Source organism: Coregonus clupeaformis, chromosome 27 (genome assembly GCF_020615455.1).
Source record: "Coregonus clupeaformis isolate EN_2021a chromosome 27, ASM2061545v1, whole genome shotgun sequence".
Classification (NCBI taxonomy): domain Eukaryota; kingdom Metazoa; phylum Chordata; class Actinopteri; order Salmoniformes; family Salmonidae; genus Coregonus; species Coregonus clupeaformis.
In genome coordinates this window covers 16,004,324-16,126,219 of record NC_059218.1, presented here as the reverse complement: position 1 = coordinate 16,126,219, position 121,896 = coordinate 16,004,324, and the positions used below count along the sequence as shown (strand labels likewise).

The following is a 121,896-nucleotide window of genomic DNA, read 5'->3' as shown; positions in this document are numbered from 1 at the left end:
TGTCAATTTGCCTATCAGAAGCTAAAGCCATGACATCATTTTCTGGAATTTTCCAAGCTGTTTAAGGCAAAGTCAACTTAGTGTATGTAAACTTCTGACCCACTGGAATTGTGATACAGTGAATTATAAGTGAAATAATCTGTCTGTAAACAATTGTTGGAAAAATTACTTGTGTCATGCACAAAGTAGATGTCCTAACCGACTTGCCAAAACTATAGTTGTTAACAAGAAATTTGTGGAGTGGTTGAAAAACGAGTTATAATGACTCCAACCTAAGTGTATGTATACTTCCGACTTCAACTGTAGCTAGATAGCTAGCTACAATTTTAAGAGAACGTTTTTCAATTGGCATCTCTCCCCCTGTTTTCAGTCACAGGTGGGGACTGGATTAGGTATGAGCAGTTTAGGAGGTGGGCTCATGAGTTTTGCTCCACTTTTACTGGGGATAGCTTTATTTGTGACCTTACAAATTAGAATTGTGCAATAGCAGAGCATAAGAGAGTTGCCACATCAATGTTACACTGAATTATTGGTTAAGTTATGAGTTATTGTTATTAAATGTTATATTCCAATGTTATTAGTTATATTCCATTCCAGTATTCCAATGAATATGTTTTTAATGAATTAAAAACAACTATTGAAAACCTTTTGCTCCTGAATGTCATTTTAAAGACTGCTAGGGTTTAAAATCTGGCATAATTCAAATAATATTTAGTGCAATTGCAAATAATGGATTGTATGGAAAAGGAACAACAATGAAAGAACAAAGAAAATTATTGAGCCGGTGAGTTAAAAAGAGGGACGTTACATCAAATCTCCTCATATTGCGGATTTAATGGTGACATGTACAACACCATTTCTCTCCCATATTTCATTTAAATAATTAAAATAAGACCACTACACTTAACCTTTAAGTATTAAAACTGATTATATGGATTTTAACTTGTGTGAAACCCTATGCCAGTTACCCGGTACCCGAAACTTTGCATGGCCATTTAGCCTACAACACATTTAAACTTTCGGTCAGGTAGAAGATTCGGTCAGTGCCATTAGTGATATGATACAGGGCACTGGCTGGCTTGTGTGTGGGTGTGTGTGTGGGGTTCTGGGAGGAGGGGTTTGTTGTGCAGCACGTTGGCAGCGCTTGCTGTGACTTGTAGTGCAGTGCATCACGGCCTGTATGGAATCGGGCCAAAACGAATTGACAACCCAAATCATTGCGTGGGCCGGATAGAAATGTGTCACGGGCCGGATTCGGTCTTCTGTTTGACGTGCCATATTTACATTTACATTTACATCATTTAGCAGACGCTCTTATCCAGAGCGACTTACAAATTATATATAAAGTCTGCCAAATGTTTTCCTACCTCAGTGGTTTGAAGTTCACCTGAACTAAAGTTTGACGTCATCGATTTAGATGAACTATTCTCTTCACATCAGAAAACAGAGCAAACATTGAGTCAGACGATTTAAGTAGACTAAGGTTATTCGCTGCAGTAACGTTATTCGTGATTTTCCAGGATTAAACCTAATTTACTGTATGTAAAATACGATGTGAAATCAGACCAAACTACAGAGGGAACTCTTTGTAACAATATTCACAAGTGAGTCTGGGACGAGCAAAGAGTCTACTTTCAAATGTCATGTCACACCTCAACTCTTCAGTCCAAAGTGGTTTGTAATGAGAGGAACCCTGAAGATGACCTGTGACCTTTGTGAGAGCAGCAGACAGAATCCTGTAGCGGTCCTGGAAATCCCAAGCATGCAGAACGCAACAAAGCTGTTGTCTCGACTACATTCTTCACCTTTATTCTGCCAGTCGTTCTCAGTGATGAGTGTCGGCTGTGAAAAGCAGACACACACACTCTGGCGGTATACCCCTACACACACACACACACACACACACACACACACACTGGCAGGTAGAGAGCTACGGTTAAAAAGGCTCTTAATTAATGAAGGGAGAAGGGGATGAACGCGGGAGAGGAGGAATAAAGGAGAAGGATGAAAAAAGTGATGAGTAAACAGCACAGTTGGGAGTGAGAGAGAGATGTGTGTGTGAGAGAAGGGGGTTGTGGTTAGTGTTGTGGTTAGTGAAATCACAGGCCTGCTGCTGATGTGTCAAATTGGAGTAATGGGAAGGTTGAGGAGATGTTTAGCCACAAAAGTACTGTATGTCTCCCTTCTGACATACAGAATATTTGAGGATGTCTTTCTTCCATTTACTCTTTTACAAAGGATGTATTGATGTGGTAAAAATCCTGGCCATACAACTGTAATATTTTGTTATTTCTAAACGTCACTAATGTTGCAGTTTGTCCCTCTCCTGCGGTCAATCAGCTCACATGACAGGCCAAGTGTTAATAGTCACATCAGTGACCAGGCCGTCTGCCCTCCGCAGGCGGCGTTTCCTGTGACTACCCAGCATGCTGTTGGCCGGAGTGAGGGCGGGGTGAGGGGTCATAAAGTATCTTTAGAGGAAATGTGTTTCTTAGAGATGGAAATGGTCACTGGGGTAATACGTGTACCTCTGTTTGTTATTCTGCACTAACAAGTGTACTACATATGAATATGATATTATGCTGAGAGGGTCTCAAATGTTAACATATCACTGGCTCGTTGAACCATTCTCTTTAGACACCTAGTAGCATAGTTAGAACTTTAAGCGAACGCACACACATAGGGCCTCTCTCCGCTAGTGAGACAGACAGTGTGTGTGATTGGGGCGTGGGTGTTATGTCTCCTGCCATACCAGCAGGATCAGGGACATTCCTCATGTTTCTAACCTCTGACCCCTAAAATACTCCTAACCCATTTAGCACCTATTTATAAACTCTTAAGACAACCACAGCAGGAGTAAACTGACCCCAATCATATACTTGTTATTACATGAAGCTAAGTTATAAAACTAACGGAAGGATCTTACTGTTACCACATACAGTATTTATATCCAAACCCACTTACATTAAACACATTCACGCAATAAATCATACATTCAGGGATAAGTCAAAGTGGGAACCAAACCCACAACCCAGCTGTTGCTGATACCATGATCTCACCATCTAAGTATGGGTCTGAAGAAGCCTATGGGTTTATTCCGGTTGACGTCCCTGTTTGACACCAACACAGGAGGGGACTGGAGCTTAAGTGGTAATACCTGACGCATCAGGAGGAGGGTTCTGACAAATCAGCAACATGTGGTAGCTAGTCCTGTTTACGTAACAACTCTGACTCAACTTCCCTAATCAACTACAGGGACAGTAAACACGTCACATTCATTCAGGCACTAACGAAGTGTTACAAAATATTTACTCACCCTTTCCTCTTTTTTATTGCACATAAGGGAATAGTTATTGTATTTGAAAGGTTTCTTTGAATTAGCATATAAGAATTTCACATAGTCAGATATAACATTTGAAAAATCTTCACTTTTGACGGGTTCTGTATATTCTCTACTTGGACCACCCATGAAATACATTAAAACTAGCTTCTATTCGACAGGTAGGGGCGGCAGGTAGCCTAGCAGTTAAGAGCATTGGGCCAGAAACCAAAAGGTTGCTGGTTCGAATCCCCGAGCCAGCTATGTGAAATATTTATTGTGTGCCCTTGAGCAAGGCACTTAACCCTAATTGCTCCTGTAAGTCGCTCTGGATAAGAGCGTCTGCTAAAACAACTAAAATGGAAATGTATTTAAGTAACATCATGACCTGATTTGAGTTTTGTTGCATCATAAAACATCAAATGGTACCTTTTAAAGTGACTCAATAAAACACCAGACAGCCTCTCTCACACAGACACGCATCTACGGCTGCAGCACACATACACAGCCCCACACACCCTCCCTGAGGAAAAGTGGTCATTGAGATCTTGAATAATCTTCATGTATCTCTTCATCGCTGAAATCTGGCACTTTACACTTCTCCTTCATCGTCATCATCATCACCACCACCATCATTCCCAGGGCCCCCAGGCTCCAGTGCCAGGGTCACACCTGGGGTCGTCATCGGGGAAGTTGATTGGCTGAGACCTCTGCAGGTAGTGGCCTAATCTCCTGAGGAGATTGTCCACTACATTGGGGTGTTGGTCAGACACCTCATCCCTCTCTTCTGGGTCTGCCTCCACATCAAACAGCATCACAGGCTTCAGGGGATTACCAGAACCAGTACTGTTGGTTCCAGAACGGTCCTCCAAGCCTGGACGGGGGAACCATCGGTCACAGCCTGGAGGGGGGACAACAGTGGAGAAATATGAAATACAGTGGGGGAAAAAAGTATTTAGTCAGCCACCAATTGTGCAAGTTCTCCCACTTAAAAAGATGAGAGAGGCCTGTAATTTTCATCATAGGTACACGTCAACTATGACAGACAAATTGAGATTTTTTTTCTCCAGAAAATCACATTGTAGGATTTTTAATGAATTTATTTGCAAATTATGGTGGAAAATAAGTATTTGGTCAACTACAAACAAGCAAGATTTCTGGCTCTCACAGACCTGTAACTTCTTCTTTAAGAGGCTCCTTTAAGGCTTCTTTAAGTCCTCCACTCGTTACCTGTATTAATGGCACCTGTTTGAACTTGTTATCAGTATAAAATACACTTGTCCACGACCTCAAACAGTCACACTCCAAACTCCACTATGGCCAAGACCAAAGAGCTGTCAAAGGACACCAGAAACAAAATTGTAGACCTGCACCAGGCTGGGAAGACTGAATCTGCAATAGGTAAGCAGCTTGGTTTGAAGAAATCAACTGTGGGAGCAATTATTAGGAAATGGAAGACATACAAGACCACTGATAATCTCCCTCGATCTGGGGCTCCACACAAGATCTCACCCCGTGGGGTCAAAATGATCACAAGAACGGTGAGCAAAAATCCCAGAACAACACAGGGGGACCTAGTGAATGACCTGCAGAGAGCTGGGACCAAAGTAACAAAGCCTACCATCAGTAACACACTACGCCGCCAGGGACTCAAATCCCTGCAGTGCCAGACGTGTCCCCCTGCTTAAGCCAGTACATGTCCAGGCCCGTCTGAAGTTTTCTAGAGTGCATTTGGATGATCCAGAAGAGGATTGGGAGAATGTCATATGGTCAGATGAAACCAAAATAGAACTTTTGGTAAAAACTCAACTCGTCGTGTTTGGAGGACAAAGAACACCATACCTACTGTGAAGCATGGGGGTGGAAACATCATGCTTTGGGGCTGTTTTTCTGCAAAGGGACCAGGACGACTGATCCGTGTAAAGGAAAGAATGAATGGGGCCATGTATCGTGAGATTTTGAGTGAAAACCTCCTTCCATCAGCAAGGGCATTGAAGATGAAACGTGGCTGGGTCTTTTCAGCATGACAATGATCCCAAACACACCGCCCGGGCAACGAAGGAGTGGCTTCGTAAGAAGCATTTCAAGGTCCTGGAGTGGCCTAGCCAGTCTCAAGATCTCAACCCCATAGAAAATCTTTGGAGGGAGTTGAAAGTCCGTGTTGCCCAGCGACAGCCCCAAAACATCACTGCTCTAGAGGAGATCTGCATGGAGGAATGGGCCAAAATACCAGCAACAGTGTGTGAAAACCTTGTGAAGACTTACAGAAAACGTTTGACCTGTGTCATTGCCAACAAAGGGTATATAACAAAGTATTGAGAAACTTTTGTTATTGACCAAATACTTATTTTCCACCATAATTTGCAAATAAATTCATAACAAATCCTACAATGTGATTTTCAGGATTTCTTTTTCTCATTTAGTTGACGTGTACCTATGATGAAAATTACAGGCCTCTCTCATCTTTTTAAGTGGGAGAACTTGCACAATTGGTGGCTGACTAAATACTTTTTTCCCCCACTGTATAGCAGGGATGTGTGTGTGTGTGTGTGGCTGTGCGTGTGGCTGTGCGCATACAATCTGTAAATATACTACCCTCATGCTATAGTGCTTCATGCTATATAGATCCAAACTAATAAAAACCCAGTCAGGAGTCACACTTCACTTTCTCAGCTGACTAAACACACACAGTAGTTATGATGTGTCAGTTATGATGTGTCATAACTGACAGAGACAAGCTAGTTACCTGGGTAGCCAGTCAGCAGCTTCCACTGCATGCTGCGGATGGCAGCGTGGATAGACACGTTGAAGCCTGAGTTAGACCAGGACCAAGGGTTGGAGTTGGAGCCACCACCACTCACTGGAGCATCAGACACAGACAACCCCTGGGAAGGCCTGCCTGGACCTGGGAAGAGGGAGGGGGGAGAGGACAGAGTGGGAGGAAGGAGAGCGGGAGAGAGGGGGAAGAGGGGAGAGGAGGGAGAGAGGGAAGAGGGCAGAGGAGAGAGATGTGGGAGAGGAGGGAGAGAGAATCAACAGAAGTGAAATAGGGGATGGACGATGATGGAGGACAATCGAAATGTCCCAAACACTCTAGGATAATAATAATAAAAGAGAGAAAGTGGAAATTGCTGAAAAATTGAGCATTGGTCGACCGCTGGACACAAAACGTTCACTGTAGAGAGACTAAATATGAAGTGAAGTAGAGAGGCAGAGACACTGAGCCCTGCAGCATACCTGAGAATGGGCTAGATGAGGGCTAGGCAACCAGTATAGAGAGACGAGTGAAAATAAACAGAGCAATGAGAAATAACTATTTCTTCCCCGTAGGCCAAACAATGAAGCAGCAGGAATGGAGAAGGGTTTTGTACTTGAACGTTGGTTAAAATGTGGAATTCAAGGTGTGAGATTTCTGCCAAGGTTAGCTACCGGGTAGAGCAGAGTGGGCAGTCGGAGTACCAGCTTTGCTCACTTAAACAGAAACTGCAACTTGTTTTGATTAAAATGAGAGAAGACGTAATGTTTGCCTGTTGGAAGGATTCAGACCTGAGAGTCCTTTTATGACACAGATAACAGATTCACTGCTCCTCAAGTTAAGATCAAAAGGCTTTTACAGCCCTCTGTTTGCCTTATCAGATTCACCACATCAGCAGTAGACCTACTTCCCACTCTAGGTAAATCCACATTAGGCTGTTAGCTAGCTCTGTTGTAGTCTTGGTACCAGTTCTTTTAGCTAACATTCCACTACTTAGAAAATAATTACTGTCGGTTTAATGCTGCCAAAAACAATCCTCCCAACATTCATTGTGTATGTGTAACTACACACAAGCCCTTGTTCTCCTCTCTCTGAGATGCAACAAGCACAGACACATTTCTTGTTTTATAGTTCCCTCTCTGCTGTAGCATGACAGACACTTAAACACATCCCATCTCAGACCACATGACTAGCATTGCGACATTCAAATCTATTGATCCGCTTATGAATGATGTGTGGGTTTTCCTCATAAGCTAATTGTTATCACATGCATTCAGTTATACAACTGCTGAATCCCCCACCCAGATTCTTAAGTGTGCTGTATCGCAGATTTGATTGGATCCAGCCAAGCGGAGGTTGAGTAAATGTGAAAGTGTTTGGGGTGATTTTGAGGTAGAGTTTTACAGTTTGGTGCCAGACTGCCAGTGCTTCACAGGCAGACAGAGGCCCGTAAAGTCCCAAATCAACCCAGCCCTATCCACTATCTCCTACCGCAAAGGAAAGGATGAATTTAAGCAATAGGGTGGAAACTCCACCTAGCCTCTCACCAAGTGAAGGTGAGAAGGTCATGGGTCATAGGGGTTATGGGCTTGTATAACAGAAGACATGAATATGAAGGATTAGCCTGAATCATACAGTGGGGAAAAAAAGTATTTAGTCAGCCACCAATTGTGCAAGTTCTCCCACTTAAAAAGATGAGAGAGGCCTGTAATTTTCATCATAGGTACACGTCAACTATGACAGACAAAATGAGAAAAAACAATCCAGAAAATCACATTGTAGGATTTTAAATGAATTTATTTGCAAATTATGGTGGAAAATAAGTATTTGGTCAGTAACAAAAGTTTCTCAATACTGTGTTATATACCCTTTGTTGGCAATGACACAGGTCAAACGTTTTCTGTAAGTCTTCACAAGGTTTTCACACACTGTTGCTGGTATTTTGGCCCATTCCTCCATGCAGATCTCCTCTAGAGCAGTGATGTTTTGGGGCTGTCGCTGGGCAACACGGACTTTCTACTCCCTCCAAAGATTTTCTATGGGGTTGAGATCTGGAGACTGGCTAGGCCACTCCAGGACCTTGAAATGCTTCTTACGAAGCCACTCCTTCGTTGCCCGGGCGGTGTGTTTGGGATCATTGTCATGCTGAAAGACCCAGCCACGTTTCATCTTCAATGCCCTTGCTGATGGAAGGAGGTTTTCACTCAAAATCTCACGATACATGGCCCCATTCATTCTTTCCTTTACACGGATCAGTCGTCCTGGTCCCTTTGCAGAAAAACAGCCCCAAAGCATGATGTTTCCACCCCCATGCTTCACAGTAGGTATGGTGTTGTTTGGATGCAACTCAGCATTCTTTGTCCTCCAAACACGACGAGTTGAGTTTTTACCAAAAAGTTATATTTTGGTTTCATCTGACCATATGACATTCTCCCAATCCTCTTCTGGATCATCCAAATGCACTCTAGCAAACTTCAGACGGGCCTGGACATGTACTGGCTTAAGCAGGGGGGACACGTCTGGCACTGCAGGATTTGAGTCCCTGGCGGCGTAGTGTGTTACTGATGGTAGGCTTTGTTACTTTGGTCCCAGCTCTCTGCAGGTCATTCACTAGGTCCCCCCGTGTGGTTTTGGGATTTTTGCTCACCGTTCTTGTGATCATTTTGACCCCCACGGGGTGAGATCTTGTGTGGAGCCCCAGATCGAGGGAGATTATCAGTGGTCTTGTATGTCTTCCATTTCCTAATAATTGCTCCCACAGTTGATTTCTTCAAACCAAGCTGCTTAACTATTGCAGATTCAGTCTTCCCAGCCTGGTGCAGGTCTACAATTTTGTTTCTGGTGTCCTTTGACAGCTCTTTGGTCTTGGCCATAGTGGAGTTTGGAGTGTGACTGTTTGAGGTTGTGGACAGGTGTCTTTTATACTGATAACAAGTTCAAACAGGTGCCATTAATACAGGTAACGATTGGAGGACAGAGGAGCCTCTTAAAGAAGAAGTTACAGGTCTGTGAGAGACAGAAATCTTGCTTGTTTGTAGGTGACAAAATACTTATTTTCCACCATAATTTGCAAATAAATTCATTAAAAATCCTACAATGTGATTTTCTGGATTTTTTTTCTCATTTTGTCTGTCATAGTTGACGTGTACCTATGATGAAAATTACAGGCCTCTCATCTTTTTAAGTGGGAGAACTTGCACAATTGGTGGCTGACTAAATACTTTTTTCCCCCACTGTATATAGGGAGACCACTTAGAACACTAAGGAGAACAGAGCAGCCTGTTCTAGACTTTTCTGTTCCCTCCTTTCCCACCTCACACTCTGTTCTCCCCCCACACACTCTTTCATTCTTATTTTCCCTCCGCAGGAACGACAGAGTGCAGCTGACGGCCAGGGCCTCTACATCTGGATCCAACTGCACAGCGGGACCAGTCCCAAATTGGACGGGGGGAAAGAGGGAGGAGATGGGGAGTGGAGAAGAGGGAGGAGGAGAGGAGGAAAGGAGGAGGAGGAAGAGGTAGAGAGAGAAGGAGATCAGGCGGAGAGGGAGAGGACAGAGAAGGAGGGAAGAGAGAAGGAGGGAAGAGAAGGAGAGAGGAGGGAAGAGGGGGAGGAGAGGGGGTTAGGGAGAGAGATGGAGAGTGTAGGAGGAGATAAGAGGGGGAGAGAGAAGGAGGTAGGGGGAGAGAGAAGGAGCGAGGAGAGGGGAAAGAGGAGAGCAGGGGGAGAAAGAGGCCGTGAGGAAGGTGGAGGACAGGGGGAGAGAGGGGAGAGGAGGAGGAGATGGAATAGAGGGTAAGTCAGAGGGATTTGGGGTTTTGACGGAGTCCAGAGTCTCGCTCTCTTTCTCTGCCAAGACGTTTAGAGAACCCCCTCACTCTTTCTGCCCAACTTAAAGACGGAATCCCTTCATCAGATAGAAAGAGGGAGGGGAGAGAGGAATTGAAAGACGTGAGGAGGAGAGAGAGGGATTGAAAGAAAGATGGAGGACTGAATCTTGTCGGATATAGAAAGACTGGGAAGAGGGGATTGGACAGAGGAAAGTGGGAGAAAGAGGAAGATGTAATCTGTCTTGTCAGATAGAGAAAGAGAGGAGAAATGTGAATTAGAGGAAGTGAGGGGGAGAGGGGGAGAGAGAAAGAGGAGGTGGGAGATTGACAGAGGAATGAGAGAGTGAAAACGGGAGACAGAATCCCTCTTGTCAAATAGAGAAAGAAAGAGAAGGAAGTGTAATGAAATACAAGAAAGAAATCCCTAGAATGTGATGAAGAAAGGAGAGTGGGGTCTCCTGCTAGCGACAACACAGGGAGAATAGTGCTGGTTACAGTTAACAAGGGTTCAAACTTTCAACTAACTAATGAATGAATACATTAAGACATGATTGTACGGGGCACAGAAGTTCTTATAGTATGAGAAGTTCAATGTGTATTGGTTGGACTCCCTGAGTTGTGCATCGTTCTGGTGGGTGGCGACCGAAAATAACCCTACCACAATATAGCCGACTTCACCCAAAAACATTTCCATTTCCATTCACAAAAAAAAAAATGTATGCACGCATGACTGTAAGTCGCTTTGGATAAAAGCGTCTGCTAAATGGCATATTATTATTATTATTATTATTATAAAACATATGTATAATCTCTAGGAACTCTACTTACCAGAAGTAAAGTGAAATGTGTCCCTCGCTATCAAATAAACATTTGAATCCAACTTTTGTCCAAACCGCACCATATTCCTGCTGTGTAAACAGTGGTAGATTGTGGTAGGAAGTGTGTGGTCTAATGGCAGCCCGCTGTCAACTTCGCAGGAATATGGTGCGGTTCGGATTATACGTATGCTTTTGTTGACAGGAAACTAGCTTGCTCCACTCTCTCTAAAGCCCCAGGAGATCAATGCCAAAATGGAGACAAAAGTTCCGGCTCAAATTCCCTGATGAAAGACCAGCCTGATCTCATGTTTTTTACACCACATACGTTTTGATTGACCGTGCAACTGACGGAGCTATAGCTTGTCACTCTGTGAGCGACAGTTGACTTTAGATCTCAGGCAAGGTGACGCAACTGCACCATGATGGCTACCAGCTCTCACTAGCTAGTTTATATCTGCTACCTGTGTTGACATGACTCTTCTGAACAAGTCACAGGATCAGTCTGAAGTGTTGCGGTGTGAAGGCTTTCCTCTCTATATTATAAACTCCATCATTTCCTTTAGGATCAGTCAGGGAGGAAGCAAAAAACACCACAAAGTAAATTGGCTTATGTCAGTATAGCTGTTCTTATGTCAGTATGGCTGCTCCCTCCCAGGCACCTCATTGCTGTAATTTCTAGACTCAAGACAGGTATAAACCAATCATGTTCCAATTGCTTAAGGCCTTGCCTGGCTGGCTGGGAAACCCTGGACCAAGGAAAGTAGCGTTGGCTTTGAACCGGTCGCTTTTCAACAGATCTCTGTTCTGAAAACAATAAAAGCCTCTTAATAACAATCAGGGGTTTGAAAGTTGGCTGGTTTCCTGTAGAACCTCCAAGAAGCCTATAAATCTTCACGGAAACACCAGAAAGGGGGTCAACTCCAATGATGTCATACGTACACATCCAGTATAGTCATATTAGGATGTTTCTGGTTAACTCGCACTCTCCTGTGAAAGTGATGTCCTAAGTTGACAAAGTAGATCAAAGAGATGATGTACTGTACATATAGCAGATTGTTGTATATCCTATCAGTTTGGTGGATGAAACATTTATGCTTGAAAGACAGACAGACAAAAATAGTCTGGGGTATTTGAGGGAGTTAAGCCAAAGTAGCCCCCCTTGTTGTCTAACTCTAACTTGGTGTAGAAGAAGAGAATATGATCTCTACTCCACCGCACAGCCCTTTGTTCAACACAGCCAGGGACCCCACTACCCTCTGAGACGGAAGTGGTTAGCGCCATCTAAATGTTAAGTTGTTTAGATGAGAATGAGAGCGCTCCATTGTGGCTCGGGGGAGCCGGCAGTCACAAGACCCATTTCCTGGAATCCCCCCTACAAATTACACACACGAATGTGCACACACATACACACCTTCCCAAACATCAAGTATCTCAAGTACTAGGTCTACATTGTTTTGGTGATTTCATTGTTAATCTGTGTGTGTGTGTGTGTGTGTGTGTGTGTGTGTGTACAGTGATTGATCAAATCACATTTTATTTGTCACACGCGGCGAATACAACAGGTGTAGACTTTACCGTGAAATGCTTACTTACGAGCCCTTAACCAACAATGCAGAGTTCAAAAGTAAGAAAAAAAAGAAAAAAGGAAGTAGTAACACAATAAAATAACTATTAGGAGACTATATCCGGGGCGATAGTCATTTAGACAAGTTATCTTGGCATTCTTGGGCACAGAGACTATGGTGGTCTGCTTGAAACACGTAGGTATTACAGACTGGGTCAGGGAGAAAATGTCACTGAAGACACTTGCCAGCTGATCAGCACATACTCTGAGTACGCTTCTTGGTAATCCGTTTGGCCCTGCGGCCTTGTAAATGTTAACCTGTTTAAAGGTTTTACTCACATCGGCTACGGAGAGCGTGATCACACAGTCGTCCGGAACAGCTGATGCTCTCATGCATAGTTCAGTGTTGCTAGCCTCAAAGCGAGCATAAATGCATTTAGCTCATCTGGTAGGTTCACATCACTGGGCAGCTCCCGGCTAGGTTTCCCTTTGTAAATCGGTGATAGTTTGCAAGCCCTGCCACATCCAACGAGCATCAGAGCCGGTGTAGTAGGATTCGATCTTAGTCCTGTATTGACGCTTTGCCTGTTTGATGGTTCGTCGGAATGCGTAGCAGGGTTTCTTATAAGTGTCCGGATTAGTGACCCACTCCTTGAAATTGGCAGCTCTAGCCTTTAGCTCAGTGCGGATGTTGCCTGTAATCAATGGCTTCTGGTTCGATAAGTATGTACTGTCACTGTGGGGACGTCGTCGTCGATGAGAGCCTTGTATGCGTCTCTGTGTGTGGAGTAAAGGTGATCTAGAGTTTATTCGCCTCTAGTTGCACAGGTGACATGCTGGTACAAATGAGGTAAGACGGATTTCAGTTTTCCTGCATTAAAATCACCGGCCACTAGGAGCGCCGTCTCCGGGTGAGCATTTTCTTGTTTGCTTATGACCCTATACATGGCCCTATGCAGCTCGTTGAGTGCAGTCTTAGGGTTAACATCAGTTTGTGGTGGTAAGTAGACAGCTATTAAAAATATAGATGAAAACTCTCTCGCCTGAGTAGCCTCGTTTCACTGCCAAAAATACAATTAAACCATCTAGTGTTCAGCGAAATAACAATACAATGTCAAATACAGGTAGCCTAGTCAAATAATTATCCATTCGCATTAACTGTTACTCTCTCACGGGAATTCCACTAACAGTCCGTATGTAGCCAAACATAGCTGCTGCTCATTCCGTTTGCTCGAAAATTGATAAATGGTTTTAAAAAAGTACGGCCCGCGTCCATAGAGAGACATACAAGCTCTACTGGTAGTCCTGCTACTACCAGCAGTACTACACCTGCACCTGTCGACGACACAAGTGGTTCTGCTTCCACGAGCACATCCAATGCTAGCATCAGTAATTCTACATTTGTTGCTATGCTAGCATGGACACTGACAGTTGTGAATCTGAGCAACTGTCCCCTTACCCGGGAAAGCACCGAACAACAGACAGGGACGTTGGACCATCGAAGAGGCGCAAATATGATGAGAACTACATTGATTTGGGGTTCACTTATATTGGGAGTAGTGCCTTTCCTCAGCCACGGTGTGTTATATGTGCAAAAGTACTATCTCACAACTCGATGAAACCTTCACTCTTGCGCAGACATTTATAAACGAAACATTGCAATTTGAAATCGTTTTTTTAGCGAGAATTAAGATGACTTTCGAGTAGTAAGACCTGTATAAAAGCAACAGATACATTAATAAGAAGGGGCTAGAAGCATCTTCTATGGTGAGCTACCGAGTGGCTAGGACAGGCAAGCCCCATACTATTGTGGAGGACTTCATTCTTCCTGCTGCAGCGGATATGGCTGGGACAATGCTGGGGGAAAAGGCCAAAAAAACTATAAAGACAATGCCTTCATCAAACAACACTGTTTCACGACGCATCAGTGACATGGCAGGGGATGTTTTGAAACAATTACTGCTTCTCATACAAGCCAGTGAATTCTATGCGTTACAGCTGGATGAGTCAACAGACATGGCGGGCCTGGCACAGCTCCTGGTATATGTCCGTTACAATTATGGGTGGTCAATTAAGGAAGACATCCTCTTCTGCAAACCAGGACAACAGGAGAGGATAGCTTTGTGACATCAAATGGCCTTTGGTGGTCAAGATGTGTTGGTATCTGTACTGGCAAAAGCCATGACAGGGAGACATAGTGGAGTGGTAACGCGCATGCAAGCAGTTGCTCCCGACGCCACTTGGGTACACTGCAGCATCCACCGAGAGACTCTTTCTGCCAAGGGAATGCCTGACAGCTTGAAAGACGTTTTGGACACTACAGTGAAAATGGTTAACTTTTTAAAGCAAGGCCCCTGAACTCTCGTGTATTTTCTGCATTATGTAATGATATGGGCAGCGACCACGTAACGCTTTTACAACATACAGAAGTGCGCTGGTTATCAAGGGGCAAAAGTATTGACACGTTTTTTTGAATTGAGAGACGAGCTTAAAGTTTTCTTTACTGACCATAATTTTCACTAGTCTGACCGCTTGCATGATGACGAGTTACTCACACGACTGGCCTATCTGGGTGACGTTTCTTCTTGCCTGAATGATCTGAATCTAGGATTACAGGGACTCTCTGCAACTATATTCAATGTGCGGGACAAAACTGAGGCTAGGATTAAGAAGTTAGAGCTCTTCTCTGTCTGCATTAACAAGGACAATACACAGGTCTTTCCATCATTGTATGATTTTTTGTGTGCAAATGAACTCAAGCTTACGGACAATTTCAAATGTGATATAGTGAAACACCTGAGTGAGCTTGGTGCACAATTACATTAAATTTACATTTTAGTCATTTAGAAGACTCTCTTATCCAGAGCGACATACAGTTAGTGAGTGCATACATAATTTTAATTTTTTCATACTGGCCCCCCATGAGAATCGAACCCACAACCCTGCCGTTGCAAACGCCATGCTCTACCAACTGAGCTACATCCCTGCCGGCCATTCCCTCCCCTACCCTGGACGACGCTGGGCCAATTGTGCGCCGCCCCATGGGTCTCCCGGTCGCGGCCGGCTACGACAGACCCTGGATTCGAACCAGGATCTCTAGGGACTCGGGAGGTTACGCAGGTACTTTCCCGAAACGGACAACACAAACAACTGGATTCGTTATCCCTTTCATGCCCTGCCTGCAGTCCATTTACCGATATCTGATCAAGAGAGCCTCATCGAAATTGCAACCAGCAGTTCTGTGAAAATTGATTTTAATCAGAAGCCACTGCCAGATTTCTGGATAGGGCTGCGCTTAGAGTATCCTGCCTTGGCAAATTATGCTGTTAAGACACTGATGCCCTTTGCAACCACGTACCTATGTGAGAGTGGATTCTCGGCCCTCACTAGCATGAAAACTAAATCCAGGCACAGACTGTGTGTGGAAAATGATTTAATACTGAGACTCTCTCCAATACAACTAAACATTGTAGAGTTATGTGCACCTTTCAAGCACACCCCTCACATTTTTGATGAACAAATAAGGTTTTTTATGTAAGATGGCTAAATAAAGAGAAAAATAATTGATTATTATTATATTATTATTTGTGCCCTGGTCCTATAAGAGCTCTTTTTCACTTCCCACGAGCCGGGTTGTGACAAAAACTCATTCTTATGTTTAATAAATGTATCGTATAGTGTGTGTATGTGGCAGGCTTACAATGATGGCAAAAACAACATTTGAGAGTGCGCTGACCCTGGTGCTAGAGGGAGTACGCAGCTGGAGGTTGAATGTTTGAAGGGGTACAGGACTATATACATTTTGGAACCACTGGTCTACAGAATGTCATGATGCATAGAAAACAAACTCAAAGACAGAAGCAGAAACTGGAACAACTAGGAATAGGACTAGTTGTAATCTTCATGCATCCAAAACAAAGTAAACAATAGAATACTGTACATCAGCTGAGTGTTAAAAGGGTACCGATGTCATGGTGGTGCTAAAGCCTGGTACTAGGGTGACTGGGTACTAGGTGGTACAGATGGTGACTGGGTACTAGGTAGTACAGGTGGTGACTGGGTACTACGTGGTACAGGTGGTGACTGGGTACTACGTGGTACAGATGGTGACTGGGTACTAGGTAGTACAGGTGGTGACTGGGTACTAGGTGGTACAGGTGGTGACTGGGTACTAGGTGGTACAGATAGTGACTGGGTACTAGGTGGTACAGGTGGTGACTGGGTACTAGGTGGTACAGATGGTGACTGGGTACTAGGTGGTACTGGTGGTGACTGGGTACTAGGTGGTACTGGTGGTGACTGGGTACTAGGTGGTAATGGTGGTGAGTGAGTGGAAAACACATAAAAGGGCAACAATGATAAACACACACTAACGTGATGCTGACCAGACCTGGACACAACAGAAGTCTAAATCCCCTCACACAGACAGAGAACACACACTGACCAATCTCCAACACATTCTCAAACACACTAACGAGAGTCAGGTGGACGGAGAGAGAGAGACACACAGAAAGAGAGAGAGAGAGAGAAAGATCGACAATGAGAGACAGCAGCAGAGAGAGAGAAAGGGAGCTGTGCCACTAGAGATCCTGGTTCAAGTCCAGGCTCTGTCGCAGCCGGCCGCGACCGGGAAACCCATGGGCGGCGCACAATTGGTCCAGCGTCGTCCAAGGTAGGGGAGGGTTTGGCCGGCAGGAATGTGGGTTCGTTTCCCACGGGGGGCCGCCAATGGGCCAGTATAAAATAATAATAAAAAAACATGTATGCATTCACTAACTGTAAGTCGCTCTGGATAAGAGCGTCTGCTAAATGACTAAAATGTAAATGTAAAATGAGAAGAAAGAGAGATACAGAGAGAGGGGGCCAGTCAGAGAGCTAGAGGGCAGTTAAGTTCACAGGTGATACATCAGTCTGTTCCTGTCAGAGTCTGTCTGTCTGTCTGATGACTTATGGCTCCAGGTAGAAGTTGCCCTCAGGCACAGATTTAGGACCAGCTGTCCCTCCCACACCCTAACTTTACCATTAGGAGTAAACACAAAACTGACCCTAGATCAGAGTCTATTCAACTTCCTAGTCCTGCGTATGGGACCCAGTGTCTGTCTCCTTCAGAAGAGAGTGAGACTCTAAAGGCTGTCATTCCTCCCATGTCCAGTCACTTATTCACTCACTCAGTCAGCCACCTCATAACTCACTGATATTCAACACATCATCTACAGATCTAAGCAGCAGAGTTGGGATGTGGCTATTCTAGTGATCAATCTCCACCCTGATGATAAGTTAATTTGATTAGAGTGTTGGGAAATAGGAACATGACTGTCACTAGTGATGTGGATGGATACATCATGTATTAGTCAGGGTGGAAGCACACTAGAGATTACGTTAGACTGAATCATGCACATAACAAACATGAAATCACACACACGTTTCCAAGATGGCGTAGCAGTGTGGTCGTGTACTTTGTAGTGTGTCCGTGTAAATAGCCAGTTTTTTTGTTTCTTGTCTTTCGTATATATTTCTCAATCACACTTTTCATCCTTCAACTAAATATACTTTCCTGCAACCCGCCTCACCCAATGTGGAACGGATTCTATTATTTATTTTACCTTTTTATCCAGAACCTCCAGTTGAAACTAGCCAGCTAGCTACTTGCTATTAGCCACCGTTGTCCGTGGCCTGTAATACCTACCAGCCAGCTCTAGCCTGGACTATTATCGGCCAGTCTGCACTGTCTGCACAGCGCGCTATCGATCACTGAATCACTGGACCTTAAGACCGGATCATCACAACTAGCTAGCTGCAACTGAATGGATGTTGTTGGCTAAATCACCACTGCCCCCGAAGCAAGCACCGGTTAGCCTTGAGCTAGCCTCGAGCCAGGCCCATCTCCCGGATATCTACCTCTCTGTGAACCGGACGGGACCTCCTAGTGTCGACACGGAGCCCTGCCGATCCATCACGACTGGTCTGCCGATGTAATCGTCTGATGTGGTTTCAAGAGGCTTCCCGTTGCGACGACCATGAAGATCCAACTGCTAGCCCCGGCCCGCTAGCACACGCAATCAACAGCCATGCTTCCTGCTCGCCTGTGCTGTAGCAGCCATTCAAACTACTCCTGGTCTCACCTATTGCTGTTCACTGGAGCTTATGATCACTCAGCTGCACAGCTGATGCCTGCTGGACTGTTCCTTTACACAGTACCCCATCCTGTTTATCTGTTTAGCCTCAGCCCAAACTTTCGTCGCCATTACCAGTTGTTGTCTTAGCTCTCTCGAATAACACCTGTGATTGCTTTATGCCTCTCTCCCATGTCAATATGCCTTGCCTATTGCTGTTCCGGTTAGTTCTTATTATACAATTTCACTGTAGAGCCCCCAGTCCCGCTCAACCTGCCTCAGATAGTTCCTTTGTCCCACCCCCCATACACGCGGAGACCGGCTCAATCGGTACCTCCAGTGATGTTCTCTCTTTCATTGTTACCCAACGCTTAGGTTTACCTCCACTGTACTCATATCCTTCCATATCCTTGTCTGTACATAATGCCCTGAATCTATTCTACAACGCCCGGAAATCTGCCCCTTTTATTCTCTGTACCCAGCGCACTAGAAGACCAGTTCTTAAAGCCTTTAGCCGTATCCTTATTCTAGTCCTCCTCTGTTCCTCTGGTGATGTAGAGGTTAACCCCTGTAGCCCCCAGTATCACTCCTACTCCCCAGGCGCTATCATTTGTTGACTTCTGTAACCGTAAAAGCCTTGGTTTCTTGCATGTTAACATCAGAAGCCTCCTTCCTAAGTTTGAGTTATTCACTGCATTAGCACACTCCGCCAACCCTGATGTTCTAGCAGTGTCTGAATCCTGGCTTAGGAAGACCACCAAAAATTCTGAAATGTCAATCCCCAACTACAACATTTTCCGTCTAGATAGAACTGCCAAAGGGGGCGGAGTTGCAATCTACTGTAGAGATAGCCTGCAGAGCTCTATAATACTATCCAGGTCTGTGCCCAAACAGTTTGAGTTTCTACTTCTAAAAATCCACCTCTCCAGAAATAAGTCTATCACTGTTGCTGCTTGCTACAGACCCCCTCAGACCCCAGCTGTGCCCTGGACACCATATGTGAATTGATTTACCCCCATCTATCCTCAGAGTTCGTACTGCTTGGTGACCTACTGGGATATGCTTAACACCCCGGCCGTCCTACAATCTAAACTAGATGCCCTCAATCTCACACAAATTATCAAGGAACCTACCAGGTACAACCCTAAATCTGTAAACATGGGCACCCTCATAGATATCATCCTGACTAACTTACCCTCTAAATACACTTCCGCTGTCTTCAACCAGGATCTCAGTGATCACTGCCTCATTGCCTGCGTCCGTAATGGGTCCGCGGTCAAACGATCACCCCTCATCACTGTCAAACGCTCCCTAAAACACTTCAGCGAGCAGGCCTTTCTAATTGACCTGGCCCGGGTATCCTGGATGGATATTGACCTCATTCCGTCAGTAGAGGATGCCTGGTTGTTCTTTAAAAGTACTTTCCTGTCACGCCCTGGCTCTGGGGACACTGTTATGTTGAGCCAGGGTGTGTAATTCTATGTTTGTATTTCTATGTTGGCCTGAGTGACTCCCAATCAGAGGCAACGAGTGTCAACTGGTTGTCTCTGATTGGGAGCCATATTTAACTGTCTGTCTTTCACTTTGTGTTTGTGGTTTCTTGTTCCGTGTTGGTTGGTTTTATGTAACCAGGGACGTCACGTTTCGTTTTGTTGTTTTGATCGTGTGATCATCTTGATATAATAAAATGTTCGCATTCAACGCTGCGCCTTGGTCCTCCTCTCTGGTAGACGATCGTGACAGAAGAAACCACCAAGATGTGACCAAGCAGCGTGTCCAGGAGCCATCGCCAGGAGATCCCTAACAGATCTCCTTCGCCTCTCGACTGGGTCAAGCCGAGTGAGGAAGAGAAGGGCTTGACATTATGGCAGAAGGGCGAAAGGCTGGCGAGGGACATGGAGACCTGGTCCACGGGTAGGGGAGACGGCCAGAAATTTTTTAGGGGGGGCTAACGCCCGTGGACGACGGGCCAGCAGGAGACCGCGGCAGAGCGGCCCAGCGGATTGGCAGAGGAGGCCGCCAGGTTACGGGGGCCACTGGTCGAAGAGGGGTGGAAGATGTAGAGGCACGGCGAGAGGTACTGGCGTGTGTTGCCAGTCCGGTCCGGCCTGTTCCTGATCCCCACGTAGGGCCAGTGGTGTGTGTTCCCAGTACGGTCCGGCCTGTTCCTGCCACTGCACCAAGTCTACGGTGCGCATCGCCAGCTCGGTCGCCCATTTCTGCTCCCCGCACCAAGTCTGTGGTGCGTTTCGTCAGCCCTGTCCGGCCCGTTCTGCTCTCCGCACCAAGTCTGTGGTGCGCGTCGCCAGCCCAGTCCGGCCCATTCCTGCTCCCCGCACCAAGTCTGTGGTGCGTTTCGTCAGCCCTGTCCGGCCCGTTCTGCTCCCCGCACCAAGTCAGTGGTGCGGCGTCGTCAGCCCGGCACGGCCCGTTCCTGCTCCCCGCACCAAGTCAGTGGTGAGCTTCGTCAGCCCGGTCCGGCCCGCTCCTGCTCCCCACACCAAGTCAGTGGTGCGTTTCGTCAGCCGGCTCGGCCCGCTCCTGCTCCCCACACCAAGCCAGTGGTGTGCGTCGTCAGTCCGGCACGGCCCGTGCCTGTTCCACCGGTGGCGGGTCGGCCGGTCGGTGCGTCACGCCGGAGCTAGAGCAATCCGCTCCACCAGTGTTCAGTTCAGCTCTGGTCAGCAGGGCCAGATCGGACCAGGGGTACTTTGGGGGGTTAGAGAAGGAGTGGGGATCATGCCCGAGCCGGATCCGCCGCCAGGCGGAGTGCCCACCCGGTCCCTCCCTGTGGTAGTTAGTTGGCGCGGTCGGAGTCCGCGCCTTTAGGGGGGTACTGTCACGCCCTGGCTCTGGGGACACTGTTATGTTGAGCCAGGGTGTGTAATTCTATGTTTTGTATTTCTATGTTGGCCTGAGTGACTCCCAATCAGAGGCAACGAGTGTCAGCTGGTTGTCTCTGATTGGGAGCCATATTTAACTGTCTGTCTTTCACTTTGTGTTTGTGGTTTCTTGTTCCGTGTTGGTTGGTTTATGTAACCAGGAGCGTCACGTTTCGTTTTTGTTGTTTTGATCGTGTGATCATCTTGATATAATAAAATGTTCGCATTCAACGCTGCGCCTTGGTCCTCCTCTCTGGTAGACGATCGTGACATTTCCTCTTAAATAAGCATGCCCCATTCAAAAAATGCAGAACTATGAACAGATATAGCCCCTGGTTCACCCTAGTCTTGACTGCCCTTGACCAGCACAAAAACATCCTGTGGCATACTGCATTAGCATCGAACAGCCCTCGCGATATGCAACTTTTCAGGGAAGTCAGGAACAAATATACACAATCAGTTAGGAAAGCAAAGGCTAGCTTTTTCAAACAGAAATTTGCATCCTGTAGCACTAACTCCAAAAAGTTTTGGGACACTGTAAAGTCCATGGAGAATAAGAGCACCTCCTCCCAGTTGCCCACTGCACTGAGGCTAGGAAACACTGTCGCCACCGATAAATCTACGATAATCGATAATTTCAAGAAGCATTTTGCTACGGCTGGCCATGCTTTCCACCTAGCTACCCCTACCCCGGCCACCAGCTCTGCACCCTCCGCTGCAACTTGCCCATGCTCCCCCCGCTTCTCCTTCACCCAAATTCAGATAGCTGATGTTCTGAAAGAGCTGCAAAATCTGGACCCTTACAAATCAGCTGGGCTAGACAATCTGGACCCTTTCTTTCTAAAATTAGCCGCCAAAATTGTAGCAACCCCTATTACTAGCCTGTTCAACCTCTCTTTCGTATCATCTGAGATCCCCAGAGATTGGAAAGCTGCCGCAGTCATCCCCCTCTTCAAAAGGGGGTGACACTCTAGATCCAAACTTTTACAGACCTATATCCATCCTGCCCTGCCTTTCGAAAGTATTTGAAAGCCAAGTTAACAAACAGATCACCGACCATTTCGAATCCCACCGTACCTTCTCCGCTATGCAATCTGGTTTCCGAGCTGGTCATGGGTGCACCTCAGCCACGCTCAAGGTCCTAAACGATATTATAACCGTGATCGATAAAAGACAGTACTGTGCAGCCGTCTTCATTGACCTGGCCAAGGCTTTCGACTGTCAATCACCGCATTCTTATTATCTAAATAGCCTTGGTTTCTCAAATGACTGCCTCGCCTGGTTCACCAACTACTTCTCAGATAGAGTTCAATGTGTCAAATTGGAGGGCCTGTTGTCTGGACCTCTGGCAGTCTCTATGGGGGTGCCACAGGGTTCAATTATCGGGCCGACTCTATTCTCTGTGTATATCAATGAGGTCGCTCTTGCTGCTGGTGACTCTCAGATCCACCTCTACGCAGACGACACCATTTTGTATACATCTGGCCCTTCATTGGACGCTGTTAACAAACCTCCAAACGAGCTTCAATGCCATACAACACTCCTTCCGTAGCCTCCAACTGCTCTTAAAACGCTAGTAAAACTAAATGCATGCTCTTCAATCAAACGCTGCTTGCCCGACTAGAATCACTACTCTCGGCGGGTCTGACTTAGAATATGTGGACAACTACAAATACCTAGGTGTCTGATTGGACCGTAAACTCTCCTTCCAGACTCACATTAAGCATCTCCAATACAAAGTTAAATCTAGAATCGGCTTCCTATTTCGCTTTTTTCTCATATTAAGCATCTCCAATCCAAAGTTAAATCTAGAATCGGCTTCCTATTTCGCAACAAAGCCTCCTTCACTCATGCTGCCAAACATGCCCTCGTAAAACAGACTATTCTACCGATCCTTGACTTCAGCGATGTCATTTACAAAATAGCCTCCAACACTACTCAGCAAATTGGATGTAGTCTATCACAGTGCCATCCGTTTTGTCACCAAAGCCCCATATACTACCCACCATTGTGACCTGTACTCTCTCGTTGGCTGGCCCTCACTACATATTCGTTGCCAAACCCACTGGCTCCAGGTCATCTATAAATCACTGCTAGGCAAATCCCCGGCTTACCTTATATATATATATATTTTTTTATCTTAGCTCATTGGTCACCATAGCAACACCCACACGTAGTATGCGCTCCAGCAGGTATATCTCACTGGTCATCCCCAAAGCCAACACCTCCTTTGGCCGTCATTCCTTCCAGTTCTCTGCTGCTAATGACTGGAACGAACTGCAAAAATCTCTGAAGCTGGAGACACATCTCCCTCACTAACTTTAAGCATCAGTTGTCAGAGCAGCTTACCGATCACTGCACCTGTACACAGCCCATCTGTAATTAGCCCACCCAACTACCTCATCCAGATATTGTTATTTATTTTGCTAAATTGCACCCCAGTATCTCTATTTGCACATCTATCACTCCAGTGTTAATACTAAATTGTAATTATTTTACACTATGGCCCATTTATTGCCTTACCTCCTTACTACATTTGCACACACTGTATATAGATTTTCTATTGTGTTATTGACTGTATGTTTTGTTTTATCCCATGTGTAACTCTGTGTTGTTGTTGTTTTTAATCGCACTGCTTTGCTTTATCTTGGCCAGGTCACAGTTGTAAATGAGAACTTGTTCTCAACTGGCTTACCTGGTTAAATAAAGTTGAAACAAAATAAATATATTTAAAAAAAAATCTGGCTCGGAGGGCATGTATTCTGTCACTTCTCTGTTTCCCCCAACTGGAGCGGAGCCTTTTCATCACTGCATTAATCACATTTTTATAGACATCACACACACTGAAAGGGATTTGGGCTTTGTTTTAGGGAATCAGGCAGCCATACAGGAGAATTACATCATCTCTCTATGAACCAAGCCAACCTTAATGATTGAAAGAGTCTAGCTCTGCAGCTGGACAGTGTGTGTGTGCGAACATGCGTGCGCAGTGCTACTCACGCACTGGGACTCACACTTCTGAGCGAGAGAGCTGTGTTTTGTGGTGAATATGAATCATAATGTAACGGACCAATATGAATCATTTGAAACTAAACAAAGGACTTCAGTAGTGCTGATGACTTCATAACTAGCAACGGACACTGAAACAGTATTCAAAGAGGAATTCAGTGTTCTGTGCCTGTAGTTGCGTTGTCCAGTCAATATGAATCACTGTGTACTGGTTGAAGGTGAACATAATGACTGAAGTGAAACATATGGTATGTGGTGGTGATGAGTGGGTGACTCACATGGCGCGATGTCAACGTAGAGAGGGTCAATGTTGTGTAGCAGCTCCAGTCTGGGCGACGCGTAACCTTTACTGGAAGACAAAGAAACAACAGTCACTACACACACACTTTCACTCCTCTCGACTACCCCAAAAGGGTCTGTAAATCTAAAGCAGACGTCTACGTTCATAAAGCGGTCATAGGCTTTGACCACACTGGACCACAGAGTGACCGCAGCGTCTGATAATACACAGCAAGAATAACTTTCTCATTTCACATGTTGCTAAGCTTTTTGGGATGGTAAAATGTTTTCAGTGTAAACTTAAATGATTTAAAAAATGGATATAAAGTATGCAGAAAAGATAATGGAGCTACAGTGCATTCAGAAAGTATTCAGACCCCTTTACTTTTTCCAAATGTTGTTATTTACAGCCTTATTCTAAAATGGATTATTTTTTAAATAAGATAATCTTTGAAAACTAAAAATCACCAAAATAAAAGCCAGTCTGGGAGAATAAAAAATTCCAAAAACAAGCAGTATATATTTTGTTACCATGTTTGAGCAAAATAACACATGATTAGCCATTGCAAAATTCATAGAATTGCAGGAAATTAGCTTTAAAACTGCTAAATGTTCTCTCAGCTCCATTGCAGAATATGTAGAATCGCATGAAATTTGCAACAATCTCACAGCTCCATGGAGAAATTTGACCACGCCCCCTGCTACGCCCACCACCTAAGCCCCTTTTTGGTCCAGAAAAAACCCTGTACACACAAACACACAGCAATTAAAGCAGACTGGGACCATAAAAGACAAACAAACAAACAGGAATGTGTTCCAGTAGCCAGTATGGGACACACGGCGACACGTACACTGTCAAAACACACCAGACAAAGGTAATGACACAGTCAGGTGGCCAGCCACAGCCAATAGGAAAGAGGGCTTGGCTGAGAGCAGTGGTTTGTGGGTAACCCCAGGCTGTGGGTTTCTGCTGCAGGACTCAATTTAACCCACTTCATTGTGTCTGCTTTTAGTTTACTAATCTAATGTGTCACTCATGCAGAATGAAGGCAATGATAGCCTTAGTGATTTTGAAAGCTCCTGGCTAGCTTATGTAAGTCTTGTTATGTCGCCTCCTGTCCTGGACACCACCCACTTTAAGTGGTCAATTACTTTATCTCTAAAGAGTCCCTCTAAAATACTTAATATATCAGCAATCAGTTAATTCAAGGGAGAAAAATAGAAAAGTCACAGTTGATTTCAAGACGGTCGCCAAAACTTGTACGATAAGTCAGGAGTGACAGAGCAAGAGAGGGACAGGCGCTATAGAGGGAGGGAGGTGGGGGGAGGAGAGAGAGAGAGAGAGAGAGAGAGAAAAAAAAAGAAGGGACTCCAAATGTAAAATGAGTGATGGAATTTCCTTCTCTTTGAAGTGCCATCGTCCCGGTAACAAAGAGCTTATTGAAAGACCAGAGAGAGAGAGACAGATCAGTCAGGGGGGAGGAGAAAAAAGAGAGGAGGAGGAAAGGGGAGAGAAGAGAGGAGGGGGAGGCTGTGAAACACAAGGAAATATTTTACCTGATCTGAGAAGTAAGAAACTCCTGGAGTGTCTGTCCAGACAGACTCACATAAACAACTCAGGAATGACGACAAGGTGCGCACACACACACACCACACTCCAGGCTTACCTGATAGCGTTCCACACATTAAACCCGTCCAGCGGCTTCGTCCCATTGGTCGATCCCCCGGCCAGGCCCATCAGTGTCGGCAGCCAATCAGAGATGTGTATGAGTTGGCGGCTGACGGTCCCAGGTTGTTTCAGCAGCGGGCTGGTCACAAAGCCAACGCCCCTAACCCCACCCTCCCACAGTGACCACTTCCTGCCTCTCAGAGGCCAGTTAGAACCCCCTGTCAGAGTCTGACCACCGTTATCTAGAGAGAGAGAGAAAGAGAAAGGCAGAGAGAGAGGGACGTAATTTTACTGAAAAGTGTATTTTGGTGTATACGTAAATGCATTTTATATAAAAGTTTGATTTGATTCTGATACTGATTCCATATTACTGATAGAGGGTAAAAAATTATCCCTCTCCACTGAGTAGAGCCAGGCAGCCATTTCATTACTGATGACACGTGAGGGGAACAGATTATGGGTATGTCATTGTCAAGTAATTGGAGAGCCAAACCAAAGACACCTTCCAACTCCTCCTCATAAAAACACTGTTTGTTCTTTCCCTTTCCACTGACTGATGCACAAATGATACATCAATTCAAATGATACATTAAATTCAACATGAGTACAGCATACTTGGTAAGCAATACTTACCACCATGATCTATGAGTTCTGAGGGGATTCATATATAGAGGCTTAACAGTGATACCAAGTGGATTCATCCCATTAACAACACAGTGGTTAGACCTCTGAAGCACAACGCTCATAGAGGAACTCCCTCAGAGGCAGAGAGACAGGAGGGAGGTGGAGATGAAACATGGCCACCGTTTCTTAGATGGAAGAACTTCCTGGAAGTGGGTTGTTCGACCAATGGCCATGGCTCTTGGGGTTAGGGTTAATGGAATTGGTCCATTCACAAAAGGTTGGTTGATGACTAAGTTCTAGCTTTACAGATACAGAAAAAGTTCTTATTTTTATTTTGTCTCCCGCTTCCTATGTCTTTTCATTTGTTTATGCTTCTCAGACAGACAGACAGTCATCCTCCCTATAGGCTAGTCCAGTATAAACACAACAGACCAGTCAGAGAGGAGAGGAGGGGGAGGAAAGGAGAGCAGTGCCGTGTGAGTTCAGGAAGTAGTCTCTGCAGCTTCCAGGCTGTTCTGGAAAGAGAGCTCCTCTCCTCACTAATTCATTTTCAAACTGTTTCTGCTCCTTCTCTATGCCAGCTCTCTCCCTCTTTCATTCTCGCTCCCCAGCTCTTACTCACCCTCTCCCACTCTTTCTCTCTCTCTCTCTCTCTCTCTCTTTCCCGTTCTCTCTCACACACACTCTCGCTCCTATCCTTTCTCTCTCCCCAGGCTCTCTCTCTCTTACAGTAAGACCCCAGGGCGCCAGTCAGCTAACAGAGAGCTTCATCGCTAAGGAATCTCTGAGTGCTCCTCCAAACGTTTCTAAACTGTGTGCTTATGTTTGAACAGGGCTGGGCTGAGACATTCTGTATGGGCCGTGAGTTAGCTCACACACATGACTCAGTAAGCAGTAAGCCTTGATGGGGCATGAAATCATAATGATTCATTCACAGTATATTCTAGACTAGAGAGCAACACCATGAATATAAGGTTTTATCACCTTGACTCACTCACAAACTTCATTCTTTATATGTAAAAGCTTTTGGGGGAAAGACAGAAGACAGTCACAATCCGTGCCCAACAAGCAGAGTTTAATGGTAAGGGTTAAGATGCGAACCAGTGAAGCAGGCCACATACCTGAGCCCACCACAGGCACAAACCACTCCACTCTACTCTCACAGCATTGTTCCTAACTTCTAATTAGCCTGTAAAACCATGCTACTCCTAAAAATAACTTTATTCCCCTGCACCTTCAAAGCTGCATCTACCTAGAAGCTTCAGATGCAAACCATTAACAGGCACAGATGTCGAGGTTTAGAGGAAACCAACCAGCATCTCCCGAGTGGCGCAGCGGTCTAAGGTACTGCATCTCAGTGCTAGAGGCGTCACTACAGACCCTGGTTCGATCCCGGGCTGTATCACAACCGACCGTGATCGGGAGTCCCATAGGGCGGTGCACAATTGGCAGAGCGTGGTCCGGATTAGGGGAGGCCGGGGTAGGCCGTCATTGTAAATAAGAATTTGTTCTTTTTTTAACCAGGTAAGTCAGTTAAGAACAAATTCTTATTTACAATGACAGCCTACCTCGGACAAACCTGGATGACGCTGGCCCAATTGTGCGCTGCCCTATGGGACTCCAAATCACGGCCAGATTGTGATACAGCCTGGAATTGAACCAGGATCTGTAGTGATGCCTCTAGCACTGAGATGCAGTGCCTTAGACTGCTGCGCCACTCGGGAGCCATTCTTAACGGACTTGCCTAGTTAAATAAAGGTTAAATTAAAAATTTTAAAATCTCTGCTGTATCACACACTCAAATGGCAACATAGAATCAATGGGTGACACAAGTATTTATTGATTGTTATATTGATCCATCTTCCTATCAACCAAAACCCAGTGCTGGGAACAGTGGTATGTATTGACAACTGGTCCTCCTACATATGTTAAAGGGGACCTCTACAATGGTAAATTAGGTAAATGTTGGTGGATCTTTGATGACCAACATGACCTATAACAGTTGGCCTACACACAGCACGTCTTAATTACACACTGTGACTTCAACAGTAAGCAAGGCTTACACAACATTGCCTTTAAAAGTAGGCCTCCACAGCACATCTTGACTTCCCCTGCTCACACTTGTCTGAGGGTCTGTGGCAGCTGGGAACTATTCAACTCAGGACTGTTTCCGTTTCCTAATGGCTCCCAGCTGTGTGATAATGATCCTCTACAGAGAGGAGAGGGGCTGACAGAACAAACCAGGGTCAGGTACAAGGACATGCTGACCTCTAGTGGATACTGTTCAGACCATCAGCATGGTATGAGTTTAGGGTGCGAGTCACTTGAAGCGGTGAAAATAATACCTGATGATGATATTGACACCAAACCAGATGCAAGAACGCTAGAAATATTACACACCATAGAATAATGTTATAATGGTGACAAGACTGCTCTGGTAAATCAAAAAGCGCTATGTAGCTAGTTCAACTCGCTGTGAAGCACAGTGCAGAAAACAGAGTAAACATATCCACTGTAACAAAAAAACGGTCTTTTAACTTTAAACCCAAACTTCCCAGCTACTCCTCTCCCTCCATGTGAACTGGCTCTGTGGTGCTGATGGAAAACTCACATTAAGAGTGATTACTCCATCTTTAACTGCTCACCCAGTTGGGATCTGTTCACATCTGACACTTCATAAAAACCCAGTGTTTCACAACCACATGTAAACAACATAGAGATGGAGAGAGAGACACAGAGAGAGAGACACAGAGAGAGAGACACAGAGAGAGAGAGACACAGAGAGAGAGACACAGAGAGAGAGACACAGAGAGAGAGACACAGAGAGAGAGACACAGAGAGAGAGACACAGAGAGAGAGAGACAGAGAGAGAGACACAGAGAGAGAGAGACAGAGAGAGAGAGAGATACACACACACAAACGAAGCAGAAGAATCAGCCTAAAAGATAAACGGTACACACTGGGGAAAACAACAACTGGCATTCAGGTGGAATGACTAACACTCACACCTCAGCAACACGTTACAGTCGTTAGGGAAAGAGAGCGGGCCAGAATAAGTGAGACAGAGAGGAAGACGTCAGTGGACCTATAAACATTAATTGACAGGATATGAGGCAGATAATCCAAACCATTCTAACTCTGTCCTCCTGGGTCCTGGATTACTCCTGCTTTTACAGCATATGGTTTCTAAGGTAAGCACAAAGCACTGTTTGATGTTCACTAAAGTGTAGGAAGGTTCAGGGACTATGCTATATAAATGTCTGAACACATAACCGTACACACACAAACTCCTGTTATGTACCTGTAGAGAAGACCAGTACAGTGTTGTCCCAGAGGCCTGTCTCCTGCAGTGCCAGTGTGATGTTGCCCACAGCCTCGTCCATAGCTGACACCATACCAGCGTACAGCCTGCGGTTCGGGTCCTTTATAAAACTGTAGGGGGCGACGTAGCGCTCTGGAACCTGGAGAGGGGCGTGGACCGCTTGAAGAGCCACATAGAGGAAGAGGGGCTGCAAGACAGGACAGGAGGAGAACACACACAGGCCATGAAGAACATTTTTCAAAGCTACACAGAGGAAGAAGGACAGAAAGAGTGTGTGGGCATGTGTGTGTGTGTGTGTGTGTACTGTACCTTTTTGGAGTCCTGTTTAGCGATGATGCTGGTAACCCTGTCGGTAAACAGCTGAGTGGAGTAGGTCCCTGTGTATCCAGTAGCAACCTCCTCCCCCTCTCTCAGGTCCAGGGCACAGCGGGTCACATTCAGGAGAGGGACATGACTGCAGCGCTGGTGACTGAAGTAGTCCTCACTGCCTGTCAGATAGCCTGGGGGAGAGGGGGACAGTAGTGGGACAGACCGGTTTAGTCCAATATCTGGAATACTGGAAGACAATAAATACCCTATATTGAGTACATGGTTCAATCTTGATGTAACTGAACTGCTCTCAGTGCTTTCAAGTGTGTACAGTTGAAGTCATTTCTTTCATCACATTCCCAGTGGGTCAGAAGTTTACATACACTAAATTAGTATTTGGTAGCACTGCCTTTCAATTGTTTAACTTCGGTCAAATGTTTTGGGTAGCCTTCCACAAGCTTCCCACAATAAATTGGGTGAATTTTGTCCCATTCCTCCTGACAGAGCTGGTGTAACTGAGTCAGGTTTGTAGGCCTCCTTGCTCGCACACGTTTTTTCAGTTCTGCCCACACATTTTCTATAGGATTGAGGTCAGGGCTTTGTGATGGCCACTCCAATACCTTGACTTTGTTGTCCTTAAGCCATTTTGCCACAACTTTGGAAGTATGCTTGGGGTCATTGTCCATTTGGAAGACCCATTTGCGACCAAGCTTTAACTTCCTGACTGATGTCTTGAGATGTTGCTTCAATATATCCACATAATTTTCCTTCTTCATGATGCCATCTATTTTGTGAAGTGCACCAGTCCCTCCTGCAGCAATGCACCCCCACAGCATGATGCTGCCACCCCCGTGCTTCACAGTTGGGATGGTGTTCTTCGGCTTGCAAGCACCCCCTTTTTCCTCCAAACATAACGATGGTCATTATGGCCAAACAGTTCTATTTTCGTTTCATCAGACCAGAGGACATTTCTCCAAAAAGTACGATCTTTGTCCCCATGTCCAGTTGCAAACCGTAGTCTGTTTTTTTTATGGCGGTTTTGGAGCAGTGGCTTCTTCCTTGCTGAGCGGCCTTTCAGCGAAGAGGCACTAAGTTTGAAGGTAGGCCTTGAAATACATCCACAGGTACACCTCCAATTGACTCAAATGATGTAAATTAGCCTATCAGAAGCTTCTAAAGCCATGACATCATTTTCTGGAATTTTCCAAGCTGTTTAAAGGCACCGTCAACTTAGTGTATGTAAACTTCTGACCCACTGGAATTGTGATACAGTGAATTATAAGTGAAATAATCGGTCTGAAAACAATTGTTGGAAAAATTACTTGTGTCATGCACAAAGTAGATGTCCTAACCAACTTGCCTATAGTTTGTTAACAAGAAAGTGTGGTTGAAAAACGAGTTTTAATGACTCCAACCAAAGTGTATGTAAACTTCCGACTTCATCTGTATGGTGTGAATCTGATGTTGCGCATAGACGTGTAGCAAGCCCTAGCCACATCCTGATGTAAGTGAAGTGAAATGGAGAATAACTCACACTACTGTGTGCAAAAGTAAACGTGTGTGCAAGAGTAATTTTCATCACTGATGACCAGGTTGTTTTTCTTATTCACAGTAGCACACCAAAGAGAGGCAACATGGTCTGTGTGTGTGTGTGTGACGGAGTGTGAGCTGATGACCTACCGAAATAGGAGTCGAACCCTCTGCGTGTTGGCAAGCAGTCTTTGCGGTACATGCCCAGGTGCCACTTGCCCACCATGTGGGTGGCATAGCCTGCCTCTCTCATCAGCTGTGGCAGCAGCTTCTCATCCAGTGGAACACAGTAGGGCTGGCACGGCCAGATGATCTGGTGTTGCATGCCTGTGTGGATCTGTCAATCAATGCCACAGACTTAGACATTGCATCATTGTATCTGTCATATTATGGCATCTGTGAGAGCTTGGGCAGTGCCATTGAGGCCATTTCCATTTTGAAGTAGTCCATTTTGTTTTTCTACTACTTCTATGAGTTGGCAAACAAACTTAAAGGGAGCATACTGCCACCTGTAGTGTATTGTTTGCAGTGGTGCAAAGTACTTTGGTAAAAATACTTTAAAGTACTACTTCAGTAGTTTTTTGGGTTATCTTTACTTTACTTTACTATTTATATTTTTGACAACTTTTACTTCACTACATTCCTAAAGAAAATAAATGTACCTTTTACTCCATACATTTCCCTGAAACCCAAAAGTACTTGTTAAATTTTGAATGCTTAGCAGGACAGGAAATGGTCCAATTCACGCACTTATCAAGAGAACATCCCTGGTCATCCCTACTGCCTCTGATCTGGCGGACTCACTAAACACACATGCTTCGTTTGTAAATGATGTCTGAGTGTGCCCCTGGCTATACATTTGCTTAATATAAGGAATTTTAAATAATTTATACTTTTACTTTTGTACTTAAGTATATTTGAGCAATTGCATTCACTTTTGATACTTAAGTACATTTTAAACCAAATACTTTTACTCAAGTAGTATTTTACTGGTTGACTTTCAATTTTACTTGAGTCATTTTACTCAAGTATGACAATTGGGTACTGTTTCCACCACTGGTTGTTTGAAAAGGTATAAAGGTTGGCGATATACTGTCCCCTGCAGTTATGGAATGTTTGCACACGAGTAGAATTCACTGGCTGATCCCTCCTGATGACCCGGATAAAATCATGTGATCCTTCCTTAACCCATAGGAAGTCCCACCCAGTTGACTACTTTAAAATGGTGAACGTCCTCAATGGTGATGCCATGCTAAAATGGGATTTTAGGCACTAGAGGCCTCTATCCAACTCTATGATCAAAGCCAGGGAGAAGACACCGATAGTCACGCATGCTGTCCAAGAGGGACAGAATCTGCGCATGCGCGACTACAGGTCGGCTACAGTGTGTACAACCAAGAGCAAACAATCTAGATTAGAAGATATTCAGCCACTTTCCCTACACTTATTAAGTGGCAACTGAACCATGTGTAAGAGCAGCAGCTGATCCGGAAGACAGTGTGATCACTCTCTCCATAGCCGATGTGAGTAAGACCTTTAAACATGTTAACATTCACAAGGTTGCAGGCTCAGACGGATTACCTGGATGCATACTACGAGCATGCGCTGACCAGCTGGCAAGTGTCTTCATTGACATTTTTAACCTCTCCCTGACCCAGTCTGTAATACCTACATGTTTCAAACAGAACACCATAGTCCCTGTGCCCAAGAACACCTAGGTAACCCATCTAAATCACTATCGCCCCGTAGCACTCACAGAGCATGACATGCTTTGAAAGACTGGCAATGGCTTATATCCTCACCATTATCCCAGACAACCCGGACCCACTCCAATTTACATACCACCCCAACAGATCCACAGAAGACGTAATCTCGATTGCACTCCACACTACGGCTGTGGCGGTCATGAAATTTTGCTGGTCTCACTGTAATTTACCGTTAATTAACATAAACACATTTAGCATCTCCTGGCTTCCACGCATAGCCTACAAGCCACTGATGCAGACCTTTGGAACATCTACATTTAAAAAAGTATAATAAATCCATGTAATATAGCTTACACCATCACAATAAATCCATTATTTATTTTAGACAGGTCTAAAGAAACATGATATGAAGAAGAACATAATAGCATACTCTGAGTTGTCCTTATGTTAGGCCCTGATCTGGCTATGCCATATGGCTGTAGGCTACACTAGTTCATTTAGCAGACAAGATTTGCTTAGAATTCCGTGGCATTATTTTATAATATGAAGAAAACAATTGAACATGGCTGAATAACATTTTCTCCAAAAGATTTGAGGGAGTGCGCACATGCAGCTATTATGTGTTGAACAGTTAAAGAAACAGGTCCTCCTATGCTTAATTTAGAACTTTAATTGTGATAAACGTTGGGCTATATGTTTAGATTTTTAATACATTCTAAGGCTGCATGAAGCAACTCTAGTGATCATTTGAAAAAAGTCGCATGAAAGGCATTAGACAATGATCCCAAGCATACTTCCAAAGTTGTGGCAAAATAGCTTAAGGACAACAAAGTCAAGGCATTGGAGTGGCCATCACAAAGCCCTGACCTCAATCCTATAGAAAATATGTGGGCAGAACTGAAAAGCATGTGCAAGCAAGGAGGCCTACAAACCTAACTCAGTTACACCAGCTCTGTCAGGAGGAATGGGCCAAAATTCACCCAACTTATTGTGGGAAGCTTGTGGAAGGCTACCCGAAACGTTTGACCCAAGTTAAACAATTTAAAGGCAATGCTGCCAAATACTAATTGAGCGTATGTAAACTTCTGACCCACTGGGAATGTGATGAAAGAAATTAAAGCTGAAATAAATCACTCTCTACTATTATTCTGACATTTCCCATTCTTAAAATAAAGTGGTGATCCTAACTGACCTAAGGGAGGGGATTTTTACTAGGATTAAATGTCAGGAATTGTGAAAAACTGAGTTTAAATGTATTTGGCTAAGGTGTATGTAAACTTCCGACTTCAACTGTAGCTGTTCTATGAGTGGTCTGAGGCAATCATTAAATAACAAGCGTTTTCGAGAGCAACTTTAGTATCGCCTTGATCACACCGATAGTGTCATTGTGCAAAATAGTACGCAGCATCATCTGGATATGTATGCAAAAAAAGTTCAGCATTCACCTTCTGCTACCATTTCTGCCACCCATCCACGCATACAGTTTGACGCATATGTTAGATAAATCCAACATATGCACCACACAGAACGCACTGCAACTGCCTCCGCAACATTGACGTCACCAGACCCGGGCTTTCGGGGCTTTAGCCCCGAATGATTCTGTCTCAGTCCCGAGTCTTTTGCCCTGCTGGGATGGTGTAACACAAGCTAGGCTACACTGCATTACACACTGCAATGAATCCTCCAGACATGAGCCCTGGACTGCCCTGCCTTTTTAGTGCTGCCTAGAAACAGCATTTCTGTGTACGGTGGCACTTTAGGAGGCGGAGTCAAGTGGTTTTCCAAAGTCATTTTTGATTTGTCCCCCAGAAAAATATTTTGGCGCACGCGGGCGAGCACAAAAATGAGAAGGAGAACCGGAAGTAAACTTTGTTAGCTTGCTATTACTATATCACATTTTGTTAGCCCATGATGATGTTATTCAGAGTTAATGACCTCACAGTAAGCCAGATTCGAGTAACTTATATTTCAACATATTGACTCAAAAGCTGCAATGACAGTTAATGTTAAGCTAACTAACGTGAGGGACTACCCAGTCTAGCTAGCAGTGCTGCTTCATTAGCAATCTAGCAAATGTTATGACCAGGGTTTTGACAGTACAATTATTGATTAGCTATCTGGACACTGAATCCAACTGCTGGAGCTCTGTTCACCAACTGACAAAAGTATCACTAACTAACCAATTACTGTCTAATCAAGTACTGTCCAAATATGCAAACAATTACTAATAAAGATAGATAGCTAACTTAAGGCTAACATGACATTAGCTACTTTTGGGAGTAACGTAAGACCACAAGCAAGGCATATTATATATTATATTATTGGTAACATCAGCTAATTAGCTAACGTTAGCTATTTGTTGAAAAAACCAAGCTGGATAGCTGAGTTAACATTTCTTCCAAATTATAGAAGATGGACATACAGAATTGAAGATGCAGCTCAGCAAACACAGACGGCTGTTGTATTTGCAGGAGTGAGTGAATAGATTGTGTGTCTTTACAATACAATTATTTAGCATCTAGCTATAGATGGGTTGGCTGACAATCTCACGAAAACGATGTGCGCGCTTCCATGGGGCATAAGTCAGCCTGCTGTGATTTTCGATGGCCAGATTGCTAGCAAGAATGACACTGCCATGTGGGGAATCATAAATGGCTTATTTCAGCATGTTTCATCGATGAGAATGGGGGCGTGCTCAGTCCTCTTTTTTTTCCTGTAGTCCACAATCATCTCCTTTGTCTTGGTCACGTTGAGGGAGAGGTTGTTGTCCTGGCACCACACGGCCAGGTCTCTGACCTCCTCCCTATAGGCTGTCTCATCATTGTCGGTGATCAGGCCTACCACTGTTGTGTCGTCGGCAAACTTAATGATGGTGTTGGAGTCGTGCCTGGCCATGCAGTCATGGGTGAACAGAGAGTACAGGAGGGGACTGAGCACGCACCCCTGAGGGGCCCCGTGTTGAGGATCAGTGTGGCAGATGTGTTGTTACCTACCCTTACCACCTGGGGGGCGGCCCGTCAGGAAGTCCAGGATCCAGTTGCAGAGGGAGGTGTTTAGTCCCAGGATCCTTAGCTTAGTGATGAGCTTAGAGGGCACTATGGTGTTGAATGCTGAGCTGTAGTCAATGAATAGCATTCTCACGTAGGTGTTCCTCTTGTCCAGGTGGGAAAGGGCAGTGTGGAGTGCAATAGAGATTGCATCATCTGTGGATCTGTTGGGGCGGTATGCAAATTGGAGTGGGTCTAGGGTTTCTGGGATAATGCTGTTGATGTGAGCCATGACCAGCCTTTCAAAGCACTTCATGGCTACAGACGTCAGTGCTACGGGTCGGTAGTCATTTAGGCAGGTTATCTGAGAGTCCTTGGGCACGGGTGACTATGGTGGTCTGCTTGAAACATGTTGGTATTACAGACTCGGTCAGGGACATGTTGAAAATGTCAGTGAAGACACTTGCCAGTTGGTCAGCACATGCTCGGAGTACACGTCCTGGTAATCCGTCTGGCCCTGCGGCCTTGTGAATGTTGACCTGCTTAAAAGTCTTACTCACATCGGCTACGGAGAGCGTGATCACATAGTCATCCGGAACAGCTGGTGCTCTCATGCATGCTTCAGTGTTGCTTGCCTCGAAGCGAGCATAGAAGTGGTTTAGCTCGTCTGGTAGGCTTGTGTCACTGGGCAGCTCGCGGCTGTGCTTCCCTTTGTAGTCTGTAATAGTTTTCAAGCCCTGCCACATCCGACGAGCGTCAGAGCCAGTGTAGTACGATTCAATCTTAGTCCTGTATTGACTCTTTGCCTGTTTGATGGTTCGTCGGAGGGCATAGCGGGATTTCTTATAAGCGTCCGGGTTAGAGTCCCGTTCCTTGAAAGCGGCAGCTCTACCCTTTAGCTCAGTGCGGATGTTTCCTGTAATCCATGGCTTCTGGTTGGGGTATGTACGTACGGTCACTGTGGGGACGACATCATCGATGCACTTATTGATGAAGCCAGTGACTGATGTGGTGTACTCCTCAATGCTGTCTGAAGAATCCCGGAACATGTTCCAGTCTGTGCTAGCAAAACAGTCCTGTAGCTTAGCATCTGTGCCATCTGACCACTTTTTTATTAACCGAGTCACTGGTGCTTCCTGCTTTAGTTTTTGCTTATAAGCAGGAATCAGGAGGATAGAGTTATGGTCAGATTTGCCAAATGGAGGGCGAGGGAGAGCTTTGTATGCGTCTCTGTTTGTGGAGTAAAGGTGGTCTAGAGTTTTTTTCCTCTGGTTGCACATTTAACATGCTGGTAGAAATTAGGTAGAACGGATTTAAGTTTCCCTGCATTAAAGTCCCCGGCCACTAGGAGCGCTGCATCTGGATGAGCGTTTTCCTGTTGATTTATGGCCTTGTACAACTCATTCAGTGCAATCTTAATGCCAGCATTGGTTTGTGGTGGTAAATAGACAGCTATGAAAAATATAGATGAAAACTCTCTTGGTAAATAGTGTGGTCTACAGCTTATCATAAGATACTCTACCTCAGGCGAGCAAAACCTTGAGACTTCCTTAGTATTTGATTTTGTGCACCAGCTGTTGTTTACAAATATACACAGACCGCCACCCCTTGTCTTACCGTTCTATCCTGCCGATGTAGCGTATAGCCCGCTAGCTGTATGTTATCCATGCTAGCTGTATGTTATCCACGGGGCTGTAGTGGAACAGGTTGAGAGCTTCAAGTTCCTTGGTGTCCACATCACCAACGAACTATCATGGTCCAAACACACCAAGACAGTCGTGAAGAGGACACGACAAAGCCTATTCCCCCTCAGGAGACTGAAAAGATTTGGCATGGATCCTCAGATCCTCAAAAAAATTATACAGCTGCACCATCGAGAGCATCCTGACTGGTTGCATCACCGCCTGGTATGGCAACTGCTTGGCCTCCGACCGCAAGGCGCTACAGAGGGTAGTGCGTACGCCCAGTACATCACTGGGGCCAAGCTTCCTACCATCCAGGACCTCTATACCAGGCGGTGTCAGAGGAAGGCCCTCAAAATTGTCAAAGACTCCAGCCACCCTAGTCATAGACTGTTCTCTCTGCTACCGCACGGCAAGCGGTACCGGAGTGCCAAGTCTAGGTCCAAAAGACTTCTCAACAGCTTCTACCCCCAAGCCATAAGACTCCTGAACAGCTAATCATGGCTACCCGGACTATTTGCACTGCCCCCCCACCCCATCCTTTTTACGCTGCTGCTACTCTGTTAATTATTTATGCATAGTCACTTTAACTCTACCCACATGTACATATTACTTCAACTACCTCAACTAGCCGGTGCCCCCGCACATTGACTCTGCACCGGTACCCCCCTGTATATATAGCCTCCCTACTGTTATTTTATTTTACTTCTGCTCTTTTTTTCTCAACACTTTTTTTGTTGTTGTTTGGTTAAGGGCTGTAAGTAAGCATTTCACTGTAATGTCTGCACCTGTTGTATTCGGCGCATGTGACCAATAAAATTTGATTTGATTTGATTAGCTCACATTAGTTCGCCGTAATGTGACAAAATGCTTTAAAAAAAATTGCCAATCAAATATTGGACATGGTTTATGAAAACATTGCAACAAAATTATTAATAGTTTTTCCAACCATTTTTCTTCATGGAAAATTATGATATAGTTATGCACTTGTAACTTGTATTTGCTAATAGATTTTAAAAATATATTATTAACACCATATTCCATGGGTTTACTGACCACAATCCATTGAATTAATATTAAGAATTGTTGATTATTTGGCGTCAGGAGAGCACAGCGCATGGAAGAAAGCAGTGAGATTATGCAACATAGCATTATGTTTCTACAAATGTTCACTTCTAGCGTGCAGGGCGCTTCATTTCAGTCGCGCAGGGATCAAATCTCCAATAAACGTAGCCTTAAGATGCTTTTATAATATAATAATAATAATAATAATAATAATATGCCATTTAGCAGACGCTTTTATCCAAAGCGACTTACAGTCATGTGTGCATACATTTGAGACACTGGGCCCTGTTGATTACGAAGCATGTGACGAATACAATTGTATTTTATTTGAATAACTCAGTAGCCTTTCCAACATAGTGTAGCCTACAAACAGTGGTGGAAAAAGTACCCAATTGTCATACTTGAGTAAAAGTAAAGATACCTTAATAGAAAATGACTCAAGTTGTGTTTAATGTACATGCTGACCACACCGCACGTGTCGCGTGCGATCTGGGTAGCAATTTAGTGAGTCCACCAGATCAGTGACAGTAGGGATGTTCTCTTGATAAGTGCGTGAATTGGACCATTTTCCTGTCCTGCTTAACCATTCAAAATGTAACGAGTAGGCCTACTTTTGGGTGTCAGGGAAAATGTATGTAGTAAAAAGTACATTATTTTATTTAGGAATGTATTGGAGTAAAAGTTGTCAATCATTAAAATGGTCAAGTACAGATACCACCAAACAACTACCTAAGTAGTACTTTAAAATATTTTTACTTAGGTACTTTACACCACTGCCTACACACAGGGATGTCTCACCTGATATCTGCCGGTCATAAATTGGTTCCTAGAAGGTGTACATAAAGGTTGAACGTAATAATTCTCCAGCCGGACACCTTTAGCCGACAGTTTGTCCAGATTCGGCGTCTTGATCTCTGAACCGTGGTATCCAACATCATTCCAGCCGAAGTCGTCAGCAAGTATGAATACTATGTGCGGCGGCTGTTTACCCTCTAAAAACAAAGGGCATGACAGCAAGATAATTGCAGTGGCAATCACACAAATCAATTTTACAGGAAACATTGTCCCCCTTCCTCAAATCGAAGTGAAGAACTTCGAAAGAAATTATACTCTTCGTGTAAACAAGGAAGTACAGATCTACGGTATCAGTAACGCCTGAACGACAGTCGAAAGCATGATTCAGAAAGGTAATGTACTTAGCTTATTTAATTAAAAAGCAGCAAATCACAAAATGTCTTGGGGGTTGATGAGGAAATGTACGAGCAATATTATTTCGCTGTCTTCCAGGTTGAATATCGTTGGCTTCCTAGACAGTAACCAATCAGATGACTGCTGATCACATGAGTACATGTCCTTATATGGGCATATGAATCACACACCTCCATGTATTGTCTAAAGCAGGGCTATTCCAATCTGGTCCTCAAGGTTTACTAACTATAGCGCTGCAGGTTTTCATCCTTTTTTCGTCCAATTTAGGGACTGGTCAGTGGATTCTCTGGCCAATCGATGACATGCATGTTATTTCAGGGTTTAGACCAAGTTAATGTTAAGTGCTTTCTGACAAACGTTTTTGTAAAAAGCACTATACTTTGATATATGAATTGATCGGTGAGAAGGGTAGGAGAGAAACCCAGCAGTACCAAAGATGTATTTAGATTTGTATAACTAACCCACAGAAGAACATCAGCAGGGATGTAGTGGAGCAGAATAACTATTTGAAGAGGTAGGGTTTCACATGTTTTTAGAAGATGGGCAGGGACTCTGCTGTCCTAGCTTCAGGGGGAAGCTGGTTCCACTAGTGATGGGTAAACTAAGCTTCCTGAAGCATTGAGGCTTTCCAGCCAATAGTGTTGAAAATACAGTATTAGTAAACTGGGCCATCAAGTAATATGTTGGTACATTAGCACAACACATGTTACACTGCTTACAGCACAACACCACATCCTATGTATGTAAATGACACTTGTTGTAACACTGACTTATTTGGTAGTAATGTCCCTCCCCCCCCCCCCATTTAGCTGTAGTCAACAGAGCATTGATGGTGATTTACAACCATGGAAAGTATTGACGAAGATTAGGTGGTTGAATTCATTAACGGTGCTTATGTTCTCACTATCATTTACTCATATTCTATCAATATTCTATAATCATAATCAACGTTTATTTGGCATTTACACAGGATATAGTGAGGCGTATGCAGTAGGGCATTGTACTGTGTACTATTGAAGTAACAATTAGTTTAATGTTTTCCCAATGTCAATCTATACTGAGTATACCAAATGCCTTAGAACAGCCTCAATTCTTTGGCGCATGGACTCTACAAGGTGTCGAAAGCGTTCCACAGGGATGCTGGCCCATGTTGACTCCAATGCTTCCCACAGTTGTGTCAAGTTGTCGGGAGGTCCTTTGGGTGGTGGACCATTCTTGATACATACGGGAAACTGTTGAGTGTGAAAAACCCAGCAGGGTTGCAGTTCTGGACACAAACCAGTGCACCTGGCACCTACTACCATACCCCGTTCAAAGGCACTTCAATCTTTTGTCTTGCCCATTCACCCTCTGAATGGCACAAATACACAATTAATTGTCTCAAGGTCCTTCTTTAACCTGTCTCCTCCCCTTCATCTACACTGATTGAAGTTGATTTAACAAGTGACATCAATAAGGGATCATAGCGTTCACCTGGATTCACCTAGTCAGTCTGTATCATGGAAAGAGCAGGTGTTCTTAATGTTTTGTATGATCAGTGTATAATGCACAGGATAGCTTGGACCTGTTGGATGGAGGAAACAAAGTCAGCCATAGATCAGGACGAAGATCCTAACCCTTCAGCTACACTACATGCGTTGCATCGCCATCAGCATCCTGTCAATGTGACGTTCTACCTGCTACACCAGAAACCAACCAAATCAACTTTATTTCTCATTATTTCAATTCACAAGATAGAATGAACGTGTGTTCGCGTCAGCCATTGAGAATTGAACCTCTGTAGCAGGGCTGTAAGGATGCATTGCTGTCATACTGGCTCTGATGACCTCCTAGTAGGGGTGAAAGGTGGGAACCAGGAGCAGCACATAACAGTTTGTGGCATGGAGGTGTGGGACCTGGCAATGGGGTCGTCATTCCAAGCTGCTGTGTGTGGCGAATACTGGCTCCTTCCGTGATCGGCTGGGGCACCATGTAGGCTTTTTTCCCTGGGATCTGGTAGCTAGCTGTATATGTCCTGCCTTGTATGTGTGTTTTATAAAAGTTCTACAAGTGCTCAGTTGTCATTGTAATTGTCCTATAAAAAAATAGTCACTTTGTTTCTGGCGGCTGTAGCTTGCAAGTGACTTTCCCTTCGTCTCCAGCTCCAGAGTCATGCTCCAGCAGGGTCGTTTGAGTGGGAGGGATTTAGCGCAAAGACACACCTTGCCCAGAAGACCAGCCCAAAGTGTCTCAGGGTTCAACAGTTGTCACTAGTTACCACAGCCACAAAGTCATGAACCCTGCCTATTTCTACAATTTATATTTTTTTGTGATTTGAAACCTAACCCTAACCTTAACCACACTTCTAACCTTATGCCTAACCCTAACCTTAAATGAAGACCAAAAAGCTAATTTTTGTTTTCATGAATTGTTACAAAATAGCCAATTTGGACTCTGTGGCTGTGCTATCTAGTGGAAACCAGGCTCAACCCCCTTGTTTTCATTATAAGTGAAAAATCAGCTCTAAGGCAAGGGGCATTTCTATATAGCCTTTTCTCATTTTTTGGATAATTCCATGAAATTAGTCCCTTTGATATTTTAAGTAGAAATTGTGCACCAATATTTCATTTAAAAGCCTGTTATAATAAATGAATGAAGTGCCTTTTAATATGGACCACCTGTTCAATAAATCAATTAAATATATATACAGTGGGGAGAACAAGTATTTAATACACTGCCGATGTTGCAGGTTTTCCTACTTACAAAGCATGTAGAGGTCTGTAATTTTTATCATAGGTACACTTCAACTGTGAGAGACGGAATCTAAAACAAAAATCCAGAAAATCACATTGTATGATTTTTAAGTAATTAATTTGCATTTTATTGCATGACATAAGTATTTGATACATCAGAAAAGCAGAACTTAATATTTGGTACAGAAACCTTTGTTTGCAATTACAGAGATCATACGTTTCCTGTAGGTCTTGACCAGGTTTGCACACACTGCAGCAGGGATTTTGGCCCACTCCTCCATACAGACCTTCTCCAGATCCTTCAGGTTTTGGGGTTGTCGCTGGGCAATACGGACTTTCAGCTCTCTCCAAAGATTTTCTATTGGGTTCAGGTCTGGAGACTGGCTAGGCCACTCCAGGACCTTGAGATGCTTCTTACGGAGCCACTCCTTAGTTGCCCTGGCTGTGTGTTTCGGGTCGTTGTCATGCTGGAAGACCCAGCCACGACCCATCTTCAATGCTCTTATTGAGGGAAGGAGGTTGTTGGCCAAGATCTCGCGATACATGGCCCCATCCATCCTCCCCTCAATACGGTGCAGTCGTCCTGTCCCCTTTGCAGAAAAGCATCCCCAAAGAATGACGTTTCCACCTCCATGCGTCACAGTTGGGATGGTGTTCTTGGGGTTGTACTCATCCTTCTTCTTCCTCCAAACACGGCGAGTGGAGTTTAGACCAAAAAGCTCTATTTTTGTCTCATCAGACCACATGACCTTCTCCCATTCCTCCTCTGGATCATCCAGATGGTCATTGGCAAACTTCAGACGGGCCTGGACATGTGCTGGCTTGAGCAGAGGGACCTTGCGTGCGCTGCAGGATTTTAATCCATGACGGCGTAGTGTGTTACTAATGGTTTTCTTTGAGACTGTGGTCCCAGCTCTCTTCAGGTCATTGACCAGGTCCTGCCGTGTAGTTCTGGGCTGATCCCCCACCTTCCTCATGATCATTGATGCCCCACTAGGTGAGATCTTGCATGGAGCCCCAGACCGAGGGTGATTGACCGTCATCTTGAACTTCTTCCATTTTCTAATTATTGCGCCAAAGGTTGTTGCCTTCTCACCAAGCTGCTTGCCTATTGTCCTGTAGCCCATCCCAGCCTTGTGCAGGTCTACAATTTTATCCCTGATGTCCTTACACAGCTCTCTGGTCTTGGCCATTGTGGAGAGGTTGGAGTCTGTCCCACAGTCGACAAGAACACAGCGGCCTCCATCATTCTTAAATGGAAGACGTTTGGAACCACCAAGACTCTTCCTAGAGCTGACCGCCCGGCCAAACTGAGCAATTGGTGGAGAAGGGCCTTGGTCAGGGAGGTGACCAAGAACCCGATTGTCACTCTAACAGAGCTCCAGAGTTCCTCTGTGGAGATGGGAGAACCTTCCAGAAGGACAATCATCTCTGCAGCACTCCACCAATCAGGCCTTTATGGTAGAGTGGCCAGATGGAAGCCACTCCTCAGTAAATGGCATGACAGCCCTCTTAGAGTTTGCCAAAAGGCACCTAAAGGACACTCAGACCAAGATTGAACACTTTGGCCTGAATGCCAAGCGTCACGTCTGAAGGAAACCTGGCACCATCCCTACGGTGAAGCATGGTGGTGGCAGCAGCATGCTGTGGGGATGTTTTTCAGCGGTAGGGACTGGGAGACTGGTCAGGATCGAGGGAAAGATGAACATAGCAAAGTACAGAGAGATCCTTGATGAAAATCTGCTCCAGAGAGCTCAGGACCTCAGACTGGGGCGAAGGTTCACCTTCCAACAGGACAACGACCCTAAGCACACAGCCAAGACAATGCAGGAGTGGCTTCGGGACAAGTCTCTGAATGTCCTTGAGTGGCCCAGCCAGAGCCTGGACTTAAACCCGATCGAACATCTCTGGAGAGACCTGACAGAGCTTGAGAGGATCTGCAGAGAAGAATGGGAGAAACTCACCAAATACAGGTGTGCCAAGCATTTTTTATTTTATTTTACCTTTATTTAACTAGGCAAGTCAGTTAAGAACAAATTCTTATTTACAATGACGGCCTACACCGGCCAAACCCGGACGACGCGGTGCCAATTGTGCGCCGCCCTATGGGACTCCCAATCACGGCCGGTTGTGATACAGCCTGGAATCGAACCAGGGGGTCTGTAGTGACGCCTCAAGCACTGAAATCCTGCAGCCCCCGCAAGGTCCCCCTGCTCAAGAAAGCACATATACAGGGCCGTCTGAAGTTTGCCAATGAACATCTGAATGATTCAGAGGAGAACTGGGTGAAAGTGTTGTGGTCAGATGAGACCAAAATCGAGCTCTTTGGCATCAACTCAACTCGCCGTGTTTGGAGGAGGAGGAATGCTGCCTATGACCCCAAGAACACCATCCCCACCGTCAAACATGGAGGTGGAAACATTATGCTTTGGGGGTGTTTTTCTGCTAAGGGGACAGGACAACTTCACCGCATCAAAGGGACGATGGACGGGGCCATGTACCGTCAAATCTTGGGTGAGAACCTCCTTCCCTCAGCCAGGGCGTTGAAAATGGGTCGTGGATGGGTATTCCAGCATGACAGTGACCAAAAACACACGGCCAAGGCAACAAAGGAGTGGCTCAAGAATAAGCACATTAAGATCCTGGAGTGGCCTAGCCAGTCTCCAGACCTTAATCCCATAGAAAATCTGTGGAGGGAGCTGAAGGTTCGAGTTGCCAAACGTCATGCTCGAAACCTTAATGACTTGGAGAAGATCTGCAAAGAGGAGTGGGACAAAATCCCTCATGAGATGTGTGCAAACCTGGTGGCCAACTACAAGAAACGTCTGACCTCTGTGATTGCCAACAAGGGTTTTGCCACCAAGTACTAAGTCATGTTTAGGGGTCAAATACTTATTTCCCTCATTAAAATGCAAATCAATTTACAACATTTTTGACATGCGTTTTTCTGGATTTTTTTGTTGTTATTCTCTCTCTCACTGTTCAAATAAACCTACCATTAAAATGATAGACTGATCATGTCTTTGTCAGTGGGCAAATGTACAAAATCAGCAGGGGATCAAATACTTTTTTCCCTCACTGTACTTATTAAGACATTTCAGATTTTCATTTTTAATTAATTAGTAAAAAGCTTGAAAATCATAATTCCACTTTGATATTATGTGTATGCCAGTGACCAAAAATCTCAATCCATTTTAAATTCAGGCTGTAACACAACAAAATGTGTAAAAAGTCAAGGGGTGTGAATACTTTCTGAAGGCACTGTATAGGTAGGGGTAAAGTGACAAGGCAACATGATAGATAATAGACAGTAGCAGCAGTGTATGTGGTGAGTGTGAATATATGTGTGTGGCGTCAGTATGCATGTGTGTGTGTTATATGTGTGTGTGGGCGTATGTACTGTATGGGTTTTATATGTGTGTTGGGATGTCAGTGTAAGTACAGTATGTGTGAGTGTGTGTGGGTAGTCCAGTATGTGTGCATAGTCAGTGTAAGAGCTAGTGCAGGAAATAGTAAATGCAGGCCTTGATAGCCATTTGATTAGCGATTTAGCAGTTGTTTATCATTCTTATGGCTTGTTCAGGGTCCTGTTGGTTCCAGGCTGGGTGCACTGGTACCGATAGCCGTGCGGTAGCAGAGAGAACAGTCTGGCTTGGGTGGCTGGAGTCTTTGACAATTTATGGGGCCTTTCTCTGACACCGCCTGATATAGAGGTCCTGGATGGCAGGGAGCTCGGCCCCAGTGATGTACTGGGACGTACTCACCACCCTTTGTAGCGCCTTGCGGTCAGGTGTCTTGCAGTTGCCATACCAAGCGGTGACGCAGCCAGTCAAGATGCTCTCAATGGTGCAGCTGTATAACTTTTTGAGGATCTCAGGGCCCATGCCAAATCTTTTCAACCTCCTTAGGAGGAAGAGGCTCTGACGTGCCCTCTTCACAACTGTGTGGTTATGTGTGGACCATGTTAATTCCTTAGTGATGTGGACACCGAGGAACTTGGCAAGACTCTGACCTCCTCCCTAAAGGCTGCCTCATCGTCGTCAGTGATAAATCCTACCACCATCGTTTCATCAGCAAACTTGGTGATGGTGTTGGAGCCGTGTGCGGCCACGCAGTCATGGGTGAACAGGGGGTACAGGAGGGGACTAAGCACAGACCTCTGAGGGGCCGCCGTGTTGATGGTCAGTGTGGCGGATGTGTTGTTGCCTACCCTCACCGCCTGGGGTCGGCCCGTCAGGAAGTCCAGGATCCATGAGCTTGGAGGGCACTATGGTGTTGAATGCTGTAGTCAATGAACAGAACTCTTACATAGGTATTCCTTTTGTCCAGGTAGGTGAGGGCAGTGTGGAGTGCAATATAGATTGCGTCATCTGTGGATTTGTTGGGGTGGTATGGGAATTGGCATTGGCCCAGGGTGTCTGGGATGATGGTGTTGATATGAGCCATGACCAGCCTTTCAAAGCATTTCATGGCTATAGATGTGAGTGCTATGGTGCGATAGTCATTTAGGCAGATTACCTTGGCGTTCTGGGGCACGTGACTATGGTGGGCTGCTTGGAACAATTTGGTTATTACAGACCGGTTCAGAGATAGGTTGAAAATGTCATTGAAGATACTTTTGCCATCTGGTCAGTGCATGCTCTGACTACGCGTCCTGGAATTCCATCTGGCCCCGCGGCCTTGTGAATTTTAGCCTGCTTAAAGGTCTCACATTGGCTACGGAGAGCGAGATCACACAGTCGTATGGGACAGCTGATGCTCTCATGCATGGTTCAGTGTTGCTTGCCTCTAAGCGGGATTTCTTTATAAGGGGCTGGATTAGTGTCCTGCTCCTGGAAATCAGCAGCTCTAGCCTTTAGCTCAGTGCTGATGTTGCCTGTAATCCATGGCTTCTGGTTGGGGTATGTACGTACGGTCACCGTGGGAACAAGGTTGTCAATGCACTTATTAATGAAGCCGGTGACTGATGTGGTAAACTCCTCAATGTTATCGGATGAATCCCGGAACACATTCCACTGTGCTAGCGAAACAGTCCTGTAGCTTAGCATCCGCTTAGTCTGACCGCTTCCGTATTGAGCGCGTCACTGGTACTTCCTGTTTGAGTTTTTGCTTGTAAGCAGGGATCAGGAGGGTAGAGTTATGGTCTGATTTGCCAAAGGGAGGGTGAGGAAAGGCCTTGTATGCATTTCTGTGTGTGGAGTAAAGGTGATCTAGAGTTTTTCGTCTCTAGTTGCACAGGTGACATGCTGGTAAAAATGAAGTAAAACAGATTTAAGTTTCCTGCATTAAAATCACCAGCCACGAGAAATGCCGCCTCTCAGTGTGCATTTTCTTGTTTGCTTATGGCCCTATACCGCTCGTTGAGTGCAGTCTTAGTGCCAACATCGGTTTGTGGTGGTAAATAGACAGCTACGTAAAATATAGATAAACTCTCTCAGTAAATAGTATGGTCTGCAGCTTATCATGAGGTATTCCAACTCCGGCGAGCAAAAACTCAAGACATCCTTAACATTAGAGATAGCCTAGCGGTTAGAGCTTTGGGCCAGTAACCAAAAGGTTGCTGGTTCGGATACCCGAGCCGACAAGATGAAAATCTGTCTGTGCCCTTGAGGAAGGCACTTAACCCTAACTTGCTCTAGGGGCACCTTACTACTATGGCTGACCCTGTAAAACAGAACATTTCACTGCACCTATCCATTGTTTTTTATGTTTTTTTGTGTGTATTTTTAAAGAAAGAGAAACACCCGCCCCCTCTCGCCTTACACAAGTCTGCCATCTGATCTTAACGATGCATAGAAACACCAGCGAGTTGTATATCCATGTCCTCGTTCAGCCATGACTCCGATAAATATAGGATATTACAGTTTTTCAGTTTCCGTTGATAGGATAGTCTCGAACAGAGCTCATCTGACTGCACGTTTTCCAACAATACAGAGGGCAATGGCGGTCTACTTGCACGCCGACGTAGTCTCGTCATGACACCGCCTCGCTTGCCTCTTTCGCCGCCGCTTCCTCTTTCGAGTCCTGGGGATCAGGGCCTGGTCCGGCGTAAGCAGAATGTCCAGAGCTGCCAATTTGTTGAAGTAGAACTCTTCATCCAAATCGAGGTTAGTGATTGCTGTTCTGATGTCCAGAAGCTGTTTTCGGTCATAGGAAATGATGGCAGAAAAAGTTAAGATCAACGTAAAAAAAAAGAAATGGTCAGGAGCCCGTAAGACTGCAGCGCCATCATTTTCAAGCTCGTTCCACCAGAGGAATGGCTACCTCTTGGGCACTGTTCTAAGACATCTCCTTACAGGAGATTTGCGTTATGGCACGTTAGGCCACCCCTCATACGTTTAAAGGGTATTTCCAAGCTGGATGTCACTGCACCTTCATTGGTGCATACTTCCTCAGTGAACAGCTAATCATGACTACCCGGACTATTTGCATTGTCCCACCCCACCCCCTCTTTTACGCTGCTGCTACTCTGTTTATTATTACATTTACATTTTAGTCATTTAGCAGACGCTCTTATCCAGAGCGACTTACAGGAGAAATTAGGATTAAGTGCCTTGCTCAAGGGCACATCGACAGATTTTTCACCTAGTCGGCTCGGGGATTAGAACCAGCGACCTTTTGGTTACTGGCACAACGCTCTTAACCACTAAGCTACCTGCCGCCCAAGAGCAAGCATAGTCACTTTAACTCTACCCACATGTTCATATTACTTCGACTAACCGGTGCCCCCGCACATTGACTCTGTACCGGTACCCCCTGTATATAACCTCCCTACTGTTATTTTATTTTACTGCTGCTCTTTAATTATTTGTTATTTTTATTTATCTATTTTTTACTTAACACTTTTTTATTTAATTTTTTATTAAAACTGCATTGTTGGTTAAGGGCTTGTAAGTAAGCATTTCACTGTAAGGTCTACACCGGTTGTATTCGGCGCATGTGGCAAATAACATTTGATTTGATATTTGGCCAGTTCTTCTTGTGATAGGATAGCTGCAATAACACTTCTGCTAAGACTCTGGAATTAAAAAAGCTATTTAATTCCTTAATATAAAAACACATTATAATACTGAGATAATAAAATGCCCCCTATCAGTAATTATTGCCTCTGTTGCTCAGCAGTTATGAGTTGGATGGTTTCAAGACTCCAACCAAACATATTCTGAAATGAATACTAATGCAATTATAGTGGTTTTGTTCCAATATGGCCATGCTAGTATGGACATTGGAACCTAGAGGAGCTCTTATGCCCATTCTAGGTTACTTTAGCTGTTCTTGCTTCTTCCTAACCAGGTGACCAACTAGGAAAGAGGAAGTTATTTTTATTTTTACATCACAGTCAAAGTCTCCATCTCAAATAATTCCATATTCCCTGTATAGTGTGCACTACTTTGGACCACACAGGGAATAAGGTGTCATTTGAGTATTGTTCATCACGTCAGTCTTTTTCATCATAACAGTCACTATAATCATAACAGTAACACTGTCAGCCAGCATAGTTCACTTCACAGTGTGGTTGGTTGGTGTCAGTTCTTCTGTTTGGAGATTCTAAACAGACCTGGGTCGCAATTAGCACCAGAATGTAGCTAAATAAAGCACACCTTTCTGTAAATACTTGAAAGAAAACAGATCCTATTTGGATCCAGGTCTGGTACTCTGGTTCTAAGCTGGTTCTCCGTCCATCCCCGGTGTGTAGGGCTTGCTCTTGGCCTTCTTCTGCAGCCGGGTCCTGGTGGGTTCAGTGAGGACCAGTGGCTCCTGGACTACCATGGCAGGGTATTTTCTCCCCAACATCTCCACCTCCACCTTCTGCCCCACAGAACACAGCTCCACTGGCAGGTAGGCAAATGCCAGGCTCTGCTGGGTGGTGTAGCTGTAGGTCCCTGATGTAGTGTTGCCAACCACCTAGGAGAGAGAAGAGGGTAAAAGGCTATATGCTTTTCTATAGGATGGTTGCATGTAGGAAAATGCTGGGTGGTGTAGAGTTTAGAAAAATTATTAGTGTCATTCCACAATAATACAATTATTGACAATACATATTACACATAAACAAATCACACATTGTGGAACATTTATAATACATTGGCGTGATCTATCATCTATAATACATTACATCATCTACATTGTTGGTAATATTGTTGGAGTAAGTGTAAGCCTCTGATGTTGTGTTGCCTCTTTACCACCACACGCACGCATAAACGCACACACACAGCTCACCTTGCCGTTGAGCCAGATGGTCTCGTTGCCCTCTGGGTCGACAGCGTCCGTATCCATGGTGATGTATGACAGCTTCCTCTTCAGACCTTTAGCTTTGATCTCCTGCAGTGCTGCCTTACCAATGAAGTCTGCAGGCTGGAGATAGACAGGGAGAGAGATGTTAGTGTGTGTGTGTGTGTGTGTGTGTGTGTGTACTGTATTTAAACATTGCATTTATTAAAGAATACAGGTGTGTAGGAGACTTAGTATACTGGCTACATGGCCACAATTTCATAACATCTAAACATAAGCCACAGGTTTGAATTTGAATAGAAATGTTTGAATATTAAAACCTCTACTTGAACACACATATATACACCTGTTCTGAAAGGCCCCAGAGTCTGCAACACCACTAAGCAAGGGGCACCACCAGACTTCAACTGTACATACAGTGGCTGACTTGTGAAAGAGCAGTAGCTAGTAACAATGTCTACCTTGTTGAGTTTGATGAAGTAGTCCAGACCAGCTTCCAGAGGGTTGGTGTCACAGTTCATCTGATAAAAAAACAAAACATCAATCCACACAGCATGAGAGTACGTGTGTGTGTGTGTGTGTGTGTGTGTGTGTGTGTGTGTGTGTGTGTGTGTGTGTGTGTACCTCTGCGCCCCAGCCTCTGAAGCCCTTCTCCAGTCGTAGTGATGACATGGCGTAGGTACCAAAGTTGTCGATGCCCTCATCCTGTCCTGCTTCCATGATAGCCTGGTACACCGCTGCCATGTCCTTCTGAGGAATGTACAGCTCCCAGCCCAACTCACCTGAAACACACACACAGTCAGTTACACTGTACATGCGCCGACATGCTACACATGTACTCTTAAACATTTGTAAACGTACACACACACACACACACACACACCTGTGTAGGAGATCCTGATAGCTCTGAGGTCGATGCCAGCCAGTTGAAGGGGTTTGCAGTGGAGGAACTTGAAGCCTGCATCGCTCATGTCCTCCTGAGTGAGTTTCTGTAGAACGTCTCTAGCCTTTGGTCCAGCCACACCCAACACCCCAATGTCCTCTGTCACGTTAGAGATGTCTACATCATACGCCCCCTCCTCTACCTCTTTCTCTATCCACCTGGGGTTAGGGAGGGATCCATAGGGTTATATGGTTGTACTTACAACAAGGAATAGAAACATCTGCACAATGTTGATTCAAGTCTTCATTAAGGACTTGATTAGTTGAATCAGGTGTATTACTGCAGGGCTGGAGCAAAATCCTGCACCCACATGGCCCTTGGTGGATAAGATTGGCCACCCCTGCCTGCCCTGCCATAAAGCTGCAGTGCAGAGTGCAGATTTCCTGACTGTCATGTTCTGATACCACTAGGGGGTGTGTGAGAGAGCTGAATGAATAGAGTGAAAGGAATTGGAGATTCATTTGTTTTTAATGTGATTATTGGAAGACAGAGAGGGGCCATTCAGTAACAGCTGCTGTGAGGAGTTGGACTACGTAGTTATACTACCAGTGTGTGGGCTAGAATAATGTTATATAATGGAATATTGAATAATGTTATATGGGACAGCTTGACTCTACTACTGGCCTGGGCTGCTTAGTGTATGAGAGGTTTCCAAATCTGTCTGTCTGTCAGTGTTTGTCAGAGTCTGTGTGTGTGTTACCTGAGGTCATGGAGCTCTGATCCGGATCCTGTGATGAGGAGGAACTCTCCAGGTGCGAGCTGGGTAATGGTGACCTCAGCGTAGACTCTTGCAGTGGGGGTCAACATATGGCTGATGTTAGTCAGGCCCACCTGACAGGGGAGAGAGAGGAACATAAATATATGTCCTAAGCCCAACAACCTCAAACAGGCCAGCATGTTCAAACTCAACACTGCCGCCTGTTGGCAATAGCGAGTTACATAGGGACTGGGAGTTATACAGTGGTGCAGTTAGTTGTCTATGAGAGTGAATGAGTTTAGCCTGGTGTGATGCAGTGGCACATTCAGTTTCTCTCACCTTGGGCATAGTGTTGGTGAGATACAGTAAGATGTGATATAGAAGCACAGTGAGTACTAATACAGTGAGTTGTAAATAGTGTTATCCTTACGTTGGGCATAGTGTTATCCTTACGTTGGGCATAGTGTTATCCTTACCTTGGGCATAGTGTTATCCTTACGTTGGGCATAGTGTTATCCTTACCTTGGGCATAGTGTTATCCTTACCTTGGGCATAGTGTTAGCAAACAGTCTGTCCAGTAGTTTCTGGGAGTCCTTCCCTTTAACCATGAACTTGCCGAAGGGCGTCAGGTCAATGACCCCAACCTTCTCCATCACAAGGTTACACTCCCTCCCCACTGGACCGAACCAGTTGGTACGCCTGAAACTCGGCCTGGGAAGAACAGACAGACACTTGGGGGTTAGTTACTTGGTTTATTTAAAATGTAATGACTGAAAGTATTAACTGAGACAGTGGTTAGTTTTTTCCATATATTAAAAAATTATATTTTAATAAGTAAGTTGACTGAAAGTGAGAACACATTCACAGTAATGACTTGAGAGGAGGTGCAGGGGAGAGGAGATATGTCAACGCTGTGTTATAATAAAACAGTCATACAAAGAAATGGCTCTAGGAAGGAACCTATTCACTGCAAGTACGTACATAATGTTCAATCACTGGGCCCTTATACAGTGGGTTTCATAGTTTTACATATGGGCATAATTTCATAAAGAAATCCCACAGATGGTGCTAAATTCTCAGAGCCAATAAAAAGCTTAATCACCACTCGTAGATAACCAACTGGAAGCTAACCGTGAGTTGGGTTGGCCAACTGGATCCTAACCCTGAGGTTGAACAGGCCAATTGGACCCTAACCCTGAGTTTGAACAGGCCAATTGTATCCTATCCCTGAGTTCGATCTCTCAAACACCTCCAGCTTTTAAAACAAGAGTGGTTTCAGACCAACACATGATGATGACGTGGGACTGATATTATCAGTCTATAAAGGGTATTGAACAGTAAGTACCAAGCAATTATTTCCACAGGCATCCCAAAAAGAAAGAACACCAAGTCCTCGAACAGTCTAACACACACTCCGGAACCCACAGCTGCACTGGGACCAAACCACACTGCTGTCCACACACACACACACACACACACAGACACAGACAGACAGACACACAGACACGGCCATACCACATTTCTACCACATTGCTACAGTGTGTGTGTGTGTGTGTGTGTGTGTGTGTGTAGTGTCTTCACACTCAAAAACAGGATGCAGAGAGTTCCAGGCACAAAGGAGATAGTGATGTGCCAGACAGACAGCTTTTGAATGGAACATGTCCTAAAGCCACACTATGCTTTCTTTACGTGTACACGCCATAAAACACATGAACCTTTTGGCAAACTTCCTTCATTCCTGTCCACTGGCATGATGATCCAGCAGCAGTAGTAGCAGTGTGAATGAAACTCCAGGGTGTGTCAGATAACAACACATAGTTGGACAGCAGATTGTGAGAACTGGTGGTTTAATTCCACTCCAAGAGGGTGTGTCAGATATACCACATAGTGGTTTTGGCAGATTGTGGGAACTGGTTATGGTTTATGATTTTGGGGTGGAGTGAAAGCAGTCTGCACACTGCACAAATAAATTGGGAAAGGATGCTTAATGCTCAGTGGTAGTGTCATACTTGTATTGATTGACTGGGTATCTTACTTGTATCCTGCATCGTCTCCAGGCTTATAGAACCAGTGTGGTTGTTCCCAGCCAGCATGGAAGCCCATGGAAGCCTTCCCCTTTAGTAGCTCATACACACCACTGGTCCTGTGGGTCGGACGGCCCGCAAAACGCTCCTCTTTAGGGTAGCCCACTGAGAGTGGGAGGGAGAGGGACATTAAAACATATTAATTTTCAATATTCTTTAGGAAACATGCCTTTACTTCAGCCAGTGGAGATATTCCATTAATTGAAAACCCACTAACCCGTTGTCCAAACTCATTCCCTACTATAGGCCAGCCAGAGTAGAGAGCACTCACCCACATTGTTGAATCCATAGGACTCTCTGGCCTTGGCACACATATAGGGTACCGTGGTCCATTTGCCGTAGCGGTTGGGGTCACACTCAATGAGGTCATAGGGGGGTTCCCCTGTCACGATCCAATCACTGAGGAACTTCCCGATGCCACCGGCGTGGATTACTCCATACCTGGGACATCACACACAGTCAGACCATGCGGTAATGCCTTTGACCTTCAACCTCCCACTCCTAGTCAGCCAAACATAACAAGGCTTACCTAGTTTTTACAGCAGGGAAGATAGTAAGACCTTCAGAATGAAGAACCTTCACACTACATCATCCAGTCATATCGATTTACTTCAGCATCCACCCCTGACTCCAACCCACTGCTCAGAGCTCCCCCAAACACACACACACACACAATCCCACTCCTATGTTTACCCGAAGCCGATGGCGGTCCAGTAGTTGCGTGCGCCCTGGTGCGGTCCGACCATGGGTAGGAGGTCAGGGGTGTAGGTGATTGGTCCAGACACAATGTTGATGATGTCAGCATTCTTCAGCACAGGCACCATCTCCATGGCCATCTCTACGTGGTCCATGATACGGTCCAGGTCTGACTCAAACAGCTCCTTACCAAAACCTGTACAACACACACACACACACACACACACAGAGGAGTACAACTGAGGTTAGGCATAGAGAGAGAGGGAGAGGGAGAGTGAGATTGACCGATAGACAGACAGACAGATAGACAGACCTGGTGGTACTCCATCTGTAACCCAGGAGTCCTGCAGCACCATCTTCTCCTCTCTCTCGTAGGGTCCAAACAGCAGTCCGTCTCTCTCCTGCCTGAGGTAGTAGGAGCCCTCCAGGTCCCTGATTACTGGCAGCTCTGTCTTCAGGGCCTTCACCTAGACACAACAAAACATATCAAAATGTATTAAACATCAAATCAAACTTTATTAAACATCACAACACATGTTAATTTAATTTGAGTGTGTCTATTTTAAAGTAATACCTCAGGCACTGTTGCTGTGACAACATACTGGTGATGGACAGGGATAGTGGGGTGCTCGAGGCCAATCAGCTGGCCAACTTCCCGGGCCCAGAATCCTGTTGACCAATCAAAGAACAGTAATTAATTAATGGTCTGAAAAGGTGCACCCTCAGCGGGGTCGAATGAAACTAGAAACATCCAGGTTTTTTTCAGGGGAAAAGGAAGAGAGCCTGTAACGCGACTTCCGCTTTAGGACGTGCGCCTCACTGTTTACAATCCCCACCCCATTGAAACATATATCTGATGCCTAAAAATAGTGCCCGTCTTTCTTCGAGAAAGTTTTTGCCACAAAGTCAACAGACACCACATACCAATTTTGTTGGTGCCATTATCGCTAGATAACGCTAGCTAATATCTGGCTAGCAGCTAGCTACTGCACGTGTTTGCTTTCTCTCTGAAGTTGTTTCCATCTGGAATATAAACAAGGCGACATTCCATCTTAACGCCTTTCTTTCTCATCATGACCAGAATGTGGGGTATCCTGCTCAGGTGTTTCTTTTACACCTTTTAGGTTATCATAGATGTTTTGAGGAGACCCGGAAGCAGACACAGGAGTAGGGAGAAAGACGCCAGTCGGGTGTAAACAGCCATCCCTGAACCGTCCCAGTCTCCACAACAAGGAAAGCAAAACAAGGATAAGAACAGAGCCTCACACACCTACTCTCTCTGCCCTCTACCAACCCAGCCTTCACTTCCTGAGATCAAAATAGTGTAAAGCCAGCTGGGTCCCACAGATTGTGCAATGATAATGACATAAATGGAGCAGAAAATGGCCGTAAAATTGTAGAATCTCAGATACAGAGAATAAAAGCCGGTAGATAGGTAGAGTAAGAACATGACTGTTGCTACAGTACAGTACTATGGTGTAGTCTATGGCACTTAGACATGGTTGAGACTGAAATGACACCATATTCCCTAGATAGTGCACTACGTTTGGCAAAAACGATGGGGCTCTGACTAAGGCATGGTGTTAAGGCCCGCCACATTAACTCTAACAGAATTAGCTATCTGTCTGTGGCTCCAACACTATGGCTCCACATCTTAAGACATAGAAAGGAGACCCCTGTTCTACCAGCTGAGTCTAGTCACACTCGCCATAGAAGGTCATTCTTGTTTTAAACTTCTTCAAAGGCATCATTTTCAAAGGACTTTCAGTGTCTATGAATTATGCCTGTTTCTTAAACCTTCATTTACCAAGTGGTCAGCTGAGCTGGCTGTTGGTGATAATGTGATCTGATATGATCTTATCTGGTGTTTGGTATGTCAGATGTAAGGCCTTCTTCTTTTGGAGTTTAATGGCAGTGTGCAAACCAGCTTTTTAAGTGTGTTAACACCTTTCTTGGGAGCATTTAACCATCTCCCTGCTAATTAGCTTCCCCACTAAAACACTGGCACAAACATGACTGTTCCTACCCCGTAACATTCTAAAAGAGAAAGAAACTGACCAATCAGAGCCACTACATTCACAGGGATATGGATACACCCCTAAAACGGAACCTTCACTCACTACAGTACCTGTGTAAGTCACAGAACTATTGCTTGACCATGACAAGCGCAAACCCAGTCAACTCATAGCACTACATAAAATGTATATACATTTATTCATACAGTGTCTTCCAAAAGTTTGCATCCCCCTTGGCATTTTTCCTATTTTGTTGCATTACAACCTGTAATTTCATTGGATTTTTATTTGGATTTCATGTAATGGACATACACAAAATAGTCCAAATCGGTGAAGTGAAATTAAAAAAATTACTTGTTTAAAAACTCTATAAAATAAATAACGGATAAGTGGTGCGTGCATATGTATTCACCCCCTTTGCTATGAAGCCCCCAAATAAGATCTGGTGCAACCAATTACCTTCAGAAGTCACATAATTAGTTAAATAAAGTACACCTGAGTGCAATCTAAGTTCCTAGTCAAAGCCCAGACCTCAATCCAAATGAGAATCTGTGGTATGACTTAAAATTGCTGTAACCAGCGGAACCCATCCAACTTGAAGGAGCTCGAGCAGTTTTGCCTTGAAGAATGGGCAAAAATCCCAGTGGCTAGATGTGCCAAGCTTATAGAGACACCCCAAGAGACTTGCAGCTGTAATTGCTGCAAAAGGTGGCTCTACAAAGTATTGACTTTGGGAGGGTGAATAGTTATGCACGCTCAAGTTCTTGTTTGTTTCACAAGAAAAAATATTTTGCATCTTCAAAGTGGTAGGCATGTTGTGTAAATCAAATGATACTAACAACCAAAAATTATATTTTAATTCCAGGTTGTAAGGCAACAAAATAGGAGAAATGCCAAGGGGGGTGAATACTTTCGCAAGCCACTGTATACTGTAACACAAAGATTTAAAAAGAGATACCCATAACATTTTACAAATAAAATAAAATATTCAGTAAAATAATATATGGCATAGCGTCTGTGTACAGTACGCTGACTACTAACCAGTATAAGAAGCCTGTTGCTACAGGCTTCTTGCCAGATCAATATTATGATTTCTGGGGCGAAAGTCAACTGCCCTCCCTCTACACACAGACAAACACACACACCATGCCCCCTGCTGACACTACAGCTGTTTGTCCCTACAGAGCACAGACTGGTAACGGCCTGCAGGAACCAGTTGTTGTGACAGCTGAAAAATGTCACATAACCCCACTTGTTGATTTCTGCCGCTTTCTGCTGAGTTGCAACTGTTCCACGCCAGACCCTGTGTCAAATACATAAATACTTGACATAAATACTTGACATAAATACTTGAGCTACAAGTAGGGCAAAGAGTAACGATATAGTATGCAAGTCTGATATAATCGCTCGTTTTAGATACTGCTTTACAGTATATCTCTCAAATTGAGCAGAGTTTTGCTGAATTATAAGAACTTCAGCTTTGTTAAAAAAATTTTGCTCAGAGGGACTTACATACTCTCTCTACCTTTAAAAGGTTGCCTTTCCCTACTTCTGTAGGCTATAGCCAGTTAGGGCCAGAGCAGAGCAGAGCTGCTGGGGGACTCAGAGTAGATAGCACACGTTTACCAGCTCACTGTAGCAGGACACACAAAAGGTCATTCACAGACCCTCCTAGGAATAAACTCAGATGAATTGACTCTGTGATCAATTTCCAATGGGGCTTTACATCTGATATAGGCTTACTCATATCCACAGTACACCCTCCACACCTTTAACTAACTCACTATCCTCCCTCTCTTATTTATGAGCACCAGTGATAGCGTGATAAGCTAAATCATTTCTAAAGGCCAGATACTCAGATAAAGACTATTTCTCTCTCTGTGAGACAGTAGTGTCCATTTTCTGTTCACAGTATATATGGCTTCCACTTAGGACTGAAAGGTAAACGGAATTAACTGGTTTCACCCGTGGTTTGAGGAGGTCCTGTGTGAAGACCTTTCACTGGGCGTCTCAGTGGCCCGATCTCCTTTTGGTTCCATTAGTAGGTCACAGGGCCAACATGGTGAAACCGATCCTTCAGGGGGAGACACATTCCAAGAACCACAACCCCTGACCTTACTGTGGAGATTCTCATTGGTCAAGGTGCCAAACGGTGGTTCCAGGAAGAGGGAGTGTAATGTTTTGAAGGTGGGGGAGGAGAAGATAAAAAGACAGGAAACCGGATTTGCCTCCAGCCCTGGAACAGCTGCTCCTGGGGACATTGGTTTGTTGAATCCACTGTGTTAGAGCAGGGTTGGCGCAAAAGCAACAGCATGCACACCCAGTAGCTCTCCATGAGCAGGCTTGGCCCCTAGTGTCCAAGAAGAAAGAGCGATGAGGAAAGGGGAGAGGAGACGTCTGGGAAGACGCAAAAGAGGAAATGTTTGGGAAGACGACGCCTGGCAAGTGGGGTTGGGAGAGAAGATGGGAGTAAATGAGAGGGAAGTAAAGAAGAAAAATAGAAGGGAAAAAGGGGGCAAGGAATGGGGCGAGTGTGAGACAGTGGAAGGAAAGAGAGATGGAATGGGGTGAGTGTGGGAGTAAAGGGAGGGAGCGTTGGAGAGAATGGAGTCTGTGAGGAATGCTGCAGCAGCACTCCAGGATCTGCTTTCACATGGAGTTATTTCTACAGACCACAGCTCCAGCAAGCAGAAATCACATACCCGTCCCTACCCTGCAAGTCAAGGGGTGAACCCCCAATTCCCAACACACTTTACACAACTCATCCACCCACTACAGGAGAGATTAGAGAGAGATTTGTATTGTAATGAAAGATATGAACACCCCAATGTTATGTATAGAGAGGGAGGCATCGCTGGAAGTGAGCAGGTTTCGGAAAACAACATAAAACCTGGCAGTGAGTGCTATTACCCTCTCATCATAATTAACATACCAGGGTTATTCCCACATATCCAAACAATGCTCTCAAAATGTCAAAAACTCAACCGCAAACCAGTGGGCCCATTTCACAGTAGGAGAATGAGGTTAACAGATTTAACTCCTAGTGGAGGGATTTTATGGGGTGTAGTAGCTACTGTTTATGAGCACAACCAATGCTGTTCTGATAGAAGGAAGCCCACAAAACCAAAACTGAACACCCAGATAGACTCTCAGACGGCAGGGTGTGTATGTGTGTGTGTGTGTGTGTGTGTGTCGGCGTCTGCTAGTGCAAACAAACACAGCAATTTACTCAATCACCACACAAACCACCCACTCCTGGACCTGTATGTCCTGTACATGCTCTGTGCTATTTTACTGGACCATATGGAGACAGTAGTCATTACTGCATTGGTCAAACACTACAAATCTACAGTGTCTGGTGGGATTTCAAATACCAGCAGCTTCAGAAGCTTTGATGAAATCCTTTAGCTCCACTATGGGATGTTTCCATTGTACCCCTAACAAAGTGGGCTTCATTTGGCCCCAGCAGCTATACTGTAGCTAGCTATATGTTTCTCTCTCCATGTTGATTGTACACAAAGTACAATGTATAGGACATAGACTGTAATGCTCTCACCCGCTGTGACTTATGCAATAACACACACCAGCTCCGGACTGAGTTAAATTTGTATCTTAAAAATGAGTGAAGGCCAGAGATTAGATTGAGATTTTAGTCATTTAGCAGACGCTCTTATTCAAAGCGACTTACAGTTAGCGAGTGCATACATTTTCATACTGGCCCCCCGTGGGAAACGCACCCACAACCCTGGCGTTGCAAGCGCCATGCTCTACCAACTGAGCTACAGGGGACGACATGTATCTAAACCTCCTTAGAATCACATAGGATGACATCCTTAAATACACTGAATATTGAAAAATAAGATGGAAAGGTATTTTCAGATGCACGTCTTAACATTGAGCAGGTATTGTCCAGAAAGTTCTTGACTCTTACTTTCCTGATTCCATTTGAAAGGTACATGAAAGGGGACACAGACTGCTTAAGTAAAATAATCAGTCAACGTTTAGTTTAAATGTAATGTTTACATAGGTAATGCCTGAACGGTAACAAGCTGAAAACGTGGGTATCCATCTGTACAACCAGAATGTTTATAGGTTATCTGGGTTAAGTGTTTTGTGGTTGGCTGTGGTAGATATCTCCATAGGAAAAAAGATAGCAGTGTCAGTCCATTATTCTTCTACCTCCCTCCATGGTTTAGGCTGGACCTTGCCGACTGGAGACAGATTCCATGTGATGCCGGTTTGTGTCAGTACAAATCCCCAGACAGACACACAGAACGCAACTCCTCCGATCATCAGGCCAGTGCCATACTTGGCATGGAATTCGGGGGCGTGCGTCGAACTGAGCCTCACTTGGCGGGCACCTTGTCCTGCGGAGACGTTCAGAGCTGCTTTAACAAACCGAAACATGTTGGCTCGACTGTAGATTTGTGGATACCCTTGAAGAACAAAATGGAAGAACGTTCGTGACAAAATACCGGAAGCAGAGTGAGAAAGAGAAAGGGGAAGATAGAGAGAGATATTGAGGTGAATTCTTGGACTATGCTGGATAAACAGCAGTGGAAGGAAAAGCGGAGCCATATTTGCCAACTAAATCCTCCCAGAACTGGTATGACCCGGTTCAAACCACGTGACCCCATTTCCCCTGAACTCTGACTCTCTCCTGAGTGGCGCAGTGGTCTAAGGCATTGCATCGCAGTGCTAACTGTGCCACTAGAGATCCTGGTTCGAATCCAGGCTCTGTCGCAGCCGGCCGCGACCGGGAGACTCATGGGCGGCGCACAATTGGCCCAGCGTCGTCCAGGGTAGGGGAGGGAATGGCCGGCAGGGATGTAGCTCAGTTGATAGAGCATGGCGTTTGCAACGCCAGGGTTGTGGGTTCGATTCCCACGGGGGGCCAGTATAAAAAAAGATGTATTCACTAACTGTAAGTCGCTCTGGATAACAGCGTCTGCTAAATGACTAAAATGTAAATGTCAAAGGTACCTAATATGGCCGCCAGGCAGCCTCTGAATTCAGACTTAAGAAAGAGAGACTAAATGAGGCCGAAGAGGCTCAGTACTGGGCCAAACCAAACAAGAACTACAACTGAACTCAGCCTCAAAGGATTTGGCTAATCAATTGCTTTGTCTTCAGAACTGGGGGGTACAAAGATCTTAACTGTGCTCCTTTAGTCTGTTCTACTCGTACTACTGTCATCTTACTCGTCTATAGGCTTTGTGGGCAGTGACCAAAAACAGCTGAACTGAAAATAAGTTAATGACAAGAGACTGGTTTGATTGACTTGAGAGACATTGGGCTCTGCAGTCTACCCAATCTAAACAGGTCTGTGGGATACGTCTCCAACAACCTGGGAGAGGCTACAGGGGATAGGTGTCAACTTGTTCAGATATCAGCTTACTCCGACTCATCCAAAGAACTTGTTTGGAAAAATGTATCATCAACTGAAGTTTGATAGCCGGCTGCGACCGGGAGACCCATGGGGCGGCGCACAATTGGCCCAGCGTCGTCCAGGGTAGGGGAGGGAATGGCCGGCAGGGATGTAGCTCAGTTGGTAGAGCATGGCGTTTGCAACGCCAGGGTTGTGGGTTCGATTCCCACAGGGGGACAGTATGAAAAATTTAAAATTTAAATAATGTATGCACTCATTAACTGTAAGTCGCTCTGGATAAGAGCATCTGCTAAATGACTCAAATGTAAATGTAAAATGTCTCCAACAACCTGGGAGAGGCTACAGGGGATAGGTGTAAACTTGTTCGGATATCAGCTTACTCACGTTTACAGACACTCTGACTCATCCAAATAACTTGTTTGGAAAAATGTATCATCAACTGAAGTTTGTTTGTTCAAGCCTTTTGGCTGGTGAAAGTTTCTCAATCACGTTTTCCAGTGAGAATTCAATGTGACCCCAGACCTGTGTATAACAGGACTGTGTTTTTGAATGACCAAACTACTTGAGTACGATCCAAACATCATGACAACCTCTTCTATAGCCCTAAAAGACCGCTATAACACACTGATATATCTACAAGATACTACAGTGCCTAATGCAATGTATTGATATTCAATTGATCTACTGTATCTACAAGATACTACAGTGCTTAATGCAATGTATTGATATTTAATTGATCTATACATCAATAATCAATGCATGTTCTGTAGCTGAGTGGTATGGTCTTTACAATGTTTGTTTGAACATACTGACTTGTGCGAGGAGCAATCAATCATGGTTTGCAGCACAAACACTCTGCACAATAACCCAGACCCTGGTTGCTCAACTTCCAACTACACCAACGCTCCTCTGGCTCTCTTTCAAAACTAATTCTAGCAGGAAGCTCAGCCTTCCAGTCTGCCAAAGGCTCTTGTTTCTATTCTCCATGTTTGCAGCAAGCTTGTCTTTGTGCATGTATTTGTGTGTACTAGTGATGGCTGGTATCACTTTTAAATCAGAGGACGGACTGGAATGGAATGAATGGATCCCATTCCAGCCATTACAATGAGCCAGTCCACCGATTTCGCCCTCCACCAGCATCCATTGGTGTTTTACATAGAGACAGATATTTAGCCACTGACAGATATTGGACCTGTGGCGTTGACTATGCTGTTAGCTCTGATGGTCCCGTGTGGGGTCTGGACGTCCCACTTCCCGTCGCTGGTGGGTGTGAGACCAGAGACCGGGGCTGGGTTGTAGATCTGGGCTCCGTACATACGGGCCCCAGCAGCCAGGGCCATGGTCAGGGAGTAGGGGTCAATATGGCCGTCTCCTGGGTTATACAGACCCATTAGCACCTGGGGGAGGTGGATATAAAGTGTTACTGTTACTCTCATGTCTATGTTCTGCACTGGTTCAAACCTTGTCTATAATCACATTTCCATCCACAGTTTATATGCGAGTAAAGTCATACCGCAGAAAAAAAATCACAACAGCTGTAATGGAAACAGGAAGTTTCAGTACAATTGTATAAATGCCGACAGATCATTTGTTTATTCGACATGGTGGGATCTTTTTGTGTCTGTAAAATTCATTTTGCGAGAAATGGCGGTGGAAACGCCTTTATGCGCAAATATTGATATAATAACCATCATATCGAAGTAAACTTGGAGTCACATAATGATAGGTGTGTGGTCCTCTCACTACAACTAGGGAAATCATGCAGTTTATTCGGCTACAGATTCAATAAGTTAGGATGAACTTCACAGAGTGGTGAAAGTGCATTGTGATATTGATGCTCCTTTCCAATAAATATCAAGGGTGTTATTCTGGTGACATGATGATCGATGCTTGACTGGCGTTTGACAAACACAAATATTCTCGCTCTTATCCATAATAATCTCATTATGTAGGCTAGCCTACTCGCACATACCCGCACTGTATCTGCGAGCTGTTGAGCGAATGTGCTAAGACCAGAGTAGGCACATTTGTGTCAAAATTATCGGTAGAACTTTCGATTTTTATTCGGTACATGAAAACGTATGCAAGAAAGTGCATTTTGTGTGCAGTATGTCATCAAACTGATTTTTATCCGCAACAAGTCCGTTTGGTGGAAACACAGAACGGTTGGGAAAATGCGCATATTTTCTTTATGCAGATTGTAGAGTATTCTGGATGGAAACCTAGCTACAGATACCAGTGGAGGCTGGTGGGAGGAGCTATAGGAGGACGGGCTCATTGTAATGGTTTCCATATGTTTGTGTTTGATAGCATTCCATTCCATGCATTACAGTGAGCCCGTCCTTCTATAGCTCCTCCCACCAGCCTCCTCTGACAGACAACCTTATAGGCTTTAAAGATTATACACTATGGAAGTTTAGTTGCCCTTTTGGCAGAGCACCTCCAGAGGCCAATGTTCTTTATAGCCTCTTTAAGTCATTGCAGTATTTCCATTAGGCTCCTAAATCATGCCATAACACTGAAATCATGATGATCTTGATCATATTGGCCTGGTCCAAGATATGTTTGTGCTGTCTTGTCACGCCACTGACATTTAGGAGTTGGCCAGACAAAACAAACCTATCTGGGACCCAGGCTACATGTCTATGAAGGATGTGACTGTATTTCCCTCAGGTCCAGACCTTGTCCATGTTGAGCAGGGGGAAGAGCTCCTTGATTTTCTCAGGTGTGATGAGCCATTGGGGCGTGGGGTGCCAGTGGCTCCTGGCCATCTGGTACTTCAGCTCATCCACTCTGACTGGGGTGGAGGCAATACGGATGCTGCCTGGCTGGTGGAAACCCACCGCCTACAGACACACAGAGAAAAAGGAGGTTTGAAACATACATACATACATACATACATACATACATACATACATACATACAATGGGGAAAAAAAGTATTTAGTCAGCCACCAATTGTGCAAGTTCTCCCACTTAAAAAGATGAGAGAAGCCTGTAATTTTCATCATAGGTACACGTCAACTATGACAGACAAATTGAGAAAGAAATATCCAGAAAATCACATTGTAGAATTTTTAATGAATTTATTTGCAAATTATGGTGGAAAATAAGTATTTGGTCACCTATAAACAAGCAAGATTTCTGGCTCTCACAGACCTGTAACTTCTTCTTTAAGAGGCTCCTCTGTCCTCCACTCGTTACCTGCATTAATGTCACCTGTTTGAACTTGTTATCAGTATAAAAGACACCTGTCCAAAACCTCAAACAGTCACACTCCAAACTCCACTATGGCCAAGACCAAAGAGCTGTCAAAGGACACCAGAAACAAAATTGTAGACCTGCACCAGGCTGGGAAGACTGAATCTGCAATAGGTAAGCAGCTTGGTTTGAAGAAATCAACTGTGGGAGCAATTATTAGGAAATGGAAGACATACAAGACCACTGATAATCTCCCTCGATCTGGGGCTCCACGCAAGATCTCACCCCGTGGGGTCAAAATGATCACAAGAACGGTGAGCAAAAATCCCAGAACCACACGGGGGGACCTAGTGAATGACCTGCAGAGAGCTGGGACCAAAGTAACAAAGCCTACCATTAGTAACACACTACGCCGCCAGGGACTCAAATCCTGCAGTGCCAGACGTGTCCCCCTGCTTAAGCCAGTACATGTCCAGGCCCGTCTGAAGTTTGCTAGAGTGCATTTGGATGATCCAGAAGAGGATTGGGAGAATGTCATACGGTCAGATGAAACCAAAATATAACTTTTTGGTAAAAACTCAACTCGTCGTGTTTGGAGGACAAAGAATGCTGAGTTGCATCCAAAGAACACCATACCTACTGTGAAGCATGGGGGTGGAAACATCATGCTTTGGGGCTGTTTTTTCTGCAAAGGGACCAGGACGACTGATCCGTGTAAAGGAAAGAATGAATGGGGCCATGTATCGTGAGATTTTGAGTGAAAACCTCCTTCCATCAGCAAGGGCATTGAAGATGAAACGTGGCTGGGTCTTTCAGCATGACAATGATCCCAAACACACCGCCCGGGCAACGAAGGAGTGGCTTCGTAAGAAGCATTTCAAGGTCCTGGAGTGGCCTAGCCAGTCTCCAGATCTCAACCCCATAGAAAATCTTTGTAGGGAGTTGAAAGTCTGTGTTGCCCAGCGACAGCCCCAAAACATCACTGCTCTAGAGGAGATCTGCATGGAGGAATCGGGCCAAAATACCAGCAACAGTGTGTGAAAACCTTGTGAAGACTTACAGAAAACGTTTGACCTGTGTCATTGCCAACAAAGGGTATATAACAAAGTATTGAGAAACTTTTGTAATTGACCAAATACTTATTTTCCACCATAATTTGCAAATAAATTCATTTAAAATCCTACAATGTGATTTTCTGGATGAAAAATTTCTAATTTTGTCTGTCATAGTTGACGTGTACCTATGATGAAAATTACAGGCCTCTCTCATCTTTTTAAGTGGGAGAACTTGCACAATTGGTGGCTGACTAAATACTTTTTACCCCCACTGTACATACAGATACAGACTCGCACAGATACAGACACAGACACACATTGTATCATCCATTGTGCCGTTCTGTGGTTAATGTGTAGTGTACCTGACCCGTCTCGGCCTCCAGACTCTCATACAGCTTGATGCTGTGGTAGTGGACCTTCTTCAGGTTGATACCAGGGTGGTAGTATGTGGTCAGACCAGCCTAGAACAGACAATAAACAGGGATACTTAGAGGAGGAGGCATGGAAATGTACATGGGATCACTGACAACTCTTACTCGACTGGATGGACCCTGCAAGTTTGCAAAGCAATGTTTTGAAAATATTCACACCCCTGGACTTTTTCCACATTTTGTTGTGCTACAGCCTGAATTTAAACATAGATTATATTGGGATTTGTCACTGGCCTAGACACAATACCCCATAATGTCAAATTGGAATTATGTTTTTCAAAATTTTCACAAATGTATTGAAAAGGTGAAATGTCTTGAGTCAATAAGTATTCAACCCCTTTGTTATGGCAAGCCTAAATAAGTTCAGGAGTAAAAATTTGCTTAACAAGTCATAAGAAGTTGCATGGACTCACTCTGTGTACAAAAATAGTGTTTAATATGATTTTTGAAGGACTACCTCATCTCTGTACCCTACACATACAATTATCTGTAAGATCCCTCAGTCGAGCAGTGAATTTCAAACACAGATTAAACCACAAAGACCAGGGAGGTTTTCCAATGCCTCGCAAAGAAGGGCACCTATTGATAGATGGGTAAAAATAAAAAGGCAGACATTAAATATCCCTTTGAGCATGGTGAAGTTATTAATTACACTTTGGATGGTGCATCAATACACCCAGTAACTACAAAGACACAGGCGTCCTTCCTAACTCAGTTGCCAGAGAGGAAGGAAACCGCTCAGGGATTTAAATGATGCCAATTGTGACTTTAAAACAGTTATAGAGTTGAAGGGCTGTGATTGGAGAAAACTGAGGATGGATCAACAACATTTGAGTTACTCCACAATACTAATCTAATTGACAGAGTGAAAAGAAGGAAGCCTGTACAGAATCAAAATATTCCAAAACATGCATCCTGTTTGCAACAAGGCACTAAAGTAATACTGCAAAACATGTGGCAACACAATTCACTTTTTATCCTGAATATATATGTGTTATGTTTGGCGCAAATCCAATACAACATATTACTGAGTACCAATCTCCATATTTTCAAGAATAGTGGTGGCTGCATCATGTTATGGTCATGCTTGTAATCATTAAGGACTAGGGAGTTTTTCAGGATTAAAAAAAAAAAAGCGTCATGGAGCTAAGCACAGGCAAAATCCTAGAGGAAAACCTGGTTCAGTCTGCTTTCCACCAGACACTGAGAGACGAGTTCACATTTCAGCAGGATAATAACGTAAAACACAAGGCCAAATCTACATTCACATTTACATTTTAGTCATTTAGCAGACGCTCTTATCCAGAGCGACTTACAGGAGCAATTAGGGTTAAGTGCCTTGCTTAAGGGCACATCAACAGATTTTTCACCTAGTCGGCTCAGGGATTAGAACCAGCGACCTTTCGGTTACTGGCACAACGCTCTTACCCACTAAGCTACCTGCCGCCCCCCTAATCTACACTGGAGTTGCTTAGCAAGAAGACAGTGAATGTTCCTGAGTGGCAGTTTTGACTTCAATCTACTTGAAAATCTATGGTAAGAACTGAAAATGGTTGTCTAGCAATGATCAACAACCAACTAGACAGAGCTTGAATAATTTTGAAAAAAATAATGGGCAAATGTTGCACAATCTGGGTATGCAAAGCTCTTAGAGATTTACCCAGAAAGACTTACAGCTGTAATCGCTGCCAAAGGTGCCTCTACAAAGTATTGACTCAGGGGTGTGAATAGTTATGTAAATTAGATATCTGTATTTCATTATCAACTAATTTGGTTTAAAAAATGTAAACATGTTTTCACTTTGTCATTATGGGGTATTGTGTGTAGATGGTTGAGAAAAAAAAAAAAGTAATACATTTTGAATTCCGGCTGTAACACAACAAAATGTGGAATAAGTCAAGGGGTATAATATAATATATAATAATATGCCATTTAGCAGACGCTTTTATCCAAAGCGACTTAGTCATGTGTGCATACATTTTTACGTATGGGTGGTCCCGGGGATCGAACTCACTACCATGGTGTTACGAGCGCCATGCTCTACCAATTGAGCTACAGAGGGTATGAATACTTTCTGAAGTTAGATAAGACTACTAAGAAAGTTGCCCCCCTGACATTTGGGCAGCATATTTACTATGGCATGTAGAGTAACCTATACAGCATGGATCACCAACTAGACTCAGCCGCCAACTGATTTGTTTCTTGAGTCAGGGGGCCGGAACATAATTACAAATAATTTGTAGACTGCAAATTGACCTCAAGAAGCCCAAACAGATATAATATTTGACTAAAATATAAATATTTCAAACCTTGCTTACATTTGTATATGATCACCTACTATCACACTCTCTCTATTATGGGTGGGAATACTGTGGAACAGATTTCCAAAATTACAATCACTTGGAGCTGATTTGCTGGTGTTTTTACAGTCTTTTGTGTCCATTTAAAAATGTGTAAATAATAATAATGCTCAGAACTTGGGGGGACAAATAAAAGCACCCACGGGCCAAATTCACCAGTTGGGGAACCCTGCTATACAGGGTAGGTTTGGTTGGAAGGGGTTGGTAGAGGGTTATAGAGAGGCAGAATTAGGTCATCAGATCCTCGGCAGAACCACATAGGCCTGGTTCTTTCACACCAGCTGTCTTTGACAGCTACCATAACTTAGATCATCTTACATACCTCCATCTACTTCTTGGAAATCTCAACCGCTCCCTCTGCCGAGTGGACTATCTGATATGTCTCTGTAGTATCTTAGGTTTTTCCTGGTAGCTGTAAGTTGCTCTGGATAAGAGCGTCTGCTAAACGGCTAAAATGAAAATGTAAATATCCTGTGTGGTCTCACTGAGGTATCTCCATGTTGAATCTCTGGCCTCCTTTACCTTTCCCTCAAATAGTGTGTGTAATAACACTCATTAACTTATTCTAATGAGGAGAAACGTGAAAACTCCCATGCCATGCTAACTACTGTAGTAGCAGAAGAACGTCTCAGGTCGAAACGGGGTTGCAGTGGAATGGCTCCATATGTGTTTACCAAATGTTATGCAAAAGGTAAATATGTTGTTGGGGTTTTGCTGTGGCTGTTTAACACCAGACTCGATCCATAAAACCACCTGAAGCCATTTGTTGTTCCCAGGTAAGTTCTGTCATATGATAAGATTAGGTTTGGAGACAGGTAAGCTGATCCTAGATCTGTTGTTGTTGTTGACCTACAGCGTGCCAGGTGGATCCAGCGGTAAGTTCAGACTTTTCCAGCAGAACCACGTCCTTCTGTCCAGCCTTGGCCAGGTGATAGGCTATACTGACTCCCACACAGCCCCCTCCGATGATCACCGTCTCAGCCGTGTCCTTCCACCTCTTCCCCAGGACCATATGGCTGTCCCTGAGAGGTGGGAGATTTGAATCCATTTGAATCAATTTCAATACAGCTAAAAATGTGTGGAGTCGTTATGTGACTTCTAAGAAGCCGAAAAGGTTATTGTGAAGAGAATTAACCCTGTTCTGCACAGTTCTGACCTGACATACCTCCGGAGGGAAATGCAACACTCCATTGGGCACAAACTGGTTGAATCAACGTTATTTCAACAAAATATTTCTACATATTGTGACGTGGACTCAAAGTGGAAAAGTGAAATTTCAACCAAAGGATTATGTCACCATGGTAGCCAAATTTCAACATAGACAAACCTTGTATAACATGTGTTGAATTTGTACATTTAAAACAACGTCAGATCTTCAACGTTATATCCACTATCAGAAAAATATATATAAGCTTGGCAGCACCTCCTACTTGAGAATATATCTATCTACAGCTACCCTTTGGTCTCCCATCCAGTGTTTTAATCAAGCCCAGCCCTGCTTAGCTTTGATATTTGTCACTGGCTATTACCAATGTGCTATCATGAGAATGATTGTAGAGGGACCTCCACTTAAAAACTGTTGCTAACGAAGTCATTCCAAAGGGTAGGTTTAACAGAGTAAATGAAATGTGACCATGGTAGGCCTACTTTATCACTATCATCAATGATGCTATTTGGGCCTATATAGCATTTGCGAAATCATAAACAGCTATTGTTTAAATTCAAACAGGATTCAACTAAAATATACATATAGACATAGGGTTTCAAGCTGGTTGATTTCAAGTGTAATTATATTAAGTGATATTGAATTGTGTTTGGTTGTCAATGCAACAAATATCAACATTTGAAGGAGTTGTATCTTCTGCTTGGATAGTTCCAGCTGTGCCACTGATTTAGTCTGGCTTTAATTGCCGTTTGTCTACAAATTAATTTAAATGTACACTACCAGTCAAAAGTTTTAGAACACCTACTCATTCAAGGGTTTTTCTTTATTTATTTTTTTACAATTCTTTACATTGTAGAATAATAGTGAAGACATCAAAACTATGAAATAACACATATGGAATCATGTATTAACCCAAAAAGTGTTAAATCAAAATATATTTGAGATTCTTCAAATAGCCACCCTTTGCCTTGATGACATCTTTGCACACACTTGGCATTCTCTCAACCAGCTTCATGAGGTAGTCACCTGGAATGCATTTAAATTAACAGGTGTCCCTTGTTAAAAGTGAATTTGTGGAATTTCTTTCCTTCTTAATATGTTTTAGCCAATCAGTTGTGTTGTGACAAGGTGGGGGGGGGGGTATACAGAAGATAGCCTTATTTGGTAAAAGACAGAGCCCATATTATGGCAAGAATAGCTCAAATAAGCAAAGAGAAACAACAGTCCATCATTACTTTAAGACATGAAGGTCAGTCAATACGGAACATTTCAAGAACTTTTAAAGTTTCTTCAAGTGCAGTCGCAAAAAACATCAAGCGCTATGATGAAACTGGCTCTCATGAGGATTGCCACAGGAATGGAAGAACCAGAGTTACCTCTGCTGCAGAGGATAAGTTCATTAGAGTTACCAGCCTTAGAAATTGCAGCCCAAATAAATCAGGCCATCATGGTCGAATGGCAGCAAAGAAACCACTACTAAAGGACACCAATAAGAAGAAGAGACCTGCTTGGGCCAAGTAACATGAGCAATGGACATTAGACCGGTGGAAATTTGTCCTTTGGTCTGCAGTCCAAATTTGAGATTTTTGGTTCAAACCGCCATGTCTTTGTGAGACGCGGTGTGGGTGAACGGATGATCTCCGCATGTGTAGTTCCCACCGTAAAGCATGGAGGAGGAGGTGTTATGGTGTAGGGGTGCTTTGCTGGTGACACAGTCTGTGATTTATTTAGAATTCAAGGCACACTTAACCAGCATGGCTACCACAGCATTCTGCAGCGATGAACCATCCCATCTGGTTTGGGCTTAGTGGGACTATCATTTATTTTTCAACAGGACAATGACCCAACACACCTCCAGGCTGTGTAAGGGCTATTTGAACAAGAAGGAGAGTGAAAGAGTGCTCCATCAGATGACCTGGCCTCCACAATCCCCCGACCTCAACCCAATTGAGATGGTTTGGGAGTCAGACAGCAGAGTGAAGGAAAAGCAGCCAACAAATGCTCAGCATATGTGGGAACTCCTTCAAGACTGTTGGAAAAGTGCATTTAAAAGTATGATTTGCTTTGATTTAGTCCTATTCTTTAACATCGATTTTTGGTTGAGATGGAGACGTGAATCCAACATAGTGCTTATTAATTAGTAGACAAACTAGAAATGAAAGCCGCACTAAGTCAATGGCACAGATGGAACTATCCAAGCAGAAGGTTAATCTCCTTCAAATGTTGATATTTGGTCCCGTTGACAACTAAACACAATTCTATTTAACTTTTTGAAATACAATAACCTATTAACTTGACGACAAGTTCAAATCAAATTAAGCTTTATTTATACTGCACCTTTCAGACATGGAATGCAACACAATGTGTTTCACAGGAAAGTTGAAATATTTACTACACAACAAACATAAGAGGATCAAAAACAAAAGAATGACAAAAACGGAATGACTAAATAGCACCCTAAGGAAAAGCAAAGCTAAAAAGTTGTGTTTTAAGATCTCTTTTAAATATGTCCACAGTTTCGGCCCCCCTCAGGTTCTCTGGCAGGCTGGGGTTCATAGTAACTAAAGGCTGCCTCACCATGCCTCTTGGTCCTAGGCTTTGGGATAGTTAAAAGGCCAATGCCAGAGGACCTGAGGGACCTAATGGGTACATAACTTAAAGCATGTCTGACATGTATGGGGTGAACATTCGTGGGTTGATTTAAAAACCAATAGAAGTATCTTTAAAATAATTCTAAAACTCACAGGCAGCCAGTGCAGAGACCTTAAAACCAGTGTAATGTGTGCTCTCCGTCTGGGCTTGGTCAGTACCCGTGCTGACCAATGGCTTTCTTGGGTAGACCAGACAGGAGAGCATTACAGTAGTCAAGCATGATTGTTATAAAAGCATGGGTGAGTCTCTCTGTATCTGCCATGGTGCGGACGTTTCTCTCTCAGGCTATGTTCCTCAGGTGGTAAAAAGCTATTTTGGTCACATTCCTAATGTGTGATTCGAAATTGAGTTCATAATCTAAAGTAACACCTAGGTTTTTTACCTGGTGTTTTATCTTCATTGTCCGTAAATTAATATGTGCAGCCAGATTCTCTCTCTGTGCTTTCGTACCTCGGTCTTGTCTTGATTTAGCTGGAGGAAGTTGTGAGCCATCCAAGTATTTAAATCACTAAGACCGTCTAATAATTTATCCGTGGAGCTAAAATCCTCTGGTGACACAGAAATGTCAAGTTGTGTATCGTCTGCATAGCAGTGAAAATCCATGCTGTGCTTTCTGATAATGCTGCCAAGGGGTAACATATATAAACTAAACAGTACCAGACCCAAAATCGACCTTGTTGAACGCCACATGTGATATGCATTTACACCAAGGGTGACAAAAAAACTCTAGACTGGTTAAATAGGTCCTAAACCAATTTAGAACTGGACCGCAGAGGCCAACCCACCTCTCCAGTCGGTCTAGAAGGACATCATGATCAACAGTGTCGAATGCACAAAGAGTACATTTTTACATTTTAGTCATTTAGCAGACACTCTTATCCAGAGCGACTTACAGTTAGTGAGTGCATACATTTTCTTACTGGCCCCCCGTGGGAAACGTACCCACAACCCTGGCGTTGCAAGCACCATAGTCTACCAACTGAGCTACAGGGGGGCCAGTACAAGGACAGAGAGCAGTTTGACATCTGTGTTGGCTCTAAGATAATTTACCACTTTAACTAAGGCTGTGTCTGTGCTGTGGTGGGCCCGAAAACCAGATAGGAATTTCTCAAAAAACCTTTTGGCACTTAAAAAATAATATAGCTATTTGAAAACCAGTTTCTCCAGAATTTTGCTTAAGAGTGGAAAGTTGGAGATTGTCTGAAAATTGCTAAGAGCTGAAGAATCTAGATTACTTTTCTTCAGAAAGGGTTTCACCATAGCAGTTTTTAAGTGCAGTGGGGAAAGTGCCTGTGAACAGGGAGTGATTAACAATAGCTTGCACTTCTTCAGATATGCAATTAAAAACTCAAGAAGGTGGTGGGGATAGGATCGAGAAGGCAGGTAGAAGGCTTAGTGATATCACTTTCCTGAGCATCTGTGTCAACCAGGGAAAACAAATCCATAGTGCCTTTGCGTGATAGGCTAGGGCACATATCAAAGTTCTCATCAGGTCTTGCTTGACTGATACCCAGCCTAATGTTTGTTATCTTATCTCTGAAATATGCTGCAAACTCATCAAATCAAATTTTATTGGCCACATGCGCCAAATACAACAGGTGTAGACATTACCGTGAAATGCATACTTACAGCCCTTAACCAACAATGCATTTATTTTTTGATAAAAAAGTACAATAAAACAACAACAAAAAAGTGTTGAGAAAAAAAGAGCAGAAGTAAAATAAAATAACAGTAGGGAGGCTATATATACAGGGGGGTACCGGTGTAGAGTCAATATGCGGGGGCACGGGCTAGTTGAGGTAATATGTACATGTGGGTAGAGTTAAAGTGACTATGCATAAATAATTAACAGAGTAGCAGCAGCGTAAAAATATGGGGTGGGGGTGGGGGGGCAGTGCAAATAGTCCGGGTAGCCATGATTAGCTGTTCAGGAGTCTTATGGCTTGGGGGTAGAAGCAGTTGAGAAGTCTTTTGGACCTAGACTTGGCACTCCGGTACCGCTTGCCGTGCGGTAGCAGAGAGAACAGTCTATGACTAGGGTTGCTGGAGTCTTCGACAATTTTGAGGGCCTTCCTCTGACACCGCCTGGTATAGAGGTCCTGGATGGCAGGAAGCTTGGCCCCAGTGATGTACTGGGCCATACGCACTACCCTCTGTAGTGCCTTGCGGTCGGAGGCCGAGCAGTTGCCATACCAGGCGGTGATGCAACCAGTCAGGATGCTCTCAATGGTGCAGCTGTAGAATTTTTTGAGGATCTGAGGACCCATGCCAAATCTTTTCAGTCTCCTGAGGGGGAATACGCTTTGTCGTGCCCTCTTCACGACTGTCTTGGTGTGTTTGGACCATGATAGTTGGTTGGTGATGTGGACACCAAGGAACTTGAAGCTCTCAACCTGTTCCACTACAGCCCCGTCGATGAGAATGGGGCCGTGCTCAGTCCTCTTTTTTTTCCTGTAGTCCACAATCATCTCCTTTGTCTTGGTCATGTTGAGGGAGAGGTTGTTATCCTGGCACCACACGGCCAGGTCTCTGACCTCCTCCCTATAGGCCGTCTCATCGTTGTCGGTGATCAGGCCTACCACTGTTGTGTCGTCGGCAAACTTAATGATGGTGTTGGAGTCGTGCCTGGCCATGCAGTCATGGGTGAACAGGGAGTACAGGAGGGGACTGAGCACGCACCCCTGAGGGGCCCCCGTGTTGAGGATCAGTGTGGCAGATGTGTTGTTACCTACCCTTACCACCTGGGGGCGGCCCGTCAGGAAGTCCAGGATCCAGATGCAGAGGGAGGTGTTTAGTCCCAGGATCCTTAGCTTAGTGATGAGCTTTGAGGGCACTATGGTGTTGAATGCTGAGTTGTAGTCAATGAATAGCATTCTCACGTAGGTGTTCCTCTTGTCCAGGTGGGAAAGGGCAGTGTGGAGTGCAATAGAGATTACATCATCTGTGGATCTGTTGGGGCGGTATGCAAATTGGAGTGGGTCTAGGGTTTCTGGGATAATGGTGTTGATGTGAGCCATGACCAGCCTTTCAAAGCACTTCATGGCTACAGACGTCAGTGCTAAGGGTCAGTAGTCGTTTAGGCAGGTTATCTTAGTGTCCTTTGGGCACGGGGACTATGGTGGTCTGCTTGAAACATGTTGGTATTAAAGACTCAGTCAGGGACATGTTGTGGAGGGAAGTTTACATAGGTTTGCGGGGGTAGGATTTATTAGGCCGTCAATGGTCGAAAAGAGCACTCTCAAATAGTTCTAATTATTAGTGAAGTTAAAAAAATTAACCCGTCTGGCATTTCTAACTGCCTTGTTATATATGCCAAGTTGCTCTCTCAAAATATCATGGTGGACCTGCAACTTTGACTTTTTTCACTTCCGCTCTGCCTTTCTGCAATTTCTCTTTAATGTATTAGTTTCTTCACTCATCCAAGGGGCTCTCTGTTTGGATGTGGCGTTTTTCAACTTTACTGGAGCTATGGCATCAATGGTTGCCCTTAATTTGCTATTAGTTATCAACTAAATCATCACAAGAGGAAAGCAGAATAGGTGATGGAGTATTGTTCATACACTCAATAAAATCTGTAGCAACTTCAGAGGTAAGATAGCGTTTCATAATAATGCGTTCAGTATTACCCTGTGCTATGGGAAATAAGGTAGTAAAAAATACACAGTGGCCTCCCGAGTGGCACAGCGGTCTAAGGCACTGCATCGCAGTGTTGTGCCATCACTACAGCCTGGGGTTCGATCCTAGGCTGTGTCATTACCGGCCGGTACCGGGATTCCCATAGGGTGGCGCACAATTGGCCCAGCGTCGTCCGGGTTAGAGGAGGGTTTGGCCGGGGGGGCTTTACTTGGCTCATCGCGCTCTAGCGACTCCTTGTGGCGGTCCGGGCACCTGCAGGCTGACTACGGTCGTTAGCTGAACAGTGTTTCCTCCAACACATTGGTGCGGCTGGCTTCCGGGTTAAGCGAGCGGATGTTAAGAAGCGCAGTTTGGCGGGTCATGTTTCGGAGGATGCATGACTCGACCTTCACCTCTCCCGAGCCCGTTGGGGAGTTGCAGCGATGAGACAAGATCGTAATCACGAAATTGGGGAGAAAAAGGGGGTTAACATTTTTACAAATAAAAAAAATACACAGTGGTGATCAGATAAAGCAACATCAACAATAGAGGATATGTCAATAGAAAGCTCTTTGGTAACAACCAGGTCCAGAATATTTACATTTACATTTTAGTCATTTAGCAGACGCTCTTATCCAGAGCGACTTACAGTTAGTGCATACATTATTTTTTTTCAAACCCCCTGTGGGAATCAAACCCACAACCCTGGCGTTGCAAACGCCATGCTACATCCCTGCCGGCCATTCCCTCCCCTACCCTGGACGACGCTGGGCCAATTGCGCGCCGCCCCATGGGTCTCCCGGTCGTGGCCGGCTACGACAGAGCCTGGATTCGAACCAGGATCTCTAGTGGCACAGCTAGCACTGCGATGCAGTGCCTTAGACCACTGCGCCACTCGGGAGACTATATATGGCCGCGGTTATAAGTGGGCCCAGTAACATGTTGGATAAAGTCCATAGAGCTCAAAATTCAATGGCCTTGGAGTCAGTCTCATTGTCAACATGAATATTAAAATCGCCCAACACAATGGATTTTATCCTAGTTCTCAAGGACAATAGACAATAGTTCAGATAAATCAGTAAAGTAAGTGGGGCAGTGCTTTGGTGGCCTATACAGGGTTATGGCCAGCACTGGTGGCTGACATTTAAACAGTTTACACCACGTTTTCTAACAGTCTCCAATCTATCAGAATGGTCGGAGATGACAGTTTGTGTAAACTCACTAGAAGGCAGAGTTAAAGGAACATAAATTAGGTTACTCCCAATAACAATGGTGCCATTTCTATAGGAGTTTATATGGTTTCCAAGTCCTCAGTTGCTTATTCTGACAGGGAGAACTGGAGCACTACCAGACCCTGTCTGGCAGTCTCTAAAACAGTTTGCGATGTTGCTGGGAATAATCCTGGAATCCCTGCGATCTTTTTAAAAAAAGTATATGTTGGATACACATCTCCAACTCAATCAAAAATAAAAGTTAAAGAATGGGATTAAGCCAGAGGCTCAGATGGAACTATCCATGCAGTGGATACATCTCCTTTAAATATTTATATTTGGTTGGGTTGTCAACCAAACACAATTCAATATTACTTTTGTAATACAGTAAATAGCCTACAATTAAAGCTATATTACAAACTAATGTAACATTCAACTTTAAAATGAGTAACACATCCATGGCCACATTGAGGTTATTGTAACTATAAATGTATTCTTATGTAATCATATAAATCGTGTATGTTCAAGATAGCATGCATAGGTCATCACAGGTCTGTGGAGATCTTCACAATTGCTGTAGTAATCTGCCTATAATCTCAAACAGCATTGATCACTTGCACCATGTACTTGTAATCCAATTTGTAAATCGCTCTGGATAAGAGCGTCTGCTAAATGATGTAAATGTAATCTCAACTGCAATCCAGGTCATTTGGTTCTGCTATTACTATAGATGACGCACACAGATAACACATGAATCGGTTGTATAAATAAGAAAACATATATATCTGACAGTGTACTCCCATTTGAACTTTGCTGAGCTGTTAAATTATTGAAAGCGCAGTGATAGACATTTGGGTGAAAACTAAACCAAAAATCAGACATCGTTTTTCCATTGGAATTTGGTTGTGGTTTTAGATGGTTGAAACTGAAAGCATAGTGATAACACATTGGAAATTCAACTAACTTTTGGCTGTCTTTTTGAGTGGGTGAATATAGGTTGTAATCTCATTGATCAACATCTTAACCAAATATTACCCAAGTATCCACGTTGAAATAAAGTGCTGTGCCCGGTGGGACATGGTGCCATCCGATCAGACAGCTTGGCACATCTTCAGTTGGAGATATAGGCTATAGTGTTTGTCACATTTTAAAGACAAAGGTAAAAAATAAAAAATAAAACAGTGTCAGAAGAATCTCATGCCATGGTCTGGTCTTGCATATATGTAAACTGAATGAAACAGCTGTTGGGTTGTCGACTGATTGCCCTAGTAACATTAGTGTGCTTTCAAAGAGCCCCATATGCCTGACACCTCTGTGAGTCTCCACCAACTGTCCCAACCGTGAAATCTGTAACATTTACTGTCAGATACAGAAGAGCTGAAACGAATACGTGAGTTGTTTACTACAGGGCAAAAAGTACAAGAGGTGTCTTACCCATTCTCCACATGTTTCCGCGAAGTGCAGTTTATGGTACGCAGTGGAAGATACGCGATACTGCGATATGCGTCTACATTTCTCCGGAGGTGATTGTCAATTGCGTAAAAAATCCTAGACATTGTTAAACGAATTAAATGAGTTCAACGAAGGTTAAATAATAAAAAAATTTTTTTTAAAATAACAAATTTACTATTTAAACACCTCAAAGCATACCAAAACCACCTCTGGCTAATATCCCACGCACGTACTGCAGGCCTATTTTAACAAAGCACCATTTTGTATAAATAGACACGCCCCCGTCCGCGCAGAACCCAGTCAATTTAGGCACATTAAAACTGTATCCTGATCCTCACCTTCCAAAAATCGCTTAAAGGCAGTGCTCAGTTTTGGACTGTTTCATTACAGAAACCTCTTGTGGCATGACAATTTTTTCCCCACCGTTTGCAATGTAAAAATTATAATAAAAGTAATCAGAGTTAATTCAAGTGGCCTCCTCTGTAGTTCTCATGCCCCCTAAAAAACGTCATGTGAAAACGTGCCTGATATTCTAAGAATTTATTCGTGTTGGGCTGGCCCGGGTTTATTGTTTGCGCAACATTGTAGCCTATAGGCCCTTTTCACGTGACGTCAGATAATACAGCTTCTCTAACATTATGATAAGATAGGTTAAGATAGATAAGTTTTCTTTTTGTTGTGTTTTGCTGCGGTTGCAGATTTAATAAGAATGATTCCACAATGTTCCACTGTGGATCAGTTTGTTTCTCAGTCTGAGCTCTGATTTTGTATCATTAAACTTAATACACAACGAAATTCTTACAAACCGATGTGGGTTGTTGACGCAATAAAGACTGGGAAAGATTCTGTGATAACTCAAAATGTTCAAATTTTCGATAAGTGTTGGCACTACTTGTCAAAGGTTTCAGAACAGCCAATTTTTCTTAATTAAAAAAGAAATTGGGTTTTGAAAATTGTGTACAGTAGTTTATAATGAAACGCAGAAAAAATGTTTTGTGAAGTACAGCACTAATTGTTATGTCTCTATGAACAGGTTACACTAGACTCTGCAGAGGTTCCTGTGGTACTCAATCACATGTCATGTTCCTGCTCTGCTGGGAAAGCACTATGTAATCACATAGTAGCACTTCTTTTTCAAAGTGCTCACTATGTTACCATGGGCTTTAAGACAGTGCCATTGCCTCTGTCATGCACCAGCGCACTGCAGACCTGGCACCGGCCTAGGACACAGGTCAGACATTATTTGTTACACTGATGCAGAACTTTGCAGTTTGTATTGACTTTTGACAATGTATTGTTCATCATTATTATATCACAGGGAATTGTACCAGAGGCCACCAATGATATGGCGGTGTGTAAACCAGCGGCTAAGAAAAAAACAAGTGTCAGAGCTGGTGTGGAAGTGCACACTGTACCGAGCCTATGATGGTGAGTCTGAATGAGCCCCGCCTGTACTAGAGCACAAAGACTTTAGTGCATTTCTAAAATAATACAAACATAAAAGTGATTATTATTTGTTACTTTTTATATAGACTTTCAGTGGATATTTTTTATTTGTATTAGAAGCATGTACGAGACTGGATGAGTGTGGTTGTCTTTTTAGTGAAAAAGATAAGGTGGCATTTAATGAAATCTAAACTTGACATATCTCACTTTCATGCCAGGGCCTATTCGGATCCTCACGTCATGGCCAGTGCTGAGAAACTGAAAGACATCCGTCCACAACCAGGGATTTGCAAATTGCTGCACGGGCTTGAGGGCCTTAATTTGGTGGACTCTAAATTTGGCCCTGTGCCATTTGGGTCTGTGCTTTCTTACCAGTGCCCTCTAGAATTAAGTAGAGATATTATTAAACACCCTGGTGCCAGTGAGTTTCCTCAGTTGCCTATTGAAGGTTACAACTTTAAATTTCCCCATTGATTTTGAGCCCAACTACATACAACAATGTCATTTGGACAGCCTGATTGTGTCAGAGGAGATGTCTGCTGCTATTGAAGCAGAAACAAGAATGCAGTCAGAATGCCAGCTGTGGAGCCAGGTACGCAAACCCCGACTGACAGCCAGCAGATTCCGGTGAAATATGCCATGTTCGTGGGGGAGTTGTCTGCCAAGGCTTTGGCAACCCGCATTCTGAGAGGAACTCCTCAGACAGCTGCTATGAGAAGAGGGTTGGATCTGGAACCTGAGATACTGAGGCAATATTCTGATTTTTGTGATGTCTCTCTGAAACAATGCGGGGTCATCATCCACCCTGATTCACCTCACCTTGCAGCCAGCCCGGATGCTAAAGTCTTCTGCCCAACAGAAGCACCACCATTTGGTCTTGCTGAGGTTAAGAGTTGCGATGTTGAAAATGTTACCCAAGTTAAACACCTGATCACAGTTAAAGGCCAGGCCTGCCTTAAGAAGAGCCACAAATACTACTATCAGGTTCAAGGCCAACTCGCCTTAAAGCGGACTTCAGTGGTGTGACTTCATTACAGATACCCGCACTGACTTCACAGTTGAGAGAATCTTTAGGGATGAGGAGATTATCCACTCAATGCGACAGAAGCTTGATCATTTCTATTATAACATCTACATGGATGTCTTCTTAAGTTATAAAACATAAGGCAGAATTTTATGTGTAAATAGTGTTAAGGTAAATGTGGAAGGTGAACCTTTGACATTTTTTTCTTTAACTGCAAATTAACTTGTCATATACTGTATATCTCCTATGTACTGAAACACACATTTTGAAAAGGATTGTGATGTAAATGTCGACATGTTTTTCTTTAACTGCAAATGAACTTAATTGTGTTATATACTGTATATCTATGTATTGAAATACAAATTTTGAAAAGGATTGCGATGTTGTAAATGCTCTTACCAAAATCAAAAGGATTGGAAGCAGTTGCTTGCAAACATATATTTAATAGTTCCATCAGTGCCATGACACATAAGCACATAACATGGTTAATAGTTGGATATTTTTACAATATATCACATTAGGTTCATTAATAGCTATGAAAAAAGTTATTACCCTTAACAAAAACATACAGTATAACATTAGATCAATTAAATTACCAACAAAGTTAATTCATATTTACATTTTTTTGTACATACAATACAGTAATATAAAAGTACTTCTATTTACAGCCCATCTAGCTTACTCAGGAAATATACAACTTCCAGTTGACAAAAACATCAGACTGGTTTGTCTCCTTTAATGTCAAGAGGTCCCTGATAGTTCGACATGAGGCAGCAGATGGCCCACAGCTGATTCACTGAACCCACTGTGGAAAGAGGAACAAGCCCATCCCAGATATGGTACTCCTTCACCCTCCGTATGGCCCTCTCGACTAAAATCCTCAGCCGGGCGATGGCCTGGGGTCTTAAGAGTGTCCTCCCTGCTGAGCTGAGGAGATTTTTTTACGGGAAGATACGGGAATTTCTGTTTGTTGTTTGAACAAATGGTACACTGCAATAGCATCTTCTCGAAGATTGTGCCATGCTTCGGTGTTGGATGGGATACTGTTGCGATACAGACACCGGGGAGAAAATAAACAGCTAAATTAACATTCAGCTTTGACCAGGAATCAATATTTATCTAGCTATCATGCACAACAGTATTTGAATAGGTGAGTTACTATACATTCATGAATAAACTAACTGCCTAACAAAGGGTTAGATAGCTAGCTAAAGTAAACTTGTTACATTACAGCCAGGCAGCAATGTAACGCTACCTTTTAACGTTATCGGTATCTGGTACTAAGTTGTTGTTAGCTAACGTTAGCCCACTTTTAAGTAACTAAGGCAGTGAACAATTATGAATTAACAATAACGTTAGCAAGTTACAAACCATTGCATATACGTAAACATTATTACTCTTAACTTTACTAATTTAACTTAAACGTACCTCAGAAGAGAAGTCTCAGGTTACGGGCGAACGGAAGTGAAGTTAACCTGCTACGCGGAAAGGCGGAAGTTAGATGACGTCATCGTGAAAAGGGCCTATTGACCAACACATGGCCATTGCTGTGGTGAGAGAGAGAGAGAAGCGCACCTGTACAGTATCTCTCACAGAACTACAATGAGATTCACTTTCTATGATCTCTCTCCCTCTCTCTACTCTGATAGATATGAGCCTGCAAATCTCTCCAGCGTTGCACCATCATTTATTTCCTCATAGAATCATAGCTGCGAGAAGGGTGTTAGCACAGCCTGGTCTCAGAGCATTTAATATTATTCTGTACATAAATCAGAGAAACTCAATTTATACTGAACAAAAATATAAACGCAACATGCAACAATTTCTAAGATTCTACTGAATTATAGTTCATATAAGAAAATCAGTGAATTGAAATAAATAAATTAGGCCCTAATCTATGGATTTCACATGACTGGGCAGGGGTGCAGCCATGGGTGGCCCACCCACTTGACAGCCAGGCCCACCCAATGGGGAACCAGGTCCAGCCAATCAGAATGACTTTTTCCCCATAAAAGGGCTTTATCACAGACAGAAATAATCCTCAGCACCCCCCACACACACCCCACCTGCCCTCACACAATCCCGCAGGTGAAGAAGCCAGATGTGGAGGTCCTGGACTGGCGTGGTTACACGTGGTCTGCGGTTGTAATCCGGTTGGACGTACTGCCAAATTCTCTAAAACGACATTGGAGGCAGCTTATGTTATAGAAATAAACATTAAATGATCTGGAAACAGCTCTGGTGGACATTCATGCAGTCAGCATGCCAATTGCACGCACCCTCAAAACTTGAAACATCTGTGGCATTGTATTGTGTGACAAAGCTGCACATTTTAAAGTGGTATTTTATTGTCGCCAGCAGAAGGTGCACCTGTGTAATGATCATGCTGTTTAATCAGCTTCTTGATATGCCACACCTGTCAGGTGGATGGATTATCTTGGCAAAGGAGAAATGCTCACTAACAGGGATTTAAACAAATTTGTGCATAGAATTTGAGAGAAATAAGCTTTTTGTGCGTGTGTAAGTTTTCTGGGATCTTTTATTTCAGCTCATGAAACATGGGACCAACACTTTACATGTTGGGTTTATATTTTTGTTCAGTGTAGTATGATATGTTAGGTTTTGTATGGTATGTATTAATTTGTGGATGTCCATCACCCATTTCATATGATATGTTACGAATTCTAGCTAGGGGGCTAACGTTAGCTAGCTGGCTAATGCTAGCTAGGTTAGGGGTTAGGGTTAGGGGTTAAGGTTAGGGTTAAGTTTAGGAGGTAGGTTAAAGAAGGTTAGGGTTTAGGGTTAGGGGAATGGTTAGCTAACATGCTAAGTAGTTGCAAAGTAACTAAAAAGCTAAAATGCTAAAGTTGTCGTGATGAGACTTTGGGTTGCTAGACGTTCGCGTTAAGTAACCATCTGTCTTATGTAACCATTTACCTTTACTACAGTTGAAGTCGGAAGTTTACATACACCTTAGCCAAATACATTTAAACTCAGTTTTTCACAATTCCTGACATTTAATCCTAGTAAAAAATTCCCTGTCTTAGGTCAGTTAGGATCACCACTTTATTTTAAGAATGTGAAATGTCAGAATAATAGTAGAGAGAATGATTTATTTAAGCTTTTATTTATTTCATCACATTCCCAGTGGGTCAGAAGTTTACATACACTCAATTAGTATTTAGTAGCATTGCCTTTAAATTGTTTAACTTGGGTCAAACATTTCGGGTAGCCTTCCACAAGCTTCCCACAATAAGTTGGGTGAATTGTGGCCCATTCCTCCTGACAGAGCTGGTGTAACTGAGTAGGCCTCCTTGCTTTTTCAGTTCTGCCCACAACTTTTCTATAGGATTGAGGTCAGGGCTTTGTGATGGCCACTAATACCTTGACTTTGTTGTCCTTAAGCCATTTGGCCACAACTTTGGAAGTATGCTTGGGGTCATTGTCCATTTGGAAGACCCATTTGCGACCAAGCTTTAACTTCCTGACTGATGTCTTGAGATGTGGCTTCAATATATCCACATAATTTTCCTTTCTCGTGATGCCATCTATTTTGTGAAGTGCACCAGTCCCTCCTGCAGCAAAGCACTCACACAGCATGATGCTGCTACCCCCCATGCTTCACGGTTGCTGCTACCCCCTTTTTCCTCCAAACATAACAATGGTCATAATGGCCAAACAGTTCTATTTTTGTTTCATCAGACCAGAGGACATTTCTCCCAAAAGTACGATCTTTGTCCCCATGTGCAGTTGCAAACCGTAGTCTGTTTTTTTTATGGCAGTTTTGGAGCAGTGGCTTCTTCCTTGCTGAGCGGCCTTTCACTTTTGTACCTGTTTCCTCCAGCATCTTCACAAGGTCCTTTGCTGTTGTTCTGGGATTGATTTACACTTTTCGCACCAAAGTACGTTCATCTCTAGGAGACAGAACGCATCTCCTTCCTGAGCGGTATGACGGCTGCTTTGTCCCATGGTGTTTATACTTGCGTACTATTGTTTGTACAGATGAACGTGGTACCTTCAGGAGTTTGGAAATTGCTCCCAAGGATGAACCAGACTTGTGGAGGTCTACAAATTTTTTTCTGAGGTCTTGGCTGATTTCTTTTGATTTTCCCATGATGTCAAGCAAAGATGCACTGAGTTTGAAGGTAGGCCTTGACATGGCTTCTAAAGCCATGACATCATTTTCTGGAATTTTCCAAGCTGTTCAAAGGCACCGTCAACTTAGTGTATGTAAACTTCTGACCCACTGGAATTGTGATACAGTGAATTCTAAGTGAAATAATCTGTCTGTAAACAATTGTTGGAGAAATTACTTGTTACTTCCCAAAACTATAGTTTGTTAACAAGAAATTGTGGAGTGGTTGAAAAATTAGTTTTAATGACTCCAACCTAAGTGTATGTAAACTTCCGACTTCAACTGTATGTTATGTCCAAATAGGCCTATTGAGCGAAGAGCATTGTTTTAGAAAGTAAAACAAGAGAGAGATAGGCTTTTGTCACGAGCCCATCAGCCAACGCCGGTGAGTGACCTGCGCATCATTGGGTGAGTCAGTGAAACTGGAAAGCTTTTTTAGCACTATAATTGAATCTTCATATTGTACAATATGTGTGTCTCCACACACCTAGGCCTAGGCTATTGATGGATTCAAGACAAGCTCGTTTTTATTGATCTCAGTTTGTCTGTGTCAAAGTACCCTGTCATTTCGATCATTTGTGAGCTATTAAAAAGATTCTGCTAAAGTCTCCAGTCATCTAAAATAATGTAGAATTGCATGAAATGCATTTATAAAAGGCCAACATTTTCCCGGACCCTAGGCTTACATGTTTTCCCCCCATGTGTGCAACTTCTGCAAGTGCCTCTACTCTACTGCTCTATGCCAGCACGCAAAAGCCATGATCATGCATGCAATGCTTTGCTATAAAGGTGATTTTTTTCTTCTTCATACATTTTGGTACATCAGAGCCCCCCAGGTCACCCTCCCAGCTCACTTTTTGTTCCGGCACCTACCAATTTACAAATTAAGAACTGCTTAAAGGTTAACGCTTTAGGTACCGTGGGTCAGTCTGTGGCTCAAATATAGGTAACTGGTTTAGGGAATAGAAGGGCCCCAGCCTACAGGATAGAAGTTAATATAAAAGTGCATTTAATAAAACACAAAATGAGCAAGCATTGGTGATATTTAGTCCAATAGACCCTTGCTTTACACAATCTTGTTTTTGTGACAAAATCTGTAATCTAATGGCTGTGTAGACTAACTGTAAGTTGCTCTGGATAAGAGCGTCGGCTAAATGACTAAAAAGTAAATGTAAATGTAGACACTGCTTGCATTACTTGAGTCAACATCAACTGCCCATAGAGTATTGACCAGGCTCAATCTCACCTAGCCTACACAGAGTTTCTTCACTCATATTGTGTCAGTACACCAATTGTGTCATTACACATCACTGGACCTGGTTAGGGTCTATTGGATCTATTGTTACAAAACAGGGACTTTAACAATAACTTAACCATAGGTTTCTAAAAGTGTGTGTGTGTGTGTTTGTGTGCGCGTGTGCACGCACATGTGTGTATGTACCACAGGAGGTTGGTGGTACCTTAATTGGGGAGGACGGGCTCATAGTAATGGCTGGAATGGAATTAATGGAATGGTATCGAAATCCTCAAACACATGGTTAGAATTTGGCTCTACTCCAGCATTTTGGATTTCAGATCAAATGTTTTCTATGAGGCAACAGTATAGCATATCACCTTTTATGTGAGGGTATTTTCATACATATGTTTTACCGTTTAGAAATGAATGCACTTTATGTATGTATCAATAGTCCCCACATTTGAAGGTATCATAAGTACTTGGACAAATGTACTTATTTGGTCCCATATTCCTAGCACGCAATGACTAAATCAAGCTTGTGACTCTACTAACTTGTTACATGCATTTGCAGTTTGTTTTGGTTGTGTTTCGGAATATATTGTGCCTAAAATAAATTATGGTAAATAATGTATTGTGTAATTTTAGAGTCACTTTTATTGTAAATAAGAATATAACATGTTTCTAAACACTTATACATTAATGTGGATGCTACCATGTTTACGGATAATCATGAATGAATCGAGAATAATGATGAGTGAGAAAGTTACAGATGCACAAAGATCATGGCCCAAAAACATGCTAACCTCTTAACTCTCACCATTACGAACAAAAAGGGAGGTTAGCATTTTTTGGGGGTATGATATTTATGCCTCTAACTTTCTCACTCATCATTATCCACCATTCATTCATGATTATCCGTAGTCATGGTAGCATCCAAGAACTATTGCACGTAGTATTGATTTATCCATTTTAGAATAAGGCTGTAATATAACACAATGTGGAAAAAGTGAAGGGGTCTGAATACTTTCCGAATGCACTGTAGATGCAGAGAAACATTTGTTATTTAACAAGCAGGAGCAGGCGGATCTGTGTGACTGAGTGACATCAGTGCGCACCACACCCCTCTTTGGGCTTATAAAGGCAGACGGATCACGGTATCAAACCCTCTCCAAATCTAGAGGAAGCTTGTGTTTGAGAAGGAGTGTCTCAAGTACAACTGCAATCACCAATGATCATGGCACCTGCTGGAGCTAAGCGGGTAAGTGGAGACTTAATATGAATATGACCATCATTATGGCTGTAAATGCATGCATGCCTATTGCGTAATGCACTTAGCCTTTTGCAGAACTATTGCAGATGTGCTACTGTATGTATTGCTTTGGTGTTAAGTGTACGTTATTATAACGATCAAAATGCTTATTTTAGTTCCAACTTCATCTGAACCCCTTGGTCTTGTTTGGCGCAATATATACAGTATGTTTTTATCATTGCGCATGCTTCGTTGACTTTGGTTGAAATAGAATGGCCTGACTTCTACTACAACTCTATTCTTTAACTTTTCATTTGTTCAGCGTTTCCTAAACTCGGTCCTCGGGACCCCAAGGGGTGCATTGTTAACCAATTGGTGTCCCCAGGACCGAGTTTGGGAAACAATGCATTAGTTTACCGGTTGCGTATTTCATTCAGGGTACTTTTGCATTTATTGCGCGTGCATATTTCATACTTGTAGAATGGAGAGCTAATTACGGAATGTTTGTGCAGAACATTTTGGAGCGCCTGGATGCAGGAGAGATTGTCATCGGGGATGGAGGTTTCGTCTTCGCCCTGGAGAAGAGGGGCTATGTGAAGGCGGGTCCCTGGACTCCTGAAGCTGCCGCCGAGCATCCCGAGGCTGGTAAACGCTATCTAATCTTTTGGCTCCCTGGACCCTGCGCGTCAGTCATAGGCTAGCCTACATAACAGTTAGTGAAGCCTCTCGCCTCTCCAACTTGTCCACCAGACGCACATGTTTTAACCAGATGAAGTTGAGAGAGCGTTAAGTCGCGAAGTTGTAAATACTTAGCAAAAAGCCATATGAGTGACAATTACTATTCTCGTTTCCAGTGCGACAGCTGCACCGCGAATTCCTGCGGGCGGGGTCAAATGTCATGCAGACTTTCACCTTCTACGCCAGCGACGATAAACTGGAGAACAGGGGTAACGCTCAGCGCTTCACAGTGAGTATCCTCTGCAGCCGTTGGGAAAACTCACCAAGAGGAATGAATGAGAATGCCAGACCCATACCAATATTCTACTGTTACAGTTTGGCCATGCATTTCTACGCAAGATTGTTCAATGACTGAATGGGATAAGAGGTTATATAAATAATTGTTCAATTTACCTGTAAATCAGGTTTCCTATACATCTCTCGAATCCTGTTCTTCTGTTCAGCACTGATTTATTTCCCAACTTGGTGTTTAGCCTACTTGGCAGGTTTCACAATGATGATATAGAAGACATTGGGTGCTTTCCTTTGCCCAGGCGTTGCTGATGCCTGCCAGATCTCACAACGCCTGGTTAGGTATTTTATGTATCAGCTAATCACATCGTACGTTATAGCAATCTATCAGTCGATGACAGTCGATCACGTGACACGGAAACATTGATTGATGCATGCAACGTCTGAGCAACCATTGTAGGCTACCTCAAACTACATCAATAGGGTTGTACACTAATCAATGGCTGCTTTGATTTACACCAGGGCGCACAAATCAACGAGGCCGCCTGTGACCTGGCCAGGGAGGTGGCCAATGAGGGTGATGCGATGGTTGCGGGCGGGGTCTCCCAGACCCCCTCTTACTTGAGCTGCAAGAGCGAGGACGAGGTCAAGGGCATCTTCAAGAGGCAGCTCGATGTCTTCGTCAAGAAGAACGTGGATTTCATGATTGCAGAGGTAGGAATGGCATGTTGTACACTCATATAGTAGATCCTCTTCTTGCACACATGCCATACTGAAACTGTGTATCTGATTTTCATCATTTTGACCTGACCGATTCTATGTGCAATGGATCCTCACTTGGACAATGCTAGTTTCTGTCTTGTTTGGGTCGTCACTTTTGTACCCTGTGTGTTTGCGCAGTACTTTGAGCATGTGGAGGAGGCAGAGTGGGCCGTACAGGTGCTGAAGACCTCAGGCAAGCCAGTGTGTGCCTCTCTGTGTATCGGCCCTGACGGAGACCTCAACGGAGTCAGCCCTGGGGACTGTGCCGTCAGGCTGGTCAAAGCTGGTATGGGACTTAATTTAGCCATTATACACACATGCGCACACACACACAGTCTTGTACAGCTAACCTTGTGGGGACACACAATTCAGTCCCATTCAAAATCCTATTTTCCCTACCCTGTACTCTAACCTTAACCTTAACCCTAACCCAAAAACCTAACCTTAACCCTAGCTCCTAACCCTAAACCTAATTCTAACACTAACAACCCTAAACCCCCTAGAAATAGCATTTGACCTTGTGGGGACCAACAAAAAGCTCTCTAACTGTCAGCTCTCTCTCTCTCTGCCAATAGGAGCCAATATTGTGGGCATCAACTGCCACTTTGACCCCATGACCTGTGTGAAGACGGTGAAAATGATGAAGGAGGGTGTGGAGAGGGCAGGGCTGAAGGCCCACTACATGGTCCAGCCTTTGGCCTACCACACCCCTGACTGCAACTGCCAGGGATTCATCGACCTGCCAGAGTTCCCCTTCGGTACGTACACACATCTCCATAGCTCTCTCCTGCCCACTAGGTCGTCTTTTCTGTTTCTGTTTCTCTCTTTCCTCCTTTCTTCCTTCCTTTCTCTCCTCCCTCTTTCTCCTAACTTCTCTTTTCTCTCACAACTCCCTCTCTCTGACTACATTTCTCTCTCTCCCCCAGGTCTGGAGCCCAGGATTCTGACCAGGTGGGACATGCACAAGTACGCCAGGGAGGCCTTCAACGTTGGCATCCGTTTCATCGGCGGCTGCTGCGGCTTCGAGCCCTACCACATCAGGGCTGTGGCTGAGGAGCTGGCCACAGAGAGAGGCTACCTGCCCGCTGCTTCTGAGAAGCATGGCAACTGGGGTGCTGGCCTGGAGATGCACACCAAGCCATGGGTCCGTGCCAGGTAAGGAGACCTTATACACTACATGGGTACAAATTAGTTAGATACCAGGAACCACAAAGGTGAGTCCCTATATGACACCAGTCCAAAATCACAAAAGTTCAATTATTTAACTTAAATTGTTACTGTAAGACACGAGGTTACACATAGTACTGTACCATTTTATTACCAGCTTATTACTGCCACATTTGGAGTATACATTTGACCTCTTACATTTTCAATCCTCCACCTCTCCCTTCCCCTCCTCCATCCCTCTCTCCCCCAGGGCTCGCCGTGACTACTGGGAGAAGTTGAAGCCAGCATCCGGCCGTCCCAAGTGTCCCTCCATGTCCACCCCTGACAGCTGGGGTGTCACTAAGGGCCATGCCGACCTGATGCAGCACAAGGAGGCCACCAGCCAGGAAGAGCTCAAGCCCCTGTTTGAGAAGGCCAAGGCCAGCAACTGAGCACTCCTCCTTGGCTAGGAGAGGGAGGTGGAGCCCCCTGGAGGAAAACCAAAGGAGAGGTGTGTACTCCGAAGGAGTCGTGTGTTGTGGTTTGTTGTGATAAAGGCAGAGGGGAGAACTCACACACATTCCCTTTTTAAAGAAGTTTACATAACAAAATTATTAGATGGAAGTCTTATTGTTCTGTTTTGATTTCTAGGACCATTTTTTGTGAACCAAAAGTTTTCTTCTTATGATTTCATTCAGATTTGCAGCATCTCTAGATGGTACAGCTCCATCGTATTCTCTTCTGTAATAATTCTGAAGTGATATGGTATAGATGCATCTCATTTCTAAATAACTGGATTTCAATCTTGATATGTGCCTTACTTAGACAGAATGTTACAGCAATCATCAAGCCATTGATACGTACTGTGAGTTAAACAAACGAACCAAAAAGTTGCCCCCAGTGGTGCGTCCACACATACCTCCAGAGTGTTCTGCTGATCTCGTGACTATCGAAACACATAAGCTTATAAATAAAAGTGAGAGCGTGTTACCGAAACTACTGTGACCACAATGTTAAATAGCTGGTAAAGAATTTAGCATAGCCTAGTTCTGAATACATCTAGTGCCAAATAATAAATTACCAAATTAAAGTTGACTTCATAACTGTAGTTTCATTCAATAAACTTCCACTTGACCTTGTATGTGATGACGTTTCTTCATTGTGTGGGGTATCCTATCAACATGTTGGTGTTTTGAACCCTCAAGCTACCAAAACACTTTTACATACACAGAATACCAAGATAAAACTATTGAAAATAGACAATCACAGCAAACTCTGAATTGATTTCCAAAACATCTTTATTGTAAATAATGTTTTTGAAATAACAAATAACCAAATAGCTTCAAAGTCCAATCCAAATGAGTTCTAAAAAGGTATTTCACGTCATTCTACCCTTACAAAAAAGTCCTGCAAAAATATTCAATAATCCTGCAGGTTCTGCTGGAGTCTTGCAAGAATTACTATGGCTGTGTTTACACAGGCAGACCAATTCTGATCTTTTGTCCACTAATTGGTATTTTGACCAATCACATCAGTCAGATCTTTTCACATCAGATCTTTTCAGAGCTGATTTGATTAGTCAAAAGACCAATTAGTGAAAAAAATATCAGAATTGGGCTGCCTGTGTAAACGCAGCCCATAATCCTGCAGGAATATCAAACATTCTGCAAGTTCTGCTCCTACAGAAATGTACCTGGATGTGCAAGATCCTTTTTCCTGCATGATAAGTCAAATTCCTGAAGAAGTACTGCAGTTGCATCAAGAAAAACTTCTGACAGTGACATCTATAAACGTTTTCCTGCACGATTGGTACAAGATTCTTACAGGTCACCTACACAATTAATTCACAAAGGCAAACATTCCTCTTTAAGTTTTCAGAATGTTGATATATTTATGTTACACGCAATTTTACATGGTAGGCGTTCTCTGCCCAACTGTGTCATTAAAGGCTGCGTTTACACCAGGGGAGAACGACTGCCCCCTTTCATTGAAGCCACGGTAGTTCAAGGCCGACCGCAGTAATGCAGGCATTGTTAGCAGAAAACAGGATCCCCCATTATAGTGAATGGAAAAGTGGCAATCTTTGTCTAAATAAAAACCAAAAAATGGAAGACAGTCATGGTACCAATAATTACTTCTAATACACCAGATATATGTCCTTGAACCGATTATTTTAAAATCGCACACAGAATAAGTTATAAGGATAATTTAGTTGCTAATGGCATCCTGCAGTACCCCGGTCGGCCATCAACTTGAGTTTGTCAATGAGAGGGGGCAGCACTGATCTAGCCTGCAACGTCACTTCCTGGAGTAGCTAAAACTGCGTATGTTATGTCCAGAGAAGAAGAGGCAAAGCGAGAGGTTTTACTCCGCCCAAAATCTGTCCACCAAAATAAGCCCACCAAGCAAGGAGGTTTGTATGGAGGTCAATGAGTGTCTAATTTGGTTAACAACAAATGTAATGGTTTATTTGCTACGTGTGGCTTATTTGATCGAAGGTTTCGTAATGCTTAGGTTGTTATGAGTGTATTGATATAAGTGGGACACGTGATATCCCGGCAACTTTGAGAAAAAACACTTTATATTGGGAGTTGTGCCTGTGGTTCACACAGGTATATGCCCTTTCATTGGCTAGAATGGTTCCACCTGATCTTGCTTCCTCCCGACTGCCAATACATTTATTTTCATCGTTAGAGCGGCCACCTGAGTATCTGGTTAATATAGTGGATAATCTGTAGCGCTATTGAGTCTTCACATAGGAATGAATGGTGTCACGTTATCGATGGCTTTGTCCATTCAAGTACAGCACGTGTCAAACTCATTCCATGGAGGGCCGAGTGTCTGCGGGTTTTCGCTCCTCCCTTGTACTTAATTGATTAATTAAGGTCACTAATCAGTAAAGAATTTCCCTCACCTAATCATCTAGGTCTTAATTGAAAGGAAAAAAACAAAAACCCGCAGACACTCGGCCCTTTGTGGAATGAGTTTGACACCCCTTGGTTTACACAGGCAACTCAATTCTGATGTTTTTTTTTCAGTAATTTGTCTTTTGACCAATCAGATCAGCTCTGAAAAAGATCTGATGTGAAGAGATCTGATGTGATTGGTCAAAAGGCCAGTTAGTGGGGAAAAAGAGATCACAATTGGGTTGCCTGTATAAACACAGCAATAGTGTGACTGCTAACTTTAGACTTAAGCAGTTTGGCTGCATACATTTTACAAGCAAAGTATGCCATCAAGTGGACAAAATGTAAATCACCCTGTAGGATACTACTGTGTAATAAACTATAATCTGTAGGTGTCAGTGTTGTACCATCTGATATGGCCCACTTTCATCCCCAGTAGGCTACTCTTGTGTCATCATAACTAACACTGACTGTATCAAACAAAGGCAAAAACAGCAAGTTCAAAATAATTCATTCATGACTTACAAAATGTATTGTAGTATTTTTTGTATTTATTAGGATCCCTATGCTACCTGGGGTCCAAACAGGAATAAAACAATTACATCACAACAAAACAAGAGCTTACATCATAAATAAAACAATACATCATACAATACATTATTACTCTATTATAACACATTTACAATATAAGATGTACAATACTACAACAGTACAATATTACAATGTGTGTGTGTGTAGAAGTGTTTGTTTTAGAGTGTGTGTGCGTATGAGTGTGTCTCTTCTACAGGAGGTTGGTGGCACCTTAATTGGGGAGAACGGGCTCGTGGTAATGGCTGGAGCGGAATTAGTGAAATGGTATCAAATACATCAAACACATGGTTGATGCCATTCCATTTGCTCCGTTCCGGCCATTATTATGAGCCGTTCTCCCCTCAACAGCCTCCTGTGGTCTCTTCACAGTTCGTGTTGTGCCGTGAGGTGTTGTTTTATCAGTTTTTTCAACCTGATTTTACTGCTCGCTTGAGTTACTTGATGTGGAAGAGAGTTCCATGTAGTCATGGCTCTATATAGTACTGTGCAATTCCCAGAGTCTGTTCTGGACTTGGGGAATGTGAAGAGACCCCTGGTGGCATGTCTCGTGGGGTATGTATGGGTGTCTGACCTGTGTGTTTGATGTTTGAACAGACAGTTCGGTACTTTCAACACGTAATACCTCTCACAAAGACAAGTAGTGATGCAGTCAAACTCTCCTCTATTTTGAGCCAGGAGAGATTGACATGCATGTTATTATTAGCCCTCCGTGTACATTTAATGGCCAGCCGTTCTGTTCTGGGCCAACATTCCTTTTTTTGAGGCACTTGACCATATACAGTCGTGGACAGAAATATTGGCACCCTTATACTTTTTTCTAACAATGCACCAGTTCTTCAAGAAAACTGTTGAAATTAAAACATATTTTGGTATCGACATATGTATGTCTTTGCTTTGCAGTTGAACAAAACAAAAACATCTGAATAATTTACTAAATGTTAGTTTATTCCACAAATAAATCCTAAAATGGCCCAGACAATATTATTGGCACCTTCTAGAAGTAGTTAGAAATAATTAGATTTCAAGCAGGTGATTCTCCTTTACTTTGGAATTGAACTCACCTGTGGTGAGTTGCAGATGCCTGCAATATAAAAACCACTCATTCAACCAGTTTGAATAGAGAAAAGGACTCATTCTCCTGTTTTGTGTCACTGTGTGTACCGCAATGGCATGGAGAAAAGAAAGAAAAACAGATAATTATCTGAAGAGGTCAGACACAAGATTGTAGACAAGCATGGACAATATCAAGGCTACAAGTACATCTCCAGAGACCTTGATGTTCCTGTACGTAATGCTATCAAGAAGTTTAAGGCCCATGCCACTGTAGCCAACCTCCCTGGACATGGCCGCAAGAGAAGTTGATGGAAGATTGCAGCGAAGGACTGTTCGAATGGTGGAGAAAGCACCTTGATCAACTGCCACACAGATTCAAGCTGCCCTTCAGACACAAGGTACGACAGTTTCAACTCGCACCCTCCGTCGCCAACTCAATGAAAGGGGGTTATATGGTAGGAGTCCCAGGAGGACCCCACTGCTGAGAGGGAGACATAATAAAGCTGTTTGCCAAAACACACCTGAACATGCCAAAATCATTCTGAGAGAATGTCCTGTGGACAGATGAGACCAAATTACAGCTTTTTAGTAAAGCACACCATCTCTATGTTTACAGAGAACAAAATGAAGCCTTCAAAGAAAAGAACACCTTTCCCTACAGTCAAAACATGGAGGAGGTTCAGTGATGTTTTGGGGTTGCTTTGCTGCACTGGGTGCCTTGAACATGCGCATGGCATCATGAAATCAGGAGAACACCAAGGCATTTTGGAGTGCAATGTCGGACCAAGTGTCAGAAAGCTGGTTCTCCGTCCAAGGTCATCGGTCTTCCAGCAGGACAATGACCCCAAACACACTTCAGAAAGCACCCGGAATAGTTCAAGACAAAATGCTGGACTGTTCTGAAGTGGCCAGCAATGAGTCCAGATCTTTATTTTTATTTTACCTTTATTTAACTAGGCAAGTCAGTTAAGAACAAATTCTTATTTACAATGATGGCCTACACCGGCCAAACCCGGACGACGCGGGGCCAATTGAAATCCCATTGAAAACTTGTGGAGAGATCTGAAAACAGCAGTTGGGAGAAGGCACCATTCAAATCTGGGAGAACTGTAGCATTGCACAAGAGGACTGGGCCAAACTGCCAGTACAGAGGCACTTGATTGCAGTTATTTTGACTAAAGGCTGTGCTACCAAATATTAAGTCTAGGGTGTCAATAATTTTGTCAATGCCATTTGTTTATTTTCTGATTTAAATTATTATTAAGTTCTGAATCAAAAACAAAGGTTCTGTAATATTAACAGTGAAATAAATAATTGTGGAGACCAAATACTTTGGTCAATTTCAACTTATTTTTAGGGAAAATTGTGAGTTACATGAAAAAAGTGCAAGGGTGCCAATATTTTTGGCCATGACTGTAACTGGGCAGTAGTTCAGGTGTGATAAAACAATGGCCTGTAGGACTTGTTTTGTTGATTGTGATGTCAAAACAGCAGAGCAGCACTTTATCATGGACAGACCTCTCCCCGTCTTAGCCACCATTGCATCAATATGTTTTGACCATTTCAGTTTACAATCTAAGGTACACCAAGCAGTTTAGTCTCCTCAACTTGCTCAATTGCCACATTATTAATTACAAGATTAAGATTAAGTTTAGGGTTTAGCAACTGATTTGTCCCAAATACAATGCTTTTAGTTAAAAATATATATATTTAGGACTAGCTTATTACTTTTCACCCATTCTAAAACTGACTGCAACTCTTTGTTAAGTGTTGTAGTGATTTCACTTGCTGTGGTAGCTGACGTGTATAATGTTGAGCCATCAGTGTACATAGATACAAGGGTAGCCTAGTGGCCAAAGAAGAGTTTCAAAAGAAGGTGGAAACCTCTAATTTAAATACCCCCCAAATAAACAAATACAACTGCTGTTGAATGGAGACTCCTCAATACATCAAATGGAAGTAACCTAACCATTTGGCTGATTCTGTCACTGGCAACAAATGGTCTGAAGTCAATGCAAAACCTATCCATAGACGGTATGTACCTATCTAACACACAGCTCAGACACCCAACTTGTCACCACCATTATTGATATGACTCTTTTATGTCATAGTACCTTTGCTATTTTATGTATTTGTTCAATGTAGGCCTGTGGACTATATTGACTTATTATAGAGTGCAAGTGTTATGACAACAAATGATTGCGTGCCAGGGGATTTATAACACATTAATAAAGGTTTATATTAACAGTGATTTGTTTCAAAGAAATAGGGATTTGTACGTTTGGCCTTTTTTGTTAATCTGCGTCACCACGTCCACTGCGTGTCCCACGTGCAGATGTTTACGCTCCTCTTGCAGAACTACGTCACAGTAATTCGTAGTTGGAAGAAAAACGTTGGAAAGAGGGAAAGATGCGACATCAAAACAACAACAATTTGTCGGACCGAACAAAGGGACAGCTCATGGACAATATCTCCTGGTTGTCTTTGGACTAACAACATCCCAGACACAGTAAAAACAGTATTTCCCTACATTTCTGAAGGGGGTTTTGTTCAGAAAAGCCCTCCCCCGGATTTGACAGCACGCAGCTCTCAGGCGTTTACTGCTTGTAAACAGATCCTCCTCACACTTGACGATGGTAACCGCGGCTCTGCATTGATTGTCTGTATTCGCACAAAGCGAACCAGCCAGCACATGTAGCAGACAGGTGAGCGAGGCAGGTGGAGTGATGACAAGTCTGCCAACTAACAATAATAATTCGACTTTTACGCCTTTCGTGGATGTTTTGTTGTTATGGATGTAGCCGAGCAATTTAACGGGGATATTTTCTTCAACTTGACGATTGATTTGAGGAAAATCTGCGCAACGTTCAGAGGGTAGCTAATCAACTCTCCAAGCTTGTAAACAAAGCGAGCCACGGTTGTTTTTTTGTAATCTCCTTGGTTAGCTAGCTAGTCTTTTTAGCCTCAACGACGAACTGTGAAAGGGGGTACCGGTATTTGTGTGTGAGCTCTCTAGCTCCGTTTTACTGGCTGGATGAGATGTCATTCATGATGGAGGATTCTGTAGAGTCGGACTGGGTGGCCGTTCGACCAAATGTTTTCGACGAAAAGGAAAGACACAAATTCGTTTTCATCGTCGCTTGGAACGAGATCGAGGGAAAGTTCGCCATAACCTGCCACAATAGAACAGTACAGAAACGGACTGCGTTTCGGGATTCGCTCTTGGAAGCTGTCGAATGCGACCTCGCATCCCCCGGCACACTAGAGACGGATGTAGACAAACGCAGAACTCCACTAAAAAGTCCCACCAAAAGAACAGATGACATCTCGGCATTGATTAAAGTTAGATCTAATGTAAACCCGAAAGGGAAAAGCCCGACAAAGAGCCCCATTCGAGAGAATACGGCCGCGGTGGGTGCCTCATCAAGGCCAGCCGAGAGTGTTATAAAAACACTTACGTTAGGGTCGTGGGACATCGTGCCCTCTAAGATGACCGACATCGAGGTCCTGGAACCAGCGGATGTCTCTGGGTTGCCTCGCTCCCCGGACGATGGCGACGGAGAGGAGTCGGACAGCAGCCGAGAGGGCTACAGCTGGGCCGGCCTGTTCTCCTTCCAGGACGTGCGGGCAGTCCACGTCCAGCTCTGCGCTGTAAACTCGGACCTGGAGCCCTGTCTGCCCCCCTTCCCTGAGGAGCAGTCGGGCATGTGGACGGTGCTATTCGGGGCCCCTGAGGTGTCTCAACAGGAGACGGACGCCCTGTGTTACCAACTACAGGTATACCTGGGCCATGCTCTGGACACCTGCGGCTGGAAGATCCTTGCCCAGGTGCTATTTACGGAGAGTGATGACACGGAAGAGTACTATGAGAGTTTGAGTGAGCTGAGACAGAAAGGATATGAGGAGGCTCTCCAGCGGGCCAAGAAACGGCTCCAAGAGGTAAATTAAACAACACACCAATCTCTCAGCACCCATGTGTTTTTGGGGAATGGCTAGTCTCCAGACAAAAATAACATGGCAAGAGTAGCTACATTAATCTTCTACTGCTCTGCATGATAAACACTGACCCAGAATCTGCTTTTACAGGAGACGTTGAATATGGCGATTGTCCTTTAAGCCCAGGAAGAAGCCATTCAACTTGCCATTCACCAGCTTTTCAAGCTTAATAATGTCCAAATACGTTAGGTACTTAACAAAGCATGGAGTTTCGCAGAGAAACTAGCGTCATTACTGCCGTTACGGTCGGTATGTACTTCTAAAGAGCTATAAATAAAAAATTACATGCAACCAAAAAAATTACTTGTCAGGAAATAATCGAAGTATTGATTTTGACCAAGAGCATATTTCCAGACAAAGCATTTTTTCGGTTGCATGTACCTTTTTATTTAAACCTTTTTTGGAAGTACATACCAGCCCTAACGGCAGTAATGATGTATTTTGACATTATTAAGCTTGACAAGCAGACATGAGTCTCACAATGAAAAATAGTTATTGTTCCACATGTAGGAAAATGCCTGGAGAAATTCCTGACACCCTTTACTGTTAGTATTTTGTTAATCTGGCATTTCTGTACAAGGAACATGTTGACCACTATGTTTCCCAGTCAAGCTTAAATGCACATGCAGGCCACACACACACACACACACATTGTTCCATGGGCTGATGAGGTCCAAAGTGCATGTCAGGGGCACTGGACCACATGGTCGTCTCTCCCTCTCCTCCCTCTCTTTCTCCACCCTTTCCCTTTGTTTTTCCTGTAAGCCTCAGAGCAACCATCTGTTGCTCTACACACCACAGTCCCAGGCCTGTAATATGATCTGGCCCCTGCCCTGACACTCTATTTGGCTGTTTAGGGAAGGGGAGTCCATGGTTACCGTGGGATAATGGAGTAGGGAACCTCCACACTAGAGTCATGGAGTTCAGCAAACGTGGTTTGAGAGTGAGAATTTTAATGATGACACCAAAAGTTCCAAACAAGGGACCAAGGAAAGGACGATCAACATTCTAGTAACAAAAGCCAGCTCTTATAGGGCTGGATGGGTGAACCTCCTTTAGGGCAGGTCCTACTATCACCCTGTCAGTGTAAGTGCTGGGGGGTGGGGGGGGGGCTCTCCCTCTTTCTATCTGTCTCTCCTTTTATCTCTCCATCCCCTTTTCTTTGTCTTCTCATCTCTCTGTCATGGTGTGATTGTTTGAGTCAAAGACCACAGAACAGCTGGACAGGCTAGGACAGGGCTAAGTCAGGTCATAACTAACTAACAGGTGGGGATAAGAGTATATAAGACTCACTGTTGTTACTCACAATGTAATTCATAAAAACAAGCAGGCTATTGCCTTGGCTTACTCTCACACTCAGCTCTGGTTTATGAGGACTAGGTTGTTAGACAGTAGGCTACATCACAGCCATCCTGTCCTTTTACAGGGTAATAAACAAATGATTATCTTGTAATAGCGCTTTGTCTAAACTTGGACTGAATTGTACTATATGAAGAGTAGTGATGGGGGGAAAATATTGATACAGTTACATATCGGGATATGATTTTTGACCATATAGGCCTATCGTAACGTATCGTTTTGACAATATCGCAATATTATTTTTGCGCTAGTTGGCTGTACCTGCACCAAACTCCAGTATTTGTTCTTCATAGCTTGTTCTCCATCTTCTTTTTTTAATAGGGAGCCAATTTGTTTTCAGCACTTTTATTTCCATGACTGATAAAAACTTGTTTTCCCATGCTCCCTCTTGTCCCTCTGCACCAGACCATATGGTGAGCAATATGTTTGGAACATCGAATCGCAATAAAATCACAGTATCGAATCTCATTACATATAGAATCATGAGAATCGCAATACGTATCGAATTGGTCCCTGGCAATTCCCAGGCCTAATGAAGAGTATACAGTCCTTTGTTTTGATGGAGAAACTTGGGTAAGAATAATGGCAGGATGATGATAGCAATTAGGGATGTTAATGGTTAACTGTTAACCGGTTAGCCGCCGGAAATACATTTTGTAATGCTTATCGGTCTATAGGTAAATTTGCATAATTTTGTGGAATTAAATTGGCATGTGTATTTTCGTTAGTCGTCATGCATTTTATTTATCACACGCACACAGCATACAGAGCCTAGTTTGAGGAGTGGAATAGCCTACCACCTGCCAGACAGGCTACTGGAGTGAAACCCAGTCATTGCGCAGCAAATACCAATTCTAAATGCAATTGTGTGTTAAAAACTTTGGTGGCCACGATTAAAAAGGAGCTATTTTTATTTCTCAATCTGAACTCGTAAAGCGTGCTTTCCATTCGCCATTCGGATGCATAGACTGTAGCCTGCCTACCTTTGACCATCAGCTCGTCACCCACCACTTTGCAATGTGAGCTTGAGGCAGGATAATTGTTTGAAACCTCAACATTTGACTTTACTTCAAATAATGAGGCATGTCTTACCTTGCTTCAAAGTAGCCTTGCCAAAATCCACTCATTGAAACGTGGAGGCAATTATTTTGTAAAGACTTCCTCATGCCATTAACCAGCATTTCTCTCCTGTTCTATTGGTTTTCATATCAACTTTCTTTCGTTGTCCAGAAGCCAAAGGCACAATCCTAGTCATATTTGCAACCCATCATAGTAGTTGCTATTAGATTCCCCCTCTTTCTAATTTTCTAATGGATATTTTCATCTCTGTCACATATGGAACTGCTCGCATTAGGTGCGCAGTTTAGAAATGTGGGCAAATGTTTGAAAATGACGTTTTATTAGCTGCTTCATTACAGGAGTTGCATGTTCAATAATAGGCTATAGTATTTTGACTGTAAGACGAAAGGCTTGCTATTGTTGCATGTTTCCATTAAGCTCTTAATGAAAAATGTCCGGTCCTTGTATGCATGCATAGTATCTGAGAGGAAGAGGCGAAGCGAGAGGTTTCACTCTCACCAAAATCAGTCCAAAATAAGTCCAGTGCATTTCTATGGGCTTATTTCGGGCCTAAGCTTGTCGCCTGCCTTCCCGCCTTGGGACGACTCCCATTGTTAGGGTGGAAATATAAGCATCTCGTCATTATATACAGATCTCTGATAGTATTTTCTGTTGGTCACATCATTTTACCAGTTAATGAGGGTCAGTTAGTTGGCAGCAAAATTGACCGAAATGTGCATCCCTAATAGCAATCGAGTCTATTACTGAAGACATCTTGTGTGATTCCCTGTTGCTGTGGTGACCTGGTTTGACTCCCTAAGGAGTTACTTCCTCAGAGAGAGAGAGGGAGAGGGAGACACACTGTGCTTTCATATTGTAGGTACTGGCAGGTGTGGAGGTGGCTGAAAGTGACCTCACATCCTCTGCCACAAAAATAATCAAACTGAACGTAATTGTGTATTTTTTTTGCGGGGGATTCCGTGAGTTGATTTTGCTTGAGCTGTAGGCAATGGATCGTGGCCCAAGAGAATGCACTAAACCACACCTAATACTAATTCACGACAGGCCAGACAGACGATCTCACAGAGTAGGATAACGACAACTCCTCTCTGAATACAGTGCAGTTAAAGAGGAGGAGGAGGAGACCGGGAGGGAGAGGAGGCCATTGTATATTAGTAGTGTGGGTTGGTGGGGAAGGCAAAGGACAGAGAGCAGCAACTCGATGGACACACAATGGCTCCCTCTGACTGAACAGTAGCCTGAGGCTGTGGGCTATGATGAGAATGTCACAGCTGATTGAGCTCTGACCGCTCAGTCAGTCAGTGGGTGATGATGTCATTGAGGGGAGACAGAGTCACTGACGTTGTGCAGGCCTCCATGCTGATAGTGAGAAGGCCATAGTTACATCCGGGATACGAGTCAGAGAATCACTGGGTTAACTCACTGTGTCCTTATCACAACCTCTGCCCTGCCTGTCTGCCTGCCTGCACTATGTAAAATGATTCATTTGTGGGATGTACTGCTTGAGAAGAGATAGCAGCACTGTCCTAAGCATTTATAGAATAGATTGGAATAGAATGAATAGAGCAATAGTCTTGTTCAATGTCCAAACACAATGTGGAAACTTGCATTTGGCTTCATACACTTTGACACAGATATTAGCCTAAACATAACAATCAAAACATCAACAGCACTTGTCAAAAATAACATGTGACTTCAAAAGTAGGCTACAACATGGAAAATTCAAAGAGTAATTTATAGTCTATTAGCTTATCACCATGAAGGTTATTACCAGAGGTTATCTGTACCGGGAAAAAAAAAAATAGGCTACTTTCTCTGGTATCTAAAGTTTGATCAGAGGTTTGAGTCAGAGTAACGTTAGTGTGTAATAGAAAGGGTTTACAGTAAGATGGAAACTCCCAGTCTGTAAAAGTCTTCTAGACTCCTCTAATTACGGCAAACCTCCCTCGCTCCCAGTCCTACACACCCAACTGAGTCTGAGAAGTCTTTACATCTGCACAGCCCAAGATACAGCTTCGATAGCTATCTATAGCCTTTTCAGACCTTGTCTGTTGAGTGTTTTTGACATGAGTGGCATGCCTGTAGAGGGACAGCTCTGGTTGGTTGCTGTGGGTTTTAGCCCTGTAGAGTCAGAGCGAATCTGTCCTATATTTCTTAAGGCATTTAATAGGGGTGTAATTGTACACGTACAGTTGAAGTCGGAAGTTTACATACACCTTAGCCAAATACATTTAAACTCAGTTCCTGACATTTAAACCTAGTAAAAAAATGATCAGTGTCTTAGGTCAGTTAGGAACACCACTTTATTTTAAGAATGTGAAATGTCAGAATAATAGTAGAGAGAATTATTGATGTCAGCTTTTATTTCTTTCATCACATTCCCAGTGGGTCAGAAGTTTACATACACTCAATTAGTATTTGGTAGCATTGCCTTTAAATTGTTTAACTTGGGTCAAACGTTTCGGGTAGCCTTCCACAAGCTTCCCACAATAAGTTGGGTGAATTTTGGCCCATTCCTCCTGACAGAGCTGGTGTAACTGAGTCAGGTTTGTAGGCCTCCTTGCTCGCACACACTTTTTCAGTTCTGCCCACAAATGTTCTATAGGATTGATGTCAGGGATTTGTGATGGCCACTCCAATACCTTTACTTTGTTGTCCTTAAGCCATTTTGCCACAACTTTGGAAGTATGCTTGGGGTCATTGTCCATTTGGAAGACCCATTTGCGACCAAGCTTTAACTTCTTGACTGATGTCTTGAGATGTTGTTTCAATATATCCACATAATTTTCCTTCGTCATGATGCCATCTATTTTGTGAGGTGCACCAGTCCCTCCTGCAGCAAAGCACCCCCACAGCATGATTCTGCCACACCCGTGCTTCACGCTTGGGATTGTGTTTTTTCGGCTTTCAAGCAACCCCCTTTTTCCTTCAAACATAACGATGGTCATTAAGGCTAAACAGTTCTATTTTTGTTTCATCAGACCAGAGGACATTTCTCCAAAAAGTATGATCTTTGTCCCCATGTGCAGTTGAAAACCGTAGTCTGGCTTTTTTATGGCGGTTTTGGAGCAGTGGCTTCTTCCTTGCTGAGCGGCCTTTCAGGTTATGTCAATATAGGACTTGTTTTACTGTGGATATAGATACTTTTGTACCTGTTTCCTCCAGCATCCTCACAAGGTCTTTTGCTGTTCTGGGATTGATTTGCACTTTACGCACCAAAGTATGTTCATCTCTAGGAGACAGAACACGTCTCCTTCCTGAGCGGTATGACGGCTGCGTGGTCCCATGGTGTTTATACTTGCGTACTATTGTTTGTACAGATGAACGTGGTACCTTCAGGCATTTGGAAATTGCTCCCAAGGATGAACCAGACTTGTGGAGGTCTACCATTTTTTTCTGAGGTCTTGCCTGATTTCTTTTGATTTTCCCATGATGTCAAGCAAAGAGGCACTGAGTTTGAAGGTAGGCCTTGAAATACATCCACAGGTACACCTCCAATTGACTCAAATGATGTCAATTAGCCTATCAGAAGCTTCTAACGCCATGACATCATTTTCTGGAATTTTCCAAGCTCTTTAAAGGCACAGTCAACTTAGTGTATGTAAACTGCTGACCCACTGAAATTGTGATACAGTGTATTATAAGTGAAATAATCTGTCTATAAACAATTGTTGGAAAACTTACTTGTGTCATGCACAAAGTAGATGTCCTAACCGACTTGCCAAAACTATAGTTTGTTAACAAGAAATTGGTGGAGTGGTTGAAAAACGAGTTTTAATGACTCCAACCTAAGTGTATGTAAACTTCCGACTTCAACTGTATACGTACCGAACTGTTCGGTACAGGGACCTCGTTTTGGCCACACTGTGAACCCGAATAAATACATTAAAAATATATATATATTTACAAAATAAAAACACTAGGCCTATAGGCTATGCCTACGCTGCGTTGTATGCCTCGAGTAAATCTGAGCTGAAAAAAAACTACATTTCAGGCTATTCCGTTAAAACAACTAAAGCCTATGCGCACTAGTGTTGCACAGTATACCGAAACTTCTGAATAACACACTTGAATAATGCGACACGGCATGTAGAAATGTTGAAACTGTTCATTATTGTTCGCAAAACAATGTCCATACAGGCTAGAACACATTACAATGCAAGAAGATACCGGTAGCTTCCAGCTTGGTAGGCTAACTATCCTTGCTAGCTTACAGCTGAAGCCAGCATCAATTCACTATCCCTAGTACTTTGTTTGTGATAATGCAAAATATGCTTATTTCAAAGATGATTGCCACCAAAACGTTATTAATTCACATAATCGATCGCTCTCTCACGTCTCTTCCAAAGATTGTCTGTTGCCTCAGCAAACTGCCCCCCTCTTTCCTCGTGAATGATGTCATTACTGGTTAAAGAGACAGTGTGCACTTTAATAAATAGGCTACTTCTATGCATATGTTGTTGATCAGTACAATAAAATAAGTCCCAAATGGAAGGGAAACAGATTGTTAATCATATGTAGCCCCATGAAATCAACCAAAACAAGCTCAATAACTAAATGCATGCATATTGTGAATAGGCCTAGACTACATCTTGATTTACCCAGTTTATCAATAAAGATGTACCACTCAAATATATGATCACTATTATGTTATGTACAGTACCAGTCAAAAGTTTGGACACACCGACTCATTCAAGGGTTTTTCTTAGTGAAGACATCAAACTATTAAATAACACATATGGAATCATGTAGTAACCAAAAAAGTGTTCAACAAATCAAAATATATTTTATATTTGAGATTCTTCATAGTAGCCACCCTTTGCCATGAGGACAGCTTTGCACATTATTGGCATTCTCTCAACCAGCTTCATGAGGTAGTCACTTGGAATGCATTTCAATTAACAGGTGTGCCTTGTTAAAAGTTAAGTTGTGGAATTTCTTTCCTTCTTAATGAGTTTGAGCCAATCAGTTATGTTGTGACAAGGTAGGGTTGGTATACAGAAGATAGCCCGATTTGGTAAAAGACCAAGTCCATATTATGGCAAGAACAGCTCAAATAAGCAAAGAGAAACGACAGTCCATCATTACTTGAAGACATGAAGGTCAGTCAATCCGGAAAATTTCAAGAACTTTGAAAGTTTCTTCAAGTGCAGTCGCAAAAACTATCAAGCGCTATGATGAAACTGGCTCTCATGAGGACCGCCACAGGAAAGGAAGACCCAGAGTTACCTCTGCTGCAGAGGATAAGTTCATTAGAGTTAACTGCACCTCAGAAATTGCAGCCCAAATAAATGCTTCACAGAGTTCAAGTAACAGACACATCTCAACATCAACTGTTCAGAGGAGACTGCGTGAATCAGGCCTTCATGGTCGAATTGCTGCAAAGAAACCACTACTAAAGGACACCAATAAGAAGAAGAGACTTGCTTGGGCCAAGAAACACGAGCAATGGACATTAGACCGGTGGAAATCTGTCCTTTGGTCTGATGAGTCTAAATTAGCGATTTTTGGTTCCAACCGCCGTGTCTTTGTGAGACGCAGAGTAGGTGAACGGATGATCTTCGAATGTGTGGTTCCCAACGTGAAGCATGGAGGAGGAGGTGTGATGGTGCTTTGCTGGTGACACTGTCTGTGATTTATTTAGAATTCAAGGCACACTTAACCAGCATGGCTACCACAGCATTCTGCATTGATACGCCATCCCATCTGGTTTGGGCTTAGTGGGACTATCATTTGTTTTTCAACAGGACAATGACCCAACACACCTCCAGGCTGTGTAAGGGCTGTTTGACCAAGAAGGAGAGTGATGGAGTGCTGCATCAGATGACCTGGCCTCCACAATCACCCGACCTCAACCCAATTGAAATGGTTTGGGATGAGTTGAACTGCAGAGTGAAGGAAAAGCAGCCAACAAGTGCTCAGCATATGTGGGAACTCCTTCAAGACAGTCGCTGAATTTATCTGTCTGGATCAAGTGCAATTCTGTGACTAGCCGGGAACTAGTTCTGTACGATGGCGAGTGGTGGGGTCGATGAACCAGAATTGGAGGATCTTCCATCGTTTAAATCTCCAGTTTGGAAACATTTTGGCTTCCCTGTAGATTACAGCGGCAATGGACAGAGAGTTGTGGATAAAACGTTAACAGTATGTCACCACAATCAACGAGAATAGACTATGCAGCTGCCAACACCTCAAATGTTGCCACATTTACGCCGAGATAACCCCAGTATATCGAAGCAAGAAGGAAACGCAAACACAACATTGTCTTCTCTCTGCAATCAAGCAGTCCTTGGCAGCTGATACTGACCGGGCCAAAGAAATTACAAGAGCGATAGGTAGGCCATGTTTATATATTTTTTACAGTCTTTGGTTTATATGCTCCCATTCTCGGTGGTTGAGAATAGGGGGTTTCAGCACCTCGTGGAAGTGCTCGAGCCATGTTACGAACATCCCTCTTGCACCCATTTCAGCAAACAGTTAGTACCCAGTGTATATAAACAAGCCAAAGCCGAAGTTTTCAATGAATTGGCCAATGCACCCTGTGTAAAGCTTACTTAACAGTGACAGCCCGTCACATTATCCTGGAGTGGCAGTTGTACCGTGCTACCGGCACGCCCCCTTTATGAGAGTCACAGGTGCGCATCTGGCACTGAAGGATGCAGTGTCATAGTGCGTTCGTAACCAATTGGGAATTTATCACATACGACTGTGAAAAATCCACTTGAACGGCCCTCCAGCTGGTAATTACTAGTGGGAAACTCGTCTATCACCCTGAGCACCCACTTACATTTTACATTTTAGTCATTTAGCAGACGCTCTTATCCAGAGCGACTTACAGTTATTGAGTGCATATATTATTTAATTTTTTCATACTGGCCCCTCGTGGGAATTGAACCCACAACCCTGGTGTTGCAAACACCATGCTCTACCAACTGAGCTACATCCCTGCCGGCCATTCCCTCCCCTAACCTGGACGACGCTGGGCCAATTGTGCGCCGCCCCATGGGTCGCCCAGTCACTTCTCCCACATGGTGATCTCTGACGACACCTACTAAGGAAATGGCCTCTATAACAGCTTTTTCGGCAGTTAAATGCAACAACAAATCATTATTTATAAAAAGGAATCTATTATTGTATTTTTTAAACTCTGTAATTTGTTTGCAAGCATGATGACTGTACCTTTTAGTTTATGGTTGACACAGCTTTGACCATTAGCCAATCTGTGTTTCTCAAAGAGTTCAAATCACATGAATGCATCTAACTGGTATGTACGACTTCACAACTAGTAAATTCCCACCTCCCACATGGTTAAAAACGCAGCATCAGAGTGGAAACTTGAGGCCTAACATAACAATCCTGTCACAACAGACAATGCCAGGAACATTGTGAATGGCATTTAATTTTCCTGCATACCAAAACCGAACTGTGACCCCAAAACTGCAATACGTAGCGAACTGTGGGTTTGGTGAACCATTACACCATAGGCATTTAATCATTCCTCTGTGTGTGTGTGTGTGAGAGAGAGAGAGAGAGCAATAGACTCCCACTGCAGCCCTCAGGGATTTTCTCCCATCACAACGCACGTGTCTCCCCCACCGTTCAGGGACCCAGGCATCGGGTCAAAGGTCATTGAAGGTGGTGTGTGTGCGGGCCTGTGGAACTGCACATTTTTCCACCTGTTAAGCAGCTTTGATGTTGCTTCCTCCTAGACTCTGATCTAAAGTCAGTCTTGCGTTCCTCACTTCCCCTTAATGGTTAAGATAAGGGTTAGGGAGGGGAAACTGATCCTAGGTCTGTGTCTACGGGCAACTTGTACCCAAAGCAAAGTGAGCAAACTCACACTTAGGAGGTGTGCTGTGATACTAGCATATGGTACCTGCCTGGTTTCAGTTCTGTGGACTGAATGCAAAGTCTCATGCTCTGAAATACATACACTCCCCCTACGTATGTATTTGGACAGTGATGCAACATTTTAAAATGTGGCTGTATAGACAGGTGGGTTGTTTAGCAACAAAACCAATGTGTTCGCAATTGTGGATCAAAACAGGTGGGGTTGGCTTGGAATCAAAGGATTGTTGACAACATATAAACTACAGGATAGTTCCTCTCCAAATCTTTATTGAAAACATAAATACATTTGCACAATGAGCACTTGTTGTCTCTCAAATACGTTACAGTTGTTGGTTAGCGAGCTAGCCATATTAGCATAGAGGTGACGAGTAAAAACACCTCAAAATGATATAAGCTGAAACAAGCCACCTACGATTCCCACATGGCAGCTTCTTGTTGTCGTTGCTAGCTATCTGACCGTCCAGAATATAACACACAGACTTCTGCTCCATCGATGCGCGCACATCATTTTCGTGATGTTGTCAGCTAACCCGTCTATACTCCAGCATTTTGGATTTGAGATCAAATGTTTCATATGAGGTGACAGTAATGAATGTCACCTTTTTTATTTAGGGTATTTTAATACATATCTGATTTACTGTTTAGAAGTGAAGGCACTTTATAGATCTAGTCCCCCCATTTGAAGATACAATACCAGTCAAAAGTTTGGACACCCCTACTCATTCAAGGGTTTTTCTTTACAATGTAAAAATAAAGAAAAACCCTTGAATGAGTAAGTGTGTGTCACGATCGTTGTAAGAGGCAGACCAAGGCGCAGCGTGATAGGCGTACATCTTTTAATGAGTACTTTACACCAACAACAAAACGATACGTGAAGTCTAAAGGTTCACCAACACTAACCTATACAGAACAAGATCCCACAAAACAAAAGTGCCAACAGGCTGCCTAAGTATGGTTCCCAATCAGAGACAACGAGAATCAGCTGCCTCTGATTTGGAACCACCCTGGCCAACATAGAAAACACGAACTAGAACACAACATAGAAAATCACCCATAGAAAATCCACACCCTGGCTCAACATATAAGAGTCCCCAGAGCCAGGGCGTGACAGTGTGTCAAATCATTTGACTGGTGGTGTAAGTATTTGGAAAATATAACTTATAGTGTACCAAAGTAGTCAAAAGTTTAGTATTTGGTCCCATATTCCTAGCATGCAATGACTACATCAAGCTTGGGACTACAAACTCATTGGATGCATTTGCAGTTTGTTTTGGTTGTATTTTGGGTTATTTCTTTCCCAATAGGAACTGAATGGTGAATGATGACTGGAGTAATTTTCTTTCTAAGTGAGTAGATAAGATGTTTCTGAACACTTCTAAATCAATCCTGATAAATCCATGATTAAGAAAAATCATAAATGAATCATGATTAATGATGAGTGAGAAAGTTATAGAGGCTACTACAAAGCATGACGTTAAAAGGCAACACTTTTCATTAATGCTCACTATGAAATGCTAGCGGCCATGACTGAAGGCAAACGAGAGTTGTCTTGGAGGTGTGGTACACTTGATGTGGGTGTTTCTTAGGTGTGTCTTTGCCATTCAATCACAACAAACAAGGCCAGTAGTGAGTACAGCGAAGTACGCTAAGCTAGCTTTGCTATGGAGAGAAGTTTGAGTTGAGGACTTCTCCTCTCCTGACTGACTCGCTATCTCAAGATGGTCAGCTAATTCAGTTCTATGTGTAGGCTAAAGCCTGTGCTGACCTTGTGTTTAGCCAAGCAGACAGCAGCTAGCTAGCATAGCTTGGTGATGGCTGCAGCTGGCTATCCTATCTAGCTGATATTTCTCTGTCAAATCAGTTATGGCAAGATAGCAAGAGCCAACGTCTGGAATGTGTTTCATAAGACACTCGTTCTACAAAACCTTGCTTTGAAAGTAGCTTGCAACTTAGTTTCAACGCTTCATCAGGTCATGTAAATACATGTTACCGTGGAAACGGTATCAGCTGTGAGTTGAATGCTCGGTTTTATCAGCTCAGCTGTCCTAGAACACAATATTCTATAACTGGCTAGTTTTGTCTCGTCTCTCCTTATGTCTGCTGTTAGATCTTTGCTGGGGGACAAATCCCAAGACAAAAGATTTTATGCTGTAAATATCATATTGATGTGCAATAAAGACACAGGAGTCGCGTTAATGCAGAATTCTGTGTTTTTCACGCAGTAAAAAACAACATAAATATCTTGCTGCGTTTTGTGAACGCAGATCTAAAATGCTTCTTATTGTAATTTCTGCTCGGCATCAGACTAATTTTGTGCTTCAGTTGCACTTTTCCATTCACGATCGGGCATTCTATCAGCAGACAACACTCTGGCTGATGTCTAGCTACTTTTCTCCAGTACCTTTCTCGGTGTAGCCTACATTTCTCCAGTAAAATCCAAGATTGACTTAAGCAAAACATTAGGAAATGGACCACCGCTTATCACCTTGTCAATACCATCCCTACGGTGAAGCATGGTGGTGGCAGCATCATGCTGTGGGGATGTTTTTCAGCGGCAGGGACTAGGAGTCGAGTCAGGATCGAGGGAAAGATGAACGGAGCAAAGTGCAGAGAGATCCTTGATGAAAACCTAATCCAGAGCGCTCATGACCTCAAACTGGGGTGAAGGTTCACCTTCCAACAGGACAATGACCCTAAGCACACAGCCAAGACCACGCAGGAGTGGCTTCGGGACAAGTCTCTGAGTGTCCTTGAGTGGCCCAGCCAGAGCCCGGACTTGAACCCGATCTAACATCTCTGGAGAGACTTGAAAATATCTGTGCAGCGACGCTCCCCATCCAACCTGACAGAGCTTGAGAGGATCTGCAGAGAAGAATGGGAGAAACTCCCCAAATACAGATGTGCCAAGTTTGTAGCGTCATACTCGAGGCTGTAATCGCTGCCAAAGGTTCTTCAACAAAGTACTGAGTAAAGGGTCTGAATACTTAGGTAAATGTGATATATATAAAAAAAAAATTATAAATGTGCAAACAACCTGTTTTTGCTTTGTCATTATGGGGTATTGTGTGTAGATTGATGAGGGAAAAAAACAATTTACTCCATTTTAGAATATGTCTGTAAAGTAATAAAATGTGGAAAAAGTCAAGGGGTCGGAATACTTTCTTCATGCACTGTACAGTATGCGTTGTATTTTGTTTTGTTTTGTTGGTACATTAGGAGAAGAGGTGGAGCTAAAAAGCCCTAAAAATGTATAGCTCCTCAAGTACAGACGTACTTTGCTGTATGGTATTTTTGATTTATTTTTATTTTTTAATGTCTGCTCAGCCCACATGCCCACATATTCTATATATGTAATGTATACAATAACTATGTATTTATGGGGTATTGTGTGTAGATTGATGAGGGGGAAAAAACGTAACAAAATGTGGAAAAAGTGAACGGATACTTTCCGACCACCGAGAATGGGCGCATACCCGCGGCTATAAACCAAAGACAAAAAAATATTAACATAGCCTACTTTCCGAATGCACTTTATGTAATGTATTACAGGTTATGGACAGGTGCAGGAGGGGTGGAGTGCATGACACGCTGTCCTGGATATGACAGAGTTTGACAGAGTTTGCCTCAACCCATGGGTCCAGCAGGCAGATGTGAGATGCAGGAGGATGGCACTCTTCTCATACCACTCTGTAGGCTACTGACTGATTCAAAGCTTACTGGAAGAAGAGTGCGAAGAGTGCAATTGCTTTGATATATCGAATGAGCGATTTATTTCAAAAGGCATCAAATGTATTTGGTTGTAATGTTGCAACGTTATACATCAAGGGTGGTCAACCATCCTCCAGGAGAGCTAATGGGTGTGCACGCTTTTATTCCAGTCCCCCTCTAACAATCCACATTTTAGAAATTAGCTGCTCAACCGGACCTTGATAAACTGTCTATGATGTGTTTGAGCAGGGCTTGATCAAAAGCCTGCACACCCAGTAGCTCTACAGACTGAGGGTTGACCACGTGTTTTATACAGTTGCCTAACTGGTATTGTACTTTGTGGGGGGTTAAGTGCCTTGCACAATGACAGGAGATGGTACATGGGATCAGAGAGCAACCTCCCAGTGTCGATACCACATTACGCATACTTTTTTATACATACATAGAGACGCCGCCAATTGTTGGTAATGGAAATTTGGTTAAAAGCAATTGAGAAGTCATGGAAAAATCATGAAATTCCATCTGTCAAAATGTGGATGAACCCTGAACATGGCTGCCGTAGAATGTTGTAGTGTCATGAAGAAATGACCATAAAATATGCAAAAAGGCATGTAGTTGGCACATTGTGGTTTTTGACTCAACCGTGTGACGTTGGAGCTGAGCCAATTAGAAGACTTGGGCGAGGAGAAAAAATCTCTAGCTCTCCGCTCTGGCCCGCCCCCTGTAGTCATAGTACTATCAAAGATGGTGGATAAATGAAGATGGTTCACTCAGGTCGTTTACTATTGGGAAAACAATTGTCAGTTCCTGTCTACTTAAGGGGGTGTCTCTCCCATAGACACCAATGCGATGGCAGCTGGATCTGGTCTACTTATTTTCCTCCCTCGAGCTGGATGGCAGCTCTCCACTTCGTCTGTTGATACTACTGATGTGTGAGGTAAAAGGGTAAGGGAAAATGGAGAACGAACTGTTGACTAAATACATTTTCCAAAATTGTATGTTTGTCAAGCACATAACCACTATTTTGTAGTTAGCTCCTTAGCTAAGGCATCATTACGAGGAAGTGAATTGGCTATATGCTTTGATCTCCTCAACGGTAGTAGGCGCGAGCGCATTGGCGAGCAAAGAAACGTGCAGTGTTGTGGTAGTTCAGAGCCTGTGGCTACGTGGATGGAAACAGACATGGCAGAGAGAGCTGTTCCGCTAATACCATTCTTCACAAAAAGTTATGCTAGACTGTTAAAAATGTGTAGACCCTTTACTCAGTACTTTGTTTAAGCACCTTTGGCAGTGATTATAGCCTCAAGTCTTCTTGGGTATGACGCTACAAGCTTGGCACACCTGTATTTCGGGAGTTTCTCCCATTCTTCTCTGCAGATCCTCTCAAGCTCTGTCAGGTTGGATGGGGAGCGTCGCTGTACAGCTATTTTCAGGTCTCTCCAGAGATGTTAGATCGGGTTCAAGTCCGGGCTCTGGCTTGGCCATTCAAGGACACTCAGAGACTTGTCCCAAGCCACTCCTGCGTGGTCTTGGCAGTGTGCCTAGGGTCGTTGTCCTGTTGGAAGGTGAACCTTCGCCCCAGTTTGAGGTCATGAGCGCTCTAGATTAGGTTTTCATCAAGGATCTCTCTGTACTTTGCTCCGTTCATCTTTCCCTCGATCCTGACTAGACTCCTAGTCCCTGCTTCTGAAAAACATCCCCACAGCATGATGCTGCCACCACCATGATTCGCCGTAGGGATGGTGCCAGGTTTCCTCCAGACGTGGCATTCAGGCAAAATAGTTAAATCTTGGTTTCATCAGACCAGAGAATCTCGTTTCTCATGGTCTGAGAGTTCTTTAGGTGCCTTTTGGCAAACTCCAAGTGGGCTGTCATGTGCCTTTTACTGAGGAGTGGCTTCCGTCTGGCCACTCTACCATAAAGGCCTGATTGGTGGAGTGCTGCAGAGATGGTTGTCCTTCTGGAAGGTTCTCCCATCTCCACAGAGAAATTCTGGAGCTCTGTCAGAGTCACCATCGGGTTCTTGGTCACCTCCCTGACCAAGGCCCTTCTCCCCCGATTGCTCAGTTTGGCCGGGCGTCCAGCTCTAGGAAGAGTCTTGGTGGTTCAAAACGTCTTCCATTTAAGAATGATGGAATCCACTGTGTTCTTGAGGACCTTCAATGCTGCAGACATTTTTTGGTACCCTTCCCCAGATCTGTGCCTCGACACAATCCGGTTTGAATACTTATGTAAATAAGGTATTTCTGTTTTTTATATTTAATACATTTGCTAAAATTTAAAAAAACTTGTTATCGCTTTGTCCTTATGGGGTATTGTGTGTAGATGGATGAGGATAAACATTTATGTAATCAATTTTAGAATAAGGCTGTAACGTAACAAAATGTGGAAAAAGTGAAGTGGTCTGAATACTTTCCAAATGCACTGTACATCTAGCTGGGTTTTCTATGCATCGTCAAGACCGTACAGCAGCGTCGGATAAGGTTAGGGGGGAGGGGTGTGTCTCTTTGTTAACAACAGCTGGTGCGCGTTCTCTAATGTTAAGAAGTCTCTAGTTTTTGCTCGCCTGAGTCAGAATACCTAATGATAAGCTGCAGACCACACTATTTACCAATATAGTTTTCATCTATATTTTTTGTAGCTGTCTAGTTACCACCACAAACCAGTGCTGCCACTTAGACCACACTCAATGAGCTGTACAGGGCCATAAGCAAACAAGAAAATGCACATACAGAGACAGCGCTCCTAGTGGCCGGTGATTTTAATACAGGGAAGCTGAAATACATCTTACCCCAACTCTAGATAAACCACCTTTACTCCACACACAGAAACGCATACAAAGCTCTCCCCCACCCTCCCTGCAGCAAATCTGACCATAACTCTATCCTCTTGATTCCTGCTTAAAAGCAAAAACTAAAACAGGAAGTACTAGTGACTCTTTCAATACGGAAGTGGTCCGATAAAGCTGGAATATATTCCAGGATTCATCTGATAACATTGAGGAGTTTACCAAATCAGTCACCGGCTTCATTAACAAGTGCATCGACCACGTTTTTCCCACAGTGACCGTATGTACAGATCCCAACCATAAGCCATGGATTACAGGGAACATCCGCACTGAGCTAAAGGCTAGAGCTGCCCCTTTCAAGGAGCGGGACACTTATAAAAAATCCCGCTACGACCTCCGACAAGCCATGAAACAGGCAAAGCGGCAATACAGGACTAAGATCGAATCCTACTACACCAGTTCTGACGCTCGTCGGATGTGGCAGGACTTGCAAACTGCCCAGTGACGAAAGCCTACCAGATGAGCTAAATAACTTCTATGCTCGGTTTGAGGCTAGCAACCCTGAACCATGCACAAAAACACTAGCTGTTCTGGACGACTGTGTGATCTCGCTCCGTAGCTGTAAGTAAGACCTTAAACAGGTTAACATTCACAAGGCCGCGGGGCCAGACGGATTACCAGGATGCGTACTCAGAGCATGTGTTGACCAACTGGCAAGTGTCTTCACAGACATTTTCAACCTCTCCCTAAGCCAGTCTGTAAAACCTACATGTTTCAAGCAGACCTCCATAGTTCCTGTGCCCAAGAATACCAAGATTGTTCATTGACTACAGCTCAGTGTTCAACACCATAGTTCCCTCCTTGCTCATCACGAAGCTCAGGACCCTGGGACAACCTCCCTCTGCAACTGGATCCTGACGGGCCGTCCGCATGTGGTGAGGGTAGGCAAAAACACATCCGCCACGCTGACCCACAACACGGGGGCCCCTCAGGGGTGAATGATCAGTCCCCTCCGGTGCTCCCTGTTCACCCACGACTGCGTGGCCACGCATGACTCCCACACCATCATTAGGTGTGCTGATGACACAGCGGTGGTAGGCCTGATCATCGACGACGATGAGACAGCCTATAGGGAGGAGGTTAGTGACCTGGCAGTGTGGTCACTAACTAACTACTGTCAGCAATACAAAGGAGTTGATCTTGGACTACAGGAAACGGACGGCCAAGCACGCCCCCATCCACATCGACGGCGCTGTAGTGGAGCGGTTAGAGAGCTTCAAGTTGCTCTGTGTCCACATCACTGAGGAATGAACATGGTCCACACACACCAACACAGTCATAAAGATCCTCAAAAGGTTCTAGAGCTGCACCATTGAGAGCATCTTGACTGGCTGCGTCACCACTTGGTATGGCAACCACTTGGCATCCGACCGCACGACACTACAGAGGGTGGTGCGGACGGCCCAGTACATCACTGGGGCCGAGCTCCCTGCCATCCAGGACCTCTATACCAGGCGGTGTCAGAGGACGGCTCGGAAAATTGTCAAAGACCCCAGCCAGCCAAGCCATTCACTCTGCTACCTCATGGCAAACGTTACCGGAGCGCCAATCCTGGGACCAAAAGGCTCCTGAACAGCTTCTACCCCCAAGCAAACAGTTAATGAAATGGCTACCAGGACTATTTGCATTGACCCTTTTTTGCACTCTCTCTTGCACTGACTTTATGCACACTCACTGGACTCTACCCACACACTCACACATACTTACACTGACACTCCAACACACACACACACACGCTCACACACTCACACACACACACACACACACGCTCACACACACACACATGCTCACACACACACACACACTCACACACACACACACACTCATGCTCACACACACACACTCATGCTCACACACACACATGCTCACACACACACACGCTCACACACACACTACATACGCTCACACACACACTACATACGCTCACACACACAAGCATATTGATGCCGCACGCATGCACGCACACACACACACACACACACACACACACACACACACACACACACACACACACACACACACACACACACACACTTTTACACTTCACATACGCTGCTGCTACTCTGTTTATTAACTATCCTGATTGCCTAGTCACTTTTACCCCTACTTACATGTACAACGTACTCCTGCACATTGATTCGGTACCAGTACTCCTTGTATATAGCCTCATTATTGTTATCTATTGTGTTACTATTTTCTATTAGCTTATTTTATATAAAAAAATTACTCTGCAGGTAAAGTCTACACCTTTCGTATTCGGCACGTGACAAATAAAATGTGATTGATTTATATAGCTGTATGTCAACAGTAGGCTTCTAATGATGTGATAATAGTCAGTTCACCAATGACAACAAGGCATGTTGAACGAATGGTAGCCTAGTAGTCAGACCTAACTTGATGGATCATGTCAGTATTTAGATCTGAAACAAGCTCATATAGGCCTAGTTCAGTTGTTTCATATTCCAAATAGACTACAGTAAGCTAGACTACTACACTGAACAAAAATACAAACGTAACATGCAACGATTTCAAAGATTCTACTGAGTTAACGTTCATATATGGAAATCAGTCAATTGAAATAAATTCATTAGGCCCTAATCTATGGATTTCATATGACTGGGAATACAGATATGCATCTGTTGGTCACAGATATCTTTAAAAAAGGTAGCTTATGCCTTCCCATACCATAACCCCACCGCCACCATGGAGCACTCTGTTCACAACGTTGACATCAGCAAATCGCTCGCCCACACGATGCCATACACACTGTCTGCCATCTATCCGGTACAGTTGAAACCGGGATTCATCAGTGAAGAGCACCCTTCTCTAGCGTGCCAGTGGCCATCGAAAGTGAGCATTTGCCCACTGAAGTCAGTTACGACGCTGAACTGCATTCAGGTCTAGACCCTGGTGAGGACAACAAGCACTCAGATTAGCTTCCCTTAGATGGTTTCTGACAGTTTGTGCAGAAGTTATTCGGTTGTACAAACCCACAGTTTCATCAGCTGTCTTGGTGGCTGGTCTCAGACGATCCCACAGGTGAAGAAGCCGGATGTGGAGGTCCTGGGCTGGCGTGGTTACTGCGGTTGTGAGGCCGGTTGGACGTACTGCCAAATTCTCTAAAACAATGTTGGAGGCGGCTTATGGTAGAGAAATTAACATTAAATTATCTGGCAACAGCGCTGGTGGACATTCCTGCAGTCAGTATGCCAATTGCAATCTCCCTCAAAACTTGAGACATCTGTGGCATTGTGTTGTGTGACAAAACGGCACATTTTAGAGTGACCTTTTATTGTCCCCAGCACAATGATCATGCTGTTTAGTCAGCTTCTTGAAATGCCACACCTGTCAGGTGGATGGATTATTTTAGCAAAGGAGAAATGCTCACTGACAGGGATGTAAACACATTTTCTCACAAAATGTGAGAGAAATAAGCTTTTTGTGCATATGGAACATTTTTGGGATCTTTTATTTCAGCTCATAAAACATGGGACCAACACTTTACATGTTGCGTTCATATTTTTCTTCAGTGTACATTGCATCCAGTAATTGAATTATTCAGAATTTCAGCCTTGTGTAGGTCTACAATCTTGTCCCTGACATCCTTGGAGAGCTCTTTGGTCTTGGCCATGGTGGAGAGTTTGGAATCTGATTGATTGATTGCTTCTGTGGACAGGTGTCTTTTATACAGGTAACAAGCTGAGATTAGGAGCATTCCCTTTAAGAGTGGGGCGGCAGGTAGCTTAGTGGTTAAGAGCGTTGTGCCAGTAACCGAAAGGTCGCTGGTTCTAATCCCCTAGCCGACTAGGTGAAAAATCTGTCGATGTGCCCTTGAGCAAGGCACTTAACCCTAATTGCTCCTGTAAGTCGCTCTGGATAAGAGCGTCTGCTAAATGACTAAAATGTTACCTGTATAAAAGACACCTGGGAGCCAGAAA

The 121,896-nt window shown here is 43.8% G+C and overlaps 4 protein-coding genes across 6 annotated transcripts in view; 2 read left to right on the top strand and 2 right to left on the bottom strand.

The window, feature by feature from the left end:
* Positions 1-3,307: 3,307 nt before the first annotated feature.
* LOC121541557 (arylsulfatase B) lies at positions 3,308-40,758 on the bottom strand. The gene is made up of 8 exons (XM_041850640.1): positions 40,262-40,758; positions 32,174-32,360; positions 30,494-30,684; positions 30,164-30,371; positions 26,237-26,480; positions 24,569-24,639; positions 6,066-6,224; positions 3,308-4,220 (listed from the first exon to the last, which is right to left on the bottom strand). Exons 1-8 carry the CDS (start codon positions 40,523-40,525, stop codon positions 3,952-3,954), a joined length of 1,593 nt encoding a protein of 530 aa, XP_041706574.1. The 5' UTR covers positions 40,526-40,758; the 3' UTR covers positions 3,308-3,951.
* A 9,951-nt stretch (positions 40,759-50,709) lies between these two features.
* LOC121541556 (dimethylglycine dehydrogenase, mitochondrial) lies at positions 50,710-80,872 on the bottom strand. 3 transcript variants are annotated; one of them, XM_041850638.2, is made up of 18 exons: positions 80,581-80,662; positions 80,182-80,274; positions 71,357-71,525; positions 68,075-68,173; positions 66,139-66,303; positions 64,650-64,854; positions 56,628-56,722; positions 56,367-56,520; positions 56,051-56,249; positions 55,629-55,798; positions 55,309-55,462; positions 53,819-53,984; positions 53,277-53,407; positions 52,517-52,734; positions 52,258-52,415; positions 52,095-52,154; positions 51,622-51,756; positions 50,710-51,309 (listed from the first exon to the last, which is right to left on the bottom strand). In XM_041850638.2, the coding sequence occupies exons 2-18, from the start codon at positions 80,223-80,225 to the stop codon at positions 51,067-51,069; spliced, it is 2,565 nt and encodes an 854-aa protein (XP_041706572.1). In that variant the 5' UTR covers positions 80,226-80,274; positions 80,581-80,662; the 3' UTR covers positions 50,710-51,066. The 3 variants fall into 3 exon arrangements, with proteins under 3 accessions (XP_041706572.1, XP_041706570.1, XP_041706573.1); XM_041850636.2 differs by lacking the exon at positions 80,182-80,274 and having other exon boundaries at positions 80,581-80,872; XM_041850639.2 differs by lacking the exons at positions 71,357-71,525; positions 80,182-80,274 and having other exon boundaries at positions 80,581-80,679.
* Positions 80,873-89,590: 8,718 nt separating this feature from the next.
* On the top strand, positions 89,591-93,705 carry LOC121541555 (betaine--homocysteine S-methyltransferase 1). Its single transcript, XM_041850635.2, has 8 exons — positions 89,591-89,698; positions 90,202-90,334; positions 90,544-90,656; positions 91,181-91,372; positions 91,559-91,706; positions 91,996-92,178; positions 92,347-92,575; positions 92,838-93,705. Exons 1-8 carry the CDS (start codon positions 89,669-89,671, stop codon positions 93,016-93,018), a joined length of 1,209 nt encoding a protein of 402 aa, XP_041706569.2. The 5' UTR covers positions 89,591-89,668; the 3' UTR covers positions 93,019-93,705.
* Positions 93,706-99,486: 5,781 nt separating this feature from the next.
* The window catches only part of LOC121541554 (junction-mediating and -regulatory protein), a 48,763-nt gene continuing 26,353 nt past the window's right edge, over positions 99,487-121,896 (top strand). The window contains exon 1 of the mRNA XM_041850634.2: positions 99,487-101,055. Coding sequence (XP_041706568.2) covers positions 100,156-101,055 — 900 coding nt within the window. The 5' untranslated portion in view covers positions 99,487-100,155. The remainder of the gene's footprint in view (positions 101,056-121,896) is intronic.

Bases quoted from the DNA above. Each gene is read 5' to 3' on its own strand.
- LOC121541557 (XM_041850640.1), bottom strand. From the start codon at position 40,525: ATGTTTCCTGTAAAATTGATTTGTGTGATTGCCACTGCAATTATCTTG. The intron at 26,481-30,163 runs GTACATAACAGG...CTCTCTCTCTAG, and splicing joins TGTACTGGTCTTCTCTACAG to ATAACGGTGGTCAGACTCTG. The intron at 6,225-24,568 runs GTGAGTCACCCA...CCCTCTTCCCAG, and splicing joins CTACGTTGACATCGCGCCAT to GTCCAGGCAGGCCTTCCCAG.
- LOC121541556 (XM_041850636.2), bottom strand. From the start codon at position 80,702: ATGTCTAGGATTTTTTACGCAATTGACAATCACCTCCGGAGAAATGTA. The intron at 71,526-80,580 runs GTAAGACACCTC...CCCACCTCTCAG, and splicing joins CGGAAACATGTGGAGAATGG to GGACAGCCATATGGTCCTGG. The intron at 56,250-56,366 runs GTCTGTCTATCT...TGTGTTGTACAG, and splicing joins TACAGATGGAGTACCACCAG to GTTTTGGTAAGGAGCTGTTT.
- LOC121541555 (XM_041850635.2), top strand. From the start codon at position 89,669: ATGATCATGGCACCTGCTGGAGCTAAGCGG. The intron at 90,657-91,180 runs GTGAGTATCCTC...GATTTACACCAG, and splicing joins GTAACGCTCAGCGCTTCACA to GGCGCACAAATCAACGAGGC. The intron at 91,707-91,995 runs GTATGGGACTTA...CTCTGCCAATAG, and splicing joins CGTCAGGCTGGTCAAAGCTG to GAGCCAATATTGTGGGCATC.